The following is a 144,179-nucleotide window of genomic DNA, read 5'->3' as shown; positions in this document are numbered from 1 at the left end:
CCCCTCCCAACTTGTTAACACTGAAGAAAGGTGTGATTTGCTGCTTCGATATGCTGCATATTGCACATCATTGTTGCACCAAATGTTGATTTACTAAAGGCAAATAGGCTGTTCACTTTGCAATGGAATTTTCCCTTAGGTTAGTGATTTTGGTGAAAATTGAATTTCCTTCGAATGCTCAATCAGGAACAAGCATATTAAAAAAGAAACAGTACTTTTGCTTTAACATGATCGAATGGTGACAGTCAGCAGAGTTTCACCTAATTTACTAAGCGAAGGGAAAATAATAATATAATGAATAATAATGTAATAAATAAGCGCACCTGTTAGTGTGTGAAACGCGTCTACCATTTGAACTGCTTGTAACACTTGGGATGTTCGTTCATTAAATAAGAATTTTGATGGATCTTGGAGTGCAGCCATTTCTTCAGTGTTGATCGTATGCGGAGGCGAGCTGAGGCGGGCACCCGTGATATTATTAGGCTTCCTGTCTCACCTGGAGCAGCAAGTTCTTTTGTTTGGATAAGTGAAGGGAAAATACCCGATGATTGTACTATTAGAAATCAGCGCACAGATAATAATACGTTTCTAATTCCCTTTTGCAGGAGCAGAAAAAAATAACACCCTCTGGCCAGTAAAAATAAGAATTCAAACAAAAAACAGCACTTAGGAATACAAAAAAGTCACAATCTTCAGTTGTTTTAACAAAATGTTTCTAGTCTGTCACCAGTTGTTGCAACTCTATCTATATAAATGTCTGAATGATCCTTTAATAAAATCAATCAACAAAATCAGGAAGTGACTTCAGATGCATGCGTGCCGAAACCAGAAATACCCTGGCGACTATTTTGGAGTTGGACTTTGTTTATACTGTGACAGATGTAAGCATATATGTGGCAAATAAATGTTTTTAAAGTAAAATATACTTTGCTCTGGGCCTTCTTTGAAATATTTTATGCATGTTACTATTCAGAACTTCTATATGAACATTATTATAAGCCCTTGTACACACGGTCGGACATTCCAATGGAAAATGTCCGATCGGACCGCGTGTTGTCGCATAATCCAACTGCGTGTGAGCCCCATGGGACTGTTTCCGTCGGAATATCCGACGGACAAAGTTTTAGAGCTGGGCTATAAAACTTTCTAAAAACATGATCCGATCGGACTTTGTCCGATTGTGTGTAGAGAATTCCGATCGGACAAAGTGCCACGCATGCTCATATCAAATTCCTAGACCAAAGCTATTGGCTACTAGCCTGAACGTAGTCCCATTGTAACGAAATAACGTCATCACGTTACGTACGATTGGATTTTCCGGCAACTTTGTCCGACCGTGTGTATGCAACACAAGTTTCGGACAAAATCTGACGGATTTTGTTGTCGGAATGTCCGACTATGTGTACAAGGGCTTAGAGTGCAGGAAATGATGGGATTATATGTGATGTGCATTAACATTGCATTTTGGGTGAAAAGCATTTGAAGATGAATAGAAGGTGATGAGACAACAAAAAGATACCGTTTTAAGGCTTTTATAATTGAGCTTCATTCAGACCCATATATAGATAAGGTCATTGCATCTGGTTAGAGACTTGAAAAAAATTAGAAGCTTCTTGTAATAGGTGGATGCTCCAGGCTATAGTACAGCGGAGAAGGGAAGATGACAGTATGCAGTCCTCATGGAGCAGAGACACAGACACATTAGGACAGTGGAAGCACAGCTGGAGTTGCTAGGTGACATGTTTTGGAAGCCAACCTCCTTTGTCAAGCCTAGTGGAGGCTGGGGTAAAGGTACTTTTATGCACAAAGTGGCAGGAACAGGGGAAAGTGTAAAAACTGTCAATTAAAATATTTAAAAAAATTACTTCATTAAATCAGGATTTGAATATAGGAGTAAAGCATCGGGAGAGTGATGCAGCAATTGGAACGATTCCTAGGGCTGTGTACTGATATCTGGAGACTAGAATAAAGATTTTTTTCATCTCAACTTTATGTAGCACTAACCCCCGAAGGAGCTGTTGGTTAGATTTGGGCTTACCGTTACCTTCTGTTTTCCTCGTTGCACGTCTAGGGGTTCCCATGGTAGATGGCTCAGTAACTTGAGAGACCGACAACAGATCCACTTGAATGGATTTTATTTGCAAAACATTAGACAATGAACAGTCTCTTAAATTGGGATCAGAGGGTTGGAAAGGAAGTTCAGGTACTCTAATGCCCCGTACACACGAGCGGACTTTTCAACATCCAAACTCCGACGGACTGAGTCCGTCAGACTATTCGATCGTGTGTGGGCTGCAACGGACTTTTGATTCGCCAAAGTCTGACGGACTTTAGAAATGAAGCATGCTTCAAATTTTCCCGACGGAACTCCGCCGGACCCGGTCCCCTTCGAAAAATCCGCTCGTGTGTATGCTACTCCGACGGAAAAAAAACGACGCTAGGGCAGCTATTGGCTACTGGCTATGAACTTCCTTATTCGAATCCAGTCGTACGTCATCACGTTCGACTCCGTCGGAGTTTGGTGTGATGGTGTGTGTCCAAGTCCGTTCGGTCGAAAAGTCCGCCAGAACTCCGCCAGAACTCCGTCGGAACTCCGGCGGAACTCCTTTGGAGGTCTGTCGGACATAAGTCCTCTCGTGTGTACGGGGCATTAGTGTCAAAGTCAAAAATGTTGACTTGCTTACTTTGACTACATCCAGAGAATAGTCATTCGCAACTGGATGATCTGCATGAAGGTTGGACAGTCCTTGGTTGGACTGAAGGTTGGACTGCATGAAGGTTGGACAGTCCTTCTCTCACAAGGCCTAGCAGCCAACAAGGTGTATACTCAAGAACAAGTCTCTGCCAAAGACGTTGTTGTAGAAAACACAAGATAATGTCTCTGCCACAGATGTTGTTGTAGAACACGTAGGGAAACTTTAGCTTGAAAACACTTGTAGGATACCTGGATCTTTCAACCAGCTTGGCGATATCCAGAAGACCGGATTCTCTCAGTTACTTCAGCCCTTCCAGGCTCTTACTAAGAAACCAACCCGTACGTGGTCTTCTTCTGAAGAATCCTCCCCTGGAATGCTTGAAGTCACTGGGTCTCTCCCGAACCAGAGACGGCACCCAACCACCTCAGAATCCTTCTTTTAGTTTCCTTGCCTCGGGCTTATGGGCCCTGACATCAAAGTTGGGTGGATCCACACCCCAGGCTATAGCCTTTCTGGGGGCTGGTCGGGAGGACCAGGACCATGAAGTCAGTACATCGTTCTGGACCGGAACCCCTGAACCACATGACGTCCGCATCTTAAGTACCCTCTCCCAGAAAGCACAGCGATAGATCCCCTCCAACTGGGCTGGCTCAGCGAGAGAGTAACTTAAGCACCTAACCAGACCATAGTTCCATGCCTGCCAGAAGAGACAGTGCCCCCCGTGGCCAAGCCGAACATCAGTCAGACTGATGCTGAAGTCTAATTTAGATAATTGTACCCAAACCAAACTGCAGTTTAGGCAATTTTAACTTTTGAAAAAAATGCATAGCGCGTTCTTTTCAGGAGCCGACGCTACATTTATTATTACCATCTAGAACATTACCAAACTGTATCCACTTATTACACCTTTGCTGGTCAGAAATTACAGTCATCAAATTCAGACTGATAGCCCCTACTGGCCACAAGGAGCTGTCAGAAGTCACTGCCTTGATTGCACTTTTCTGTGAAGCTGCTGTAACAAATGCTTACACAAGAGAAGCTAAACTTACATACAAGTATCACCATTCATCTAGCTGCCCTCTCCAAACAGAGCCTCTGGCACTTTCATAGACTTTCATAGTCTCTCTTGGCCTCCTGACTTTTCATTTTGTGTGAGGGCTCCAATGTGAGGGTCAAGGCCCTAACCCTGGCCAACAATACACTGTTGTGTAACAATCCACTGGCCAGTGCTGCAGGCAGGAACCTTTCATATCTTCTAGACTCTGTTTAGAGTTAAATTACTCAGACTTAGATTGTAATTACAGTTTGCATATCTGTTATTTTTAACCTTTAAGCCTGGCTAGGTAACTGAAACTCATTGTTTGTTGCATGTAGTCTAGTGGTATCCTACCACCCAGTGTGTTAGCGATTGCAGTTGTGATTCACTGTTTCATTATCTGCCAGGCAGTGTTGACCAATAAAGCTGTTAACCGACCATAGATATGTTGGTGAGTGCAAAAGCTTCCAAGGCAGGTTTTCCTCCTGAGGATTGAAGAACCCAATACAACTAGCAGTTTCCCTGGGGGTAGCACTACAACAGTTATGTATTTATTAAAAATACATTTAAAATGTACTGTATATGCAGTTCGAGAAAGGATTGGATTTAAGGTGGACCCTATTGGCACTTTATTGTTTGAACTTTATTGTATTATAGTACTTTATTACCTGCACTTTATTGGAGTAAGCACATTTTTGTGGCATGCTAAGAGCCAAATCAGTGACTATACATTGTCAACTATCAGTTAGGTATTTTTAAAGGAAACACGTCTTGATTTACAGACTGCTGCCTCAAAGAACTTCATACATACATAGTGGCCTATTTATACAAAGGAGGCTGAATGCAGCCACATGCCTATTTTTGAATGTGTTTCATTCTCCAGAGTTTAATCTCCCTTTTATCTATTCTTGAAATATGTTTCTGGGGGGATGTGTAGACGCTGAATGCAAATAAAGCAGACCTCTAACCAAAGTGCATCCACGCTGTAGCCATCATTCGGCTATAGCACTGTCATGAAGGAGAAAATTCAGCTTTAACCTGTTTTAAAATGTATGTGACAAAGACTGAATGAGCAGAATTAGTACAGAGCAGCATGGTAATTACCCATTAAGGAAAAGTTTAGGAAATCTAGTTACAAAAAATTGTGAAAAATAATCAACATGGAAAGTATGCTGGCATATACAGTCATCAAATGGGCCCCATAGGTGTGATATGTCTTCCACGGCCATCCAGGAGCAAAAGAGTTGGCATACTGATGACTTGCTATTTTTATAAATGTCTTGTAATTACATCTCTGAAAAGCAAACCTTTTCTTTACCAGTGTTCACAAAAAAAGTGTTGCAAAATATGAACGATTAGCTTGTATAATCAAATCATAATACATAATCAGCAAACAAAAACTACCTAATTCAGTGCTGTCATCTTGCCTTTTACATTGCAAAGAGAAGGTGTGGCCAAGTTGTCAGACACATCAAAGACATATTTGCCCATTGTATGACAGACATATGTCTCTGCTATTTCCAAACATTAGAAGCCAGGAAATTTCTAGATGGCTTACATGTCTACGTTCAATAAAAAAGTTTGACTTTACATATCAGTTAGCCTACACATGCTGGTGAAATAAATGCATTTGAAGGACTCAGTAGGGCACATGATGAACATTTTTCATAACTGAGGAATAGAAAGTTTTGTATCTTTTATATAATACCAAACATTCACAAATCTATTAGGGACCCTATTTCAAATAGAGAGAGTCTCAAGAAAAAACAAGTGTGGACAATTGGACAGGATACTTCAACCATATATGTTAAAACTACTCTCATATGTAGGGGACACTCATAGACGTGCACATAGGATATGCCAGGTGTGCCTGGGCACATCCTTATCACCCTGTGTGGCACAGATTCCGCTGTTTAGACCCCTGATATTTTACCAAAGCACTTTAACAGGGCTCCTAAGAATATTGTAAAGAAATAATAAAAATAAAAACTACTGACACTGTCCACTGCCCTACTGACACTGTCCATTGCTCTGCTGACAGTATAGATACACATTTACACACAAATATGTTTGAGCTTTGGGGCGCACAACCTAATGCAGAAGGCTGTGCACATCTATTGGGACACTACTTACTTATTTACTTTATTACACAAGATGGTTTTGATGGTAGCGCTGGACATTCAAGCATTTGCCATGTAAGTAGAGATGTAAGTAAATAATTACACAATGTTTTTGTGTTAAGTTTTCTAGAAATTTAGCTTTTTCACAATGAGTTCATGTTTGTTCTATCCCATTTCCTACAGGATTATGCTATGGTTACTAAATGTGTTCCTATGTATGTGAACCTGTCTATCGAGGGGACTGGCAATAACTAATATTTTATGAAAAACATTGGATAGGATAGGGATTTTAAAGGTGCTGTATCAATAGACCAAACATGGCTGTTAAAATCAATAACATTTATTACAAATCCATAATAAAATCCATAATGGATTAAATGAAGAACATATTTGTTATCATCCTCTGTAATTGATATGATGGTATATTCAAGGTCTTCTATGCATTTCTTCTACATGTTTCACTGTATGGTTTCTTCAGGAAGTATACATATGGGATGCTAACAAAAATAAAAATATATTATTGTATACCAAGATACAAAACCTTATTAAATTGAGGTAAATGCATCCAACGGGAGACAATAAAACTCACCCACACATAGACCATCTACCTATAGCTGGAACCACACTGGAAAGGTGCAACAAAGAAGGAATGGGCTTGACCAGGCGCCAACCAGGGGTGCAGGATAGCCTGGGGACCACTGCAGAGGAAGCGTATAATATTTTCTTATAAACAGCTTACAGGTAGCTGTATGGCGCTCTAACTTGGCTCAGTTACATCGATGATCTGCTTTTTTTTTGGACGAGGGGAGTTGAAGGAGTTCATTCAAGTTTTAAATGTGAACAATCAAAATGTAAAAATGATACGGATGCTAAGAAGATTTTTTTTGGGGATCTGTTGAAGGAGATCACTAATCAAGTAATGGTTAAAGGCTAAACTCATGTCTTCAAAAAACCCCAAAAAACCCACAGCTTATGCAGGTAAAGTGTCACTTAACCCACATCCTAAAAAACTTTCATTAAATGGTATATTACATGCTGATCATCCCCATTCAGTCACTATGAGATTTTTTTATTCTAAACCTGGTTCATTCTGCTGCTCTTTATCTCCACCTTCTGTTCATGTCCCCAATTCAGCTAGGGATTTTGCAACTGTAGTGGCAACTCATTTTTCAGTTTGAGTGAGCATTTCTTCCCTATTACATCTGAGCAGCCCATATGACTAGAGTCACACATGTGGGTGTATAGACAGTGGTAAATGAGAGCCCATTCCCTTCCTCCTCTATGCTCACTAACTAGCTAAACACAAATAGGGCAGGATATTAGATGTAGATTAATGGAGTAATCACCTCATTCTTATTCTAAGACACAGGCTGGAGGGGTGTGACATGCTATTTCCATAAAAATTAAAGCTGGACCCCGAGACGTGATCGTAAAGCCCCATTTCTTTGGTGTTAAAGAAGCAATCATGCGATATGCCAGAGATCGCCCTGATTTGGAGGTTGAAGGCCATTGCATCCAAATCTTTGCGGACATTTCGCAAGCTACCATTCAGAAGAGGAGGGCGTTTAAGCCACTGCTTTCCCCTTTGATTCAACGCAATATTCGCTATCGCTGGAACTATCCCTTCCGACTACAGTTTACTTATGACAATCGATCGTATGCTTTCTCTACGTTTGCAGATGGGGAAAAAATTTTGCTGAAGCTGGGGTTCATTACTCAGACCCCATTATTTCTAACCCGTCCAAAGCTACTGATCTTTCCCCTCCGCTTTCGCCGCTCTGGTCTTCCCCGACTTCGAAGAAATCCGCAACCTCACGCCAAGTTACCTGAGAAACTCTATGTTTTCTTTTTTTTTCCTTTTTTTTGACTACACTAGAAAACCGGACTCGGGGGGGAAGGGGAAAATAGAAAGAGTTATAGATTTATGTTTTATCCAATTTTTTCCCCTTTTTTCCTAGGGTTTGGGGGTGTTTTTTTCTAAGCGGTAGCTTCTCTGTGGTCCTAATATAGGGCATTAGCTGCCGACTGTAGATTTTCTTTTTGCTCGATCAGATTGCTACATGTTTTTTTTTTTTTCTTTTGTAATATTTGGGGTTTTCAGGTATATGTCTATGGGCATAATACTTGCTATTTCATATTGTGCCGGGAGGTGGCTATGTGCTCTTCCTGTTTCAATGGGGAGACTCCCACATTTCCAGACCTAGGTTCTGGTCTAAGTTGTTACACTATGTTTAACTCCTGTTGCTTAATGTTTTTTTTTCTCTGTTATCCAAGTTGATACTGAGTGTTGTCAAGCCCACGTATCGGTTTTCTCTTTCTCTCTTTACTTTCTTCCTAGTCTTCACTATTTTTTCTCTTTTTTCCTTGAGCGTCAGCCAGCGGAGCTTTGGGTCATCGAAGAGGTCCACATGTCGTCATTGGTGGGTGAGTCTGTCTATCATGTATGTTTACATTTTCTACCATGTCCCGGTTAACTGACTCGACTGGAACCATTTGACTGCTATCTCATAATGTGCAGGGATTGGGCTCCCCGTCTAAACGGATTCAGGTATTTAATTATTACAAATCTCTGGGTGTAGATATTGTAGCTCTTCAGGAAACGCACTTTGCTTCCTCCTTCACCCCCCGCTATATACATAAAGATTACCCTGTGTGTTACTTTGCTAATGCTACAGAGAAAAAACGAGGGGTAGCACTCTGTTTGTCACGGCGACTTTCATTTACTGAGGATAAAGTACTGCGGGATCCAGAGGGGAGCTTTCTAATGGTTAAGGGTCACCTGGGGAACAATTTAGTGACAATTTTGGTTTATTATGCCCCCAACACGAATCAAGTAGCGTTTTTTAAGGTCTTGCTTCGGTCTTTAGCGCCGGAGTTTGAAGGAGATGTGATCCTAGCCGGGGATTCTAATTTAGCACTGGACCACGTTTTGGATAAATCACATTTGTCTCATCTTCGATCCCCTCCCAAACATAGCCGAATCTTTGCACAGTTATTACATCACTATGACTTAGTCGATGCTTGGAGGGAGGCCAACCCTACCGCCCGCGATTATTCTCACTTTTCTAGGGCCCATAATCGCTACTCACGTATTGATCATGTGTTTCTCACCTCGGGACTATTGCCCAAATTGACTGCAGCCAAAATTGTATCTACACCTTGGTCTGACCATGACCCAGTAGTATTACTGTTTTCTAATCTAACGTTCAAGTTAGCAAAGTCCCACTGGAGGCTAAATGAATCTGTCCTCGGTAATGAATCTCACTGTACAGAGATTATTGCCCACCTAAAAGCATATTTTGCAGTTAACAAAGCAGAGGACACCAACCCTGCTATTAATTGGGTGGCACATAAAGCCTCCATACGAGGTTCCCTGATTCAATTGGCATCCAGACTTAATAAAGCTCACAATGCACTGATCCTGACCAAAACTAAGGAATATGAAACCCTAGCTACCCAGCATAAACGACTCCCACATCCAGAGTTGTTACTTAAACTTGAACAGGCCCGTACCGAACTTAATATATGCCTTACTACGAGGGCCGAGAAATGTCTTTGTTGGGCCAACCATAGATTTTTTACTTGGCGCGATCGCCCAGGCTCGCTATTAGCGCGCAAACTTACCCCTAAACATACACATACGGCTCTCCCTAAAATTAGACTTTCAGGGGGTAATCTTTCTCAAAATCCTCAAAATGTCCTTAATGAATTCCAGAATTTTTATACTACACTGTATGCCCCGACTCAGGACAGTACGTCTGTTTCTATCAATAATTTCTTGGGCACTTTATCGCTACCGTCTCTTACGGAATCTCATAGAGAAATTATGGACCAACCTATCACTTGTGAAGAAATAAGCCAAACCATTAAATTATTGTCTCTGCATAAATCGCCTGGCCCTGACGTCCTCCCTAATAGTTATTATAAAAAAAATTCTGAATATCTGGTCCCTCATATGGCTCTTTATTTTAATTCCTTAAAATAAAGACGGTGGCGAAGTACCTCCAGACGAAAATAGGGCCCACATTAGTGTTATACCTAAACCAAACAAAGATACTACAGATATCCTTAATTATCGCCCTATATCATTGATTAATTGTGATCTCAAAATCCTTACGAAATTATTAGCATTACGATTAGGCGCTTTTTTACCGCAATATATACACAAAGACCAATCCGGCTTTATAAACCAACGCCAAACCTTAGACCAAATTTGCCGCTCTATAGCGTTGATCTCTGCAGTTCGCTCTCAATGGGATGCTCCTGGATCTCGGGAACTGCTACTGCTATCATTGGACCTCCATAAGGCCTTTGATAGGCTTAATTGGGAATATTTATTTACTACTCTCGGGGCCTTTTGTTTTCGGTCCTGTTTTTATTTCACTGTTACAAAAACTCTACAGCAAACCGTCGGCCCAGGTCGCTATCCGGGGTTATAGATCCCTCTCGTTTCCCATTCGACGTGGCACAAGACAGGGCTGTCCACTTTCCCCTTTGCTTTTTGCATTAGCAATTGAGCCTTTAGCTGTCGCGATTCGATCCCATCCCCGAATCCATGGAATATGTTGTGGGCAGCAGGAACATAAATGTTCCCTGTTTGCCGATGACGTTCTTATGTATGTTACGAACCCTACAGTTACTTTACCTACTTTGTTGTCCCTATTTCATCAGTTTTCCCAGCTTTCAGGACTCACTTTAAACACTCAAAAAACGATGGCCCTTAACGTCTCTTTGCCCCCCTTAGTAGAACAACAGTTGCGACACAATTATAATTTCCAATGGACCTCAATCTCTATTCCATATTTAGGCATCCAACTAACATCCTCGATTGGCACTTTATACAAAGCTAATTATCCCCCACTTTTTCGCCGACTGCGGGAGGATCTTCGGCGATGGGCGGATTATCCCTTATCTTGGTTTGGTAAAATTAATTCCGTCAAAATGACGTTTCTCCCCCGACTACTCTATTACTTTAGGACCTTACCCATTGCAGTCCCGAGGAGAGAACTACAACATTTACAAAGAGATGTTCTCTGCTTTATTTGGGGTAATAGGAAACCTCGCATGAATAAATTAACGTTACATACCTCAAAATCATGCGGTGGGCTTGGCCTCCCTAATTTGCAAGCTTATTATTAAGCGGCTCAAATAACACAGCTTTCATATACCACAGCGAAGGGGCCTCTGCCCCTTTGGGTGTCTACTGAAGCTCTCTCGTGCCACCCTTTTGCTATTGGCTCCTTGATGTGGCTGCCGAGTCGCCTTCGCCCTCCCATTTTATGCCCCACCCTGTCTCACTCCCTAGAGGTCTGGGACAGGGTGCGACATCGTAAACCATTAGTATCTTCGCATACTCCATTGGCCCCGGTGTTCTGTAATCCAGAATTCCCCCCTGGCTTGACTCCACAGGCATTTCAATGGTGGCTCAATAAAGGCCTCCTACGGATAGGTGACTATCTAGAAGGGAACCAACCTCACTCATTGCAGTACTTTATAGAGACAATGCAGATGCCCTCTAGTGAACTGTTTCGGTATAATCAAATTATCTCCTTTATACGTTCTAAACTCGGTTTGCTGGATAGACCGTTTACACTTACGAATTTTGAGTTATCTTGCCAATCAAAGAACATATTACGGGGACGTATATCTACTATTTATGCCGCTATTACGGATCCAATTACTAAACTCCCCTATATGACCCATTGGGAACGGGACTTGAATATTACTTTTGACCTGTCAGACTGGCAAGACATAGCTTATGCTTTATCTAAAGTATCTATTAATACAACACTGATTGAGGCAAATTACAAAACCCTACTGCGATGGTATTTAGTACCGACCAGGATAACTAAGATGCATCCATCTGCATCCCCCATGTGCTTTAGACGGTGTGGTCAGGTGGGTACGATGTACCACATTTGGTGGCAATGCCCAACAATAACTAGATTTTGGATTCGTATATTTAACCTCATATACACGGTTACTGGGGGTCAATATTCGTAGAGCCCCGGAAGTTGCGCTTTTTCAAAAACTCCCTGATGGGGTTCCCAAGAAATCCTCAAAACTGATAATATATATAATTTTGGCTGCTAGGATAACTATAGCTAGATATTGGAAGCAGTCGATGGTTCCTCTTGACTCTGTGAAACTTAAGCTTAACTGGATCATGGTAAATGATAGACTCACCTGGACCCTCCGTAATAATTCCAAGAAATTTGATATGATATGGGATCCGTGGATCAAATATGTCTCTCCCTTGTGATCTGCCGCTGGTTGACCCTCCCTTTCTCTTCTTCCTCTTTTTCTTTCTCCTCTTTCTTTCCTTTCTGTCTTTTCTTTTTCTTCTCTATATTAACTGTCTAACAAGACATTTTTTATAATTTGGAAAAGGTCAGGCGTAACTTCATGAGGTCGTTACTCGCGGCAGGGGGGCGTAGGGGAATTCCCCCCTCCCTGCTTTTTTCTTTTTTTTTTCCTCCCTTTTCACCCTGCTCTGTTTTCTGCACTGTTATTACCCCTGACAATGTGGACATAAATAGCTCCCTGGGTGAGGTGTAAGTGGGCTTAGCAGAGTGTGGGGTATACTTTCAAATCTGATTGATGAAGCACCATACTCTTCTAGGTTGCTCAGTAATGTGCAGCCCATCAATATTTTGATTACGTTTAGTTTATATTTAACTTATGGCTTTGAGAGGCTGCACTCCCAATCTTACTGTCGGAGGACCTGGCTGATGCTTAGGTTGGTAGTCACATTCTCTAGAATTTTGTTGTTCACTGACTGTACTTTTTGCGATATTATCTTGTTGTCTTACCTTGCATTATAAATAAAAACATATTGAAAGTAAAAAAATTAAAGCTGGGATTTCAAATATACAGTTGCACGCCAATTTAAAGCAGTTTATTGATATTATTTATTTATTTATTTTTACTCTGTATTCCAAAGGCTGTTTTTTTTTGTGACCAGCAGCAGAGGGCTAGAAGCTCCTCCTGCCACTGTTTCCTTGCAGACAGGCTGGGAAAGAGCTGGGTCATGTGACAGCCGTATACCGATTAGGAAAAGGGCACTTAGATGTTTTTTATTTAAATGATTACAATCATACACATACAGAAATAGAAGGGGCAATTAAACAGTGTGTGTTTAGTATCACTTAGGATTGTGGGGGGCATGTTAATTTTGGTTGATGGCACATGCCTTAAAGGTTAAGTTCACCTCTTGAAGAAAATTGCCTATGCAGTCAATGAGCCATAGTAGATGTTGAAAAACTGTGAAGCTTTGTAAATGTAAAAATGTGTTTTATTGTCATGCCTGTAAGACCATTTGGGACCTCAGAAAGCCTGGCTTAAAAACTGCCAGTTAGCAGTCCCTACATCCTGCCTTATAGCTAGAATTTGAAAAACCCTGTTTTTCCCTCATATAATACTGGGAGGGATTGTCTAACTATTTTCATGTTCAGCAACAAGGTAGAACGAGGGAATTGCTAACTGGGAGTTTTTTCAGCCAGGCTTCAAAGGAGTCCAAATGGCTTACAGTTATGACAGTAACATTTATGAATATTTTACAAAGCTTCACAATTTTTCAATGACTACTGGGGCCCATTAACTGCAGAGGCTATTTATTTAGAAAAAGTGAATTTACCCTTTTAGACATGTGTCATCAACCAAACACTTTGGGACAAATTTCTCTATGCCAATATGGGTCGGTAAAAAAAATAACAGCAAGTTGGTGTTTTCTTTTCTGAGCCACACTTATATAGTTAGTCTGGTTGAAAAAAGACACAAGTCCATTGAGTTCACCCAATAGAAAAACAACACACACACAAATAGAAAACCTCCACATACACAATCTTATTCCCACAATTGATGCAGAAGAAGAACCCAAGAAAGTAGGATCCTTATCTGATTTTAAAGGAGGCAATTGGATATTCGCTGGATCAACTAGCCCTGATGATATTAATGGTAACATTCAGTTATAATTTGCACATTTAGGAAAGAATTCAGCTCTAAATCTATTGAGCTAGCCAGAGCCAGTTCTTGATGAAGTCTGTTCCACATTTTCACAGCTCTTACTGTGATGACGGCATGTGTTCCAGCTGGGGTCTGTTAACAGTTGCTGTGGACATCATTTGCTTTTTGTTTAAGTTTTTTATGGCATATATCATTCAGGCATGGAGATTTCCTCTAGAAATCTTTTCTTAAGAGGAACTTCTTGTGAATGATTTATGGATAGTTATACATCAAGCTGGAAGTCCCATGAATCAAGTGTGATATGAAGTATAAAGGTATTCAAGCTTCACCTCTTCAGCAATCAACCCCATTTTTTTATTGAACAATGCAACTTCTACTTTTTTCAAACAGTGTGATATAAACGTAGTGAAGAACACAAATGGATTCTTACCAGCCATTGAAGGACTTAAAGTGATACTAAAGTCAAAAATGTTATACTTCCCTGCTCTGTGAAATGTTTTTGCATTTTGCACAGAGTAGCCCCAACCCTCCTCTTCTCGGGTCCCTCTTCTGTGCTCCTGGCCCCTCCCTCCTGTTGAGTGTCCCCACAGCAAGCAGCTTGTTATGGGGGTGGCTAAGCTGAGCCACAACTCAGTGTATCAATTCAGACATGAAGCCGCAGTTCAGCCCCACCCCTTTTCTCTCCTGATCAGCTAACTGACTTTGATTGACTGCAGCGGGAGCCAATGACACCGCTGCTGTGTGTCAGCCAATCAGGAAGGAGAGTCCCAAATGGCCAAAGCACTCGTGTACATCGCTGGATAGAGATGGGGCTCAGGTAAGTATTACGGGGGCTGAGGGGGGCTGCTGCAGACAGAAGGTTTTTTTTATCTTAATGCAAAAGATGTATTAAGATAAAAAAATATCTGCCTTTACAACCGCTTTAAGCTGGCCATACACTGTTATATTTGTTTTTATACAATGTGGATGGCTGAATCTGCAGTGATGGCTATAATATAATATAGAAGTAAACGTTGATCTTGTTAAGTACACCATCTGTAAATTAATCACATAGTATTTAAATATTTCAATGTAAACAATGTTTTTTAATGGGGTTTCTGAACATAGAGTTGACAGTATAACAAGAGCAGTGATACTTTGCTATGGTATACTTGCATACTTAATACATATGCATACATATGGTATACTTAAATATATGGCTGTTTATGTACATAGTAAATGTCATCTAAAGCTGGCCATAGATGGGTCAACTTTTTGTTTAATATCTGTGAGGAGCCGATGGGACTGCACACACACATCCACTCTGAGAGATTTCGGCTCCTTTGGATCCCTGGAAGGGCTTGGACCATCCACTTTGTTGGACCATTCACTTTGTTGCATTACATGTGAGGTTCCCCGTTATGAGCCACCATTGATCCCTGATTGAGGACAAAGGCCCCGGCTGGGTATTAAGCCACAAGCGTTCTAACGCTTGCTGTCTGGTAAGCGTGTATTCTATGTGGTGGAGGTATATTTTTGATCTTGTTGTGAGTTGCTAACATCAAGATGAGGATCTTAAAAGTGATATACAATTTTCCACTTTCTTTTCCACAAATGGTGTCAATACCAACTATGGATTGAATCAAATTTTTGTTGGTTAATTTTCAATTATATTTATGTATATGTGTAGTGCAGCTCTATTTCCCCTATTTGTAATAACTGTGTATCTCACAGCAGAGCTGCTACTTTTGTCATTTTGAGGATATAAATACAGTTTTTTTTTTTTTTTGTTTGTTTGGCCAGAGGGTAGAACAAAAAAACAGACTCTATTCCCCCAGCCACTCATGATGGATGAGGGAATCCTCCCTGTTGTGTCACTTTATTCTGACAGCGGGGAGAGTTCCCCGCCATTAGGATACACAGATCAGTGCTCCAGGCTATAGCCTGGAACATGGATAAAGAGGAAATTTTCCAGCAGAGCAGTTGTACAGAAGTCAATCAGTAGATCAATTTCTGTACAACCACAGTGCCCATTAACTGCTCTAACATTGAAAACCGAGCAACCAAACACTACTGATCGCTTGGTTCTCACAGCTTCCCGAGCAGAGAGGTGGTGACTGTCAGTCACCGCCTCTCTGCTCTGCACCCCTGCGCTCACTTGAGCACTGGGCTGTGGAGGAGATGGGAGCAGTTGCTGAGAGGCTGAGCTGGGTGACTGTCCAGGGATGTGGGCGGATCCCGACTTCATTTTTGCTTCAGCCAGCTGTCTGCTGAAAACCGGTCACAGGAGTGCAGAATGAACCATGCTCCTGTGATCCCCAGGAGAAGTATAGCCAAACGAGCTTTGGCTTTACTTCTCCATGATTTTTTTCTTATATACAGTAACACTTTTATTATTTCTATACTGGTGTGCTTCTATATAATTATGGTTAACATTATATGTTGGTTGCAGTAGTTCTTTTCCTTCCAATTACTTTGATTAGATTATTGGTTAATTTCCCAGGATCGGAATCCCCTCTGTTCACAGAGACCTCAGCCTGGCAGCTGACAACTTTATTATCAAACCCCCTCTTCCACTTAGCCATGGTTCTGGTTCTCCTATTTACCTACAGGTTTAGCATAACATCCAGTTTGGGGAGGTGCCATTACTCGTAACCCCCCACCCTCCAAAACAGAGCTACACTGGATTTGTTAATTTTAAATGCTAGTATAAGTAGAAAGTATTGATGGAAAAGACCCTAAATAGTATATCCAATCATGATTTGTGTATTAAAGTGTAACTCCACTTTTGTTGAGAAAAAAGCATTCCCCTCTGGGTGATTGATGTACATTGCAAGGATTATAACAACCTTTGTTGCAGATTCCTACCTTTTGTTATTCTGAAGAAATTCATGTGTGTTTCTCTGTGCCTCTGTACTGAGTGGGTCTAATGGGAGTGGTTTCATAGTTAACTGTCAGCTGTGGAAAAGAAGAAAGGTAACAGTGCTCTCTGCAGGGACAACTCAATCCATACACCAGGTCCACTCACAGGTGCCGAGGCTCAATGCGTTCCAACAGACTTCAAAGCAACAGTAGTAAGAAGTTCCGGTAACACTGTAATCCTTGAAGGATTACAGTGTTGCCGGCTCTTCTTACTACTGTAACTGTAAGCTGTGCAGCTGCAGGGCACTAATGAGAAAATCTGCCTGGCCTGCACCCATTTGAATGTGTTCCTATTGAAAATATCTCTCCAAAAATGACATTTTTGTTGCAGGGAATGCCCGAAATCTGACTTGTGTCTTAGGCAGACTTCTGGGAAAATTGGTGAGCCAATCACACAAGCAGGAAATTATGTTTCTGGGGAGTGGTCAGTACGCATTCTGTGTACAGAACAACTTCCAGGTAGCCATATTGCAATGCATTCTCAGAAAATTACAGTGGCTGCAGATTGAAAAAGAAAGGTAATTTTTTCTAAATTTCTAAACATTGCCCATTGTTTTTATCTCAGAAGTGATGTTATCTCTTGATATTTTATGGGACTTTTTGCATATTCTTTTTACAATGGTAATAACATTGGTATAATGTTGTCATTTGTCTTTACTGAAATGCTGAAAGGTTTTTTGTTTTGCTTAAGATAAGTGAGAACATTGTATTGTACCTGCATAAAAAGTTTTTTTTCCTGTACGTTTGATGCTAACTTTTTGGGGAGAGTCAAGGAAATGGGCAGAGAGGTGCAGTCACATAAGAGGAAACAGTAAATGAACAATAAAGATAAAGAGCAAAAAATAAAAAATAAAAAAACGTTTTTTTGGAATCAGCTACGATCGTAGAAGATCCCCTTGGGGTCTTCACACAGGCAAAGAGGAACAGTTCTCATCTCTCTCACCCTGGAGCAGCTTTAAAAAATACATTTTCGCCTAAGAAAGCCCTTTTTCAAGCTAAAAGAGAAATGGAATGTATTACAATAGGTGTTACTTTCACATGCATGGAGGCAAAATGCCACGCTTGAAAATGTTTAAAAAGAACTATAAGCAGATATGAAAAGCCAAAGCCTAAAGCAGAACTGAGCCCTGAAAAAAGTTATAGTAGCCACCGTTTTTCAGTAGAATATACTTTGTAAGTTTCTTCAGTTAAAAGAAACTCCTTTCTCTTTTTGCTAGATATTTTGTTCTCTAAGGTCTTCTTGGTCACATGGGCTTCAGATTGTATGAGAGTGGTGTGTACAGTAAACTTTTGCAAAGCATTTCAGAAAATTTCAAGCAGCTTTGTTGAAGCCTTTAAAAAAATCTTCAGCTCCAGAGTGGGGATATTAAACATAGATCTTATTGGGAGTATTGTCACATTAAACAAGGTGCTAGCAGGCTTCAGCTGGTAAGCTTTAAGCACTTCAATACGGGCACTTTCCCCCCTTCCTGCCCAGGACAATTTTCAGCTTTTGGCGCTGTCACATTTTGAATGAAAATTGCGCGGTCATGCAACACTGTACCCAAAGTAAATTTTTATAATTTTCTTCCCACAAATAGAGCTTTCTTTTGGTGGTATATGATCACTAGTGGGGTTTTTATTTTTTGCTAAACAAACTAAAAAATACGGACATTTTTGGAAAAAAAATTTGTTTTCTCCTTCACTGACAGCACTGATGGGCACTGAAGAGTTGGCACTGATAACCATAGCGCCCCTTACCACAGGTGGAGCGCATAGCTGCTGGACAGTAAAACCATTGTGGTTTAACTGTGTGCAGCTGTCTGTTCAGTGTGAATGAGCCCCGAATATATTCTGTTCCCCAGATAACAATGCACATGTAATAGTTTGTGCCATATTTCAAGGTGCTGTCTAAGGCCTACTGCGAGATTTGATGTGTTGCCTCCCCTCTTCCCACTTAGCCAACCAAACAGAGGAATTGGTTTAACCACTTGCCGCATACCCACAGTACTTTTCCTGCGAGCACGCAGCAGCTCAGCATACTGGTAGGTTGTTGTACACATGTGTTGTAGCACAATCCCATGACCGCTCTGTGCAGTGGACACAGTGGATCACGGTGCTCTGTACCCAATTATAGTAGTCACATGATTATATTTAAGCAAAACTTTAATGAAAGGCTTAGATTCATGATTGTTTTGCTTTCTACTGTAATTGGTCCACAGCTTGACACCCTGTACCATGTGATTAGTTGTAGCCAATCACAGATCACAATAGTAAGCAAGCTGTCATGATTGAAAGCCATTAATGCTAGATAAAACTATTGTTTATAAAAGTGATTATCACTGTTATAAATAATAAAAGTTTAACAAAACTTCCTGATAAACCCCAGAGTAGTACAGCATCACTATAGTGACACTAAAGTACTCCAATGAGAGTTTGTAAAAAAATCTAAAATAAAAGGAAAAAATCCTAAAATAAAAGGAAAATATGTTTAAACATTTTGAATGAATAATTATTTTAATGTTTAATGTTTTTTGTTTTTTTTACATGCTGTCACCGGAGTGTACTGGATTGGTACTGCACTGTATGTAAAAAAAAAAGTGAAAAATAAATGACTTCATTTCTTAATTTTCCAAAAAATTGTGACAAAAAAATTACAACTTAAAAAAACATGCCATACCTTTTATGCCACATGCACACGAACGGACACGAAAGGTCCGGCGGTCTTCCCGACAGACTTTCGATGGAGTTCAGATGAACTTTCTGAACGAACGGACTTGGCCACACAGAAGCACACCAAGGTCTGATGGATTTGAATGTGATGACGTACCACCAGACTAGAATAAGGAAGTTCACAGGCAGTAGCCAATAGCTGCCCTAGCGTCGGTTTTCGTCTGTCGGACTAGCATACAGACGAACAGGTTTTTCAACCGGACTCGAGTCCAACGAAAAGATTTGAAACATGTTTTATTTCTAGGTCCATCGGACTTTTGGGGGAAAAAAAGTCCCCTGGAGCCCATACACGATTGTAATATCCGACGAATTCATGCCGCCTCACCTAGTCCATCGAAAAGCCCGGTCGTGTGTACGCGGCAGAACTAAATATCTTGGACTGTCTACTTTCCAAAAGGGGGTTCTTTTGGGGGTAGTTGTACTGGCATTTGATAAAATAGGACGTCAGTACATCAGGATTAATCCATTTTCAAATATATATGCCACAGTTTGTAGAACTTATAACTTTCACATAAACCAATTGATGTACGCTGATTTGGGTTATTTTTACCAAAGAAATCTAGCAGACTACATTTTGGCCTTAATTTATGAAGAAAGGTTATTTGTTTTCAAAAGGTTATAACAGAAACAAAGAAAAACATGCTTTTTGTTTTAAAATAAGAGCACCACCAGCTATTGTGGATAAACACATGGGGGCAAGAGGGCAGCACTAATGCACAGAGAAGGTGAATAGCAATTAAAAAAAAAAAAAGGTAGGGGGATACAAACATAGTTTTACACAGAGACGGGTTTTAAACACAGGTTTGTTTTCTCAGTGTTTTTTAAGCTTAATCACCTACTTGTCTTCTTTTCACCATGTTTTTACATTGCATTTGGACATCGTGATGTGGAAGTTTCACAAACAAGGAGAAAAAATAGGCTTAGCAACGATATAGCGAGGACTGTGGAAAAACAATAATGAAATGACTTAGCTGACCCATATTTTCTTTGTTCTGGTGTCATGCAATAAACATTATCATTCCAAGTACTATTTTCTCTCTGTGAGTCAGGTAGTCTGTCTTCTGTTTTGATGCTTCTGTTCTTTCCATATGACATTATTTTATTCCTAATGTTTATTGCTTGCCATTTGATGCATTTATAATGAACCATCTTAAGATCCACTGGCACACCAGTCTAGAAGAACGTTGATGCGTCTATCAAACGTACCATTTACAATGAACTATGTCACTGCTTTAAGCTGAATAATGTGTACAAGTCTTGCTCTATAATTTCCCCATTCATTTTAGAAAAGGCCTTTGACTTGATTCAATTTACGATCTTCCAGGCAAAATGTCACAATATTATAAAGTGATAGCTTCCATGTAATCCCAGAGGTTGACCCCATTAATCTTTACATTTTCTTTTCTATGTCCATTTTTGCTAGATTAGATATTAAAGATGGATACTGAATACTAAGTATGTAAAAAAAAAAAAAATCTAATATTAACACATTGGGCCTGATTTTTTATTTTTTTAGCAAAAAAAAATGGCCAGTACACCAAACAAAGAATATCCAATCATTAATAAGATCTCAATTGCAAAACATGCAGTAAAAACAGTGTAATAAAAATATTGGCTCTGCATTTTGCATGTGCCCTCCTCTCATCAATATGTCATATTACAAAATTTCATAAGGCAAATAAAGTGTACACATAGCCAAGGACCTTATAAACAGTAGTATAAGCCAACACTAAGCATTCAGTAATAATAAGCCATAGTTTTGCAGCCCGTCATTTCCAGTCTGCTAAAGGTTTATATTGTCAGCATGCTGTAATCCCTTTTGCACAGACAACGGGTTACCACTTGGTTACCACCAGTTAATTCTGTGATTAAAATGGATCAAGGCACTAATTTTAACATTCACCTTTTGTACTGAACATTTCCACAGTGCTGTTAATCAAATCACCTAATTGATTCTACTGGTAATCTGGGTTCTGAAAGTCTATTATGCCACATAGGCTGTATATATTGATGTTGACTGCAGCTAACGATATCTAGTCAACTGGCAAGGCAGGCTGTTGTCAAATGTGGAGCTGCTTCTTCACTTACATGTATTTGGTACACCTTACACATTATTTAGCTTCCATGTACCTAAAGTGTATCTATAATCAAAATTCAAAATCATATATCCATTTCCATGTTGAATTTCAGTTAGTTGTAGCCTACTCTTGTTTATCTGAGTGATCTTGAAGTTTGAAAATGTACTTTTGTAGTGCTACCCTTGTAGGATCCACTGAATGTAACATGTTCTTTCCCAAAACCGTGCAGAGGCAGCCCAGCACACAGCACCAACCTATCCACTCTGGCCTTTTGATCAGTCTAGGCTTGAGGTTTGTATTTGTCTGTATTTTTTTGCTTATAGGAACTGGGAAAGGAGGTGACATGGCATACTGCAAAATGCTTGGACACAATGTTACAGAGGACAGCATTCTAGGCAGCACAGCCTTTTTTTCACTCAAGGCTGGAAACCAGAGATATTTTGCAGATTAGGTGCAGCCTATAGGAACAGTCCATAGCAGGGGTGTCAAACTTAATTTCATTGTGGGCCACATCAGCATTATTGTTGCCCTCAAAGTGCCAGTTATATCTGTAAAACTATATAAATGTATCCAGGGCTTTTTTTCTCAGAGAATAGGTGCAGGAACTCAATCAGGCCGGATTCAGTAGTGTGTTATGTACAGAGTGCAGGTTTTAAGGGTGCCCTACATACAGAATGCAGGATTTAGGAGTGCATTATATAGAGTGTAGGGTTCAAGAGTGCACTATGTACAAGGTGCAGGAGTGTGCTATATACAAGGTGCAAGGATTAGGAGTGCACTAAGTATAGAGCGCAGGGTTTAGGGTTGCGCTACATACAGAGTGCAGAGTTCAGGGAGTGTGTTGTGTACAGAGTCCAGGGTTGAGAAGTGTCCACATACAATGTTCAGAGTTCAGCTCTTCACAGGTTGTCCACATCTCACTTCCACCCCTCATAAGCTCTGACCTCTGTACCACTCTCCCCCTTCCCCCACCTCTGCATGCACCTCCCTCCACACCCCTCATCTCTCCCCTTCACACATAGTTTCCTTGCATTGTACCTCCCCACAGTGTAGGCAGCTCCGCCTCTCTCTTACTTGCAGCAAGATCATTGGTCTGCATCTGTGCACCCTGACACAGATGGGGATGTCTTAACACAGTAGCCCTTGCCCCAATCCTCTCAAGACACTGGGGAGAAGATTGTTTGGCAGTACCCAGATAGCAAGCAATCGTGCTGCAAGTTTGAAAATAACTTGCTAAGCTATTGTTAGATTTGCCAGTCTTCACAAGGTTGTTGCACAATTGTAGCAAGTCCACATTGACTCCAGATCAACTTTATTTGCAAACATTCTGCAAGTTTGCTGCAAGTTCTGGTTCAGTTATGTTGTGCAATAGTCATCCCACCACAGGGTCACTGACTTGCAGAACTTTTGCTGTAGCCTCACCACTACAACTTTGCTATTGCTAGAGACTTGCCAAGCTAATTTTCTACAACTTGGTAAAGTGACAACTAGAACTTGTGCTTTAAGTGCTCTGCAAGTGTACAACTTGCCAGTCAAAATGTTCAGCAAGTTAACATACTTACAATTCAACACTGCCACAAATTTGTGCCAAGTTATTTTTGCTATCTGGGTAAGTCCAGTAGACCCTCTTTACAATGTCTGTAGAAGCTCCAAGCTTTAATCAGTGCTGTGATCTTCCTCTCCCCGGGACTCAATGGCACCAAACTTCTCTTCCTGCTAAGCAGACTCCTCTGACGTGGTTGGTAATTCTTTGCTGCCCTCCAGAATATGCACCTGCACTGGCAGTTATTTTCTTGGCAGACCTCTGCTTATTTACAACAATAAAACTGTAGCAATACCCTTTACATCTTTGTAAATGCACTTCTACAGTCCACAAGAGCACTCTGACTCTTAATTCTCTACTCAGTGGCCACTGGGAATGGCCGCATGCACTTGAGGGAAATGCTCCCAAATGTAACTCTACCCATAGGTGTGGCTGTTTAACAAGTTATTTTCCCAAAACTGCGCAGGGGCAGCCAAATACACAGCAACAGTCCATCCACTCTAACTCATTGATCAGTCTAGGGGTTAGTCTTTTTCTGTATTTTATTGCTAATAGGAACTGGGGGGGGGGGGGGATTTGTGGTGGTGTGGGATATCCCAAAATGCTTGGACACAATCCTACAGAAGACAGCTTTCTAGGCAGCAGCAAAGTCTCTTTTCACTCATGGCTGGGAACCATGAGATATTTAGCAGATCAGGTACAGCAGGACAGGAACTGTCTATAGGTACATGGCTGTGGAGCAAGTAGCTTGTGCAACAGATATGGCTGGACTGTAGCTTGCAGAACAGATATTTCTAGACTGGAACAGTCTATAGGTTCATGGCTGGAAGCAATAAAGTAACTGATGAAGTAGCTTGCAGAACAGATACTGTATAGCTAGACTGGAACAATCTATAGGTTCATGGTTGACAGGGCCAGATTAACATATGGGCTATTGGAGCTGCAGCTCCAAGCCCTTTACCTCAAGGTAGGCCCATTTGCTCAAAAAACTAAAAAAAATCACAAAAAAACTGATCGACTTTGAGGTTGACTGTGAATGGCTAGGCAAATGTGGTAGCTGAAGACTTACCCCTCAAAATTTGGGCCTCCTATAACCTATGGTTCCGGAGATACGGGGCTCCTCGTGCAGGCTGTCAGAAGCTACATACAGAGCGCCCAGTTTAAATACAAGCTGGCACACTGTGTTTGCAGTAGACTGAGAGGATGAGCTCCCAGCGCCTCTCACTTCTTGTCAGAGGCGCTGAGCTCAATGGACAGCTTGGCGCCTGCAGAGAATGACAGACAGCATCGCCTGTCAAACTTGCCTATTGATTTCAATGGGGCCACTCTGCAACTGCAAGCCAAACTCGCTTGCAGAAGCAGCATCGTCCAACAATGTAAAACTACCATTCGGCAATGTAAAAAAAAGAAACAAGAAGATGGCAATAGCACCTTATGAACTGCTGTCAGCTGCTGTCCAATCCACCACAGATCACTTTTCAGAAGGCAGAAAGCATTACCGCAAATGTGAAAGAAACTTGAAACACATCATCCATTTCACACTCACCACCAACCAGGTCACTCCCCACCAATCGGGTCACTCCCCAGCCACTTCCCATGTTAGCCACCTCCCTTCAACTTATATCAGATGTGACCATTTCCCAACCTGCAGATGACAGACCCTACTATATTACTCCCAGTTACTCCCCCACCCACTGATTGATATCCCTCCATGACCACCTCAAACCCCCTGCTGACAGAACTCTCTCCCCAGCCTGTCTCCACAAACCTTCTCACCTGCTGACCTGTGAACGGGGGAATCATCCCCCGCAGTGTTATTGTGTTCTGCCAGTGGTGAGCCTTCCCTACCCAACACAATACAATGATCAGTGTTACTAACTATAGCTGGCAGCACATATTTGTTTTAGGAAAAACCTGACAGACTGGTTGTACTCGTCGATTAATAGATTGACTTGTGTACAACCAGCTAACCCATACATAGATCAACTATGGCTGGTCTCTGCTTAATTGGCTTAATTTCAATCCATGTATGGCCCACTTAACCACTACACAGTCCCTAAACATCCTTCCACAAACCTTTAAATTTTTTCTTCCCAGGCTCCTTCATCCTTCTCACCTGTACATAGTGCCCGCTGTCATACCCTCCACACTCCTCTCCTGTACATACTTCCCACTGTTATACCCTCCACACTCCTCTCCTATACATACTGTTCACTGTCATACCCTCCACACTCCTCTTCTATACATAGTGCCCACTGTCATACCCGCCACACTCCTCTCATACATACTGCTCACTGTCATACCCTCCACACTACACTGCTCTACATACTGCTCACTGTCATACCTTCTGCATTCCTTTCCTGTACATACTGCCCATTGTCATACCCCCCACACTCCTCTCCTGTACATACTGCTCACTGTCATACCCTTCACACTCCTCTCCTATACATACTACTCACTGTCATACCATCCACACTCCTCTCCTGTACATACTGCTCACTGCCATACCCTTCACACTCCTCTCCTATACATACTACTCACTGTCATACAATCCACACTCCTCTCCTGTACATACTGCTCACTGTCATATCCTCAACGCTCCTCTCCTGTGCATACTGCCCACTATCATACTGTCCACACTCCTCTCCTGTACATACCGCCCACTGTGATACCCTCCACACTCCTCTTCTGTACATACTGTCCACTGTCATACCCTCCACACTCCTCTCCTGTACATACTGCCCACTGCCATACCCTTCCCACTCCTCTCCTGTATATACTGTCATACCCTCCACACTCCTCTCCTGTACATACTGCCAACTGTCTTTCTCTCCACACTCCTCTCCTGTACAAACTGCCCACTGTCATACCCCCCCCCCCCCCCCCCCACACTCCTCTCTTGTACATAGTGCCCGCTGCTATACCTTTCATACTCATCTCCAGTACACAGTACTCACTGTTATACCCTCCACATTCCTCTCCCTCACCTGTGCATACTTCCCACTTTTATACCATCCATACTCCACCCCTATACCTCTTACCCACAAAAACAGTTCTTTAAAATTATATTTAATATTCTCAATGTTACTAGCTCTAGAATGGGCACACGTTTGTTAGTTCAACTAAAGGAAATCTTCTCAGTCCTCATATTTGTTCTGCCCATTATTGGTACTCATTTAATTCTGTGATTACTACTGTGATGTATAGAGGAACATAGGGGATGCCAGCTACTCTAAATATACCACTGGTAAAAAAATGTCCCTGAAAATATTTTTTAAATGTTGGCAACTATGCACTTGGGCATTGCCCAGTGGCCAACGGGTCAGTGAGAGGCTCCATGATATTAAAAGCGGTAGTAAACATTTCTAACATTACTACTTTTTAGAGGCCCTGAGGTAGGTTATGCCATAATGTACAAGTATGCACAGCATATTAGTACACTTACCTGTCAGACTGAGCCCTCCAGCACTGCGATCAATCCGGTCATGGGAGCTTCCATCTTCACCCGGTCTTCCTACCGTGTTCTGTGCCTTTGTTCACTTGCCTTGGCCGGGCTACATTGCTGTAACTCCAATGCATGCATATACGCATCCTCTTTCTCTCGCTCTCATCCCTGTCTCTCTCATCCTCCCTCCCTTATTTATTCTTATAAAAAGTCCCACCAAAATCCTCAGCACCAGGCCTGTGATGTTATTAATCTGAGGGTTGGTGGTCATGGAGTGGCCTGCAGAACAGATATAGCTAGACTGGAACAGTTTATAGGTCAGTCACTGGCTCTCTGCTCTACCCCTCCAGTGCTCACTGGAGTGCAAAATAAAGTGCACTCCTCTAATCCATAGGAGCAGTAGAGCCAAAAGAGTTTTGGCCCTACTTCTCCTTTAGAGTAAAACAAATTTAGCCTTTGGAACCACTTTAAGGTTGTTGTAGAAGAACTTGAAAATGATTTTATGTCTTTTGAAGGAAAACATATATGAACTGAAGGGCATTTCCTATATAAACTGAAGAGAATTCCCTGTAAATATTTGCCTGGCATTCTCCTTTACTCATTTTAGGAAAGGCTAAAGATTATATTTGCAATTCTAATCTTTCCTACAGTAATGAATCTAGCTTACACAACATATGTCATTACATTTTGCTCATTGGGGATGCAATTATGTGTGGTTCATGCTTAGCCATTGGGCCTTGCTTCCAATATACTATAAAAGCTGTTAATGTGGTAGGAGCTGATTTTACAACATAAACCTGGTTGCTAGGCAATTGGGGTTTCGAGACTCGACCTGCTGTGAACTTACTTCAATACAAAATCAATAAAAGTCTTCTTTTGAGATAGTAGGTGAAAATTGCCACTGTACAGAGTGTTGTCATGGTGACACAAGGGGACTCCTATGACTGAAATTGTCTTTCAAAGATAATTTAGATTTTGTAAAAGCTTTACACTCCTGGACCTGAAAGGTTTAAAGGTTAACCACTTTACACATGCATTTCAATCTAGTAAAATATGACAATTTTCCTGGAAAACTGCAATGTATTCATTTGTACATTATTTGAGTAACAAGAGCTTCTTAAATTCTAATATAAGGAGGGGTAGTTAAAGCAAAGTGAAAATAAAATCTATGGAGATTAATAAGAGTTAATGTTAAATCTGAACACCAGATAGCTGTAAAAATCTGAATAGTGATCTAAATCACTAATACAAGTTTCAGTTTTATAATTCAATCAATTTGTGATTCAATCAAAATGATTGATTCAGGAACCAATCGAATTGCTATAACTTCCCTTAAAAATGATTTAGACCCGTTTAGTTCGGATTCGCTCAAACTGAGTAGATTGGCCAGGTTGGAAAATTATCGATCACTCTGCATCAATCAGTTGTACTGAGCTGATTCAACCAAAAATTTTATATTTCGTATTACGAGGCTACATGGTGGAAACAGAGATATTATTGATAACATATGATAAAAATCTTCCTACATGTGTTGCATATTAATTGATTGTGTTGTTGACTATCAGTCGATTATTCCTATTGAGAGAGATCAATCAGAAAAAAAAAAAAAGGCTCCACATAGGGCTGCCATAAATATACAGTAGAGGTAGGCAGGAGGAACCGCAGCTTGTGAATACCATAGGGTTCATTTGCAAAATGTGGTGCAACTGTGCATGGTAGCCAAAAAAAACAAAACATAAAGCTGATTGGTTTCAATACAGAGCTGCACCAGATTTTGCACTCTTCAGTTTTAGTGATACAACCACTATTTACCCAACACATCCAGAAGTGTTGGAGACCAGCAGCTCTTATAGTTCTTCGAATAAGGATTTCACATACAGGCCCCCAGAAAAGGGGGAATTAAACTTCTTATGCCGCGTACACACGAGCAAATTGTCCGGCGTACTTAGTCCGGCAAAAAATCCGGCCGATAGTCCGGCGGACTTTCTACCAAACGGACTTGGCGACACACGGACACACAGAAAGTCCGGCGTTTGCTAGCGCGATGACATACAGCACGTACGACGGGACTAGAAAAAGGAAGTTCAATAGCCAGTAGCCAATAGCTTCCTTTTCGTACTTGCTTCTGAGCATGTGTCATTCTTAGTCCGCCGGACTAGCATACTGACGAACTTATTGTCCGCTGAAACCCAAATACTTTCTAAGTCCGCCAGACTTTACGCTGGAAAAGTCAGCTGAAGCCCACACACGATCGAATTGTCCGGTGAAATACGTTTCAGCGGACTAAGTACGCCAGACAATTTGATCGTGTGTATGCGGCATTAAATTATGGGGTCTTCTTGTTTAAGTGACAGGGTCACTTTAAACTGGCCCCGTCAAAGCTCATACTTATTGTCACTTTCCTATGTCTCCATTTGCCACCACAATCAAGGTGAGGAAGCCCTGAGTAAACTCCACATTGACCCTAGTAAAAGCTTATTTTATCTAGGACTGAGGACTCTCTCCGATTCCCATGTCATGGCACTAAGACCCCTTTCACACATCACCGCTGATAGCGTCGGCGGTAAAACGTTTTACCGCTGGATTTGCGGCGCATTTTGACCACCGGCAATACCCCGCAATAGCGCCATTTTGCCGGCGGCATTACAGCGCTGCCCCATTGATTTCAATGGGGAGCAGCGGTGGAGGAGCGGTAAACACACTGCTCCTTCACCACTCCAAAGAAGCTGCTGGCAGGACTTTTTTCTGACGTCCTGTCAGCGCACCGCTGTAGTGTGAAAACCCTTGGGGCTTTCACACTGCACACAATGGTGCAGCTTCTTTAGGGCGGATTGCAGGCACTATTTCTAACGCTATAGCGCCTGCAAAACGCCCTGGTGTGAAAGGGGTCTAATACCTGAGTGGGCAGTTGCCAAGCTCCAGCACTCATTGGAGATAAAGGGGAAGTGAGTCACATGAGCCACTATACCACTAGACCTGGAAGGACTGGGTATTTAAATATGAATCTATACATTAGGCAAAAAAAATACCACTTAGTCCAGTTATGTATCAGTTACAAAACTATTTTCATCTATTTTTATGTAGAACTAGCACAGATGCCCAAATCTATCCTTAAAGCTGAAGTTCTGCAAAAAAAAAATCCATACAGCTTTAGTCACATCACTTACCAATAATGAAGTATGTGAATTCTATATTGTGCAGGCAGCTGGAACCTGGAGAAATCTTCTCTGCAGAAATGCCCTGTCCTCCTCCTCGCTCTGAACTTATGGCACTGCTATGGTTAACAGTTGCAGGTCTTCAGACAGAGCAGCAGGACAGGTAGTCTGGCAGGGACACATCCCCTCCTTCCTCCTCCTCCTCCATTGATAAAAGTTATTTCAATGATTTTACTGAATGTAACATGATCTATGAATGGAGGAGAGAATCCCGGGATTTATTAGACTTTCCTTTATTCACAGATTGTGTTACAGACAGTGTAATCAATGAAAGAACTTTTCAATATTGGAGGAGGAGGAGGGCGGAGGGGGTGTGTCCCTGCCGCACCATCTTTACTGCTTATCTACCTAAAGACCTGAAGCTGTTAACCACTGCAGCGCAGAAAGTTCAGAGACAGGCACCCCTGCAGTGAGGATTTCTCCAATATCCAGCTGCCTGCAAAACATGAGGCATCCGTCATTACAGGCAAGTAAGGTGACTGAAGATGTAGGGATTGGTTTTGAGTTAAACTTCAGCTTTACCTGAACATCCTTGGGTTTCAATGGTTCTGTCTGGGGCATGGCTGCACCCGCACACATATATTGCCACTAACTACAGAGTGAGAGCAATAATTCTAACACCAGACCTACTTTTTACTTCTAAACTGGTAACCTGTAAAGGCTTTTGAAGTGTCGCCTATGGAGATTTGTAAGTACCGTAGTTTATAAAAATTAAAAATGGTGCGCTGTCCAAAATACACAGACCTTAAAGCAACACAAAGCTAAAAGATTTCCAGAAACACCAGTAAACGTGTCATTTATATTTAAATTTGCAGTGAAGTAACAATGCTACCATACACATAAGATCCTAAATACTCTTCCAAAGTAAACACATTTTATAGTAGTAGGGCAAAAAAAGAAAAAGGCAGAAATGAAATAAACTCCTTACGCTATAGATAAAAACCAGATGACAAAGTTTGATATCATATGGAAACCCTGGATTAAATATTATACGTCAGATAATATTGATAACTGAGTTTTATTGTTATGGTGATTAAGATTTTCTATAGAATTATAACATTAGCTGTTATATGAAACCTCCACCGGGGAATTATTCCCTCCCCTTCCCTTCCTATATACTTTTTATGTTCTTCCCTTACTATATAATACTTACTATAAACATACTTTAGAAGTTATGGTCAAAACTTTAAAACCATATATTTTCTTTTAGACATATTTATATTTTCTTGGGATTAAAATGTTTAAAACTCAGCTATAAGAATGCTTTCAAATTCTAAAATATATAAGGCCATTTATTGTCATTCCCACAAGAATATCTTGAAATTCTTCTTTGCTTTGTATCATCCGAACTTCAATATGTCTACTTTTTATTTCTGGTATCAAATAATTTGTCTTATATTCTGTACATGTAATTAATTTTAACATAAAATAAAAACTTTTGAACGAGAAATAAACTCCTTAGTGTATATTAATTGATAGTGTGTGAGAAATTATGTATATAAAGTTCATTTGTAGAACAGCAGACCACGAGGAAGTCACATGACAAGGGACGCAACGCGTTTGGTGGAGCCAGTGACATCATATCCGGCATCTTCAAGGCACGGAAGTATCACAGTGAAGAGGAGATTTACCGCCCCAAGGATTGTTTTTACATGTGATTTTGGCAAGTACTGCAATTTACACATTTCCCAGCGGAGTGTTACCCAGCAGAAGAGGAGTAAATACCTGAGTGGAAACAGATTACTTATAAACAAAAGGCGATATATAACCTGTAATGGGTTAAAATCTAAGGTGAGCAGGCATTGCACACAGAGGTGTTTGGTGATGGCGTCCTGACACGCAGTTGCTGTTCTTCGGATGGACTTAATATATTTCTCACACACTATCAATTGATTTGCACACTAAGAAGTTTATTTCATTTGAGGTTTTTTTTTGTTGTCTTACTACTGCACAATGTGTTTTCTATGGAAGAGTATTAAGATCTTATGTGTATGATAGCATTGTTACTTCACTGCAAATTTATATATATGACACTTTTACTGGTGTTTGCTGGAAATCTGTTAGGTTTGTGTTAATTTAAGGTCTGTATCTGTGTATTTTTGACAGCAAACCATTCTTTATATATATATATATATATATATATATATATATATATATATATATATATATATATATATATATACACTATTGTCTTAGTGGATGGAGTTCACTATATCAGTGGTTGCAGCAGTTCAGCAATCTTACACATATGTATTTTTTGGCACATAATTTTCACCTATACATTTTTTTTATTATTTTTTTTGTGATACACATAGTAGCACATTAGTATTTGTATAAATAATCTTGAAGTACTGTAGTTTGTTGCCACTCCACAGCCGTGCGCAAATTTAAAGAAAGACATGTTGGGTATCTATTTACTCGGCCTAATATTATCTTTTATATTTTACAAATCAATCGGGCATTGTATTATTGTTTGTGTGCATAAAAATTCATTAAAAGCGTATTTTTTCCCCAAAAATTGTGTTTGAAAAATCACTGTGCAAATACTGTGTGACATTAAAAATTGCAACAACAACCATTTTTCTCTCCAGAACTTTTGATTTCAGTAAATATATAATGTTTGGGGGTTCAAAGTAATTATCTAGTAGGAAAAAAAAAAAAAAAGATTTTTACATGTATGTGAGAAGTGTCAGAATTAGCTTAGACAGCAAGTGGTTAAATCAGCCTCCTGGAATTCCCTGTACAGTAGCACTCACACCAGTAGGCAGCACTTAGCGCTCCCTTGCTTTCCCTTTAGTGCCGTCAGCCAAAGTTTTCAGCATGCTTAAGAGATGAAAAACGATGATCATGTCAGTATTCCACTTTTCCTTAATTGCCCAGTCACAGAATGGGTGTTATTAGGTGACCACACTGTATTGCAAATGCAGGAAAGAAAAAGAAGGTTACCAACCTGACTTTCATGCCTGGCAGGGGTGCCTGAATCATAACTGGATAAATGAAATACAATTTTTTTTCAGGTAAAACAATTCATGAGTATGTGTTTCAGTTATGTATATAACTAATTGTCCAGAGTTCAGCTTTAAGACAAGGATTATTTGACTTTTTCTATACAAATCCAAAGAAAGGTCTGTAGCTGTAACTTTCCTTTTTTTATTTTCAGCAGTTCAGAGAGGATGTAAATCACTGATAACACACATACAAGGTCACCTTAGAACATTCAGGTTTCACACTCTGCTGAGCTAACATTCTGCTGAATTAAAATCTATTTTTTTAGTAAGGGGGAGGAAGTAAGGCTTTCCCAATGTGAATTATCTACAATTCATCTTGAATCAAGTAAGCAAAGATTACAGATTGCTAAGGGCAAGCTGCCAAGCGGATTTCTTCTCTCGTACAAAGTAGTAGGTGGCCTGTCAAGAGGGCAATGTTGTTTTCTTTTCTTTCTTTTTTTTATGGATGCTCTTAAAAGCATAGTTCAATGCAAATAGCATAGAGCAGGAAAAATAAGAGTAATCACCCCCTTAGAGGAGCATGTAGTATGATGGACTGTTCTTTTCTATTACTGGCAGAAATATCACAATTTATTTCAACTTAAAGGGCATTTGTTCATTTAAAACAAAAAAAGCAAAAAGTCCCTTTCACTGCTAGACACCAGCTTCAATTTCTGCATGAGTAAAATGTGGAGGACTGAGGGTGGCTTCACGCCTATGAATTTTAATGCAGTGTATTAACCACTTCAGCCCGGACCATTTTGCTGACCAAAGACCAGACCACTTTTCGCGATTCGGCACTGCGTCGCTTTAACTGATAATTGCGCGGTCATGCGACGTGGCTCCCAGACAAAATGGACATCCTTTTTTTCCCCCACAAATAGAGCTTTCTTTTGGTAGTATTTGATCACCCCTGCGGTTTTTATTTTTTGCGCTATAAACAAAAATAGAGCGACAATTTTGAAAAAAACGCATAATTTTTTACTTTTTGTTATAATAAATATCCCTCAGTTTAGGCCGATACGTATTCTTCTACATATTTTTGGTAAAAAAAATCGCAATAAGCAATTATTGATTGGTTTGCGCAAAAGTTATAGCGTTTACAAAATAGGGGATAATTTTATGGCATTTTTATAAAAAAAATTTTTTACTAGTAATGACTGCGATCAGTGATTTTTATTGTCACTGCGACATTATGGCAGACACATCGGACATTTTTGACACATTTTTGGGACCATTGTCATTTATACAGCAATCACTGCTATATAAATGCAGTGATTCCTGTGTAAATGGCACTGGCAGTGAAGGGGTTAACCAGTGGGTGGCAGTGTAGGGGTTAAGTGTTCCTAGGGGTGTGTTACTAACTGTTGGGGGCTGGTCTTTCATTTAGTGAACACTGATCTCTACTCCAATCACATGGAGCAGAGATCAGTGTCACTAGTTGCTAGGCCGAACAGTGAGATGCTGTTTACAACGGCATCTCTCCGTTCAGCCGCCCCATGAGACGATCGCGGGTATGCCTGCGGCGATCGAGTCCGCGGGGCCCGCGAACTGACTCACGGGGGTCCCGACCAGCGCACTCGCAATGGCAGAGCGGCATTAGAGATTAGACGTACCTGTAAGCCAATATGCCTGCCCGTGCCATTCTGCCGATGTACATCGGCGTGCGCTGGTCGGGAACCGGTTAATGCATGTTGCACCAACATGTTTATGTGCTTTGCATTGACATTGATTGTGGATTTGTCACTACCATGCAGCCTGTTGAAGTGCCATTCATGAAGAACTGAAATGCAGTACAGTTATGCCACGTACACATGATCTGAATTTTGGTCGAAAAAAGCTCTGATGGTTTTCCTGATGGAATTCCGACGGGATTTCACTCAAGCTGTCTTGCATACACATGGTCACACCAAATTCGGAACGTCAAGAACGCGTTGACGTACAACACGGGACTAGAAAAGGGAAGTTCAATAGCCAGTAGCCAATAGCTTCGGTATCGTAGTTGAATCTGAGCATCCGTGAGTTTTTGCGCGTTGGAATGGCATACACACGTTTGGAATTTTTCCGTCAGAAAAATTTAGAAAATGGTCTCAATCTTTTGCTGGCAGAAATTCAGCCAGCAAAATTCCAATGGAGCATACACACAATCGCATTTTCCAACAAAAAGCTCTCATCAATCTTTTGCTGGCCGAAATTCCGACCCTGTGTATGTGGCATTAGCCTTATGTGTTGATACATGCTGCAATAAATTGCAATGAACAGTGTATTATAACATGTGTTTCTGCAACTGACAAAACTAAATAGGCCTTAAGGGCATTACGGTTGATTTTGTACATCTCATGATTGTTGAGCAAATTTTTTATCAAAGTGATGCTTTCAAAAAATATATACTCAATTATTTCATAATCTCAAAAATATCAACTAAATATAACACTATATTCAGTTAATGAATGACAAAAATATAACAATAATATAGTGCATAACAGTGAAAAACAAAGACATTCAATCAAAACTAATTTGATTTGTGTTATGCTAAAATGATTCTCCTCTTAATATTGGAATGTGTGTGAAGGGAAACCTACAGCTCAATTCACAAGGTTCTTTCACAAGGATAAGTATCTTTGTTTTAGCCAAGTGACTGCAATTTTCAGACCTCACTGGACTGAAAATAACCAACTTTATCCTGGTATGTTATCTTTCTTATATCAGCCACTAATATGTGTAATGTAATAATGGGTTTATTGTATACTTGTGTGTCTTGAATGTATTTGAGGATGCATTATGAATGTGTGGGTACGTTGCAGTGGCGGCCCGTCCATAGGGGACGCATGGGCGCCATCCCCCCATTCACGCATCTGGCACCCTAATCTACATGCAAGGCACCTGGCACATGGATTCTGATGTTTTTTTTTTTTACTGAAGCACATGATTAGAGCCTGAGACCCTAACTGGCTTGAAAAAAGGGTGGGCACTGCACTTGTGAGCCCACCCACTTGTGTGAAAATAGCTAATTAATATTCGCTGTTGTTTTCCTGCTTCCCCTCCCAGCCAATCAGGAAGCAGTTCCTTAGACCTGATTGGCCAGGGAGTTTTAGGACTCCAGGAATCGGGTCTTAGTCAGGACCCACTTCCTGTTAGGCCTGGAGAAGTGATGGCCCCGAAGTGCGGAGCTGCAGCCCGGATCCATGTTTGCCTGATCTGCCTCTTTCATAAGGTAAGGAGGCCTCTGTTTTCCCGGGGGGAAGGGGGAACACCACATTCCCGCCCGTCTCCCTCTTTGGTTTGCCCCCCACCATCCAAAATTGAGCACCAACACCACCACTGGTGTGTTGTGTGTTTATGCACTTATTAGTTTTATACTTTCTTATATCTGGTACCTTACACTTTTACTACAAGCAGTGCTGCATAACACAGGGGTTTGCCCTTCTATGTAACAGAGGGGTATTTACTAACATGCATGCACACCGAATCTAGTGTTGCTGTGCAAAGTTACCAATCAACTTCTAGGTTATTGTCAAAGCTGAATTGAACAAGCTACTTGTTCACTTGTTATCTGGAAAATATTATCTATTATCCTCTCCCAATATATCTGTATCTTTCCGCATTCCCACCATAAACGTGCAAAAGTTCCCAGGTCTAAATCAATTTTTACACAGTTTTTACAGCTGCTCTCTAGGGATTGCCAGAGAGCTATATCATGAAAGAGGGAGAAATAAAGAGCTTAAAACAGCACATGTGCATGGGTACTATTAGAGAGGAGAGGAATGGAATGGGACACTATGAAGGAAGATGCTTATGAAATTTCCCATTTATTTTTCTACTAAATTAGTAGAATAACTTGACATTTCTGATATGAATGTTTCTCAATCCAATCCAATCTATGAGTTACATAGTTGATGGAGTTGAATAAAGATGCCAGTCCATCCAGTTCAACCTGTGTGGGCCTGGATGTGCGTGTGTATGTCCATGATAATTCCCATATCCCTGTATATTGCATCCACTAAGATGCTCATCTAAGAGTTTTTTCGTAAAACTATTGACACGTCTCACTGACACCACCAATTGTGGAAAAGGAGTTCCACATTCTTACCACTTTGATAGTAAAGAAATCTCTATTCAGTTTAAGGTTAAATTGCTTCTCCTCCAATTTCAATGAGTGGCTGCATGTCTTTTTAAGCTACTGATGCCCCTGATGAAGTCACGTGATTGACGTAATGCATAGGGAGTGGCCGTCGCAATACCGGAAGTGACGTAAGACTGGAGGAAGACACCAGGACACCATTTTCATTGTGTGCTGTTTTACTTATTTCTAAATGTGAGAGTCTTATTTGTTTTTTGATTTAATAAACCGCAAATTTTTAACAATACTGCACTATTGGAGCCTTCTCTTCTCTTTTATGTGATTATATGGAGTGGCATTTGTTTATGGACACCGCTGCCTATACCACAGTATTACTATTACAGGAATGAATGGCCCTCTGGTGGCCCGTGGTGGATGTTCATAATTGAGGAGATATTTACTGTTGAGGACCCCCTGCTGGTTAAAGAGAGAACGGAGGTTGCCTATTCTATTTGATGAGCCTATCTTTCCTAAAGTAGAAGTGAGAGTTCTGGGAGCTCATATCCTTTCCTTTCTACATGAATATGTTTTAACCACTTCTCCTCTGAGTTGAGTCTATCAGAATACCTTTGGTGCCGTTAAATATACCTAAAGACTTGCTATATGGACTAGATTTTGAACTACCTTTTTGTATATTCATTTATTTATTTAAGCACTAGCACTTTTATTATCACATTTTGTATTTGCGCAGGACCATTATTTATTTTATTTTTAAGGTTAAATTGCTTCTCCTCCAATTTCAATGAGTGGCTGCATGTCTTTTTAAGCTACTTGAAACGGAATAGTTTTTTTTCCCTATGCTAGAATCCCTGTTTTCAATATATTCAAATATGAGGTATTTGTATGGCACTAGCATACAGTATCTACTTTCATGCATCTCTTCTCCAGGGAGAATAAGTTTAATGTTTGTAGGCGTTCCTCCTAACTGATGTCCCCCAGTCCCCTATTAACTTTGTTACCCTCCTCTGAACTCTTTCCAGTTCCAGCACATCCTGCCTGAGGACTAGTGCCCAGAACTGGATGGCATACTCAATATGTGGGCTTGTCTTGTAAAGTGGTAGAATTATAGGCTTATCTCTTGAGTAAATCCCCTTTTCAATGCAGATCTCTTTCCATCCTGGATTCCCCCAAAGGTTCTACCCCCAGGGAATAACTCAAATTCATATTTTTAGCTCTCAAATGCATTACTTTACCTTTTTCAACAATAAACCTCATTTGTCATGTAATTGGCCAAACCTTTATTTTATTGAGGTCTTTTTGTAAAGTTTCTATATCCTGCTGGGAAGTTATTGCCCTACTTAGCTTTGTATCATCAACAAACACTGAGATTGAGCTATTTATCCTAACCTCTATATCATTTATGAATATATTAAAAAGAACTGGTCCCAGGACATTGCCTTGGGGTACTCCACATACCGCTCCAGACCATTCTGAGTACCACCTCCCTTTGGAAACGCCCATGTAACCAGTTTTCTATCCAAGTACATACACTATGGTCCATGCCAACAGACCTTAATTTGTAAATTAAGCATTTCTGGGGAACTGCATTGAATGATTTAGCAAAATCCAGATGCACCACATCCAAAGGATTTTCTTTATCTAGATGGTAGCTCACTTCCTCATAGAATGTTAACAGGTTGATCTGACAGCAGTGGTAAAAATTATCTTTCATAATTCCATGCTTATTATTGCTAATGATACTGTTTTCATCAGTTCATCAGTTCTTGGATATAGTCCCTTATGATTACCTCTAATAGTTTGCATACTATATTTGTTAGGCTGACTGGCCTGTAGTTTCCAGATATATATGTCTGCCATTATTTAAATAAAATCTGCTTTTTACCAACAGCTGGTACCATTCCAGTCAGTATGCTGTCCAAAATTAGGAATAACAGTCTAGCTTGACCCTAAGATCTTTAGGGACTCTCAAGTATAAGCCATAAGGTCCTAGTGATGTATTTGCCTATAGACAAGCATATAACTCTTGAGTTGATATAGAGATTGTTCTGAAAGTAATGTCTGCTTATTAGGGATGGCCTTGCAGTTTGCCCGGCGGTTGGTTCGCGGCGAATTTTGCGATTCACCTAACCGGCGGACTTCTGACGCTGTTCGCGCGGCGGACATATGCGTTTACATTGTGAAAGAACTTTGACCCATGATGACACATCCATCATGGGGTACAGGACAGCCAATTGAAACATTTCAGCACATGGACAATTGGACTTTCCCTCTATCTTATAAATAGACCTAATCTGGTGGCCATTTTACATTCTGTCTTTTGTCAGTGTAGGGAGAGGTTGCTGTGTGGAGCAGGGACAGACTGTAGTGACACAAATCACTAGCTATTAGGTCCACAAAAGTCCTCTTAAGGACTGGTATAGGTGTACAGTATATAGGATTCTGGTGCACTGCAGGGACAGTCAGTTTAGTCACTAGCTATTACTATTAGGTCCACAAAGGTCCTTTTAAGGACTGGTATAGGTGTACAGTATATAGGGTTGTACACGTATAATATACTTTCTTTCAAATATAGAAAGCCTATTATACTTGACCGCTGACCGATTCTGCAGCTGTCTTTTATCAGTGTAGGGACTGAGGGACAGTCTGCAAATCACTAGCTACTAGGTCCACAAAGGTCCTTTTAAGGACTGGTATAGGTGTACTATTTGGTGTGCAGTATATAGGGGTGTAATACACGTATAAAATACTTGCACATATAGAAAGCATAGTATAGTGCATTTCCACTGTGCAGCATTGTGACTGCTGAGCGGTTCTGCAGCGATACTACAAAGAGTGACAAACGCAATTAAAAAAAAAAGCATTATAACTGGTGTGATAGACCAGTGGCCCCCAAAAATGACAGATTGAAGCGGGGTGTTATATACCTTCTTCCACATACATACTGTACTTCTCTAGAGACTTTTGTCACAGGGTCATTTAAAAAATGACAGGCGGAAGAAGTGGCAGGCCCTTCTGCAGGGGTGATAGGGGTAGGGCAGGAGCAACAGACTTGAGCCAAAGTGGCAAATTGCAGAAGGTGCGTGCGATTACGTCAAAGGATTCACCAGACTTGGTTGAGTGGCTCACTCAGCCTTACTCTTCTGCACCCTCCTCATCCTCTCGATCTGCACCCTCTTCACTCTCTGCTCTGTGCACCCCCAAAGACACTACCACCAACACCACCACCACCATATACCTTCCGCTTGAGTCACAGGAATTATTTTCCGATCCATCACAAGACATTTCCCATGCACAGCCATTCTTGGCATTGGATCAGGAAGAGGAGGTAGCAACAACCGCCACTCAGCAGTCTGATGACAGTACCCAGATCAGCCCAAGCAGGTTGGTCCCCGGTGTTGCTGCCTACTAAGAGATCTCTAATTATAGCGGCGGGGAAGGTGACATCGATAGAGTGATAGAGTGATCTGACACCAGCACCGTGATAGAGAGCACTGACATCAGCACTGTGATAGAGAGCACTGACATCAGCACCGTGACATAAAGCACTGACACCAGCACCGTGATATAGAGCACTGACACCTGCACCGTGATAGAGTGCACTGACACCAGCACCGTGATAGAGAGAACTGACATCAGCACCGTGATAGAGTGCACTGACACCAGCACCGTGATAGAGAGCACTGACATCAGCACCGTGACATAAAGCACTGACACCAGCCCCGTGATATAGAGCACTGACACCTGCACCGTGATAGAGTGCACTGACACCAGCACCGTGATAGAGAGAACTGACATCAGCACTGTGATAGAGTGCACTGACACCAGCACTGTGATAGAGAGCACTGACATCAGCACCGTGACATAAAGCACTGACACCAGCACCGTGATATAGAGCACTGACACCTGCACCGTGATAGAGTGCACTGACACAAGCACTGTGATAGAGAGAACTGACATCAGCACCGTGATAGAGTACACTGTACCTCAGTCCCTACACTGATAAAGGACTGCTGCAGAATAGGGCAGCAGTCAGCACTAGTGCACCACAACCCTATATATTGTGGACCTATACCAGTCCTTAGAAGGACCTTTGTGAAACTAGTAGCTAGTGATTAGCAGACTGTACCTCAGTCCCTATACTGATAAAGGACTGCTGCAGAATAGGGCAGCAATCTGCAGCAGTGCACCACAACCCTATATATTGTGGACCTATACCAGTCCTTAAGGACCTTTGTGGAACTAGTAGCTAGGGATTAGCAAACTGTACATCAGTCCCTATACTGATAAAGGACTGCTGCAGAATAGGGCAGCAGTCAAGTATAATATTCTTTACATATTTGGAAGAAATAATATTATACATGTACAACCCTATATACTGTCCTACTCCTATACCATACCAGTCCTTAAAATGACCTTTGTGGACCTAATAGTAACAGCTAATGGTTAAACTGACTGTCCCTCCCTGCTACACACAGCGTCCTGTCACTCCCTGCACTCACTAAAGACAGGCTGCTGGATTTACAAGCACAGCAGTTCACTCAACCCTATATACTGTCCTACTCCTATACCATACCAGTCCTGAAAAGGACCTTTGCGGACCTAATAGTAACAGCTAATGATTAAACTGACTGTCCCTCCCTGCTACACACAGCGTCCTGTCCCTCCCTGCTAAAGACAGGCTGCTGAATTTACAAGCACAGCAGTTCACTCAACCCTATATACTGTCCTACTCCTATACCATACCAGTCCTTAAAAAGACCTTTGTGGACCTAATAGTAACAGCTAATGATTAAACTGACTGTCCCTATCTGCTACACAAAGCGTCCTGTCCCTCCCTGCTAAAGACAGGCTGCTGAATTTACAAGCACAGCAATTCACTCAACCCTATATACTGTCCTACTCCTATACCATACCAGTCCTTAAAAGGACTTTTGTGGACCTAATAGCTAACAGAAGAAAGAATGTAAAATGGCCGCCGGATCTGGTATATTTATAAGTTAGGGGGAATGTCCAATTGTCCATGTGCTGAAATGTCTCAATTGGCTGTCCTGTACCCCATGATGGATGTGTCATCATGGGTCAGAGTTCTTTCACACTGTAAACACATAAGTCCACCGGGCGAACAGCGGCAATAGTCCGCCGATCGGGCGAATCGCGAACAGGCAAAATTCGCCGCGAACCGACCGCCGGGCGAACAGTTCGGCCATCCCTACTTCTGACGGCCGTCAAGCATGTAACCCATGGCACCCGTGTAGATTTGGTTTTACCGCCACGGATTGCATGCAGGCCTGCCTCTTCTTCTCCTCCTCCGTCTCCATCCTCCTCCCTCTCCTCCTCGGCAGACTCCTCCTTTTCCGCTGCTAACGCCTCTTCCGCTACGCTGCCCAAGCTCCCTAGAACCTATTAGACATGCCAGGTGAGACGTTGCCATGCTGTGCTGCGTCTGGCCCTGCACTCCTTTCAGCTTTGCATTCACAGGCAGATCAGTGGCTAACACCGCTCAATTTGACGGTTGGTAAAGTGGTGTGTGACAAGTGACAACTGTGCCACTCTGCTTAGCACATTGAAACAGGGCAAAATTACACATGTGCCATGCATGGCACATGTCTTAAACTTGGTCGTGCAGCAATTCATTGTCCAATACCCTGGGGTCCAGGACATCTTGTGGCAGGCAAGGAAAATCTCGGCCCATTTCAGAAGAACTTACACGGCCATGGCTCGCCTTGCTGATATTCAGCGGCGACACACTCTGCCGGTTAGATGTCTTATTTGCAATTGCCCGACGCGATGGAACTCAACATTCTATATGCTTGATAGGCTGCTCCAGCAGAAACGTGCAGTTAACGACTACCTGTACGAACTCTGCAGCAGAACAGGTTCTGGGAGCTTGTTTTTTTTTCACTGCGCCAGTGGCTTCTCGTGCGCGACGCATGCAGACTTCTGCGGCCATTTGATGAGGTCACCAAACTTGTCAGTCGTAGCCATAGCGCTATCAGTGACATCGTACCGTATTCCTTCTTTATAAAGCGTGAATTGCGTCGTGTCATTGATCAAGCCATGGAGGAGTAGGAGCAGGAAGATGAGGAAGTCGCAATGCTGGATGAATTCCCAGGGGGGGCTACTCTATCTGAGACAAGTCAACAACAGGAGTCTGAAGAGGAGTCAGAGGAGGATGGTGCCGGGGCAGATGAGGAGGAGGCAGAAGAGCATGTTTTAAACCTTTCTGGGATCCCTGTTGTTGTGCGTGGATGGGGAGAGGAGAAAGTGGAGGACGACATTATCCTGGATGATGAGCAGGAGCCAGGCCACCACACCGCTTCCACTTTAGTGCAAATGGGGGCCTTCATGCTCCAGTGTTTTAACAGGGACCCTGTATAAAAAGCATAAGGGTCAAGTACCAGTACTGGGTGGCAACGTACTTAGACCCCCGGTACAAACACAAAATGGCGGGAAATGTTACCACCGTCACAGAGGTCTGTCAGAATGGAGCACTTCCAGGCCTTGCTTCGAGAAATGCTGCATTCTGCTTTTGCGTGCGCTAGCAGAGGAATTCCCACTCCCAGGGAAAGAGTTGCGGGTACCAATCCAACAGCGCCTGCAAGAAGAGGGCGGTTTGAAGATGTGTTGGTGACTTCTGATATGAGGTCATTCTTTCAGCCGACCCATCGACAGGTGTCATCTGGATCGAGCATCAGGGAATGCCTAGACCGACAGGTGTCCGACTACATCGGGTTAACGGCCAATGTGGATGCTCTGAGGAGTGATGAACCCCTGGACTACAGGGTGGGTAGGCTTGACCTCTGGCCAGAGCTTGCCCAATTTGCAATGGAACTGTTGGCTTGCCCCTCATCCAGTGTCCTGTCCGAAAGGACGTTCAGCACAGCAGGGGGGATCATGACCGATAAGCGCACTCGCCTAGCTCACGACAGTGTTGACTACCTGACATTTATAAAAATGAATGAGCATGGATCTCGGAGGAATTCAACACATGTGAGCAGTAGACCATGTATATGCATAACTCTATAAACAATTTATTTAATCAAGCAGACGGACCTTTTTTCTAACTTTGGCTCACTTCCTTGTACAAAAAAAGCACACCATACTATATGCCCGTACCCTCCTGTTTGAAGAGGTTGAGTGGTGTCATATTTTTGGGTCCTGCAGTGAGTTGCTGGTATCAGTGCTGCTGTCAGTGCTCTCTATCTCGGTGCTGGTGTCAGTGCTCTCTCTCTATCTCGGTGCTGGTGTGGTGTCAGTGCTCTCTATCTCGGTGCTGGTGCAGTGTCAGTGCTCTCTATCTTGGTGCTGGTGTGGTCTCAGTGCTCTCTATCACGGTGCTGGTGTCAATTCTCTCTATCTTGGTGCTGGTGTGGTGTCAGTGCTCTCTATCACTGTGCTGGTGTGGTGTCAGTGCTCTCTATCTCAGTGCTGGTGTCAGTGCTCCCTATCTCGGTGCTGGTGACAGTGCTCTCTATCTCGGTGCTGGTGTCAGTGCTCTCTATCATGGTGCTGGTGGAGTGTCAGTGCTCTCTATCTCGGTGCTGGTGTCAGTGCTCTCTATCATGGTGCTGGTGTGGTGTCAGTGCTCTCTATCTCGGTGCTGGTGTCAGTGCTCTCTATCTCGGTGCTGGAGTCAGTACTCTCTGTCACGGTGCTGGTGTCAGTGCTCTCTATCTCTGTGCTGGTGTCAGTGTTCTCTATCACGGTGCTGGTGTCAGTGCTCTCTATCACGGTGCAGGTGTCAGTGTTCTCTATCTCGGTGCTGGTGTCAGCGCTATCTATCTCGGTGCTGGTGTCAGTGCTCTCTATCACGGTGCTGGTGTCAGTGCATTCTATCACGGTGCTGGTGTCAGTGCTCTCTATCTCGGTGCTGGTGTCAGTGCTCTCTATCACGGTGCTGGTGTGGTGTCAGTGCTCTCTATCTCGGTGCTGGTGTCAGTGCTCTCTATCACAGTGCTGGTGTCAGTGCTCAGTCTCTATTGCGGTGCTATTTTCAGACAGTGAGGGAGATAGCAGCGGAGAAGCCAATCAGCAGGCAGTGCCAGCACCATGGCTGAGGATCAGCACTGGACTGGCACCTCCGGACCACCACAGTGAAGCCCTGCATAGGTGGGGGTAAGGGCCGGGCAGAGGGAGGGGCTCAAGCACAGGTTGGCACACTGGGACACTGGCACAGGACTGCGCTGCCCTGACTGTGGCACTGATCATCTCCTGCACCCCCTCCATAGCCTGCCCTGACCTTGCCTCTCTTCCATGGCCTTCATGCGCTCCTGAATTGTCAAAATTTCACAGATAAAAAAAGAATGCTTGTCGTTGTCGATCCCAGATTCACCTAATACTTTTGTTATGTCAGTGTCCATGTGGTGGGACTATGTGTGCACAGCTAGTAAGTATTTTGTGGCTGAAAATATGACCTGTAGCTTTTTAAGGTTCGCCTGCCATTAGAGTCAATGGGGTCCGCCGCAAACTTTTGGCCGCGTTTGCGAAACGTCCTGTTGGAAGTTCGTCCATCACTACTGCTTATATATATTTCAGTTTGTAATGATTTACCATTAAAAAATTACCTTGGGTTGTTGTAGCACTTAATTCTATGTACTTTCTCCAGGTCAGTTCATGTCACAAGTATAAGGAATAGGGCATTTCTCACATACTGTATAATGTGTTCGGGGAAAGAGACTGTTTCTTCTGGTTTCTGTTACTGAAAGTGTCTTTTGTTGAGTTTTAAATATTGTACAAAACCAACATAACTCAATAAATACTATTTTTATTAGTACATTGGTAATATAAAGTAAAAGCTTTATAAAAAAATATATTCTTTTAATGGATTAAAAGAACATTTATTTATCATCTTTTTTTACTGGCAACTTTATAATAAAACATTGGTTTTATTGAATTTATGTTGGTTATGCACTATACAAAGAACACCACAAAAGTCCCTTTCCCTAATAGAAACTACAAAATTGTAAACATTTTAGGAATAGAGATGTCAAAGTATTATTGGATTACATCAGGTGTGTTAAAGAAATAACAACTAATTTCTATTTAAAATTAAACAAGACATTTTTTGTGTGATATTTTGTTAAGTTTTCTTTGCAGATATGGTCTGTGGCTTTTATTACAGTTTCTGCCATTATTGCTGTATCTTTCACATTTTGTTACAGAAATTGTATGATTAGCATAACATCACTGTAAATAAGCCACCTGCAAATCCTGCATTTACTAAAGCTATCAAAGCACACAGGCAAATGCAATTTGTGCGCCACTATGGACATGGTGCATGGCATCTCCAGTTCAATATTGACAGAAGATGGAGGTGCCAATATTATAGAGTGATGAGAGGAAGTTTAGTAACAACTGCCCAAGTAACAAATATGCCCAAAATAGAATGAGAAAGTAACTTTTTCAGAGAAAGCTTGCTGTGCCTGCAAGTATGTTTAGAACTGTGTGAGATCAATATAAGCAGTGCGCGTGCACAAGCAGCTCTTGCGGTCATTCACATGAGTTTGTTCACTGCGTGGCAATTGCACGTGTTGAACGAGCGCACCTCTAAACATGACAATTTTTTTAAATGTATTTTTCTAAGGAGATTTGCACACAGGTCATGTTAGCATGTTACATTGTCCACAGGTGACATGCACCTTGTTAAAATAATGTAAAAAGACTCTTGTTCCTCCAGCTCCCCCTAAAAGTGCATTTAACTTTCTCCCTCTAATGCATATGATTTCCATGGGCTAGCTTTTGCTTTTAAAGGGGAAATCCACACTCGATTGTCCAAAGCTCTTGTCTCCTCCCTCTAACCCCTTGGATTTCCATGGGTTAGCATTTGCTTTTAAAGTGGAACTTCACACTCCACTTTATTCTCAAAAGGTTGTAAGCTGCCTTCGCCAATCCTAACCACATCATTTTTCAGAGCATACAACAGGGCCAGCTAGGAAAGGGGCAAAAAAGAGTGATTGCCCAACCCCCTCCCGAACAATACAATACCACATGCACTCAACATAGCTGGCTTCCTTTGGGGCATGTTGGGCTCAGCCCAATACCAACCACAAAGCACCTTATACCCACTAGTTTAAAGGGCCTTCCACATTTCGTATAACCCCCTGTCTACAGCCCCCTACAACCCCAGGCTAGGGTTGTGTGGAAGAGGCCATTGTCCCCCTGAATATGGGAGCAAGGTGGTTGAATTTTGGGGTGCCTGAGCCCCTCCTGCCCCCAAGAATCCACTCCCCTTCCATGGGCTGGCTTGCTGTTTGTTTGGCTAGGGATTTGTTAATATGTGGGAGTGGCACAATATTTTTTTAGTTTGGGTGTTATTTTTCACCTTGGGGGTCTCATTTTAAGCCTTAATAGACCTAAATGGCCTTGTATGTATAGCGGGGCAGGATAGTTTTTGTTTTGGGTTAAAATTTTGCAACTGCAATGTAGACTTGTACATTTTCTGTAAAGTCGTATATCTTTGAATCAGCACTTTGGATACATGCTACAGATGAACAACTTTACATGCAGAGTAAGGCCCCCCAACCCAAGTTACTAGCTTTTAAGCAATTTTGCATTTTAAAGGCACTTCTCAGAGTTTCATTTTTTTGGGGTTGTCCAAATTGGTGACATTGATATATGTCCCTCAGAGTGGGACCTGAGCCTCCATACCCATTTTAAGGCCAATAACTAGAATATAAGCCAGCCAAGTGGGGACAAGCAAAATTGACAAGTCAGTTCCCATAGACTGCAATGGTATTTGTTGTATAACTTTTTCCCATGTTAGACTCTTTTTTTGGCCCCCCTGGACCGGGGGATGTTTGCCCCATCTGTAATTTTGTAGCATGCTGGATGATGTGTTTTTTTGTGCTTTTTGTGTGTGAACACTTGGATTTTTCTGGGCATGTTCAGGGAGTCTGTTTTTTGAGTTAGTAATTTAAGGACATCCTTAACAGGTGTACCCACTTTGAAGTTCTGTCTCTACATTGAGTGAGCTTGCATTTTGTGTGTTTCATGGACTGTGCATATGTTTTCAATTGCCTCATTAGCACACAAACCTATGTTAAATAAAACTTGCAGATAACATTCTTTACCTTGCCCTGAAAAGAGGCCAGATTGCTTGATGTGTGTGGCAAGAGTGTACAGTTGGGTGTCCTTATAGAGTTTGTAACACATGTATTTTCTCTTTGTATTTTGTTTGTTAGGTCTTTGCAAAACGATGTGTTTTAGAGCAAGTATTTTTTACTTTTGTTTATTTTCTTTTTTTGGGGGGGGGGGGATATTTTTCACTGAAATATTTTTTAAGTTGTCAATGTTTGTTGTTTGAATGTTGTTAGTTTCATTTCAATTTAATTGCCTGTGCTGCATTATTTTGCAAAGTCTTCTTCAAGATGTTGTGACTAATAAATGATTAAATCCTTAAGAGACTGTCAGTTTGTGGGTGCAGTCCTCCTGTTAATTTCCTCTGCAAAATGGTCAGACCTCAAAACCATATTCTGTTAGTGTCTCAAATTAACATACATGTGTTTTTCACTTTCCTTGCTCTTTTCCAAGTCCTGTTTTGTTGACCAATAAAATTTGTAGCAAATTTTTATGTTTTATGTGTTTTGTTAATTTTCCTTCAACAGATTTCCCATATGCAGCTTAACTAGGCTGATTGGCATGGAAAAACAAAAAAAGATTGTCTAAAAGCTACTTTCCTGGTGCCTTCATGGTAGCATATGCATGGATTGTGTGTATGCTGCCATGGATAGGCACTAGGAAAAGGAAAATTAGAGAGAGGTAATCAATCAAAGTATATGTTTTGTGAATTTATCTTAGCTAAAATAGCTGTCCAAAATACCAAGCCATTGACTCTGATTTAAAGCAGCTGTGCAAGATGATGGAAAACCTGCAAACATGGCCTGTTGGGGGTACTTGAGGACAGGGTTGAGAACCACTGATTTAGAGTTAAAGTCAAGCTCAAGACAATCCTATTCCAATTGTGGGCATTTGAAGGAAACCAAGTGAGTGTTAGAACCCCTGTTTGTCTTTTTTAGGTTGGGTTTTGTGTCTCTTTTCTGAAAATTGGCTTCACTTCCTCTCACATAGCCAAACAGGAAATGAGGGTAAAACCCTACCAATGTCTTTCCGTGGGGACACACAGGTCAATCTAACTAGTGTCCCCATTAGGCAAATTGCACTCTAGCACTTTGTTGTGTACACTCCAAATTATTAGGTATTTTGGAGTTTATTAAAGGCAAAACACCAGTTGCCTTTCACTATAAACATTTGTTAGTCCAGTCCTGGAAATCTGCATCTGCTTTACTAATAATTTCCATAAAAATTGGGTTTCTGAAGCTAGATGCGCGACTGCTGTGTATGTGAGATGCGCAACTGCTGTGTGCACGGAGGTGTGTACCCACGACACATATCTGGTTCCCGAAAGCAGTGGCCAGCAGACAGGAATGACATCACGCACCTCCAGGAAGTTGCTTGTACTGCTGCTAATTTCTTCCTACCTCCATGCCCCACTCACTGTTCTCTGAGGAAGAGATGATCCTTAGGCCGCGTACACACGGGCGGACTATCCGTCCAACTAAGTCCGTCAGACAATCCGACAGACAGTCCGTCCTAATTTTGAATGAATGGACTTGACCACACACGACGAACAGACAGTCCGCTGAAAGCTTGCGCGATGACGTGTACGGCACGTACGACGGGACTAGAAATTCGACGTCCAATACACTGCAATGCAACCTTCGGCCGTGTAAATCCTTTCTGAGCATGCGCCATACTTAGTCCGTCGAACTAGCCTACTCACGAGCGGACTGTCCGCTGAAACCAAGTTTGGACGGACAATATTACGGAAATTCCGAAAGACTTAGTCCGCCAGACTGTCCGCTGAAAAAGTCCGCTGAAGCCCACACACGAGCGGATTGTCCGCTGAAACACGTTTCAGCGGACCAAGTCCGTCAGACAGTCCGCCCGTGTGTACGCGGCCTTATTTGCAAATTAAGATAATTTTTTATTTATTTTTACATGGGGTGGTGTTTGTGTGGGTCATGTGTATAGGTCTAAATAATTTGGCCTCAAAATGCACACCTACTTCCTGTGTACAGATTCACTTCTGCGCCAATGTATATTGCTTCCTGCTTCGGTGTGTGTATATATATATATCTATATATATATATCTATATATAGATATATATATATATCAATAGATGTAGGTTATTGTGTTCACCAGCGAGAAGCTGGGTAGATGCAACACTCCTAATTCTGGAGGCATAATAATGGTCTAGCACAGTAGTCTTCAAACTATGGCCCTCCAGTTGTTCAGGAACTACAATTCCCACCTGGTCATATCTGAATGTCAGAGTTTTACAATGCCTCATGGGACAGTAAGCTAAATAAACATCTAAATATAATTTTCCAGACAGACAATCAATTGAATAAATACACCCAGACAACATATTTGGATTAATAAAATATTTTATTTTATTGGTTTACCTTATTCAAATGAACTTTTATTAAACAAGTCTATAAATAATTCTTCCATCAGCATTCATCAATAACTTTTTTCATCATAAATACCAATATTAACCACTTAACAACCGCCCATTGCCGATTAACGGCTTCAGGGCGGTTGTTTAACTCTGAGAGGCCGTTAATTAATGGCCTCCCAGAATTCTGCTCTCGCACGCCCCCTGGGGCGCGCACACGGGATCATCCGTGACCGCCGGGTCCAGTGGACCCGGCGCATCACGGATCACGGTAAACGGCTGCTCGTCGCGGCCGTTTACCACGTGATCGCTCCGCCAAATGACGGAGTGATCACTTGTAAACAAACCGGCGTCATGTTATGACGCCGGTTCCGCCCTCCCCCTCTCTGTACCGATCGGTACAGCGGAGGGGAAAGAGATCGGTGTTAGTAGCGCTGTGGGCTGCATCTGCAGTGCCCACATCGCTGCTCACCGAATTTAACCCCTCAATTCCCTGCCAATACTCTGCAATACCCTGCAATACTCTGCAGTACCCTGCCATTACTCTACAGTACCCTGCCATTACTCTGCAGTACCCCCCATTACTCTGCAATACCCTGCCATTACTCTGCAGTACCCCCCATTACTCTGCAGTACCCTGCCATTACTCTGCAGTACCCCCCATTACTCTGCAGTACCCGCCATTACTCTGCAGTACCCCCCATTACTCTGCAGTACCCCACCATTACTCTGCAGTACCCCCATTACTCTGCAGTACCCCCCAATACTCTGCAGTACCCTGCCATTACTCTGCAGTACCCCCCAATACTCTGCAGTACCCTGCCATTACTCTGCAGTACCCCCCAATACTCTGCAGTACCCTGCCATTACTCTGCAGTACCCCCATTACTCTGCAGTACTCTGCCATTACTCTGCAGTACCCCCCAATACTCTGCAATACCCCCCCAATACTCTGCATTACCCCCCAATACTCTGCAATACCCGCCAATACCCCGCCAATACCCGCCAATACCCCGCCAATACTCTGCAATACCCTGCCATAAATTGCCATACCCAGCCATACTCGGAGATATCCAGCCATACTCGGTGATACCCTGCAATACCCAGCCATAGACGCCCCCCCCCACCCCTCACCGACCTCCGGTGCTTCTACCAACTCGCCAGTACGATCAAAGCCAGAATCTTTCTTTTATTTTTTTTTTATTTCAGGCTTCCCAGCCTAGAGGTGAGATGTGGGGTCATATTGACCCCCAGATTTCACTGTAAAGAGGACCTGTCACCCCATATTCCTATTACAATGGATGTTTACATTCCTTGTAATAGGAATAAAAGTGATCAAAAATTTATTTTTGGGGAAAAAAATGTCAAACTAAAATAAATAAAGTAAAATGAACAATAAAAAAAAAATTATTTAAAGTGCCCCTGTCCCCATGTGCTCGCATGCAGAAGCGAACGCATACGTAAGCCCCGCCCACATATGAAAACGGTGTTCAAACCACACATGTGAGGTATCGCCGCGAACATTAGAGCGAGAGCAATAATTCTAGCCCTAGACCTCCTCTGCAACTCAAAACATGTAACCAGTAAAAAAAATGTAAAGCGTCGCCTGTGGGGATTTTTTAAGTAGCGACGTTTGGCGCCATTCCACGGGCATGTGCAATTTTGAAGAGTGACATGTTCGATATCTATTTACTCAGCATAACTTCATCTTTCACTTTATGCAAAAATTGGGCTAACTTTACAGTTTTTTTTTTGTTTTTTTTAAGCACAAAACAGTTTTTTCCCCCCAAAAAACGCGTTCGAAAAATTGCTGCGCAAATACCGTGTGAGATAAAAATTTGCAACGACCACCATTGTATTCTCCAGGGTTTTTGCTAAAAAAAAATATATAATGTTTTGGGGTTCTCTGTAATTTTCTAGCAAATAAATGATGATTTTTACATGTAGGAGAGAAATGTCAGAATTGTCCTGGGTGCTCCAGAACGCCTGATGGCGCTCCCTGCATGTTGGGCCTCTGTATGTGGCCACACTGTGTAAAAGTCTCACACATGTGGTATCGCCGTACTCAGGAGTAATAGCAGAATGTGTTTTGGGGTGTAATTTGTGGTATGCATATGCTGTGTGTGAGAAATAACTTGATAATATGACAATTTTGTGGAAAAAAAAAAAGGAAAAAAAATCTCGATTTTGCAAAGAATTGTGGGAAAAAAATGACAACTTCAGAAAACTCATCATGCCTCTTACTAAATACATTGGAATGTCTTCTTTCCAAAAAGGGGTCATTTGGGGGGTATTTGTACTTTTCTGGCATGTTAGGGTCTCAAGAATTGAAATAGGCCGTCAGTCCTTCAGGTGTGATCAATTTTCAGATCTTGGCACCATAGCTTGTGGACTCTATAACTTTCACAAAGACCAAATAATATCCACCAATTTGTACTTATTTTTACCAAAGATATGTAGTAGTATAAATTTTGGCCAAAATGTATGAAGAAAAAATTACTAATCTGCTAAATTTTATAACAGAAACGAAGAAAAATTCATTTTTTCGCAGAATTTTCAGTCTTTTTTCTTTTATAGAACAAAAAATAAAAAACTGAGAGATGATTAAATACCACCAAAAGAAAGCTCTATTTGTGTGAAAAAAAGGACAAAAATTTCATATAGGTCCAGTGTTGCATGACTGAGTAATTGTCATTCAAAATGTGAGAGCACCAAAAGCTGAAAATTGGTCTGGTTATTAAGGGTGTTTAAGTGCCCAGTGGTCAAGTGGTTAAACTGAACAACTCAGCTTTTATAGCTCGAGTTGTGTAACAATCATAACTTTAATAATAAATTGTCCCCAAGAAGGCAGAAGCCATAACAAGCCTCCTGGAAAATTAAGTTCAAGATATCCAGGCTTACATCAGAAAGATGTACATGTACGCCATAGCTCTGATATAGACCCGGAAGCCCTCCTTCTAGATCATGTCTAAAGGATATACCATAGCCTAATGACATAAACTCTTCTATTAATACACTTCCTTACTTGGTCAAAAACTGAAAACCCATCTTTTTGTAACCAAACTAAGCGAGGAATAATTTCAGAGAAAGCAATGACGGTCCTGGGAGATGTCAATTTCAATTTGTGGATGGCTGACCTGATTTGAAACAATATATTCAGGGTTTTTAATTTGCCAATATTGTTACCTCCCAGATGTATAATCAGAACATCAGGTAAAGGCCATCCATAAGTCAATTGCCCCAACACCAAAATCAATTCTCCCCAAACCATCCCTCTTTTACCAAACCAATAAATCTGAAAAATTTTTGGATCCAAATCCAAATTCTCTCTGTAAACCATTTTCAATGCTCAATTATTGGGCCAGAACACAAAGGAGTGTCCAATGATCCATACAATTTTTGGAGTACCTGAAATTCACAACTGGACATTGGGCCTCACCTAAGAAGTATAAGCATTAGATTTCCATCTGCCAATTTGTTTAATCTTATTCTTATCTAATCCAAGACTGGCTGCTTCTGTTGCAGCACCTATTCTAAACGAATGACAGGACAGATGTAGTTTGTCCAATTTAAGAGCATGCAGACATTTTAGTTAACACTCTACTGAATTGAAATCTCGTCAATGGTACACTGTTCGTGAACAATTTTGTGACCAAAAGGTCGAACACCTAGATACTTATTTAAAAGTTGCACTGGGCAAATTACTGGATTATTACAATTATATAATGTAATCCACGAACCTTTGACTAATTGATCCGTTTTTGATCGATGTAGTAAAATACGACTCAATGTTCACTGTTTTTTACCGTTTCAAACCAAAGGCCATTTGAGACTTTCTTGTTGTTTGTTATCAATTCAGAAATTCTCAAGGCTTTGAAAATACAAATGGAAAAAGCCGCCTTGAACAAACAAGTCTCATATTTAGAAAAACAAATACTATCTGCAATTAAACAAAGTTTTTCCAATAACTTCAACGAAATTGGATGTTTGTTATCAACTGAAAAGTTTGCTTTTTTTTTTTTTAAAAAACTAAAAAGCGAAGGAAATTTCAATTTCAGGAAAAATTTAATTCCACATATTATTTTGTTAATATGTGCCCATGAAAATGGATTTTCCATCAAGCTATTAAGAAAAGAAAACCATATTTTCGTTAAAATGTAACTAAGATATATCCTGTGAATTAAAGTAAGATATTGGGGAAAAACCAGGCTGAAGAATATCCTAACCAAGTCTTGGGTGCTAAGGAATTTTTAATATTGTCATAGATTACAGATGTCCCAAAGATTGCACGGGCCTACCATACCTATCTTGTCCGCCTCTGGGAGCAGCTTGAAAAATCGTGTCATCCGTAACTGAGAGAGAGCATCTGCTACCATGTTATCCTTACCTGGAATGTATTTTACTTTCAACCAAATATTAAACATTATACATTTTGACACTAGATACCTTAGTAGCTTTGTAACAGGAGGCGATTTAGATGATAAGCAGTTAATAGCAAACAACACTCCCTTATTATCTGTACTAATAAGCAGGCGATTGTTACTAAAATATTCTCCCCAGATTTCTATGGCTACTACAATAGGGAATAGCTCTAGCAACATGCTATTTTTTTAGTAAACTTAGATTTTTCCATCTTAAAGGCCATTTTTGTGCACATCAATGATTGTTCCATATAGCAGCAAAGCCTATCGACCCTGCAGAATCAGTTGCTAGGCAAAAATCTTTATCAGAAACAAATTCATGCTGCAATATGATTCTTCCATTAAAGTGTGACAAAAATTGTATCCACATAATCATGTCCTCCTTCATATCAGAAGATATATGAACATGAGAATAAGGATTCTTTAATCCTGCTATAACAAAATAAAGCCTTCTGGAAAAAATTCTACCAACTTGTAAAATTTTCGTGGCAAAGGCCAGCAATCCTAGTAACTTTTGCATCAATAATACCTTTCAATAACACCTTACGGATTAAGTCTATGAACTCAGAAATAACTTCAAATTTTTGCATGAGGAGTCTAAATTCCATAAGGGATGTATCAATTGTAATTCCCAAAAATTCTAGGCAATTGATGGGCAAGACTGTCTTCCCTGTTACTAAAGGACTTCCAAAATCTTCACATATTTTAAAAAATAACCTAAGAAGGTTCATGCACTCTTCCAATCCATATGCTCCAAGAAATCAAAAATCATCGAAATAATGTAAAATATATGGGGATCCTGAAATTTCTCTTACTACCCATTCCGCGAAACTTGAAAATGCCTCAAAATACCACCAGGAAAGGGAACACCCCATCAGTAAGCATTTATCAAAATAGTACCTTTGGTCAAAATAAAAATCCAAAGAGTTGAAACTGTTTGGGTGAATAGGCAATAGTCTAAAAGCAGATTTCACATCAGTTTTAGCCAATAGTGCATTGGACCTAATTTTCTTACCAATTTTATTGCGTCTTCAGATGATGCATATTCAACCTAACAAATTTCATCAGGAATCTGATCGTTAAGGGACTTACCTTCAGGAAAAGATAAATTATTAATAACCCTGAATTTATTAGGTTCTTTTTTAGGTAATATTCCTAAAGGTGATATTCTGAAATCCGTAAACAGTGGATTTTTAAAAGGACCTGCAATTCTATGTGCTTTAAATTCATTGGCAATTTTTTTCTCTAACAATATTTTTCAAAGAATCTACAGAATTCATGTTTTTTACAATTTTACAACCCTTTCCATTAAATTATGGTAGCTTAAAACCTTCTGTAAAACCTTTATAGAGCATGAGTGCCGTCTGCTGATCTGGATACCTGTGTAACCATGGCAGCATGCTTTGAATGATCACCGGTGATGGAGGTTTTAAGAAAGGACTCTTTGCCCTCTGCTTGAGTCAAAGCCATTTCCTTAAAGCATTTTAACACAGACTGTGGACCAGAGCAAAAGCCACACTAGTGTCTATATCGGCAATAATTAGTAGCACACTTACAGTGTGCATCATTAAACGCAAAACAAATACCTTTTTTGTAAGATGTAGAAGGACTGTTAAATGGTAAGGACAGTGGACGCACCATCAGAGGTCTCTATGGTAACAAAAGATTGAGCCACAAGCTAATATTTTTACTTCCCCATGAAAGATTTTTGTGTACTGCTAATTTTTGTCTAAATTGCTCATCATGGACGAACCAACCAAACCCTCCCAATTTTATAGGCTTCTAGAATGATGTCTATGTGGTGAAATAAACCCACACTACATTCTGGATATTTTTCGCAAATTGTACCCGCGTAAATGTAGAAAGCCTGAAGGCAGTTATTAAAATTCCTGGCCACAGGCCTTCTATCATAATTTTCAGCTTTTTCTTTATCATTCCAAAGAAATTTGCTGGAAGGAAGTAGTGATAATAAATCAATAAAATCTTCATTCCATATTTTGTCTTTTACCAAAGTTGTTATATGAAAACCTAGCAACGAGGACTGACATGGCATACTTTTATACAAATTTCAGGAACAATAGACTTAGTTATACGGCTCTGTACTATATGGTCTGTATTAAATGTTGAATCAGTTGCAACAACCATGTCAGAATACAATTGATCTGGAACATTCCAAACCCTAGAAACATCTTGAATATTAGAAGTATTACCCATTGACATATCTTTAATAAATGATAAAGAAGAAGCTAATTGAGAAGTGGAATTATACATATCATACTAATATTACCCAACTCACCTTGTATTGCAGCGGAAGGCAATGGTATCTCATTGCTGCTGGTAAATTCATTGCCTCCCCCTGCTGCTGTTTGAAAAGAGCTATGTGAGCTTTCATGTCTTCTGGCCATGCCGCCGCTGCAGCTACTGCTTGCCCTTGTGTCTTGTTTACTTGGTTGCCTAGGCGATCTCCCTGCGGAGATCGTCTTTTGACTTTGGCTCCTCCTCGTCTTGATCATGTCTCTATTGACTTCACTCACATTCAGCCACACCCCCAGTGATGCCGCCCTCTCCGCTGTGCTCCCTCTCCTTTCCACAGGGGGGCTATACAGCCACCAAGCTTTCCCCTTCCTCTTCTCTCTAGTGAAGACGACATATCTTCCGGCCGCCTCTTGACCTTGCTGCTCCGGAACCTGAAGGGGGCATCTTCTTTCTGCACGATGTCCGCCGATACAGCTTCCATCATGCCGCAGTCACCGCTTCTCTCCGATCCAACACTGCTCGCTTCACGAGCCAGGTCTTCAGCCTCTAGCTGGATGATAAAGGGAGGCACAGGCGCAGCAACTCTTCTCCTCCTTCACTCTCCGCTCGCGCAATCAACTGGTGTAGTAGGGTCTTCATATCACCTCAGGAGTTATCAGCAAAGAGCTTAGTATTATAGCTCTTCTGCAGAGCTCTGCTGCTAATGACTTCCTGAGGTGACTGGCAGTCATTCTCTAATGGAACCCCCTTTATATATATCAGTCCACTAGGCTTCTAGAAGCTTCCATGGCCAGTTTCCAGGTTTCAAGGATTCCCCCTTTCACCTATTTCAAGGTACCCAGACCTACTTTCTAGGGGGAGCCTTGGAACCCCTTAGCTGCCACTGTCACATTAGAAAAGGGGGAAGTTGAAACCCCCTATCCCTTTTCTTTCACATGGGATGTGTAGTTCTGCAACAGCTGGAGAGCCATAGTTTGAAGATACCTGATCACTCTAGCATGTCTTGAAAAAAGGTGGTTTTCATATGCCTTATATAATGCCCAAGAAATATTGTTTGAGAAAATAAAAGTGGGTCATGGCACATCTACATTCCAAATTTGGCACTTAAGATGGTCATGCACTATGCAAGCTGATTGGCCAATCTCTGTACAACTCGATATTTAGGCAAAATAGGTAATAGGAATACGCACTTGAAAAAAATAATTCAAAATGATATGAAATCAAACAGGCTCTTGCACTACATCTAATTTATTTAAGTTCTAACTGTTCACAGTGTATGGTTATGTTTAAAGATCAAGATCTGAAAAAAAAATATTTATTGGATTTAGAAACACTTCTCTATTCTTTGTAATGTTTTGAAAGATTTAGGTAAAAAAAATAAAAAAAATAAAACACATTTCAAAGATATATTAGAAGTGATAGGAATGAGATTAGCATCAAAAAGGTAGGTTACCTGAGAACACCTACTAATTGCCTATCAAGAAACATCCAATGAGATGAAATTAACCAACTGCATTGGGTGTGCGCTATTACCAATGAGAAAACTGCAGTTACCCTAGCGACAGTTGCAGTTTACATATGCAGTATTTATTATCGCTATTTTCGCTTCAATGTGTGCCGGTTCGCACATTCGATTAATGACTTTTCTGGCACATCAATTAATGTATGAACTGGTGCAGTGCCTTCGTCTTAGTAAATCACCCCGTGTTTTGCTTCTGCTGTTAACATTAGCTTACATTGTGATAGGGGTTCCCTCTCCCATTGGTGCATCACCAAATCAGCTAGTGCCTTGACTTGTACTAAGAGCCCAACTCCAGGTTAAGCAGTCCCCACCCACATTAAATGCTGGATATTCTTTGCCTACCAACATTTTTATAGTGATGTCTCAGAGCCCTTTTCCAACACTACTTGCAACAGCAATAGGGATCTTCTATGTTGCAGAAAACAAAGCTCACATAGTGGCATAGGCCCCATTCACTGAACCAATCCCATATAAGCCCAGTTCTTCATCATACACCACAAAAGAGTCTGTCAATGTTGCCCTTGCCTCACAGAACTTGGATTGAGGCGGAAATTACACACTAGTGGTGCATTGTTGTGGGTTACTTTTAATGGTTATTGTGTCGTATATTATGTGTTGTGTTAATGCAGTCCATTCATTTTTAATGCATCTACAAAGTGCAACATCATACTTAAAAACACAATTTGCCACTATTTTTGATGAGGCACCACATCGCACAGCATTTGCATTGTTCGTTATTGTACAGTGTGTTGGAGTGCCATTCACAATGAACCACAGTCCACTTGGAGACATGAATTGACAGCTGTCTGAATGGGCCCATATGTCTCTGATTGTCAATAAACCCGAAAGTGGATTGACGCTGGACCAAAGAGTGGTGAGTCTGCCGAGGTCGGTGCTGAGGAGAAGGCATTTCAGCAAATTCTGTAGATTTTATTTTAACAATTGCTGGATTGATTATTTTAAAAAATGGACTTGGGCTCTATCTACTTTTTCAACCTCAGTTAGCCTCCTGAGAGAGACCTTGATTTACCTATTCTCTCCAACAGTTTGCCTTCCAGTGACTTATGTCTACAGTGCCACTGTTAGCACTCTGTTTCTGGCACACCCTGCATTTTGTAACATCATCCTTCCTCCCAGGTCATAGGATTAAATCCACTAAAGATCATTAGAGTAAAGTTGTTTCATGATATTTTTACTGCATGCAATTGTCCCTTAAAGTGGTAATATACCTACAACCAGTAATCCAAAACAGGTAATAAACCTGGTGATCTGGCCAGAATCACACCTCTTTCTGTATTAGAGTGCCTCCACTCTGGATGTAGGAGCACAGGGGTAGAACAGCTTGTTTTGTTGAAAAAACAACAGACTTACTGGCTGGATCAGGTGAAAATAAAGGAAAGAAAACCTAAAAAAGAAAACAAATGCAACATTAACATCTAAGGATGGACTTCTCCTTGATGAGAGTCTGGACTGCAGCATTCCTCAGCTGGAAGAATACAAGGGAATCGTTTTTTAACTCAACTCTAGGCACAGGTCTCAAATCAGCCCTCTATCCTTTTATTCCTTTCCTCTAAGACCAAATAATTCTTACAGAAGTTGCCTGTTTGCATCAATTCACAAACTGTGCCAGCATTTGTTATAATGACTGCATGTAGCTGCTGGACCTTGCTTTCTTAAAAAGTTCTCTTTGCAGCTTTAACTCAACTGTACTCCTAAGCTTGCATGGCATCCACATGCGTATGTATACTGTGTAAGTAGACATACAGTAGTTATTAATTCAGTAAACCATTTAATTCAGCAAGTCCTTACCATTGGGAAGTTTAGAGGCAGAAAACAAAAACCCACAGCCAGTGTGTCCAGGAGCAGCCGTGTGTTGGTAGAAAAAAGGCTGATAAGTGTAAATGCGGCTAAACGCGTGCTAATGCTAGACTCATTTAGCACTTGTATGACTACAAGAAAATCGGCACCACAGATTTGTAAACGTTAAAGTTGTATACCATCAAATATACCCTTGATAGCACTGCTAAACATGCATGAATGTGGAAATCAGCTACAATTGCAATAAACGTAATATGTGATAGTCAGACAAGCCAAAATGTCAGGGAGTCAGAGATGAGCATAGTAGAACAGCAAGCAGGATCTGGAGCTAGAAGGATTGTCAGTCACACAAGTCTTTAACAGGAACACAGGAGAGCATCAGAGATGTGACTAAGCAGAGATCATCTGGACTGGACGGCTTAAGTAGGCAGGACTGAAGAGCAGGATATCGTTAACAGGTGAATCACTGTGAAAAGATAGGAGCTGGCAATTAACCGACAGCTGAGTGGCCAGCAATGGACTGTACTTCATACTCCTCATGGATCTCAACCTGTACAGGGTGAGGAAGAGGCACAGAGGTGGTAAAGCGGTTGCAGACCAAAGGTTTTAATAAGGAGACATGAAATACATTTGAGATACACATATTAGAAGGGAGGTCTAACGCATAAGCCACTGGGTTAATTCTGCGAACAATATGGAAAGGCCCAATAAACCAAGGTGAAAACTTCAGTGTGGGAACACAAGGTTGCGAGATGACAGCCAGACCCTGTCCCCAACTTGGTAGGAAGGCGCAGGCAGGAGTCTGCATTTAGCATTAAGTCTATACAGATCATTAGCATGTCCCAAAGCCTCCCGGACTTGTGCCCAAGTGAAACGAAGACCACGGAGATGCTCCACTAATGCAGGAATACTCTTCAGAACAAATGAGTCAGGCAACATGGAAGGTTGGAAGCCATAGTTCGCCATAAACAGGGGCAATATGAAAGCAGAATTCAAGGCACTATTGTGAGCAAACTCTGCCCATTGTAAGAGGTCTGACCAGTTGTTATGATGGTCAGAAATATAGCAACGTAGGAATTGCTCCAAGGACTGATTGGTTCATTCTGTGGCCTCATTAGACTGCCAGTGATACGCATAGGAGAAAGCAAGCTGAATTCCCAGCTGTGCACAAAATGCTCACCAGAACCGGGACACAAACTGACTGCCCCTGTCCGAGACAATCACCTTGGGTAGCCCATGTAAGCAAAAGATCTCCCAAGCAAAAATGGAAGCCAGTTCCTTAGAAGTGGACAACTTCTTAAGTTAACTGTGTTGCACTGGGAGTTGGGTAACTTCAAAATGAAATCCATGGACAGCTGGGTCCAGGGCCTCTCTCCATTGTGTATGGGTTGTAGGAGGCCCACTGGAAGGTGTCGTGAAATATTACTCTGCGCACACACGGAACAGGCAGCTACAAAGGTGATTACATCAGCAAGTAGACTAGGCCACCAGAATTGATGGGAAATGCCCCAAAAGAGTTGATTCTTCCCAGGGTTGCCAGCAGCCTTGGAAGAATAGTAAGTCTGGAGCACGGCAGTACAGAGACTCTCTGGGACAAAGCAGCGGTCAGCGGTCACAAGGTTTCTCAGGAGGAGCATGGACCTATGCAGCAAGAATTATGTCCCCAAAGGGCAAGCATGACTGGTGCGAACCGTAGCCAAAATACCATCAGAAGGAAGTAACAGGAACCGTAATCGACTCCATCTTGGATGTGGAGGAAAATTGTTGTTCCAAAGCGTCAGCCCTTACATTCTTAGTTCTGAGTAAGAATGAGACAATGTAATTGAAACTAGACAAGAAAAGAGCCCATTGTGGCCTTCTGGGAGAGAGGCATTTAGCCTCAGACAAGAATGTGAGATTCTTATGGTCAGTAAGAATGAGAACCGGCACAGTAGTGCCTTTGAGGAGATGTCTCCATTCTTTCAGGGCTAAAGTGATCGCCAACAGCTCTGTCACCAATCTCGTAATGGCACCGTGCAGGTAACAATTTCTTGGAAAAGTAACCACAAGGATGCATAGCGCTCTCAGAGGTAGGACATTGAGAAAGAAGGGAGCTAACCAGTGGCGGCTGGTACTTAAAATTTTTGGTGGTGCAAACAAACTGAAAAATCTGTAACCCCCCATCAATTGCTTTGCCTCACCGTGCCCATTAAATGCAACCATTGTGTCGAAATGCAGCCATTGTGCCCATCATATGCAGTCACTGTGCTCATCAAACGCAGCCACTGTGCCCATCAAACGCAGCCACTCGTGCCCACCGACCCCCTCCCCACTTGCGGGACTCGCGACTATGGCAGCACCCCTTTCCCAACCCCCCCATATGCGGCTCCAACTCCAGTCCCAGAAGCATCAACCTCAAGGATAAAAGGTGACATAGGATCAGGATGTGCCAACACAGGAGCAGAAACAATATCAGCCTTGAGACTCTCAAAGGCCTTAATGGACTCCGGAGACCAATTCTTTCTGGTCATATCAGTCAGGGGCTTGACCAAAGATGAGAAGTTATGAATAAACTTCTGATTATAGTTGGCAAAGCCAAGAAAACGCTGCAGAGGACGTAAAACCACAGGCCACTGTAGGAATGCTGAAAGTTTCTCTGGGTCCATCAAAAAACCAGCAGTGGAAATAACATAACCCAGGCCTACAGCCCCAGAGTCAATTAGAGCCTGTATTTTGACGGATGACTCAGCTCAAGAAAGGGTAACTAAAACCAGGGGCTTACCCTGTTGGATAACTGGGGAAGAAACAATGCCACCTAAGGTCTGTGCGTGACAGGACTTCAAGGTTCAGGCATTCCCTGGAGGGGTAGAACAAGACTTCAAAAAGTGACCTGCCTGGTCACAATAAAGGCACAATCTCTCCCTCCTCCTTAAGCCCCATACACACTATCAGATTATCTGCTGAGTTTTTCCTTCAGATTTACCAAAACCATATAATATGAGGACAAACCTTAGGAGTTTCAATGTGTATGCAATCAGGCAGGCCCTTGCACTACATGGTTTTGGTAAATCTGAAGGAAAAACTCAGCAGATAATCTGATAGTGTGTATGGGGCTTTAGGGTTCTCTCATCTGCAGAGAGACACGTGAAGCCCAAGTGTATGAGTTCATCTTCACAGACCAACACAGTACCAGGAGGCATGGGAGGTGAGGGAGGCAAGGGTGGGACTGCAAAGTTTGGAGACACATGTACAGGAGGCCTCTGCAAGCGCTTCTTAAAAGTCTTTTTCTGAGTCTGGAGTCAATGAGGATGGCAAACTTGATCAACTTCTCCAGCTCAGTGGGTATATCTCTGATTGCCATCTCATCCTTGATGGTATCCAAGAGACCATGAGAAAAAGCAACCACGAGGGCCTCATTGTTCCAAACAACCTCTACGGAATTCATTGGCATAATCGGCAACAGTTCTCGTACTCTGATGGACATGAGGCACTTGGCAGCAGAAGTGGAGCGTGCAGGAACATCAAATACCCTTTTAAATGAAGCCACAAAATCAAGGTAACTCAAGACAACAGGTTTTTGCGTCTCCCACAGAGGGTTTGCCTAGGCCAAGGCTCTCTCAGAAAGCAAAGATATCACAAAACCTACTTTGCTTCTGTCTGTGGGAAACGCCTGGGGCAGCATCTCAAAGTTTATCTCAACCTGGTTGAGAAACCCTCTGCATTGGACTGGATCACCCTCAAATTGCTGCGGAAGCCTGAGAAGTTTCAGGTGTACCTCTCACTTTTGGGTATATGTAGTGGGATGATGTCACTTTCTGGGTTTCTGGGTTTCCATGTATTGATAAAATAAGCACAGGACACTTTTTTTGGGACTCTTTGTATTCACTAAGTTGCTGATGCACTTTGTAAAAATGTAATTTTTAATGCACTTTTCAATGCACTTTGTTGTATTCACATATTAAGTTTGTTTTTGTTTTTATTAATTGTAGCTGATGATTTCCACATTCATGCATGCATAACGTTGTTAAAGGATATATTTGATGTCATTTAGCACTTGAGCATAAATTAATTTCATTGACCAGAATAAAGTAATATTCTGGCCAATCAAACTAATTAATGCTCATGCGCTTGATATGTCTAAATATGCCTGAACATGTTACATGTGTTTACAAAAGTCAAGTGTTTTTTCTGACAAAATGTTGCTGTCAGGAGAAAAGGAGTTGAGCAAAGTTAGCAAAACTTATTGGTTGCACATACTTGGCAAAATAATAATATTGTTGTTCACTCAGGGCATCATCACATTCCAATATCTCAAAGACACATATGACATCCCCGCCTCTGAGAAATTTCATTACCTCCAAATTCGCCATCTGCTGGAATCCCTAACAAGAAACCAAGATTGGTCCACGACAGCGACATCATTTGAAACCATGTTGGATGGGCCCCACAGCCCAAGGTCTAATTTTATTATTATACTCCTCCACCCTAAGTAATTTAAATTTGCGTACCCCATCTTACTGCACCAACTGGGCAAGGGACTTTAGTGCCACGCAAACCGCAGAGACCTGAAATAAAATCTGGGAGGCATTATTTTGTTCTTCCCGTAACATTAGAAAACTCTTTCAAAGTGCTGTCCCAGTAGTACTTTACTATCTTCCCACATGCTTTAGGGGATGCTCAGACCTAGGTGATATGAAGCATATATGGTGGACATGCCCAAAGGTCAAACGACCTACAACAAGGTCTACAACATGGTCAATTTGGTGCTACACATAAATTTACGAAAAGACCCTTGGAAGGCGCTTCTACACAAACCGATAGATGGCGCTAGCAAACAAGAACCCATATATTCTCGACCACGAAACAGACTATTGCAAAAGCGTGAAAGACACTGATTCTTAACTTTGATGAAGTGAATGAAAAATTGATGGTGATCTTAACCGATACACACTATAAATTTCTATGTACCTGGCAGCCCTGGTTAGATTACATCCCCTCAACACAATCACCTATGCCCTTCCTGGAACTGTAATCTATAATGGTGCATTTATATCTCTGTAGCAAGCCTCCGATACAGGGATTGCGCCCCCCCCCCCTTTTTTTTTTCCTCTATCTTCCTCCTCTCTCTCCTTTATCTTTTTATGTCTTACTCTTGATCCTCTCTGCCTTGGAATTGGCCTTTTGTCCACAGGCAAGAGTGGTACCTCTTATTGGTTCCATGCTGAAGGAGATGAAGCATATTGCAATCTGAAGCATGGCTCTGATTTTTGAACACCTTGCAATTTAATGTTGCTTGGTTATCTTCTTTTTCTTTGCATCATTGCTTAATGTTCGATATTAACGGAGAGTAACTCCTTTTGAATCTGTACCTGTTATCGTACATTCTTCTTACACTATTTAAGTGTCAGTGTTTCTTATCATTTCTAATATAATTCAAGTGAAAGAAAATAATAACAATCAAGGAAAAGAAATACATAACTGTAATGTGCTACACTTTCCTTCTTCAGCTTAGCAAGGGTTACTGCAGCTGATAAAGTCCTTTAAATAATCAAGACTGTCAAAAATTATAAATAGCTACCAAGCAAGAACAAGATGATTAGCTTATGCTAATCGGTCGTTAATTAAAAACAATCAAATAGCTTAACATGTTTTTTCTTTAATTAGCTATTTCAGATCTGAAAGACTTGTGTACAATTATCGGAGGCCTCTTTATAAAATGATCTGGAAATATAAAGCAAAACAATAAATTGTGGGCACTTAAATATATCAATAGCATATTTCCATCATCGTCTGTGGTGCTTTAGCTTCCTTTTGTCACTTGTATGACATATGCTTCGCATTAAAATAAAATGTCCTTGTCTTGAAATGGAGAGTAAATTATTACTTTTAGAGTTAGTTGTCTATCACTATTTGCTAATATATCATTAGGACAGCTGGTGTTCCAGACTCCATTTGCATTATTCATGCTTAAAACTGATGCAGAAGATTCATTGTCCAAGGCCAAATTCTGCCAAGAAAGTTCAATATAAAGTCTGATTTTCTGGGCTTATAGTTTCATTCGGTGAAACTTTTCTGCCTTTAACTGCAGTGTATAAAGTTTTAGGACTCTAAGGCTCCTTGCACATGGGGCCACCTAGGAGTAGTGTATTGCTCATGGGTGTTTTAGTCTGCTTGCAAGGAACAGGTGCAGTATCCAGCACTACTGCAGGTAGCCTGTCAAAGTCTATGGCTGCAGCTGGACAGGGTTAATTGCTGTACTCATTGGTACCCTCGATTAGGGCCCTGTGGTTTAAGGGATGAAGGTCTAGAACACAGGCCTTTTAATTTGCCAATAAGGGTACATCCCAGACAGGTCCTAAACCTCCACAAGACCCTCCCTACACACCACTTGATCCATGCAGCCAGGTTTAGGACACATCCAATCCTGTGATTCAAAAAAAAAAAAAAAAAGGAGCAGCAACACTCTAATAAAGTCTGTTTGTAAAATACATTTACCATTTTTTTTAATAACCTATGGTAATTTATTATATTTGCCTTCACGTTAGCTTCAAAAAATTCAATTTGTGGTTGGGTTGTTGGTTACTCATTTGTCATTGGGTATGAAGGTCAATCTCCACCTGAATGTTTGTCAAATTAAGACCTGCTTTTAACATGTCGATTTATGAGGGAAGAGTCAGGGGTGTTCAAACTCCCCAGAGCATCCTGGCAAAATATCCAGGGAGTGTCCCTGCTGCTGCGCTGCACAGCTTCAGCAACAGCACAGTAGAAGCAATCAAGAGTTTTGAAATGTAGTAGCCAGTCCCCCTTCTATCTTGCCCAATCTCCATCTGTTTAATAAAAGGTCCCACCAAAAGGCATGAAATTCCTGCAAGGTCCTGATGCTTGCAATACCTCAAAACAGGTCTCGGATACCTGGATACCTGGTCGAGGGAACTTTTAGCTTTCTCCTCGAGGTACATATGACACAGCAGAAGGGAGACTGGAGCTGCAGAAGTTTTCCTGCTTCTGTGCAGCACTGAATCTGAGGTCTGGCAAGGGAAGAGGCATACACTTTCTGTTTGGGAGAAGGAGGGGGTGAGAATTTCTGCCTGGGGAGATTCTTTTGGAAGAGGGGTTAAGGAAAGATAGGTGGGTTTGCTTTTGGAGAAGGGGGGATTTTTTGTAGAGAAGTTTACAGGGATGGTTAATGGCAGGGATTTGCTTCTGGGAGGGAGTTTGATTGAACAAAGGGAGAATTTCTTCATAATTAGGACTCTTTGCTGGGTGGGTGGGTGTTGACTGAGGGAGATATTTTCGCTTTCAGGGTCAGTTAAAGACAGGGGGGTTTAATTTTTTGGGGGAATATTTGAGGGAGGGAGATAATTTGCAGTGGGAATCTTTGCTTGAAGAGGAAAGGGGGGTTCTTAGGAGACCACTCTCCATGCTCACTAGAGAGCTGGGCTGTGGAAGGGGCAGCTGGCTCAGGATCTTAAGGGCTCGCTGAGAGGCTGAGTCAACTGCCGGTCCAGGGATCTGGGTGAATCTCAACTCAAATGTTGGGGTCTTTCCCCAGCCTGGACCTGTTGAGTGATGTAGCAGCCTTTATCCAGCTGTCAGCTAAAAATAGATCACAGAAGAAGACTGCCAAATGACTAAAACGGTATGCCGTCCCTTGAGAGCACATGGGTGGGTGACGTCACCTGCTGCTTCCCATGTGAATATTTCCCAAACATCACATGTTTTGGAGATATTCACTATACCTACAGGTAAGCCTTATTATAGGCATACCTATAGGTACAAGTTCAAAAGCTGGGTATAACTACAGTTTAAGACTGAATACAAGCAAACCTTATTGACCAGGTGCACCTGTGGTAGGCAGTGCACTATTTTATTTTTTTAAATCTCTTAAAACATTTCATAAAACTTCTTAGGACACAGTTTTACTGCCCACCACAATATGCTGTCCCTAAAGCTAAAATCCAGTCTTGGGTCGCATTCATACATCCTACATGACCATGGTGTGGCAAGTATACTGCAAATACCTGCACCTCGGATCTCAAATGTTCCAATCGCTGCTCAGTTTGTACACCTGAGTGATGGGCTGAAAAGAGCCAATGTCTGCTGCTGTAAACATGTATCCACATGTATCCGCACATCCAGTGGTTACCTGCAGGTAGGGATACATTTTATGCCCTTGGACGAAATCTCTCTGCTTCCAGGGTCAAGAAACAGTCCCTAACAGGAGGTAACCACTTGATGTGGATACTGTACCCCCCCCCCCCCCCTCCAGAACACATCTGTCAGTGCTTGCAGTCATTGACTGAGAGTACTGATCGGATGCTGGTTAGCTGTTGGTTTTCAAGCATACTCATCTGACAAGAGCTGGCGGTGAGATTGGTTTCTGTTGGACAAGTACCTATACACATGGGTCGAATATCATTCGGTTTCTACTGTACCAATGGATTTTAGGGGCTTAAGACTGCATAATAGGCAATCTTACTGAGCAACCTGAGCAGGTCTTTATGAAGTTGGCTCAGTTTCTTTTATTTAAAATAAAATATTTACCAGGTACATGCTGCATATGTTACACAATGAAAATATGCAGTGAGTACCAATTATAATTATTTTTTAAAATACTATATAAATGTTAAAAGGAACAAAATCAGTATGGCTGCAAGTAAAAAATTTAGCTCAGGAAGGACATAGCTTGTATATATTTAAAAACCTTAGGATGTTAGCTACATAAACAGGATTCGTGTTCAGATTGTTCTTCAAAGAGCATTTGGCAGGCAGCGAGGAGGCGCAGTATTGCTTCCTCCTCACATATTTTAATCCCTTAAACCCTGCACTACTGCACCACAATCACATTCAGTTAAATGGAGATAATTTTTGCTGTGCTGCATTGCAAATCCTCATGACCTAAATTATGCCTTTGAGTTTGAAAGACCTGAACCCCCCAGGAAAAAAAATTATCTACGGCCCTGTTATCATTAAGTGATGGTTACAGTCAGTGGCCCTGAGCTGTCTTTTAATTTTTGTCATTTGGATATGATGAATTGTTGATTATTTTGTTAATGATTCAACTTGGAGGACCAGCAATTCTTACTCCTACACGATTCTGGTGCAAACATTTGCCACACATTCATCACCCTGCAAATTGGTCCACTGTACTAGTCTCCTGGCTTATAGTTTGCCCTCAGTGCAGGGCAAATTGTAAGCATTTGAAGGTAAATTAGGGCAGAAATATGTGTCTAGATTGTGCCTTTTTTTAAAGTATACCCCTGTTACATAGTAGGACTAATCCAATGTCTTTTGTTGCCTGACTAAAGGGCGAGTTACATTTCCTTTACAGCATACAAACATTCCTGTCACGAGACTCCCCCAGGATACTCCTTCACTGGTCAGCACTTTACCACCTTGCCCTCTCCAGCACACCCTATGGTGACACCCAGGGAAACCTAGCCCGTACTTGGTTCCTACAGCTTAACATTCCATTCCAAGGCTTCCAAAGGCTTTTGGCAATGGACCCTGCAATAACAGAACAAGTACATTCCAAGAGGTATTCCCAATGGTAAGGGCTTGCTGAATTAAATGGTTTACTGAATTAATAACTATGGGGGGATGCACTAAGAAGAAGGCGCTGCACCAGTTCATACATTAATTAACCAACTATGCTATAAATCAATTCCCAGATTGACAAATATGACAAAGCATTTTAAATAATTTAATAAACAAACTTGACTTTATACATACCCCCCACCCTAGAGTACCCACTTTCTATAGTCTGCCTAAGACTCAGAACAATAAGAAGAATCCCCCAGGAAGACCCATAGTGTCTGAGTGTGATGGAATAATTGAAAATCTAAGCAAGTTCATTGGTGAACAAATCAAACCCTGTGAGATTAATTTACCTGCCTACATCAGATGTACTATGCATCTCCTCCAAATCTTGGAGCATATTATTGTGCCTTTCGATGCCCCTCTGGTGGCAGTTGATGTTGAAGGTTTATATAGCTCCATCCCCCATCAGTTGGGCATTGGAGCAATTGCACATGTTACATCCCAATTGCATAGGGACATTCGGCCTTTCAATGAGTTTATACTTTCCTCTTTGGAATATATACTCACATATAACGTCTTTTCCTTTGATGGCTCCCACTACCTCCAGGTACAGGGTGTAGCTATGGGGACCTGTTGTGCCCCATCTTATACCTGGGGGAGTGAGACCTTTTGGTCTGCACAGGTGCGATACACACGGTACTACCGCTTCCTCTAAAATCTATAAAATAGATTTATGGCATTTTTATTATTAATTTTATTATTAATGGCAGCGATCTGTGGTTTTTATCATGACTGCGAGATTGCGGCAGACCCCTTTGGACACTTTTGGACACTTTTGAAACTATTTTGGAACCAGTGACATTTATACAGTGATCAGTGCTATAAAAATGCACTGATTACTGTGTAAATGACATGGGCAGGGAAGGGGTTAAACACTAGGGGGTGATCAAGGGGTTAACTGTGTTCCCTCAGTGTGTTCTAACAGTAGGGAGAATAGGCTCACTAGAGCATGACACAGATCACTGCAGTAGACCCCCTGTTTACATAAGCATCTCCCCGTTCTGTCTCTCCGTGTCACTATCGTGGGCCACCGGCGGACATCGAGTCTGCGGGACCCACAAGCCCACTAGCCCAAAATTGAAAGGGGATGTACAGGTGCACCCATGTTTGCAGACGTGCCATTGTGCTGACGTATATCATCGCGCTCTGGATGGCAAGTGGTTAATCAAACGTGTGAACCAACGCATATTGAAGTGCAAATAGTGATAATAAATGCCTGCATATGTAAACTGCAACTGGCGCTAGGGTAACTGCGGTTTTCTCGTTAATAGCGTATATCTAATACGATTGGTTATTTTAATCTAATTGGGTGTGTCTTGTTAGGCAATTAGTATTCTAGTATTGTTCTCCGTTAATTAACCCTTTTGATGCTAATCTCATTCCTATTACTTCCAATATATCTTTGAACTGTGCTGTTTTTTTTTTTTTACCCAAATATTTCAATACATTACAAAGAACAAAGGAGTGTTTCTAAACCGGATAAATTAATATTTGCATATCCTAATCTTTAAAAGTGACCATACACTGCAATCAGTTAGATCTTAAATAGATTATATTTAGTGGAAGTTAATTTGTATAATTTGAATTATTTGTTCAAGTGTGTCTTCCTATTAAATATTTTGTCAAAAAATATTGAGTTGTACAGCTCAAGTCCTGCGGGAACGCATGGGAACGGAGTTCCTGTACTTTTTCCACAACAGGAACACAGTTCCCTTTAGCAGGACTGGCCTTTTAACAGGGGCGGGTTGAGCTGGGAGGACAGTCTGCTGCGCTGCATTCCGGGATTTGTAGTCCGGAGCGCGCTCAAGTAATTGCAAACTTTGTAGAATCGGCATGCCTCGTGTGTGATGTCACAGGTGTGCCCCATTCCATTCTGCTTCCCAATTCCTCCTCCTTTACCCTGCTGCCGCACACATCTTCACTACTACCGATACCACCTAGCCTCCGCTCTAAGGGGCCACCGCTGCCACCTCATGGTTAATGAAGGAACAGCACCACACCGCTGTCAGCTCATCACCTCGCTGACAGGTCATTTGAGATCTCACCAGCCCCCACTCTTCCTGGAACTTGAAATTACTGGGGGGGGGGGGTGAAGGGGGCAGAGGACATTACTGGGGGGAGGTGAGAGGGCAGAAGACATTACCAGGGGGGAGGTGAAGGGGGGCAGAGGACATTACTTGGGGGTGAAGAGGGCAAAGGACATGACTGGGAGGGGGGAGTGAAGGGAGGCAGAGAATGTTACTGGGGGGGTGAAGGGGACAGAGGCCATTACGGAGGGGGGGTGAAGGGGACAGAGGACATTACTGGGGGGGTGAGTGAAGGGGACAGAGGACATTACTGGGGGGGAGTGAAGGATACAGAGAACACTGGGGGCAGAGTTCCCGGCATTCCCATTTACATCAGAGTGGGAACCCTGCGGACCCTGATGTAAAGGCTATATATGCACACATTTTGTATTTTTGAGGTGGGGGGTGAGTTCCCGTACTTTTTTTTCCCAGGACTTGACCCCTGCCAATCACATTGCATAGTGCATGACCATCTTAAGTGCTGGATTTGGAAATGTAGATGTGCCATGAACCACTTGAATTTTCTCAAAGGATATTTCTTGGGCATTATACAAGGCATATGAAAACCACCCTTTTTCAAGACATGCTAGTAATCAGGTATCTTCAAACTACGGCCCTTCAGCTGTTGCAGAACTACACATCCCATGTGAAAGAAAAGGGATAGGGGGTTTCAAGTTCCCCCTGCCCCTTTTCTAATGGGACAGTGGCATCTAAGGGGTTCCAAGGCTCCCCCTAGAAAGTAGGTCAGGGTACCTTGAAACAGGTGAAAGGGGAATCCTTGAAACCTGGAAACTGGCCATGGAAGCTTCTAGAAGCCTAGTGGACCCCTATATAAAGGAGGTTTCATCAGAGACTGACTGCCAGTCACCTCAGGAAGTCATCAGCTATACTATATTTCTTGGAAATTAGGGATGAGCTGAACAGGTTCGGTTTGCAGCAGAACATGTGAACAGACCAAAAATTTGTGCGAACACGCAAACCCCATTAAAGTCTATGGAACCCGAACGTGAAAAAAGCAAAAGTGCTCATTTTAAAGGCTAATATGCAAGTTATTGTCATAAAAAGTGTTTGGGGACCCGGGTCCTGCCCCAGGAATCAATGCAAAAAAAGGGATTTTAATAATGCTTAAATTGAAATAAGTGAAATATTCCTTTAACCACTTGCCGACCGGGCCATAGCCGAAAGACGGCTACAGCGGGGTCAGCTTATTCTGGTGGATGTCTGTGGGAAGTCCTCCCAGAATGTTTCTCTTGCGCACCCCCTGGGGTGTGCTCCTGCAAACATCCATGACTGCCGAGTCCAGAAGACCTGCCGCAACACGGATCATGCTAAATGGCCCCTTGTAGCAGCCGTTTACCACCTGATTGCTCTGTCAAACAACCGAGCGATCACTTGTAAACAAACCGGCATCATGTGATGATGCCGGTTTCTCCCTTCCCTCTCCGTACTGATCTGTACAGTGCGAGGGGAGAGGGGGAGAGATTTTTTTAGCAGTGCTGTGGGCTGGCTCTGTAGTGCCCACAGCGCTGCTCTGTGCCCATACTGTGCAATACTCTGCAATAATGTGCAATACTCTGCCAATGCTCTGCCAATAAATTTTAACAGAAACAAAGATTTTTTTTTTCATTTATAGCGCAAAAAAAAAAAAAACAGCGGTGATTAAATATCACCAAAAGAAAGCTCCATTGGTATGAAAAAAAAAACCCCTAGTTAAACTTACCGGTAATGGTATTTTTACGAGTCTTTCAGGACAGCACCTGGAGAGAGAGCGCAGCTCCACTCACTTTCCCAGGAAACACTGCAGTTTTCTTTAAAGACGGATCACTTCCACCATGGCCTCAGTTGTTCATAGAGTACCTCCAGCCATGCTGAAATTGGATAAGCAGAACATAGCAATAACACTACATTTTTCAAACATAAATAGGGCGGGTCATCAGCACTGTGCTGAAAGACAGGCCCTGGCTCTTTGCGCCCATGATGTTGCTACTGCCCGTGTGGAGTGGGCGACTACCCTTGTCGGAGGATCTGCCCCAGATGCTCTATAAGCCTCACTAATGGACAATCGTAGCCACCTTGCTAGTGTTTTTGGAAGCACTATAGCCTTTACGTGGTCCTGCAAGCAGAACGAAGAGAGAGTTTGATTTCTGAATTCTCTTGTGATTTCCAAATGGTGTAGTAGGCATCTTCTCACATCTAGGTTATGGAAGGACTTTTCCTTAGAGCTGGATGGTGTAGGACAGAAGGTAGGGAGAATTATTTCCTGTGTCCTATGAAAAGCTGTTTATACTTTTGGCAGAAAACCCAGGTCAGTTTTTAGCACTACCCGGTCTGGAAATATGTAACAGAAAGGTTCAGCTATAGAAAAGGCTTGCAACTTGCTTACCCATCTAGCTGATGTGACTGCAACTAACAGAATTAGCTTAAGCAACCATAACTTGATTGTTGCTTCCTCTGGGGGTTCAAAAGTCTTTTTGGTCAAACCTTGTAAAACCAATGATAAGTCCCATCTTGGAAAAAACTTAAAAGGTATTGGTCTAGCTCTGGTCAATGCCTTAAAAAAAATCTAATGAAAAGTGGCTCCTGAGATAGCTGTCTCTCAAGAAAAAAAACGATAAAGCAGCCACTTGAGCCTTCAGGGTACTGGCTTCCAACCCCAGCTCCATTCCTTCGTGGAGAAATTCTAAAACTGAAAGTATTTCCTGGGGTGGGAATTCTTTTGATAAGCACCAGGAATTAAAATGTTTCCATGTTTTAAAATAAATTGCTCTAGTCGTTTTTTTGCAACTGCCTAAGAGGGTTGAGACCAGCTTGTTGGATAATCCCTTTCTTTTTAGGATCTGCTCCTCAGTAACCACCCTGTTAGACTGAGGTGCTTGATATTTGGATGCTCAAGAGGTCCCTGGGTTAGGAGATCTCGGAAGAGTAAGAACCCAATAGGGTTCCACCGCCATCCCCTGTATGGTTGCAAACCATGCCTCTTTGGGCCAGAAGAGAGCCACTAGAAGGCGTGGCACAAGTGGAAGTTCCACGGTTCTGCTAGTGCATCCAGGCCCCTTGATTGGTCTTGTCTGTTTAGAGAAAAGAAGGCCTTCACCTTTGTGTTGTTCTGGGATGTGAACAGATCTGAGGAAATCCCCATCTTTCCATTAGCCTTTGGAAAACGTCAGGGTTCAGACTCCACTCTGATTCTAGAATATTTTCCCTGCTCAGGAAGTCCGCTACTGAATTCAGGTCGCCCTTTAGGTGTACCGCTGTTAGGGACTTCAAGTTGCTTTCTGCCCAGGACAGAATCTGACTGGCCAAAGATAGCAACACCCTGCTTCTTGTGCCACCCTGTCTTGTTATATAAGACACTGCTGTGGCGTTGTCTGATAAGATCTGGATATGGAGACCCTGAACCAGTTTCTTGAAGGCCCATAGTCCCAACAGGATAGCCCTTAGTTCCCTCCAATTGGACGATATCCTGTCCTTCTTGATTGTCCAGTTCCCCTGAGCCATCTGTCCCTCCAGGTGGGCACCCCACCCCCAAGAGCTTGCATCCGTTGTTAACTTCCTGTCTACCAGGAAACGCCAAAGCAGACCCCTGTCTAGGCTTGAGTGACTCCTCCACCAACAGAGCTTCCTTTGAACTTGAGGAGGCATCCCGAATAGCTTCTCCAGGGACTCTCCATAGGACCAAGTTCCCAACACTGCCTTCTGAAGATCCCTTGCATGGAGGCGTGCCCATTGTACTGCTGGAATAGATGCAGTGAGGAGACCCAACACTGACATAGCTGCCCTGATAGAAATTGGCAGGTTTGTTTGGGTCTTTTTTACTGCGCTTTGGACCTTTACTATCTTCTCTTCTGGGAGAAAAATTCTCTCCTGTATGGAGTCGATGGTATATCCCAGGAATCTTATCAACTGAGATGGAATCATGTTTGATTTCTCCCTGTTTATTATCCAACTGAGACCTTCCAAGTGTCTCTTTGTCCTTTCCAGATCCTTCTCTAATAGATCCCTTGTTCTGGCAAATATTAGAAGGTCGTCTATGTATGGGACGATCGATACTCCCTCTACTCTGAGGGGGGCTAGGGCCTCTGCCACAATTTTTGTAAATATCCTCAGGGATGAGGACAGCCCGAACGAAAGAGCTCTGAACTGACGATGTAGGACGACTGAGTTTCCCATCCTGACTGCAAACCTTAGGTGTTTTTGTGATGCTATGGGTATAGGCACATGGAGGTAAGCATCCCTCAGGTCTATGGATGCCATGAAACAGTTTGGGGTCAGGAGACTCTTTACTGAGAAAATAGTATCCATTCTGAATTTCTTGCACCTGATTGATTTGTTTAGTATCTTCAAATTCAGAATTAATCTGAATTTGCCTGATGGCTTTTTTACAAGAAATATGTGTGAATAGCACCACAATCCTACTTCTTCGGGGGGAACATATATGAAACCCTTTGCTGGAGCAATTCTTGTAGGATTGAGGTCATGGCCACTGATTTCTCTAGATCTCGGGGGGAGCCTGAGTTACGTAAAACCGAACAGGTGAGGGTTGAGAGGATTCCAGTCTGTAACCCTCTTTTATTGTTTTGAGGATAAACGGACTGGTTGTTGTCGACTTCCACTGTGGAAAGAAAGCCTGTAGCCTTGCTCCCACAGCTGGAAAACCGTCACTGGCTCTTTGTGTTTGGGGCAGGGGAGCGGAATAACACCCCTGACTTACCCCTACCTCTCTGAGGTCTCCAGAGTTTTTTATATCCTGCCTCCTTTTTATACCCTGCCTCCGGGGTTTTTCGAAAAGCACTAAAATTCTTGCTACCTTGAGGATTGAGCTTTTTCTTTACTGGAAAGACCTTTTTCTTATCGGCCATTCTGTCAAGTATGACTTCTAGATCCAGGCCAAAAACCAAGTCTCCTTCAAATGGCAGACCGCACAGTTTGGTTTTTGAGGCTGTATCCCCGACCCATGTCTTAACCCATAGGGCCCTACATGCTGAGTTTATCAATGCTGAAGATCTGGCTCACATCTTTATAGATTTGGCCGAAGCGTCTGCCATATATCCTACAGCTTTCAGAAGAACTGGCAGGGTATCCAGCAGATCTTTCTGGGAGGTTCCTACCTCGATATAGGTTTTTAACTGTTCCAATCAGTGTTCCAGGTTTCTGGCTACCACCGTTGATGCCATCGCTGGCTTTAAATCCCAAGCTTTCCTTAAGAGGGAGTCAGCCCTCTTGTCCATGGCATCCTTTAAGATACCCATGTCCTCAAACGCTAGGTCCGTATTCCTAGAAACCTGAGAGAACGCTGCGTCAAGTTTATTTTTTTTGTTCCAGACCTAAGAGCTATCCTCTTCAAAAGGAAACCTGCGCTTGAGGGATCTGCAAAAGAAAGGAGCCCTCTCTGGGTCCTTCCATTCCCTTTTTATAGTTTCTGATAGAAACTTGTGCACCGGAAACACCCTGTGTTTCACCTCGCCCATACCCTGAAACATCCTATCGTGTGACGAAAATTGGGCTTTATCCTCTGCGATGTTCAGAGTTGTGTGGATAGTTTTCAGAAGATCATCCACTTCCTCTAATGCCGGGTACACACGATCGAAATTCTGGCCAGAAAGAGACCGATGAGAGCTTTTCATCTGAAATGTGACCGTGTGTTTGCTCCATCGGAATTTAGCTGTCTGAATTTCCGCCAGCCAAAAATGTATAGCTTGTTCTCAATTTTCCCGACGGAAAAACATTCTATCGGAAATTTTGATCGTGTGTATGCAATTCCGACATGCCAAAAATCACGCATGCTCAGATTCAACTACGAAACAGAAGCTATTGGCTACTGGCTATTGAACTTCCTTTTTCTAGTCCTGTCGTACGTGTTGTACGTCACCACTTTCTAAACGATCGGAATTTGGTGTGACCATGTGTAGGCAAGACAGCTTGAGCGTAATTCCGTCGGAATTCTGTCGGGAAAACCATCAGAGCTTCTTCCGACGAGAATTCCAATCGTGTGTACGCGGCATAAGGATGATTGCTACCGAGAAGAAGAAGAAGAAGTTTCTTTTACTTCATCTGCTTCTTCCTCTGAGCCTGAGGACACACTACGCCCCTCATCCTCTGAGTCACTGCCCCCTCTGGATGCAGAAGCCAAAGAATGAGAACGAGGTACATTACTACCCGCTGCTGGGCGTTTATCCAAATAGGACCGAAAAGTTTCAAAAGTGTCTGCCAATTTCCAAAAAGAATTTAATAACTATTCTTGCTGCGACGCATGACTAGTGTATAACATATATGCATTTTGCTACCAACCTATACTCCACTTACCTCCCCATTATATAATAAATAAGACCATACCACTTTTGGAGTAAAATAGGCCGTAGCAGCCATTAATTTATTAAACTGTATAAAATATCCAAAAATATATAACTCTTTAACCTCCTCGCGCCTGCCCTATAGCCGAATGACGGCCGTAGAGCAGGCGCGTTCGTCCGGGCGGTCGTCCCTGGACAGCCTGATGTTTACTTCCGCAATGCGCGCCGCCGCGGGCACGCATCGCGGAAGTTCTGTGTTCGCCGTGTCCCCCGGGGACAGGCAAACACAGATCGCTGTAAACGGCCAATCACAGCGGCCGTTTACAGCGTGATCGGCGTGTCCAATGGGAGATGATCTCATATGTAAACATATGAGATCATCTCTCAGCACCGCTCTCCTTCCTCGCACAGACAGTGCGAGAGGGGAGAGATGAACGGCTGCAGCGGCAGCCGTTCTGCCTGTGAAAAAAATAAAAGTAAAAAAAAAAAATAAAGCGCCATCCTCCCCTAGCAGTGCCATCCTCACCTAGCAGTGCCATCCTCCCCCAGCAGTGCCATCCGCCCCCAGCAGTGCCATCTGCCCCAGTGCCATCCGCCCCAGTGCCATCTGCCCCAGTGCCATCTGCCCCAGTGCCATCCGCCCCAGTGCCATCTGCCCCAGTGCCATCCACCCCAGTGCTACCTGCCCCCAGTGCCATCCACCCCAGTGCTACCTGCCCCCAGTGCCATCCACCCCAGTGCTACCTGCCCCCAGTGCCACCTGCCCCCAGTGCCACCTGCCGTCAGTGCCACGTGTCGTCAGTGCCACGTGTCGCCAGTGCCACATAGTGCCATCTGTCATCAGTGCCACGTATCAGTGCCATTTGTCATCAGTGCCACCTGTCAGTGTCACGTGCCATCTGTTGTCAGTGTCGCGTGTCATCAATGCCACTTATCAGTGCCATCTGTCATCAGTGTCACGCGTCATCGGTGTCATGTATTAGTGCCATCTGTCATCGGTGGCACATATTAGTGCCATCTGTCATCGGTGGCACATATTAGTGCCACGTGTCTTCAGTGCCACGTATAAGTGCCACGCGTCATCAGTGCCACATATTAGTGCCATCTGTCATCAGTGCCACATATTAGTGCCATCTGTCATCAGTGCCACCTGTCATCAGTGCCACGTATAAGTGTCATCATTGCCACGTATCAGTGCCATCTGTCATCAGTGTCACGTGTCATTGTCCTGGTGCTTCAAAAGTGTAATAAATAGTCAAAAAGTTAGATGTGTAATTTATGTTCCTAGAACACATGATGGCGCTACCTGCATGTTGGGCCTCTCTATGTGGCCAGGCTGTGAAAAAGTCACACACATGTGGTATTGTAATACTCAGGAGGAGTAGCAGAATTTTTTGGGGGGTGTCATTTGTGGTATACACATGCCACGTGAGAGAAATAACCTATTACAATGACAATTTTGTGGAGAAAAAAATGAAAAATGAAAAATCTTAATTTTGCAAAGAATTGTGGGAAAAAAATGACAACATCAAAAAGCTCACTACGCCTCTTACTAAATACCTTGGAATGTCTACTTTCCAAAAAGGGGTCATTTGGGGGGTATTTGTACTTTCCTGACTTGTTCGGATCACAAGAAGCGAGATAGGCCACCAGTACATCAGGTGTGATCAATTTTGTGCGATTCGCACCACAGCTTGTAGACGCTCTAACTTTCACAAAGACCAAATAATATCCACTAATTTGGGTTATTTTTACCAAAGACATGTAGCAGTATAAATTGTGACCAAAATTTATGAAGAAAAATTAATAATTTGCATAATTCTGTCACAGAAACAAAGAAATATGCGTTTTTTTTCAAAATTTTCGGTCTTTTTTCATTTATAGCGCAAAAAATAAAAACCCCAGAGGTGATCAAATACCACCAAAAGAAAGCTCTATTTGTGGGAAAAAAAGGACAAAAAATTCATTTGGGTACAGTGTTGCATGACTGAGTAATTGTCATTCAAATTGTGAGAGCACCGAAAGCTGAAAATTGGTCTAGGCAGAATGGTGTTTAAGTGCCCAGTAAGCAAGTGGTTAAATAACATAAACCATAATAAAAACAGTAACAAAACAATAACATCAGTTATGACGAAAACATCAGCTCCCCCTAGTGTTGGTCTTTGCAGGTACACCAATAACCCTCGGGTTATATCCAAAAATTATGACACTGCGGTCCCTCTGACGTGGGTTATTGGGCCTCAAGCCGACAGGCTGACTCAGAGACACCCACCTACCGCAATGCCCCCATAACCAATTACGAGATAACCTCCGTTAACTGGAGTACCACCCACAGGACCCGTACCACCGACAGATCCTGACTCTTCATTCAGAACTCTCTTCCTCACCCACAAAGACCAAACACCAGCCACTGCCACGACAGTCCACGTTCTAGTCCTGAAAGAGAAAAACACAAACACACAACACAGAAAAAAAACACACCTCGACATATACAACCCAAGCTTAGGGAGGGGGGTGGGAAACTTTTTTCTTGAATGCTGCCTCGTGGAGGGGGCGGGATCAACTTCTCTGCACTGAGTAACTCCCACCCTACTCCCCTCGGCCAATCCCCCGCCCCCTATCATGCAGGGCTGACATGCACTGTTCACACAGTCATGCCAGCCCTCTGCCTACGGGGTTTTGTTAACCCCTGCGGCGCGGGGCTTTTCTGGAATGGTAGGAGTGGTTTCTTCCTTAACCAAATCACTTATGCAGGATCTGCACAGGACTTTGGTCCAGGAATCTCTGAGTATATTATTACATGACGGACATTTTCTTTTGCAAGGGGGGGGGCATGTTTGTTTTTTTCTTTCACTTTCTGAAATACACCAAAAAAATCTATTTTCTCAGTTTAATATTAAAAAACACTTAGCCCTTGTACACACGGTTGGAGATTCAGACGGAATGTGTCCGATCGGAGCGTTTTGTCGGATATTCCGACTGTGTGTGATTTGCATCGGACTGTTTCCGTCGGACCAAATTTTCCAACTTGCCGGAAATATTTTCCGACAAAATGCTCCGATCGGACATACTACGATCATGTGTAGAGAATTACGATCGGACAAAGTGCCACGCATGCTCAGATCAAATTCCTACATCAAAGCTATTGGCTACTAGCCTGAACGTAGTCCTATCGTAACTAAATTATGTCATCATGTTCTGAAAGATCAGATTTTCCGCTGGTCTTTTTAGGAGAGCGGGACCTCCAGCAGCCAAAAACCCCCCTGGGCTTGAGAAAGAGAGGACGCCAGAGCGACCCCCGCACGTAAGGGAGGAAGCTGGGCTGGTCTGGACAAACAAAGCAACAGGCACAGGTAAGCTTCCAGCTCTCCCCACCTGGAGAAAGCGCAGCACCCCTTGGTTCCCTGCAGCGCTTTCACCATGGCCGGAGGAAACACTACAACTGAGGCCATGGTGGAAGTGATCGGTCTTTAGGCTGGGTTCACACCGCTGCGACAGCGAGAACCGGATGTGATTCGGACCGCACTGCAGTGCAAATCACATCCGATCTCTGTGCGATGCAAGTTCAGCCATACAGATAGTATGGCTGAATTCGCATCGAACCCGCCGCAAACTCGCACGGGACCCTTTTTTTGGTCCGCAGCAGAATCGGAGCATGGGTGTTCACACCATGTGATCCGATTCCTGTCCGAGTTTGCAGATCGCACTGCGATATGCGGACTGATCTGGGGGTGTCATTAACATTTCACTGACACTCCCAGCAGTCCGCATAGGGCAGTGTGAACTGCCGGCGGGAAGCATGCGATGCGGGAAAACGCAGTGGATTTGCGGCGTTTCCGCATCGCTCCGGTGTGAACCCAGCCTTAAAGAAAACTGCAGTATTTCCTGGGAAAGTGGGTGGAGCTGGGCTCTCTCTCCAGGTGCTGTCCTGAAAGACGAAGGGAGAAAATTTCATATGGGTACAGTGTTGCATTCAAAATGTGAGAGCACGGAAAGCTGAAAATGAGTCTGGTTAGGAAGGGGGTTTAAGTGCTCAGCTGTCAAGTGGTTAAATATCGTGCCTGGGGGGTGCCTATAGTATGCCTGTAAAGTGGTGCATTTTTCCTGTGTTTACAACAGTCCCTGCACAAAATTACATTTCTAAAGGAAAAAAAGCCATTTAAAACTGCTTGCAGCTGTAATGTAATGTTGCACCCACCCCCCACCCATTACCAGGCCCTTTTGGTATAGTATGGATATTAAGGGGAACCCCACACCCAAATGAAAAAAAAAGGCGTGGGGCCCCCAGGCCCTATATACGCTGAACAGCAGTATACAGGCGGTCCCTGGGTTACAAACAAGATAGGGGCTGCAGGTTTGTTGTTAAGTTGAATCTGTTTGTAATTTGGAACAGGTACATTTTTTAAGTGTTGCTCCAGCCCAAAGATCTATTTTTAAGCTTTTTGGATAATATAGGGTAGGGTTATCACCCCGTAACATTTTTTTTTCTGTCTGTGCCCCTATTCAGAAGATTTCACCTCACTTTCTGTCCCAATGACAATTGGATTTTGAAAATTTGGGGTTATTAGGGAAACAAGGATTGGTGATAAAGCATCAATGGAGACACCATTTTTCCATAGTAAATCTTATATTACCCCTAGGAAGAGAATTTCCCTTCCTAGGGGTAGATTTCCTCTCACTTCCTTTTGTCTCCCTCCGTTTCTAAGTAGGAGTCATTTGTAAGTTGGAAGTTTGAAAATAGGGGACCGCCTGTATATACTATACGGCCTGCCCTATACACTATGGGGAAATTGGGCCTTAGGTGCTGGAGGTACCAGAACACTGTAAGCCCTCACAGTTACTCTTGGTTGGCACAGGAACGGGCCCTACTGTGAAATATTTGAACTAAAACTGTAATTATGCCCCCTGTTAAACAGGGCCAGAAAAATTGGGCCTTAGACAGTGGTGGTGGAACAACACTGTAACCCCTCACAGATTCTCTTGTTGGGCACAGGAACAGGCCCTGCTGTGAAATATTAGAACAAAAATTGTAATTACAGTACAGTGCACCCATAGTGCAGTTGCTACTACTTTTCTGGTGGTATACACAGTACACAATACATTGTAGTGTGGTGTTGCAAAACAAAATATATATCATGTCCAGAAGACCACCCAGGAGAAGCAGACACACAGGCCACTAAAAGATGGTAAGCAGGCACAGATGTGCACTGATTCATTGCACAGATGTGCACTAATGAAGCAGCACAGAGGGGCACTGCTTAATGGCACAGATGGGCACTGATGAGGTGGCACAGATGTGCACTGATTGATTGCACAGACGTGCACTTATGAGGCGGCATGGATGGGCATTCTTGAGGTGGCACAGATATGCACTGATGAGGGGGTACAGATCGTCACTGATGAGGCGGCACAGATGGGCACTGATGAGGCGGCACAGATGTGCACTGATTGATTGCACAGATGTGCACTGATGAGGTGGAACAGATGGGCACTGATTGTCACAGATATGCACTGACGAGGTGGCACAGATGGGCACTGATGAGGTGGCACAGATGGGCACTGATTGTACAGATCTGCATTAATGAAGCGGCACAGATGGACACTGATCACTGATGACACTGATCACTGATGCCACAGATGGACACTGATGGCACAGGTGGGCACAGATAGACTCAGATGGCACAGATGGACACTAATTATATATGGCATAGCTCGATACTGCTCCTAATTGGCTCTGTGGCATGGTGGTACTGATTGGGCACTGTTTGGGCACTATATGTTAATATCCGTTCATTGTAATACTTTTGAATCACTCACAGATTCAGCACAGATCCTCTCTTTCCTCAGACTCGGTTTCTGTGTGAGGAGGGAAGGCTGTCAATGAGAGATGATCTCATATGTTTACATTTGAGATCATCTCTCATTGGCCACGCTGATCATGTAGTAAATGGCTGCTGTGATTGGCCATATTTTCCTTAATGCGCGCTCGCGAGGGTGCACGGGGAGGGAGGAAAGGGGAGGCCTCCTGGCAATGTAGATCTAAGCTGTAGCTGTCATTTGGCTATAGCATGGACGGGAACTGGTTAAGGCTTAAGATGAGAACCCCCACGTGAAAAATACCTTCCTAAACTAAAAAAAGATTGTGCCCCTCCAACACACTAACAAATCCCTAGCCAAACACACAGCAAGACAGTCCATGATGGGGGGAGGGATGCTTGGGGGCAGGAGGGGCTCGGGTACAACAAAAGTCAATATCCTTGTTCCCATATTCAGGGGGACAAGTGTCTCTTCCACACAACCCTAGGCTGGGGTTGTAAGGGGCTTCAGACAGGGGGCATTAAGGAATGTGGAAAGCCCCTTTAAACTAGTGGGTACAAGGTGCTTTGTGGTTGGTATTGGGCTGAGCCCAACATACCCCAAAGGCAGCCAGTTATGTTGAGTGCATGTGGCCTTGTATGGTTCAGGAGGGGGTTGGACACTCGCACTTCTCGCCCCTTTCCTAGCTGGCCCTGTTGAGTATTGTCTGTGTGCCCTGACCGCAGTATACACCATTATGCACCTATTTTTGCTCTTCTCTAATTGAGCCATCTGCCATCTGCAGGAGTTAGTTGGTGTTGTGTGCCTCCAGCACAGCACAGTATACACCTGTATCTACCCTTTAATTCCTGTTGTTCTATAATAAAGGCATCTGCAGGAGTTAGTGGGTGTTGTGTGCCTCCAGCACAATATACACTTCCCAATTGCTGTTTTCCCATCTCCCTTCAGGTCATTACCATGTCTGGAAGGCCAACAAGGAGAGGCAGACAGGCACGAGCCGATAAAAGAGGGCAAGCAGGCTCTGTGTCTAGAACAGTGCTGGTCGTGGACGCGGTGCATCGTCATCAGCATGTGGCCATGGGACACGCCTTTCCTTATTTTCGGGAGTTGGACGTGTTGAGCCGCATCATTCCAACGACTTGATAGAGTGGATGACAATGCCCTCTTCATCCTCCTCATCCTCTCTCACCCAGGATCAGGGTACTAGCAAAGCAGATGCCATCGTCTTCCCTTGTCTCAATGTCATCATCAGTGACTCCTTCCCTAGACCCACCACATCCTCCTGAGGAGTCCCCTGAACTGTTTGAGCACAGTGTACATGCTCCAGGAGGATGTCCAGTGTTTTGTAGGCTCTGATGATGACACTCAGCAAGAGGAAGGCAGTAGCGTGAGCGCAGAGAGAGGGGATGCTCAAGAAGGACAGCAATCTGGCAGTCATGTTCCACAAGCTGCAGCATATTGCCAGGTTTGCTCCAGCGATGAAGAAGGAGGGGATGATGAGGGCACTGACTCCACATGGGTGCCTGGTAGGAGAGAAGAGGAGGAGGCACATCTCCAATGAGGCAGGATGCCCTCCGGGGGCCAGCTTAGGGGCAGCACACCGACTGAATCACACTGCAGAGCTCCGCCTGTGCAGGGCGCTACCTCTGCGCGTTATTCTAAAAGTTCTTTGGTGTGGGCCTTTTTTGAGACGAGTGCATCAGAACGCACCGCTGCTATTTGCAACATATGTCTCAAGCATATCTCGCGTAGCCAAAACATCAGCTGCTTGGGCACCACATGCTTGACCAGACATATGTTGACCTGCCATGCAGCTCGTTGGCAAGCGTACCTCAAAGACTCACACCAAAGAACAAAGCGGACCTCTCCTTGCTCCTCATCAGCTGGGATCTCCAACCCCACTAGACCTTCAGTCCTCTCTGAAACCTGCGCTGAGAGGAATGAAGGTGTAGAATTAGGTGTGTCACAGCCAATTGCTTGTGGGCACTCTGCTAGCAGTACACCCACGTCCGATTATAGCAGGCAAATTTCCCTGCCCCAACTGCTGGACCGTCGAAAAAAAAAGTTCACTCCCAGCCATCCACATACCCAGCGGTTGAATGCTAGCTTGGCTAAATTGCTAGCACTTCAACTGCTGCCTTTTCAGCTGGTAGACTCGGCCCCCTTCCGTGAGTTTGTACAATGTGCGGTTCCTCAGTGGCAGGTCCCCAAACGCCACTTTTTCTCATGGAAGGCAATTCCTGCTCTCTACCGGCATGTGGAAGGCAATGTCCTTGCCTCGCTGGAAAGGGTGGCCAGCGGTAAGGTGCATATTACCGCTGACTCATGGTCCAGCAGGCATGGACAGGGATGTTACCTGTCTTTCACGGCCCATTGGGTCACTCTTCTGGCAGCTGGGAAGGATGCAGGACAAGGTGCAGTAGTGTTGGAGGTTGTTCCACTACCACGCCTCCAAAATGCTACTACTGGTTGTGACACACCTCTCTCCTCCACCCCCTCCTCTTCTTCTTCCTCCATGGCCTCTTCCAGTGCTCTGTCCTCGGAACCAGCAGTGCTCCATAGGCGTTCAAGGGGCTACGCAAGTACGCAGGCAAAACTATGCCATACCGTGCTTGCGCTGGTTTGTTTGGGGGACAGGAGCCACACTGAGGCAGATATGTTGTCAGCCCTGCAGGGGCAGGCCGAGAGGTGGTTGACGCCACGCCAGCTTAAGCCAGGATTGGTGGTTTGCGACAATGGCACCAACCTCCTCTCCGCCCTCCGACAGGGACAACTGACCCATGTGCCCTGTGTGGCTCACGTCCTTAACCTGGTGGTGCAGCGGTTCTTGGGCAGGTACCCAGGCTTACAGGATGTCCTGAAGGAGGCCAGGAAAGTCTGTGTGCATTTCCGCTGATCATTTAATGCCTGTGCTCGGCTGGCTGAGCTCCAAAAGGAATTGAACCTGCCCAAGAACCGCCTTATATGTGACATGCCCACCAGGTGGAAATCAATGTTGGCCATGCTGCAGCGGCTGCACAAGCAGCAGAGGGCCATCAGTACCTGTGTGACTACGGCACTAGGACAGGGTCAGGGGAGCTCGGTTTTCTTCTCCCCACACCAGTGGCAGTGCATGCATCAGTGACACTGTACCTCTTGTCCACCTGTTGGAGCATACGCTGCGTGGAATAATAGACTGGGCACTTGAGGCAGAACAGAGGCAGGAAGAGGAGGACTTCCTTGCCTCTCAAGGCCGCCTTTATCCAGACAGTGTTCCTGCTGTCCCACTCATCACACAGGAAGAGGACGAGGAAGAGGAGGAGGATGATTGTGTCAGCATGGAGGTGGAGGCTAGCACTCAGCATCCGCAGCAGCAGCAGTCTTGTAGGGATGATTTACAGTCCCAAGAAACCCATGGACTTGTACGTGGCTGGGAGGAGGTAGCTGCGGATCATGTTGTCCTTAGTGACCCAGAGGACTCCGGACCGAATGCCTCAGCTAACCTACACTGCATGGCCTCCCTGATCCTGCAAAGCCTGCGGAAGGATCCTCGTATTCTTCGGATCAAGGAGAGGGACCATTACTGGCTGGCCACTCTCCTTGATCCACGGTACAAAGGTAAGGTTGCCGACCTGATCTTGCCGTCGCAGAGGGAGCAGAGGATGAGACATCTCCGGGAGGCCTTGCAGAAAGGTCTGTGCAACGTGTTCCCAGAGACTGGGAGGTTGAAAACTCCTGGTCCTGGACAATGTGTTGCTGAGGCATTGGTCAGATGGAGCGATGGAGAAGGTGGCCATCTGACCGATGCGTTCAGACAATTTTTTAGTCCAGGGCCCCAAGGTATGATTGGATCCAGCAACCATCGCCAGCGTCTGATTTACATGGTGCAGGAATACCTAGGGGCAAGGTCAGACTTGGACACCTTTCCCACCGAAAATCCTCTGGCTTACTGGGTCTTGAGGATGGATCACTGGCCAGAGCTTGCACAGTATGCAATTGAGCTACTGGCCTGTCCTGCATCCAGCGTTCTTTCGGAACGCACCTTCAGTGCTGCTGGTGGCTTCGTTACCGATCACAGGGTGCGCCTGTCCGTCCACCGACTCGGTTGATCGACTGACCTTCATACAATTTTTGATGCAATGCTTTGCAGCAGGGCTCATTCCTGCACTACAACTAGAGTATATGGGAGAGGTTGCAGTGTCGTGGCACCAGCACCAGTGCCTAAGGCCCAATTTTTCAGCCCCTGTTTAACAGGGGCCTGTAATTACAATTTTTGATGCAATGCTTTGCAGCAGGGCTCATTCCTGCACTACAACTAGAGTATATGGGAGAGGTTGCAGCGTCGTGGCACCAGCACCAGTGCCTAATGCCCAATTTTTTAGCCCCTGTTTAACAGGGGCGTGTAATTACAATTTTTGATGCAATGCTTTGCAGCAGGGCTCATTCCTGCACTACAACTAGAGTATATGGGAGAGGTTGAAGTGTTTTGGCACCAGCACCAGTGCCTAAGGCCCAATTTTTCAGCCCCTGTTTAACAGGGGCATGTAATTACAATTCTTGATATATTATTTCACAGCAGGGCCCATTCCTGTGCCCACCGAGAGTAACTGTGAGGACTTATAGTGTTGTGGCACCAGCACCAGCACCACAACCACCAAAGGCCCAATTTTTCTACCACTGTTCAACAATGGCATGTAATTACAATTCTTGATATAATCGTTCACAGCAGGACGCTCCAGCGTCCACCAAGAGTCACTTTGAGGGCTTACAATGTTGTGGCAACACCAACACCTCCATTTCTGCAGAGCATATAGGCAGACCCCTACTTTCAAACATCCAACTTACAAACATCTCCTACTTGCAAACAGAAGGAGACAACAGGAAGTGAGATGAAAAAAGACGGACGGCAAAACAAATTATACAAATAGATTTTTTGACTGGAGCTACACTTTAAAAATGTACCAGTTCAAAATTACAAACAGATCCTACTTAACACAACAAACCTACACAGTCCCTGTCTTGTTTGCACTGCCTGTATACTGCTGTTCTGAGTATATAGGGCCTGGGGGCACCACACCTTTCCTTTTTTTAATATGGGTACGGGGTGCCCCTTAATACACTTACAAGACCCAAAGGGGCTGGTAATGGGCAGAGGGGCTACCCATGCCATTTTTCTCAATGATTTTAATCCATATTGCCGGAACCAGATATTACATTAAAACCGCAAGCAGTTTTAAATGACTTTTTTTCCGTTAGATGTCATTTTGTGCAGGGACTGTTCTAAATACGGGAAACACGTGGCACTTCACAGGCATACTAGAGACACCCCCCAGGCATGATATTTAAAGGAATATTTCACTTTTTTTCACTTTAATCATCATTAAAATCAGTGCTCCCCAAAAAACGGACGTTTTTAAAAACATTTTAGGCGTTGACCCATGTCCCCTGGGGCAGGAGCCAGGTCCCCAAACCCTTTTTAGGACAACATCTTGCATATTAGCCATTAAAATTAGCACTTTTTATTTTGAACGTTCGAGCCCCATAGACTTAAATGGGTTTCTAAAGTTCGCACGAATTTACGGTCCGTTCGAAAGTTCTGGTGCGAACCGAACCGGGGGGTGTTCGGCTCATCCCTACTCATGTGAATGAGTGCAAGAGCCGCTTGCGCATGTGCACTACTTACATTGATCTCATGCAGTTCTAAACGTACTTGCAGGTACAGCAGGCTTTCTCTGAAAAAGTTACTTTCTCATTCTATTTTGGGCATATTTGTTACTTGGGCAGTTGTTACTAAACTTGCTAACATCACCCCATAATATTGGCACCTCCATCTTCTGTTAATATTGAATTGGAGATGCCATGTGCCATGTCCATAGTGGTTTGCATTCTCCCGTGTGCTGAGATCGCTATAGTAAATGGGGGATTTGAGCTCTGTTACAGGCGCACCATATCGTAAATATGGAAATGTGTGTTGCGCCTCGCTGTTCGCCTCTATTGATGGCGCATGGCTTTAGTAAATGAACCCCTATATCTCCATATATAGTATACATAGCCATGTGGATGCAAAGTGGGCTTAAGAGTATAGTTAAAGTTGCATACAGAACTATTTATAAAGCAAGGTCCAGCATCTACAGTTATTATCCTAACAAATGCTGGCACAGTTTTTAAATGGTTGTAAATGGGCAACTTCAGTAAGATACATTTGGCCTGAGAGCAGAGGAATAAATAGCTAGAGGGCAGAGCTGAGGGCTGTACCTGGAGCTGGGATGAAACCTATTCCCTTACATTCTTCCAGCTGAGGAATGCTACAACCCAGCCTCTCATCAAGGATTAGTCCATCTGCTTTCCCCCCTAAGGGGAAAGCTCATGTGTAATGTCCTGCTGACTACATCCTCATGTAGGGTAAAGCTAAATGTCCTCTACCTTAAAATTTGCAGTGTTTTCCTGCACCCAGGAACCCACAGATGGCACATATAACTGGCCAAGGCAGTGAATGGCTGTAAGTGATTGCACTTGTATATTCACCAATGCCCTTTTGCATCGGCATTTGCCTGCGCATGCACATATCATGTATTTCACTGAATACAAGAAATGTCATATGCAAATGCATGGGTAAATGCAGACGCAAAAGAGCATCAGTGTTTACATGAGCACAAGTGTGTACAGACATTCACTTCTAGGGGCGCCTGTGTGTGCCACTTGAAGGTTTGTGGGTGCAGCAAAACACCTGGAATTTTACACTAGAGGACATTTTAGCCGGTGCATGTAACCTAAATCCTTACCCCGGAGAATAATGTCCCCACTCAGGGTTCCATCCAATAGTAGAAGGAGTAGCCAAACCGCATCCTATCTATTTGTAATATTACCCTTAGGGCACTGCCAACAGACAGGATTCCCTTCCCTGGTACCCAGGTGTGGGGTTCCTAAAATGTCTATGACAATATCTAGTGAAGGCCCAGCGGTATTATCAAGGGGGGCACTTTTTGTGCAACCTAATCTATTCTGCACTCTCCTAAACCCCTAAGATAAAATCTTTAAAATGTTTAAAAAGGGGGGGGGGGCAGAGCCGGCACGCAAGGAGCATGGACGTGTGAGACTCCAGCTCCTTGCTGAACAGGTCACCCAGCAGCGGCCACAGCGACAAGGGACACTTACAGACAGCGGGGTAAGCAGTCTGAACACCCGGGGCACACTCTGAGCATGCCACAGAGGAGGAGGGAGAGGACACAGCCTGGGAAAATGACGGATTTTTATCCGCACTCGAGACGTTTGGGTGGCCAAGATGGCTCCGGCGGATCACAGGGCTCTCCTCACATGTCAGCAGACAGCGCAGAAGAGGACTGGGAAACAGTCATCTCACAAAGGGGTAGACATAAATCACAGCATACAGCCTCCAAGGCATCCTCAAGCACCAACAGCCCTGCTAAATCAAAAGCAAAACTGGTGCATGATACAGCTCACAAGGGAGAAAGGGATGCAGGCACAGCATTTGATGACACATTAGAATTTCAGGATGCCATAGCTGCATTTTCTACCAATATTCAGCCTGTCATGGATTCTACATTAAAGGAGATGCTTGCCTCCCTTAGGAGTGCCATACATACTGACATGCTGCAACTCATGCAACAGTGCAAGTCAGAAGTAATGGAGGTTAGCAACAGAGTCACCCACATAGAGAGCAAAATGGGGGAATTCACTGAAACTTTCAACAGCATGGTGGACGCACACAATGAGCATGACGATGACATATCATGGCGCAAGGCAAAGGTTGCTGACTTAGAAGACCGTTCCAGAAGGAACAACATTAAAATTAGAGGCATCCCTGAATCGGTCAAACCCCATGAACTGATGGCGTACCTGACTAACATTATGAAGGAAGTCCTGCCAGATCTACCCTTGAAAGAGCTGGTCATTGACTGCATGCATAGACTTCCTAAGCCGCAACACATACCGGTGTGAAAAAGTGATTGCCCCCCTTGTTAAAACATACTATAACTGTGGTTGTCCACACCTGAGTTCAATTTCTCTAGCCACACCCAGGCCTGATTATTGCCACACCTGTTCACAATCAAGGCATCACTTAAATAGGAGCTGCTTGACACAGTAAGGTCCACCAGAAGATCCTTAAAAGCTACACATCATGCCGAGACCCAATGAAATTCAGGAACAATTGAGAAAGAAAGTAATTGAGATCTATCAGTCTGGAAAGGGTTATAAAGCCATTTCCAAAGCTTTGGGAATCCAGCGAACCACAGTGAGAGCCATTATCCACAAATGGCGAAGATATGGAACAGTGGTGAACCTTCCCAGGAGTGGCCGGCCGCCCAAAATTACCCCAAGAGCGCAGCGACGACTCATCCAAGAGGTCACAAAAGACCCCACAACAACGTCCAAGGAACTGCAGGCCTCACTTGCCTCAGTTAAGGTCAGCGTTCATGCCTCGACCATCAGGAAAAGACTGGGCAAAAATGGCCTGCATGGCAGAGTTCCAAGGAGAAAACCACTGCTGAGCAAAAAGAACATCAAAGCTCGTCTCAATTTCTCCACAACACATCTTGATGATCCCCAAGACTTTTGGGACAACATTCTGTGGACCGATGAGACAAAAGTGGAACTCTTTGGAAGGTGTGTGTCCAAGTATATCTGGCGTAGAAGGAACACTGCATTTCATAAAAAGAACATTATACCAACAGTAAAATATGGTGGTGGTAGTGTGATGGTCTGGGGCTGTTTTGCTGCTTCAGGACCTGAAAGACTTGCCGTGATAAAAGGAACTATGAATTCTGCTGTCTACCATGAGATCCTGAAGGAGAATGTCCGACCATCTGTTCGTGTACTCAAGCTGAAACGAACTTGGGTTCTGCAGCAGGACAATGATCCTAAACACACCAGCAAGTCCACCACCGAATGGCTGAAGAAAAACAAAATGAAGACTTTGGAGTGGCCTAGCCAAAGTCCTGACCTGAATCCTATTGAGATGTTGTGGTATGACCTTAAAAAGGCCGTTCATGCTCGAAAACCCTCTAATGTAACTGAATTAGGACAATTCTGCAAAGATGAGTGAGCCAAAATTCCTCCAGGACGCTGCAAAAGCCTCATTGCACATTATCGCAAACGCTTGGTTGCAGTTGTTGCTGCTAAGGGTGGCCCAACCAGTTATTAGGTTTAGGGGGCAATCACTTTTTCACACAGGGCCATGATGGTTTGGATTTTTTTTCACCTTTAATAATAAACACCTTCATTTACAAATTGCATTTTGTGTTTACTTGTGTTGTCCTTGACTATTGTTTAAATTGGTTTGATGTTCCGAAACACTTAAGTGTGACAAACATGCAAAGCAACAGGAAATGAGGAAGGGGGCAAACACTTTTTCACACCTCTGTATTGTCCCACCACTCATGTCAGGTTATTATGTTCTGGATGACCCACCAGGCGTCCAAAAGTTCTCACAGCCCCCTGAAGTTAGCAGTTGTTTATCAGTAGTTTATGCTCAGATTCTAAAGAATCGCACAGTTTTTATACCATACAGCACTGATGCAATACAGTTAAGTAAATCTTTAAGTTAAGTTACTTGTAACTTTTTCTCTCTCCTTGTAGCCTCATAATTTGATCGCTTACCCTCAACAGTCTCTGTGATTCAACATACCTCAAAGGCAGAACAGAACAGACAGCATCTGGAATGAACGTTATCCTTGGACATTAACAACCTTAAAGAACTAACTGACCTCACGAACGTAAGACCACTTACTCACTCTAAGAAACTTCCCAGCCTGCTAGAGTCTCGACTGAGACAAGTAAAACTCAAAGATGTCTTTCAAAATAACTTCACTCAATGTCAATGGTTTGAATGGTTTGAACAGCCCACAATAAAGACATATGTTATGGAAGGTAGCTCTCTCCCAGGGTTGTGATGTCCTCTGCTTACAAGAGACACATTTCCTGGAAAGTAACCATCCAAAACTGACCCATAGGAGATTCCCTCATACTTACTACTCTAATGCACCCTCAAAAAAAAGAGGAGTGGCCATCTTGGTTAGGAATTCAGTTGCCTTTAAATACGTGGAGCATCATTGTGATAAAGATGGGAGAGACATCATTTTGGTGTGCGAACTTAACAATGTCATGTACACAGTAATCAATACTTATGCACAGTAAGCCATAAGGCATTTGTAAGGGGCCTATTGATTCAAAAGAGTGTGAGGCTGAGGAGGATGAAGAGGCAGCGTATGGACGACATTTTGCAAAAGATAGCAGATCTAGAAACCCTAAACAAACAAACACCATCTCCTGTCACAAGTAACAAATTGGCGGACGCGCAAACGATTCTTCGTGCTTTGCTAATAGCCCAACATGCTCGCAACATTCACAAACTCAAAGTGAACGCATACACACATGGTAACAAAGCAGGGAAACTATTAGCCAACCAAGTTAAAGACAAAGTTTTTCAATAAAGAATCCCATATTTACTTCACCCTACAAACGGCACCAAACTTACTAACCCGAAGGAGATAGCTGACACATTTAGTACATATTACAGTAGCCTTTACAACTTACATGAAGACAACACAACACCCAAGCTACACCAGAACATATAGAGAAATTTCTCCAGGAGATTAAGTTGCCCGCTCTACAACCAGTTGAGCTGTAAACTGAATGTCCCATTCTCACTCTTAGAAATTCAAAAAATTGTGGCAGGTATGCCTACCAATAAGGCACCTGTCCCAGAAGGGTTCTCTTCTGAGCCCTATGAACACTTTTCAGACGACATTCTCACACCAGTATTGCGGAGGGTGTTCCATGCCGCTGCCTCCTCTGCCTCATTTCCGCCTGAAAAGTTACAAGCTACAGTAATCACCCTACCCAAGCCAGGGAAGGGGCCGGATAAAGCACAAAACTTCAGGCCCATAACGGAAACCTGCGTTACATCAGAGGGGGGCGGGGTCACCCACACATCATTGGGGAAGCCAGACTTCCCCACTTGCGTCAGAGGAGGGACAGGGTCAGGTGACGGGTGGCCCCGCCCTCCTCATATAAGAAATGTCAGGCTGCCGGAATCCCCGTAGTGTCTCCGCCAGTGGAGACAGAGGATGGATGACTGTGCTGCACTGAAGGGAGAGATCACCCATCGCTGGATCAGATCAGCCATCGCTGGACCCCGGACCATACCAGACCTGAAGGGTCTGGTATGGATATTTAGGGGGAACCCCACGTCATTTTTTACATTTAATGCGGGGTTCCCCTTAATATCCATACCAGACCTGAAGGGCCTGGTAATTGAATTTGGGGGAACCGCACTCTTTTTTTTTTATCAATGACTTTCAATGAATGTTCTCTTTTGTTTCACTTTTTTTCCTGCAGAAATGACACTTTGTGCAGGGACAGTTCTACGCATGGGAAACATGCGCCCCTTCACAGGCATACTATAGACACCCCCCAGGTACGAAATTTAAAGGAATATTACACTTTTATTGTTTCACTTTAAGTATTATTAAAATCATTGCTCCTGAAAAAACAGCCATTTTTAAAACTTTTTTTGCATTGAAACATGTCCCCTGGGGCAGGACCCAGGTCCCCAAACACTTTTTAGGACAATAACTTGCATATTAGCCTTTAAAATTAGCACTTTAGATTTCCCCCATAGACTTGTACAGGGTGTTCCTCGGCTTTTCGAATTTGCCGCGAACACCCCAAATTGTTCACTGTTCGTCGAACAGGCAATGTTCGAGTCGAACATGAATTCAACTTGAACTCGAAGCTCACCCCTAGAGGTGATAACGGTGGCCATTAAAGGAGATAATGCGGTTGTGACAATTAAAGTAAGCTCCATACGCAACTATCTCCCAGCTGAAGAATGCTCCATCATATCCAATTTGAGTATCCCCTCTGACGGGATCTCTGAATTGTTCTCAGACAATTTGTCTTGGACTGGAAAGTGGAGTGATAGCGAAAAAGAGCAAGTATGTGATTTGGAGGAGGATGCAACTCTTCCTGAGCCTGCTGCTGTGTTATTGAACTGTCTGCTAGTGTTGCTTCAACTGTGCAGATCATTACGTCTTTTGAGGATGATCGTTGGGAAAATTGGGTCACTAAAGTTGTTTCCACTAAACCAATAGAGGAAACTAATTCCAATTGCAAACCTGATGTTGTTGCAAGATACCTGGTTCAGCGTGCTCCAGATCCACGGGTCCTACCTGGGTATGGAGACCCTAAGACACTGCCCAGGATGTCCAAAGTACAATGCATCATCATGAAGAAAGTGGCTGAGGAATACAGATATCGGTATCGATATATATACCAGCCCATCTAGAGGAGGAGATCCAGGATAAAGAAACTCAGTGGATAAATGAAGCTGTGCAAAGTTTCCTTCAGATCCCTCTGCAGGTGGACTTCCCAAAGTTCTCCTCCAGGATAGCCGAGAAGTATCTTTCAGTGCTACACTCCTGGGGCTATGGTCCCAAAATTTACTTAGATAGTGTGATCATCCGCAGGCCTAACAAGGCAGACATTCAACACTACATTACCACGGTAAACACTAAAGGAGAGGCCTTGAAGTTACCAGACCCAGATGTTACTGGTAGAAGATATCGGATCGTGTTTCAAGGATATCTTGTGGATTACAAATGTATGCTTTGTGGAGTTAAGACTCTATGCTGAAAAGCCATTCCACCTTTGTACAATAATTGTTGCTAGTGGGGAACAACTGTTGGCTGTATTGCTGGAACTGTGCTGGACTGAATGCTGCCAACAGATACAGGGAGTGTCCACCTGAGTCACGCTGGCTAGTGCTGTGAAGTTGCCAGTGTGCCTCCTTCTGGAAAGTAACCTGTTGATGTGACTTTCAGAATGTTTTCTCTTCAAACCATGAGGAAATCTTTTCTCATTTCCGGCTGTTATTATTATTATTATTATAATATTGGATTTATATAGCCCCAACAGCTTGCACAACACTTAACAAAATGAAGGCAGACATTACAGTTACGTTACAATTTTTTAAAAGAGGAATCAAAGGACCCTGCTCATTAGAGCTTACAATCTAAAAGGGAGGGTCAATTGATAGAGAAGGTAATAGCAGTGGGGTATGAGCCTATGGAGGAAGTAAAACAGTATATTAGTTAGAAGCAGGATAGGCTTCTTTAAAGAAAAGTGTTTTCAAGGATCGTCTAAAGCTGTATAGCTTAGGGGACAGTCGGAAAGATTGGGGTAGGGAGTTCCAAAGGATGGGAGAAGCTCTGGAGAAATCCTGGAGCTAGAGAACAGGAGGTCTTGGGAGGACCAAAGAGAGCGGCTTGGTTGGTATTTTGTGACTAAGTTAGTGATGTAACTGGAAGCAGAGTTATGTATAGCTTTGTAAATTATTGTTAGTACTTTGAATTTTATTCATTGGGTTAGTGGAAGCCAGTGGAGGGATTGGCAGAGAGGGATGGAGGACACTGAATGGTTGGTAAGGTGGATGAGTCTTGCAGCGGCCTTCATTATGGACTGAAGGGGGGGTAGTTTATGTAAAGGTAATCCAATGAGGAGGGAGTTGCAGACAGATTGACGTTGCCATTGCACGGGGACCTGTGTTCAGAAGTGTGGTCCCTTGCTCTGTGGCCTGGTAGCTTGTTGCCTGATTGCAGCGGTGCCTCCTGTCCCCAGAGTTGTAATGGATGTGATCATGAGTGTTAAAAGTGAAATGCCTATTTCTGGTACTCTTATAGATATAAGTGCTTATCTTTCATTATCTGTTATCAACCTTAACTGGTTCCCGACCAACGCACGCCGATGTACGTCGGCAGAATGGCACGGGCAGGCATGTTGGCATACAGGTACGTCCAATCTTCAATGCCGCCCTGCCATCGCGAGCGCACTGCCGGCGGTGCGCTCGCGTGCCGGTCTGGACCCCCGTGAGTCCGGTCGTGGGTCCTGCGGACTCGATCGCCGCGGGCATACCTGCGATCATCTCACGGGACGGCTGAATGGAGGAAATGCCGCGTAAACAGCATTTCTCCATTCTGCCTAGCAACTAGTGATGCTGATTTCTGCTCCATGTGATTGGAGCAGAGATCAGTGTTCACTAAATGAAAGCCCAACCCCCCCACAGTTAGTAACACACCCCTAGGAACACTTAACCCCTACACTGCCACCCACTGGTTAACCCCTTCACTGCCAGTGTCATTTACACAGGAATCACTGCATTTATATAGCAGTGATTACTGTATAAATGACAATGGTCCCAAAAATGTGTCAAAAATGTCCAATGTGTCTGCCACAATGTCGCAGTCACAATAAAATGATCGCCACCATTGCTAGTAAAAAAAAAATAATAAAAAATTATTAATAAAAATGCCATAAAACTATCCCTATTTTGTAAACGCTATAACTTTTGCGCAAACCAATCAATAATCGCTTATTGCGTTTTTTTTTACCAAAAATATGTAGAAGAATACGTATCGGCCTAAACTGAGGGAAAAACTTTTTTTTATATATTTTGGGGGATATTTATTATAACAAAAAGTAAAAAATAATGCGTTTTTTTTTCAAATTTTCGCTCTATTTTTGTTTATAGCGCAAAAAATAAAAACCACAGAGGGGAGCAAATACCACCAAAAGAAAGCTCTATTTGTGGGAAAAAAAGGACGTCAATTTTGTTTGGGAGCCACGTCGCACCACCGCGCAATTGTCAGTTAAAGCGACGCAGTGCCCAATCGCAGAAAGTGGTCTGGTCTTTGACCAGCAAAATGGTCCGGTCTGTAAGGGGTTAATCATACTCATTTAATCATAATTAAGATGTCTGTCAGCTTCTCCCTTCATGTGGAACGAAACTGCAAGGGTTAAAAAAGAGCAACATCAAAAAGAAGATTGTGCCTGTTTTCGGCAACATGAGACTACACCCAAGAGGAAGGGGCCTGAAAACAAGACCCTAGTTTAGCTACGATAGTTTGCTTTTCCCTTTTTTAGACATGACCCAGCTAAAAAGCTTATTCTTCCTCACAATAATGAATATGTATAATTTGTGGTTTGTACACGCTGTCTTTTATCAAATTTTTGATTTGATAGTAAGATATCCGGCTTATTGTATATCAGCCGGAGTTCAAGAAATAAAAAGGAGAAGTATCTGAATACTGGACTCTGCCTGCGTCAGTGTTTGACTTCAAGTGTGCACACTTTTATATTGAAGATTAATTTGGCCGAGGGGACATAAACAAAGGTACCGAGCTGTTCTAGTTCGGATCCAAAACAGCGTTATCCCTGAAAAGAAGGGAAACTGCTGGGACATATTGTTCTACCCCAAGTGAAAAAAGTTTTGATGGACTGTGAAGCTTCAAGGACACTAGGGTGCTTAGCTAGTTAGGTAGAATGAGCTGTGGCAAATGGGGCAAATTCTCACTTTACATTGGAATGATGGACTGTTCAATGTACCAGGATTGTTTCCTATACAGGTCACCAGGTGGCGTGAGTAGTGCCAACCTGAGTGAGCCTTTGTTCATTATATGTGTATATTTGATAGAATATGCTAAGGAGAGTTTCTGTAGGCTAGTTGTGGAAGGGGTGGCATCTTCAGACGAGGTTGGGGCCCACTTTTATTTATATGTGTGTAGTTTAGACATATTATAGGGTGTATTTACACTGCTCTGCTGTTCTCGGCTGAGGGCAATTTACAACTTCTTAATATTCACTTATATATTGCAACATTTTATCATAGGGATAGGATGCATTTGCATCATTGTTTATTTTCTCTTTCACGTGTTCCTGCACCCATTTGTCTTCCTTGGACAAGGAAGGAGAGACAGTGCCCTGACATGGATAATAATGCTAATTGTTCATGTCCTTTACTACTGTATATATTAGGTAGATAGTTAGGATATAAGGCTACTGTTTATATTTTCCCTTAATTGTTTGGGTGGTACACCACATGTAAAATTGTATATAATGTCTAATATTTATCTGCCCTGTGTGAACTGCCACTCGCTCATGTATATGTTATACATGTTTACTTCATATGTTATGCCACGTATATTGTTTGTTATCATTATTCTTTTCCTGTTTTCCCACCCATCCCAGTTTTTGCCAGGACATGCGCTCTCAGGCTTGAGAGCTCAAATTATTTTTTGAAAACTCAGAGACGTAGTTTTGCTAGGCAGGGGGAGGATGTAGCACCTTCATTTTTAGGCAGGGTTGCTATTAAATGTATTTGTCAAGCGATAGTTGCCTTGGCCAATTGTTAAGAGGTCAATTGATTTCGCCCTAATTCTGGAATTGCTGCACTTCTCTCTTCTGTCACTAGATGGCCAGGTGCCTGGTGACATTAGATAAGACAAGGACAAAGACAGATTAGGAATGAATGGGGTGTCTCAGCCAATGGGCAGAGATTTTCTTGGGTCCCTTGGCCTACTGTAAAACCTATTTATTTGGGTGGAGTCAGGTGATCGGGGTTCTGTGCCACCTGGATGGCTGTCTGGGTGGACGTGTGTAGTATTTCCCCAGGCTGCCAGGCCAGAAAATGAAGGCCTATCTTGGGGACATCTGGCTGCTATCTGAGAGCCTATTCAGAATTAGTGCAGGGTTGGGACTACAGGCTTGTAGTCCAACCAGATGTAATGGTTCAAGCTGGCTGTGGGAAACAGTATTGGTCAGAGGTAGACGGGAAGCTGTTGTCACAAAGGGACCATCCACTTTGCTACCGGACACCCTTGTGAGTAAGCTGAGGCCAGTACCAGAGCAGACTTCTTGCCAACCAGGGACGGTGAAGAAATGGGAAAGCATCAGCAAGTGCCAAGTCAGGGACCCAGCAGGACAGCAGAGGTGACGCTTGTGGAGTGTCAAGCCAGGGGTGAAGCTTGAAGAGTATCTGTGAGTGCCAAGCCAGGGAACCAGCAGTGAAGCGGGGGTGACCCTCGAGGAAGATACCGAGTGCTACAGTGAAAAAGCTCAGGGGATCCAGTGACTAGTGGATCTGAAGTCTAATGAGAGAGACTGGGAGATTGTTGAGTGAAAAAGCACAGTGAGTGAGTGTTGAGTAAAGAGAACTGTTCATGTTGCAGATAGTTGAAGGAGACAGCGGTCCTACCTATACAGAATTGGTGTCCGGCTGGAGGCCTTCACCTGTATAGCTGTCTACTTATAGATGTCTCGGAGTCTGCTACTCAAGATTGCATCTAACCAAGGGTGTCCTGGCCCTAATCCTCTCTCCCACAGTTATGTTTAAGAGACAAAAAATCTCTTTGCATTCAAAAAGTGTCTGGCGCCCACCAGTTCATCTTGCATTACACCAATCCTGCCTAGTAACCCACTCTACACTAAAAGATGTCAGCCATCCTTAACTCCGGAGGTCACCATTGGGCTTCAGGGGCCCCGGTATTTTGCTAGAATTATAATATCCTAAAGTGCATGTGCATAGTGCATAAGCAACTTAATTAGTTGTTCATGGACTTTACTCGTCTGCACATGCACTTTAGGATATTATAATGTATGTAAAGTATTAGTGTTTTGAGCTGCGCTTAATTGTTGTATTATTGAGTTGGATGGTGGGGCGAATCACTGCTTAGTGTTTCAGCTTGCAACAGCATTTTATTGTATTTTGTTTATTTATTTTGGGAAAAATTATTATTTTTTATTGTGCTAATATTTAGTTATACACTATTCATTTTTTGTGTACACATATATTTATTGAGTAGCAGCACTGATTACTTTTCAATTTTTTTTTTATATTGTTATTTGTATAATTGTTATTTAAGGACAAATCATTTTAGGCATTACACAACATGGTAGAAATTATGGTCATATAACAGAAAATAAATATCAAGTCACAAAGCTGTTAAAAACATTGCCCTGACATGAAAAGAGCTAATGTCATTCTACTCTTGGCACAGCTAGCTGAGAATCATATCTAGCCAGCGTGAGAACTCTACCTTCTATCCTCAAAGGGGCTTAAGGTTCTAATCATTTAGTACCCAGGTGTCTGAGATGCTTATACAGCCAAAGGGGTTGGTTAGAGTTATCTCAAAAGGAGTGTGGTTGGGGACGAAAGCCCATAATATAAGTATGATGCAATAGGTTAAATCATTTATGAGAAAAATGTAGGAGAAGGAATATTAAAGTGGCTGTAAAGACAGAAGTTTTTTTTTTTTTAACCTTACTGCACTCTATGCAGGAACGTAAAAAAACGTCTTCATACAGCTCCACTTGCAGCCCCCTCAATATTTATTAAAAGAAAATGATGCGCTATCTCCAACACTATGAACAAATACATTTCAGAATTAAAATGTATCCACAGAAATAAGTGTAATATATATAAAAATTACAAAATCATGTGTAAAGTCCAAAGGTGAAATACATATAAATATCCAAAAAGTGTGACCACATCCACCCACATAATGGTTAGGAGATGAAGGTTTCCTGAAAAAAAGTGGAAAGGTCCTCCATCAGATAATACCCTATAGGCTTACCAGATAGCCACAACCTTCTGGTTACAGAAAGGTCAGAATGCACATCAACCCCAAATGGCTCATAGAAATCTACCCAAACAGAATCCTTAGAATGTTAGGTATACTCCACTCCTTATGAAGGGTATCTCCAGATAATTTCCTCAATCATACATCCATGTGTTTTCACGCCAAAGATATAAATAGAGAACTCCACATAGAGTATCCCAGTTAAACTCTCTCTTTATTAAAAATATAATAAAACTCACATTTAGAAAGTATCAAACTGATTTGTAAGCAATCTCTGACCAATATACAAAATGGACTCCCAGTGATTACTGGTAAGGTGATGACATCACAGCAGGCTCCACCCTATGCATTTCGTCACACCTGATGTCTTCCTGGGTGGGGACGCTATGCTGGGTCATCAAATTTATATAGGAAATGGGAAGCTGATCCTTACTTTGGATATTATCAATATCGTATTACCAAAGCCTCAATCTCATATAGCCAAGCCTCAAACTGCATGAGCCCTGTGTTGATGACTGACCCCAGATGCTGAAGCTCTCTCCAAAAAGCTCTCTTGGCTCTCATTCATCTCTAAAAGAACATTTGTTGTATGAAAATTAATCATTAAGCAATGTGTAAATAAGTTAGCTTGTCTGCATAATTAATTAGTGAGTTACTATGTGCACACAGATGGTCTGAGGGTAAGGATTCATTCTCAGCAGGGAGTACACAATTTCTGTACCAGGACAAAGGCAGCCAACACAGCACTGACAAATTGAGGACTGAGGTCTTGGCAGAATTTGAAGTACTACAATGTGTAACAGAGAGAAGCATCCACTGTTCAAAATTTACTTCAGTGATAGACACAGAGGAGCTCATGGTTGGAGATCTTACTGGAAGGAATCCAGAAGATGCTTAGAACAGCTGAGAGTTGTGGCCTGTGTTTTGCTTTCTGGACACTGAACTGCTGGGTCTTGTAGTTCCATAATGTCTGTGCTGCTTTCTGGACACTGGAACTCCCCTTCCCCCTACTTTGTAGACCATTTTGTGCAGTGAGCCACTTGCTGCCAAAACCTGTGGGGTCCCAAGGCTGCAGCTGGACCCCCAGTATGATCCCCTCTGCTTGTCTTGACCAAGAAGCCTCTTTCCCTGGTGACATGTGGCCCTCCTCATCCTTTCCTTTCCCATCCTCATCCTACTGTGATTTACCCTGCTACTCAGTGTAAATTGATACTGTGGTAAGACCACCCCATACCTTAACCTTTCCCTGGACCCAGCAGTCTTCCCTGACAGGACTCTTGCCATTTGCTGCTCTTTGTTCTCTGACCCTCATGCTGCCCTGCTGCCTGGGTGTCCTTTCTGCTTCTCTGGCTCCAGGAGTCTCTGGAGCCCACTGTGACCCTTCACCGGCTACTGGAGGCTCCATGATCATCTTATCATAAAACCATTTTCCATGTGGCCTCAGAATCTTCAAGGTGCGTATAAGGTGGTCACTAAAATGTAATTATTTGGCCTCAACACCAAACAATATATCTAGCGGAAATCGAATAAAGCTCACCATTCAAATAACACTATTCTTATACTAAAGCATGGAGGTTTTAATATCCTGGTTTGGGGATGTTTCTCTGCAGCAGGAACTGGACCATTTGTCAGGATAGAAATAAAAATGGATGGGGCAAAATACCATCAAATTCTTGAGGAAAATCTGCTACCCTCTGCCAGAAAGTTGTCAACGGAAAGAAGGTTTACCTTCCAACATGAAAATGACCCAAAGCACACAGCAAAAATTACCACACAATGGTTGAAGGAGAAAAAGGTGAATGTGCTTGCATGGATTAGTCAAAGCCCAGACCCATTAAAAATCTGTGGAATGACTTGAATACTGCAGTCTACAAATGGTCTCCATCAAATTTAATTGAACTTGAGCAGTTCTGCAAATATTGCAAAGTCTAGATGTGTAAAGTTAGTAGAGACATATCCCAATAGACTAAAGGCTTTAATTAAAGCAAAACTTGGGCCAACAAATTACTGACATAAGAGGGGGCGATCCTTTTTCTAACTCAGTGATTCTGTTTTGGAATGTTTTTATTTCTTCTGGCACGTTGGTGTTATATCTTTCACTTGCATGTTATAATTTGCACTAGTAAATACAGCTGGATAAAAAAAAAACTGTGTCTGTCTTTAGAATGAATGCCCAAACATCCAAAGTTCAGTTCTAAACTTTTTCAGACCCAAACTTTGACTCATGCTTAATCATCAGCCAACAGATTTTTCATGCATATTACGAAATAAAATCATCAGTCCTACCTGTGGTCAAATCACTCAACAGAATACATGCAACAGAATTTTTCCTTTTTGCATTACAAATCAGTAATCAAAATATGCTGCAGAACAGTCTGAGTCCTTCCCCAAGGGCGTAGATCAAGCCTGACCTATTGTTCATAATAGTGGGGGCTAAGGTCGAGTTTGACTTGCCCCATCTGTGGGTCCATCAGCCTGTCCTACATTTAGGTCTAGCCAACAGAACACAATCCTTATACATGTGCTTCAGTTTCTCTGAATTGTATCTGACTGAGTGGCCGAGTTTGATAGAAATGAGGGCTTCCATTTTCATGTTTTTTTGTCCAAGCCAGAATTGGCTTTTGAGTGAGCGGATTAACATGATAGCTAAGTAACTAGCATTTTCAGAAGGTTAGGTCAGCATGGGCCACCTACAATATGCTATAAATTCCACTCAGTGCAGATTTACTTTAAATGTATTTATGGATTTAATAGCATATTTTACCTTTCCTGTACAGCCTATTAAATGAAACAAATCATTAAAGATACAAGTTTTCATAAAGAGCATCTCCTTTGTTTTTAGTGCAATTGTTTAAGTTTTGTTTTTCAGTATTTCAAATACACAGAAGAACAGTTTTAATGGCAGTATATTGCAGTGTTCTAAATTAGCTGGTGTATATTTAAATGAATTGGCCTCTGCTAACTTGCCATTCTAGCGGCTTCAAATTTACAGAGTACAGATGCAAGCAGCATTTATTGGACAATAAAGCAAGAAAAATATATTGTATTTTTCAGCTGCAATATCTGGCAATCCTCAGGCAAAACGGAAATTTATGGAGTAGAAAAAATCTATAGTGATTTCTCAGTGAGCTGGAAAAGCAGAGACAATATGTCATGAAAAGACTGCTCTTTCTTGTCCGTGTCACTCGCGCTCCTGAAAAGATAGCAAGAGGCAAGAACGTAAACAAGAAGCAAATCTTTAAGAGAGCGTGAAAATTGTCATACAAAGTTACTGCTGGGTGGAAATTTGTTCAACAAGAAGCTCTTATGAGCAGAAAAGTGTAATTTTCTTAAATCTTGTCAGGGAAAATCCATCCTGAGATCTGGAAGGCTTTCAGCCCCGAAAGTGATCTGACAGTTTGATGGAGACAATTTGAAAGCAAACATATCATAAAAGAAACATATAGACTGCCATATTTGACCTTCTTCTTCAAATGCAAGTCCCCTGGCTATCAAGCTTGACATCTTGAGTTCTAATGCTTGATCCAAGTCACTGAAAAAAGTTCCCCCCTTGTTCATCCAACTTAACCACATACTATTGTTCATATAATTTTGTTTGCTTATTTGTTTAAATTAGTCAATTTGCACCCATTGGATACACAGTAACAGGAAAGCTTTTTGGCATTGATAGGGCTAAACCAGATCAGCCATGTTTCAAGGCAGAGAGTGGGAGGCCCTTATGGCAGCTTACTCTAAGAATCATGATAAAGGTGAAGCTATCCATTCTGAACTGTCTTCCTTATGTGGTAAACTGGGGAAACTAGTTGAGAAGAAAGCTGCCCTTTTTTGGCATATTGAAAGCTTTGAGAAATATATCAAAGATGACATTAACCCCTATGGCCTGCACATTCAAATTTTCCCATTGATTGAAAATATCAGTCCTGATTTTAAAAAGAAATGGGAAAATAACTTACAATTATGTACACGCAACGTGATGCAATTGCTTGTGGAGGAATATAGGACACGGACCTTCTTGCTGGAGAAGGATATTGATCGGATTTATAGTCAATTACAAACCTTTAAAAGTCTTCCCATGTTCAAAGAACAGGAGGAGAGGATTAAAACCCACCTAGATAAGGTCACAGTTGAGATTCTGGGTAAGAAAGAAAATAAATTCTGGTGAGATAAAATGGCATTTGAAGATGGGAACGCCTATAAAAGGCAACAAAACCATTACCCCTCAGGATATAGAACCCAGAAGTTAGTAAAAGTCTACAGCTGAGAGGGGCTCTAATTCGTCTATTAACTCCTCTGTTTCTTCTTCCTCTCAGAATCGCAACAGGAATAGACAAAAGAAATCGAAGCGTCCATTATCCGGCGAGGATTCTAATACACAGAAAAAATTTATTACGGACACAGTTACATCCTCTACTCCCTCTGTATCTGGGACGTTGGGTAACTATGCTAAGATTGACACACGAGGTGATAGTTCTACTCGCTCTTCGGGTATTGCAAGTAAAGGCCCTATCTCCTCTCAGCACATAGGTGTACAACCTATACAAGCTAACAATCTTACTTAAGAGAGAAGGGGTATTTTTTCCACAGGGTCCAGTATGAACCCCAGATGTATAGGGACAGTACCGTTTGATATTTATCAAAAGGATATGAATAATATGGACATTATCAGCCTCTCAGCCTATACACTCTCTGCCGAGGAAAAGGCATTATTATCCAAGGGGTTGAGTTGCTGCCCAGATTCTAACCTTGATGCCTATGAGGTAATCAAGTATTTGAATCTATTCATATGGAAGCTGCTTTTTAAAAGACTTCACTCCAAGAACAGGGACAAACAAAGTATTATGGCCGAAAAACACGATAAGGATCTTGATGACCTGCTGTTTCTACTTGAGGAGCAGAATCCATCGGATCTAATCAATACTATAGATTTGGAGGCTCTCTTGCAAGAACAGGTAACCACAGATGCACCACCACCCCAGTTGAGCAAATTGAAGAACAAGTCTGATAAATTTCCCCCTTTAAATACTAATCCTAACCTGGCTGCATTTGTTACTTTGGTAAAAGCAGTAATGAAAAAACTGAAAATACATAAATCTCTGGGTAATTTGACTCGACCAGAACAACTCAATCTTAAAAATTTAAAGAAATGTCATTCCCTTACAATTAAACCTTCTGATAAAGGGGGTAATATTGAAATAATGTCTACTGATCAGTATAAAACGATGTGTAATACAATACTGTCCATTTAAAATTGGTATAAACTAATCTCAAGAGCGAGTATTTCTAAGTTTGAAGTCAAATTCTATGCATTGGTCGATGGTGCCTTTGATCAGGGCATCATAGATCAGGATACCTGGGAATTCTTGCGCATAAAATATCCAAGGATTCCCACATTCTACTGTTTGCCAAAGGTCCACAAGGACTTACTGTTGCCCCCAGGAAGACCAATAGTATCCGGAAATGGCGCAATTACAGAAAATGTAAGCCTCTATTTAGACACATTTGAGACCTTATGTTGTCAGTCTACCATCTTATGTGTGAGACACCATACACCTTCTGCAGAATCTGGAAGGTCTTCACATATCCCAACAGGCATTATTGGTCGACATAGAAGAACTTTATAGCTCTATCCCACATCATCTGGGACTGGCGGCTAATAGACATGTGATTTCACAAATGCACCGAGATGACAAGAAGCTTAATGAATTCATCATTATGGCATTGGAATTTATACTCTGCCATAATGTATTCTCCTTCAATGGCTCCCATTTCCTCCAGGTGCAGGGGGGTGGGGGAGGGGACATCTTGTGGCCTATCGTACACCAACCTGCACCTGGGGGAATGGGAGCAGTCGTTCTTGGCCGATGAATTAGCCAAGTCTCACACTCAACATATAGCGGCTTGGTTCTGCTACATAGATGATATCCTGTTGTTTTGGGAGGGCTCAGTGGTTGAACTGGAGGAATGTATCTCTGCGATGAATTGAAATGAATTCAACTTAAAGTTTACTGTAACATACAGTGTAACAAGTGTTACCTTTTTGGATATTACTATAACCAAAAATAATGATGGGAGCCTTTTGAGTGAACTCTATCGTAAAACAACAGCAGGGAATACAATTTTACACACCTTCAGTTCAGATCCGAAGCCTCTCATACGCTCGATTCCGAACAGCCAATATTTCAGGCTTAAACAGAATTGGTCCAATCAGGATTCCTTTATTCAGGCGGCCGGTGTCCTGAGGGATAGAATTTTGATGAGAAAATCATAGGCAAGTTCTGGCATCTATTGTGCATACCCTTCGTTAAGCCCCTATGTACCACAATGCTCAGCAATTGCATATCGATGGGCATCCTCATTAAAGGACCAATTGGTCCAGAGTGAGTTTGTGGGTGAATTCCACAGGGATCCCTGTAAGAAAATGGGCACATTTACATGTGGTGGTTGTCCTATATGCCAGTATATGGACACTTGACAGGACATACCACTACCTAATGGATGGTTATACAAGCCTCATCAATTGTAAAACGAAGGGGGTGGTATACCTTTTGAGGTGTCAGTGCCAACAGTTTTATGTAGGCAAAACTAAACTTAAATTCTACAGGAGAGCATCCAGACATGTAACTTCCATGAAAATGGTGAATCCCGAACTCCCCCTTTGCAGGCATGTCATGTAACAACATGAGGGCAAATTCCCTAGGATTCAATTTCTAATTTTGGATAGGATAAACCCGAGACCGAGGGGTGGGGATTGGAACAAGGTCCTTGTAACAAAACGTCTCACACTCTACTTGAGTGCTTTCGTCATATACCACTTCCTCCCAGTCTGAATATAGATATCAGTTATTCCAACCTCTCACAAGCACAAGACGAGACTTGTTTAGCTGCTGACATGGACTGTTTATTAGAACCAGAATACAAGTCTTTTTATACACTTTTAACACAAGGGGTTAGATAACAAGGTAGGGCTGGCTCCTGGATACTCCCCCCCCCCTCTAGCAACAACTTAGACAACTATATAATTAGCATGTTAATTAACACAGCACTTAAGGCAGCCCAGGTGACCAGACAGTCCATCTCCGGAGGTCAATGTGATCAGCTCTTTCAATGATCATGTATTGTTCAGAATTAAATAAACTAAGAATAGTCTTTACATATATCCTGGGAGATATTGTGGCTAAATATTACTGTCCCATTTTAAGCAATCCAAGACATATTTTCTCAGTCACCCTGTGCCAGGATGGCAGTGACTTAGGCATAAGAGGCGCATGGGGACCTGAAACATGGGTTCCCCAATTTTCCAAGGGATTCTTGGTTCCATGGGCCCTCCAGTCACAGTCCTCTTACAGCGGGAATCACGCTGGATTGTAGACCTTGGGGCGACCTCATTCCCCGGACTCAATGAACATCTGAGTTTCAGACCCTTTTTGAAGGGGTGGGGATTGGAACAAGTTCTTTGTAACGAAACGTCCCACACTCTGCTTGAGTGCTTTCATCATATACCACTTCCTCCCAGTCTGAATATAGATATCAGATATTCCAACCGCTCACAAGCACAAAACAAGACAAGACTTGTTTAGCTGCTGACATGCTATGCAACCACCAATCATGGGCCTCCCGACACAGACATCCGATAAGCATGGTAAGTCTGTATCATTTGGGAGACGCTCAGACTCCCGGGCATGCGCGGAGGACTCGGCAGATCACGGAAGTACTCTGAGGTCGGGGTGGCTTTCCAACGTATTGACATCATGACGCCACACGCATTCTTCCAATCCCCCTTATAAAGCTAGCATTGTACGCTATGGCGGTGTCACTGGACAGGATGGCGGAGACGGCACTGCTCACCTTAAAGTTCGTAACTGGAGGACATTACCCTCATTTGGCACTGCACTGTAACCAAATTCTTTTGGAGGTATGTTCCGGCCCCCTTTCTTTTTTGGGGGGTCTTTATTGACTAATCCTTTTTTTTTATATTATGGCTCATGTCTGTTGAGGGGTATTATCCCTCTGACATTAATCCATGTGTTAAGGAATTTTTTACTATTAGTTGCCTTTCTCCCCCTATATAGATCCCAGTCCAAGGGGAAGTAGGAGTAAGCCTAAGGGTTGAGGTCTCAGTACATACTTTGGGCCGCCTTGCAATGGACATCCTATAGTATCTAAGTAGTAGAAATATTGATGTTAACTCTTTATTCACTAATTATAAACCGACCACATCTCATGTGAATTATATTGGAGCAATGTCAGCACTTAGTAGCATTTTAGAGAAACAAGTCAGGACCTGGAGAGACATTTGTACTCTTAAACAATATATTAAAGAAAAAATTATTATCAGGATCCTGAGTAAGGATGAGCCGAACACCCCCAGGTTTGGTTCGCACCAGAACCTGGGAACAGACCTAAACTTTGTGTGAACTTTAGAACCCTATTAAAGTCTATGGGACTCAAACGTTCAAAATCTAAAGTGCTCATTTTAAAGGCTAATATGCAAGTTACTGTCCTAAAAAGTGTTTGGGGACCTGGGTCCTGCCCAAGGGGACATGTATAAATGCAAAAAAAAGTTTTAAAATGGCAGTTTTTTCGGAAGCAGTGATGAAACAATAAAAGTTTCATAGTTTGTTAGGTTGAATAAAGACACCAGTCCATCCAGTTCAACCTGAGTGAGTGTCTTCAATTGTCCCCATCCCTGTACATTGCACACTCATGTTGGTCCCTACCCTCAAGGAGCCCACAATCCAAGGTCCCCATTCATATCCTATGGCCAATTTTGAACAGAAGCCAATTTACCTACCTGCATGTCTTTGGATCGTGGGAGGAAACTGGAGTACCCGGAGGAAACCCACGCAGGCACAGGGAGAACATGCAAACTCCAGACAGGTAGTATCGTGGTTGGGATTTGAACCAGCGACCCTTCTTACTGCTAGGTGAGAGTGCTAACCACTACACCACTGTGCCGCCCTTAAAAAAAGTGTAATATTCCTTTAAATTTCGTACCTGAGGGGGTGTCTATAGTATGCCTTTGAAGGGGCACATGTTTCCCGTGCTTAGAACTGTCCCTGCACAAAGTGTAATTTCTGCAGGAAAAAAAGTAATTTAAATTTAATGAATTTTCGGCTCCCGTAATACAGAGAACACTCATTGAAAGTCATTGATAAAAATAAAAAAAAAGCGTGGGGTTCACCCAAATACAATTACCAGACCCTTCAGATCTGGTATGGATATTAAGGGGAACCCCACGTCAAATTAAAAAAGAATTGACATGGGGTCCCCCTAAAAATCCATGCCAGACCCTTTATCCGAGCACGCAACCTGGTAGGCCGCAGGAAAAGAGGGGGAGGGAGAAAGCGCCCCCCCTCCTGAACCGTACCAGGCCACATGCCCTTGACATTGGGAGGATGCTTTGGGGTCCCCACCAAAGCACCATGTCCCCATGTTGATGGGGACAAGAGCCTCATCCCCACAACCCTGACCGGTGGTTGTGGGGGTCTGCGGGCGGGGGGCTTTTCAGAATCTGGAAGCCGGGCTTCCCCAATGACGTGTGCATGACCCCGCCTCCCTCTGATGTAACGGAAACCTGCGTTATATCAGAGGGGAAAAATAAACGAAAAATAAAAACCGCAGAGGTGATCAAATACCACCAAAAGAAGGCTCTACTTATGGGGAAAAAATGTTAAAAATTCATTTGGGTACAGTGTTATATGACTGTGCAATTGTCATTCAAAGTGCATCAGCGCTGAAAGCTGAAAATTGGTCTGGACAGGAGGGAGGTTTAAGTGCCCAGTAAGCAAGTGGTTAATGGTGCTAATAGTTGCACTCCCATAGAGATGTCCATCATATCTAGGTATCCATCCATCCGCTGGGCACATTATGCCATTAGAGCAATATATTAATATAATATATTACTGTATGTGGAGCGATTACTGTATATAGCGTGACTGACATCTGGTGGAAGTTTGTATTGGAGCGGTGGAGAAGTGTAATTCTATTAAAGGCACAGTATTGCTGTATTTCTGGTGAGTGTATCCCCAAAGGGGAGATCTTTCCTCACGAGGTGGAGTGTATGGTGGAAGATTTTCTCTACAGTTCACAGCAAAATCTGCAATAGATTCCCTCTGTTTCCATCTTTTCTCATATATGGACTATATATGAAAGGCTGTCTTTTCATTAGACAAGAAGCGATGCTGCAATATTTTATAAGGACTTTTTATTGAGTTTTTATTTAGTATTGCACTCATATTCATTGAACCATGCTTTTTTTCTATTTAATCTATGTCTGTATAGAGGAATAACCCCTTAGACATGAAACAATTCAGGAAGTAATTAATACCTTCCCTATCTCTGTACCATATCGCATAGTAAGGTAACACTTACGATAAATGGAGGGGCGATATTCATGTGTGTGCTCCCTGTCGGTGCCATTGTGTGGGACTTGTGTGGATGAGTTGTGACTCACCTGGTATAACTTTGTCCTTGGGTGGTATCTGTTCGCGATACTAGTGCCGCTGCCGATCCAGTAGAAAATTGTTCTATGGTGTGCAGTTACTATGCTGTATGTCCCATGTTTGAAGCAGCTGACTAAGAATCATTATTTATACTGTTACTCATTAACATATTTGATTTTTATTGTATAGTTTGATCCCTTCCTGACAACTTCCCCTGATGAAGGGATGTTTTCTGTCTTCAAGTGCGTAGGGCCGCCTGGATCTTATGGGAATTCATCACCAATATCATCAATGTTTTTATTGGTTCAATAATAATAATTTTTGTATTGTACATTTTTTGAATAAATTATATTGTATTTTAATATTATTTGTGTGGCTGTTAGTCCCAATGATTATGGGGAGTATCTCTTCTTTATCTATTTGACCTGACCTGAAGGTATTGTAATCAGACACAATCAAACGCCTAGCGCATTTTAAGGGATGACAAATATAAAAGGATTCATGAATACATAAAGCCTATCTAAGGACATGCCAATCAGCCCTCCCATCCATCAACCACACCTATTTAGCAGGCTGATTTTATGATAAATATCTTTAGATGCTTTTTTCACAATCCACAATCAGTGCCCCTCACCAGGGCCACTTCCAGGAGTCCCCTCTTTTTGACTTCATCTCTTTGCCACAGTCCTCTGAGGACCCCACTGATGAATGGCCAATAGAAAGTGCCTTTGTCAGTCAGACAATGACATGAGCACCCAAATAAGGACTGTCCTCCTCTGCAGAAAATATAGACGATTCAGGAACCAGAATAAACTGTAACTTTACATAAGATTTAGGTCAGTATTTTTGGCATTATGAAACATTTTCAACAGGTATTGGCCTTTTTTTATTTATTTATTACAGGTACTTATATAGTGTCATCAATTTATGCAGCTCTCCACATATGTTTTGTACATTCAAATCAGTCTCTGCCCTCAAGGAGTTTACAAGCTAAGGTCCCTAACTCACTTTTATACATACACATACAAGGGCCAATTCAGACAAGATCCAATTAACCTACCAGCATTTCTTTGGAGTGTGGGAGGGAACTAGAGTACCCAGAGAAAACACTTTCACGCTCAGGGAGAACAGGCGAACTCCAGGCAGGTAGGGTCGTGTTTGGAATTTGAAATGGCGACCCTAGTGGTGTTCAGCAGAAGTCTAACCACTTTAATTTATGGTCAGATGTCTATTTGATCTGGAGTGACAAACAAAAAGTTATTAAGACCCCTGTCCCTGAGCCACTCACTCTATAAAATACTCAGTAGCAGTATCTTCTCTACCACTGGTATCTCTGGCAGACTGGACTTCTGTAGAGTTACATGGCTTGGGACAGCCCCCATTAAATTCTATGATCTTGTATTGCACGTGCACAGGCAGTGGTAAGAAGGGGACCAACTGTCAATAAACACAACATCAAGACGCAGCTGGACTGTGTACCAAAACTAGGTAAGTATGCAGCAGAAAAAATGGAGGGTGGACCGGATACCAGAACTTGGTAAGTATACAGCAGAGAAGAGGGAAGATCATTTAGATCAGCTCAGTATAGGGACAAAAGAAGTAGTCAAAATTGCAGAAAACTTTGGAAGCTTCCAAACCCTTCAATGCTTCGCTACTGTTTGTGTCCACTAGATTCAGCAAGTGCTTTGAATATGGCCATACAGGATTACTGCCTGGCTCAGACAATCATCATAAATATAATGCATATTTTTACTTTTCATTAAAGATTATTTCCAGTTTCTTTGCAATATGCTCTCTTAATCACCTAAACTCACTTTTCATTCTCTCCTAACTTTGCAATATGAAAATCAAATTTCATGCATATTACGTGCCCCAAAGGCAGCACATGTCCTCATAGATAAACCTGGCATTATATCATTATTTGGCAGGAGCAGGTGTTTATCAAATGTCTGCATGACATGTGTATTTACCCCTAGTGTAGTCAGTTAATTACATTCCTGTACTATAGTACAGAAAGAAAACACTTATGCAAATAACATTTTTTTTAATTTATTATTTCATTTACTTAATGACTTAACTTAAATTTGAAATGAATGCATTTTTATTGCTTCCCCAAACTTTTACAAATTAAACTTGGAAGGCAGAAATAAAATACATATAATCACATATTACTTGTTATAATTAAAATAATGTTAGAGCTCTATTTTTGTCAAAGCAATTTAAATTCACTTGTTTAATTACATTAAACAGCACGGAACACTGCAGAGTGAGTGAAAAGGGTATACGTGTATGTTGCATGATTAATAACAGAAATATTCCTTATAAATTATACAAATATTTTACCTTATTTATGTTATTTGGCTCTATGCAGAAATAAATGCTACATAACAACAGAGGCTACTCTGTGCTGCCCTTCAATTCTTTTAACACCCTTTAAGCCGCGTACACACGTAGCCGTCTGTCCCCCCCAAGTCCACAACAGACCCTTGTCCGAGCATGCTACCCGGCCGGCCAGGAAAGGGGGGCGAGCGAGCGCCCCCCCCCCCCTCCTGAGCCGTACCGTACCACAAAGCACCTTGTCCCCATGTTGATGAGGACAAGGGCCTCTTCCCGACAACCCTGGCCGTTGGTTGTCGGGGTCTGCGGGCGGGGGGCTTATCGGAATCCGGGAGCCCCCTTTAATAAGGGGGCCCCCGGATACCGGCCCCCCATCCTATGTGAATGAGTATGGGGTACAATGTACCCCTACCCATTCACCTGTAAAATAAAAGTACAAAAAAAAACACAACACACGAGATAAAATACTTTATTGCACAGCTCCGGGGGTCTTCCGTCTTCGGGGGTCTTCTCGCCGGACTCCTCCGCTATCTTCTTGTAGCTCTTTTGCTAGCGGAGGAGTCCGGCTTTCTTCCTCGCCGCCGGCCTCTTCTCCCGGCTTCGGGGGTCTTGTCCCCCTCTTCGGTTCTTCTGCCGGGCCACCGCGCCTTCTTATAGCTCTTTTACAGGCGGTGGCCCGGTCTTCTGTCGCCGCCGCCTTCCGTTCTTCTTCTTCTTCTTCTTCTCCTTCTTCTCCAGGAGATGTTGACTCGACGATCTCTCCGGCCGCAATGCCAGGGACGCCCTGCGCTGCCACTTATATAGGGACAAGGGGCGGTGTCACATGGCTTTATGTCACATGGGTTGGTCACATGGGTTGATGTCACATGGGGACTGTGACATCATAAGGGGGCGGGGTCACCATGTGACACCAACCCATGTGACATAAAGCCATGTGACACCGCCCCTTGTCCCTATATAAGTGGCCGCACAGCGCGTCCCTGGCATTGTGGCCGGAGAGAGCATCGAGTCAACATCTCCAGGAGTAGAAGGAGAAGAAGAAGAAGAAGAAGAACGGAAGGCGGCGGCGACAGAAGACCGGGCCACCGCCTGTAAAAGAGCTATAAGAAGGCGCGGTGGCCCGGCAGAAGAACCGAAGAGGGGGACAAGACCCCCGAAGTCTGGAGAAGAGGTCGGCGGCGAGGAAGAAAGCCGGACTCCTCCGCTAGCAAAAGAGCTACAAGAAGATAGCGGAGGAGTCCGGCGAGAAGATCCCCGAAGACGGAAGACCCCCGGAGCTGTGCAATAAAGTATTTTATCTCGTGTGTTGTGTTTTTTTTGTACTTTTATTTTACAGGTGAATGGGTAGGGGTACATTGTACCCCATACTCATTCACATAGGGTGGGGGGGCGGTATCCGGGGGCCCCCTTATTAAAGGGGGCTCCTGGATTCCGATAAGCCCCCCGCCCACAGACCCCAACAACCAACGGCCAGGGTTGTCGGGAAGAGGCCCTTGTCCTCATCAACATGGGACTTTGGGGGACCCCCACGCCGATTTTTTCGGCGTTGGGGTTCCCCTTTAAGTCCATACCAGGCGGCGGGGCCAGCGATGTCTCCTTCGCGGGCCCCGCCTACCTGGAGACCCGCTCGAAATGAGCGGACTTTTCTCCGGGCGGGAAAAGTCCGCTCATTTCAAAAGTACGGCGGACTGGCATACACACGGCCGGATTGTCCGCCGAAATGCGAGTACGGCGGGCAGATTGATGTGCAACACGGCATTCTAAGTCCGCCGTACTTTCGGGTCAAAAAAGTATGCCGGAGGCTACACACGGGGGGATTGTTTGGCGGACTTGATTTTGCCGGACTTTTCCACCGGATTGTTTGATCGTGTGTACGCGGCATTAGAAGCCCAGAATCTGTATATTACATAGGTCATTTGGTTGAAAAAAGACACAAGTCTTTTCAGTTCAACAAACAGAGAAAAAAACACACACACAAATAGAAAAGCTCCACATACCCTACCCTATACCTACAGCTGATCCAGAGGAAGACCAAAAAAAACCCAATGAAGCATGATCCAATTTGAAAAAAAAAACTCTTCCTGATCCCCCAAGGGCCATTGGATATTCCCTGGTTCAACTTTACCTATAAACATTAGTATTCAGTTATATTACACTATATTACCAAGAGTATTGGGATGCCTGTCTTTACACGTACATGAACTTTAATGGCATCCCTGTCTTAGTTTATAGGGTTACATATTGAGTTGGCCTCCCCTTTGCTGCTATAACAATGTCAACTTTTTGGAGAAGGCTGTCCACAGGGTTTAGGAATGTGTCTATGGGAATGGTTGACCATTCTTCCAGAAACACATTTGGGAGGTTTTGACTGATGTGGAGGAGAAGGCCTGGCTCGCAGTCTCTGCTCTAAATTATCCCAAAGGTGTTCTATCGGGTTGAGGTCAGGATTCAGTTCATGCCAGTCAAGTTCACCCACCCCAAACTCGCTTATCCAACTCTTTATGGAACTTGCTTTGCGCAGTCATGTTGGAACAGTAACAGGCCACCCCCAAACTGTTCCATAGAGCATGAAATTGTCCAAAATGTCTTGGTATGCTGACACCTTAACAGTTCCCTTCACTGAGACTAAGGGGCCAAGCTCAACCTCTGAAAAACAACCCCACATCATAATCTCCCATCCACCAAATGATTTATATGTTCACTAAGCAAGGTCCATAAAGACATAAATGAGCGAGTTTGGGGTGGAGAAACTTGACTGGCCTGCACAGAGTCCTGACCTCAACTCAATAGAACACCTTTGAGATGAATTAGAGCAGGGACTGTGAGCCAGGCCTTCTCCTCCACATCAGTGCCTGACCTTACAAATGCGCTTCTGGAAGAATGGTCAAACATTCCCATTGACACACTCCTAAACCTTGTGGACAGCCTTCCCAGAAGAGTTGATGCTGTTATAGCAGCAAAGGGTGGGCCAACTCAATATTGAACCCTACAGACTAAGACTGGGATGCCATTAAAGTGCACGTGCGTGTAAAGGCAGGCGTCCCAATAGTTTTGGTAATATAGTGTATGTACATTTACTGTAGGAAAGAATCCAGTACTTTTTATAAAACAATCTACTGAGTTGGTGAAGCAACTCTTGAGGGAGTCTATTCCACATTTCACAGCTCTTACTGTGAAGAAGCTTTGCCATGTTTGGAGATTAAATCTCTTTTCCTTCAGATGTAAAGAGTGTCCCCTTGTCCTCTGTGATGACCGTAAGGTGAATAACTCTACACCAAGTTCACTATATGGGCCACATACATATTTATACATGTTGATCATATCCCCCTTAATCTCCTCTTCTTAACAGAGAATAAACTCAGTTTAGCTAAGCTTTTCTCATAGCTGAGCTCTTCCATGCCTCTTATATATTATTAACATTCCACAGCATGGTTCCCCATGCACAGACAATGTTAATCTACAGTATGTTCTATTTTAAAACTAGTCAAGCGCAGCTGTGCACTTTCATAGTTCTAAAGCTGGCTATAGATTGATTGTTTTTTTTTTTAAAGCTGATCCTCCTTCCACACATTAAAGGTGGACGGAGGAATCCCCCCCACTGTGCGATTGTATTTTGGCAGTGGGACTCCTTTAATGCTAAAATGCACTGATCAGCATTGCAGCCAATCTAGCAAAAATATACTGACTCGGATAAGTCGATCACTAGATCAACTCCTGTTGAATGGGAACAACCATGAACTGATTGAATTTTGAAATATCTACGACCAGCTTAAGACTGCACTGTCACTGACAGCTGTGGTCTACACCAGTGGTCATCAACCCTGTCCTCAGGGCACACTAACAGGCCAGGTTTACAAGATAACTGAAATACATCACAGATGATATCATTTGCTGCTCAGTGATTGCAGTATTCTAGTTTGCATCTCCCCAAGGTAATACATAAAACCTGGCCTGTTAGTGAGCCCTGAGGACAGGGTTGATGACCACTGGTCTACACTAATGATCGAGAACCAATCATTGTGGATCCAGATCCTAGTGATTATCGTGACCACCTATTAGGTTTGCCTACACCACCCTGCCAGCTTTAGGTGTCTTAAATCTTTAACATTTTTGAACATTTGTTGGCTTATAATAATAACCCGAGGAAGGTATCCTTAAAAATATCTAAAGAAATATTCAGGCAGGCAAATTAGCTGTAGTGTTTTTTTTATAATTCTTTATTTTTGAGATTTTCCAAAATTTACAGACAACCATGCTATATATAAACCGTTTCACATAATAATAAATACAGCATCATTTCTTATAAAAGTTATCTTCCTTTTCCCTCCCTCCCCCCCCCTTCCCTCCCCTCTCTCACTCGATCCTTCTCCATGGGTTTCTTTTTAACTAACATTCCAACATCTTCAAGTAATTTTCAGTTTTACCATATAGTACCCAGAGGCGCCACTTATTCTGGTACCTTCCCTCCATATTCTCCAATTTGTACATTGACTCTTCAATAATTCGTGTCCTTTCTAATCTTTCTACCCACTCCCTCATCGAGGGAGGATCGGATCTTTTCCATCTTAGCGGTATCAATGATTTAGCAGCGTTTAATAAACAGGGGATCAAGGAATACCCATACTCCCTCTCCCCTTTTTCCACGTCATGAAATAGGCATACCCATGGATCCCTCCTGATCCTTTCACCTGTTATTTCAAAAATAATTTCTATTACTTTATCCCAAAATGTCTGTATCTTGGGGCACAGCCACCATATATGAGCAAATGACCCCTCCCCCAAGCAACCTCTCCAGCATGACCGGGGGGGTCGCACTGCATATTTTATTTCCTTGTTGTGGGGTTATGTACCATCTTGTTAAAAGTTTATATGACATCTCTCGTGTTTGTGAGTCTATAGCAACCGAATAGGTTCGTCTAATTATCCTATTTCTATGATGATTGTTACTTAAGGGCCCAATTTCACTTTCCCACTTTTCTAGGTAAGGGGGGTAGTTTTGCTCTATTCTTTCTATTAGGATTTTATAGAGTTTTGAAATCCTTTTTTCTAGGCACTTACGGTTCACTAATAGCTTCTCCAATGGTCTAAATTGTTCCTTACCCCGTAATGGCTGTGATAGAGACTGAATGAAATAATATAATTGATAATATCTCCATTTATCTAATGGTTTGTGACCCCATTTCCCTATAATTTCCTCATATGTGCAAATCCTATTTCCTTCCATCACCTCCTGTAATTTAATGTTGTCTTTCTTAACCCATCTACTATAATATAAATATTCCTCTTGACCTGGGATAAAAAATTTAGTGTCCAATAGTGGCATTAATGGTGAGTTGTGCTCCCAGTTATGTCTCTTATTTATTGTGTCCCATATCTGAAGTAGGTTTTTTGTCAGTGTATTTGTGCTATGGCCTAATTCTCTATATTTTGCAGGTATCCATACTATTTCCCCTAATTCCCTTCTACTTAACTTAATTTCTAATTCCACCCAGTCCTTTCCTTTTTTATTGTGTATCCAATCCGGGATTCGTGAGATTGCTATGGCCTCATAATACTTTTTAAAATCAGGCATTGCCAACCCTCCCCTATCTTTACTTCTTATCAAGGTATTCAGTGCCACCCTCGCCGCTTTTTTTTCCCATATAAATCTATTAATCATAGTTTTAAGTTTATTTAGATAGACCCGTGGTAACGCTATTGGGATCATTTGGCATGTATAAGTGAAAATTGGTAAAATAAACATTTTAACTACGTTTATTCTACCTGTCCATGATAGAGCTTTATATTGACACTTTTCCAAATGTTGTTTAATTTTATTTAGTATGGGTATATAGTTGGCCTCAAACAGATCACTCATCTCTGCTGTCAACCTTATTCCTAAATAGGCCAATTCCCATCTAAAGGGAAATTTAGATTGGAGGATGCTCTGCTCTGTTATTGGCGTGTTTAGATTCAAAATTTCGGATTTAGTTATATTAACCTTAAAGTTAGAAACCTTCCCATATTTTGATAATTCTTCCATTATCGCTGGTATGGAAGACCCAGGGTTGGTAATATAGAGCAAAAGGTCGTCCGCAAACACCGCGACCTTGAACTCCCTCTCAACAGCCCGTATCCCATGAATGTTTTGATTCATCCTAATGGCCATCAGCAGGGGTTCAAGCGACAATATAAATAATAATGGGGATAGCGGGCAACCCTGTCTTGTCCCGTTGAACAACTCAAGGGGACAGGACAGGGCCCCATTTATTCTTATTTTAGCTTTAGGGTGGGTGTATAGGGCTTCAATCCAGCCCCTCATCCGCTCCTCTAATCCATACCGTTCCAGCACTTCGAACAGGAACCCCCACCCCACTCTGTCAAATGCCTTTTCCGCATCTATCGACATGAGTACCGTGGGGGCACCCTGTCTTACAGCTTCTTGGCATAACATAATGGTCTTTAGTGTGTTATCCCGTCCTGCTCTCCCTTGAATAAATCCAACCTGATCCTGCAGTATCCACTCTGACACATGGGGTCCTAATCTTTCAGCGATAATTTTTGCAAACAATTTAATGTCTGAGTTTAGTAGGGAAATTGGCCTATAGCTTTCTACTGCAGTTGGGTCCTTTCCCTCTTTCAAGATCAGGACCACATGTGTCAAGAGTGTTTCTTCTCGAAATTTTTCGCCCTTCCCCACTGCATTAAAGTAGTCACATAATTTTGGGACTAGCTGTTTTTGGAATTGCTTGTAATATGAAATCGGGAAACCATCAGGCCCCGGGCAACCTCCCTTAGCTGTATTTTTGATCGCCCTCTCAACCTCCCCCCTTGATATTGGGGCTTCTATTGCTTCCATTTCTATTTGCTTGGCCCTGGGGATATCTATCCGATTTAAGTACTCCTTTATTTCCTCCCATCCTCAATTCTCTACCTTATCCTGTTGACCGATATTATAGAGGCCCCGATAATATGTATAAAATGTGTTCACAATATCATCTGGCATATTTTGTATGTCCCCCTCAGCATTTCTCACTTTTGGGATAAAAGTTCTACTTTTCTTTTCCTTCACCCTCCTAGCCAGCCATTTACCTGGTTTATTCCCCCACTGGTACCTTTCTCTTCCCAAAATATGGTAAGCAGTTCTCCTATCCTGCTCCAAGCAATCATCTAGCTCTCGTTTTTTTATTATTAAATCTTGGGTGTCCCGAAGCCCCCTTGGTCTCCTCATCTGCTCCAATCTCTGGATTTCCTCATATAGTAGAGTTTTCCTCCTCTCTCTCTCTCTCTTTTTCCCTGCACCGATCCCTATTAATACCCCTCTTATGACTGCTTTGTGCGCTTCCCATAATACAGGGCTAGAGATTTCCGGTATGTCGTTCAGACTAAAAAATTGTGCAATCTCATGCTCGATCCTTCCTACTGTATCTTTATCCTGTAGTAGAGATTCACTCAGTCTCCAATTCATCCTCGGTCCATGATCCTTCCCGATCTCCAGCTGGATCAACACAGGTGCGTGATCTGAAACTGTTCTTATTTTTATTTCGGCCTTCTTAAGTGCCCTTAGAAATGAGTGTTCCAAAAAAATATAATCTATTCGGGAGAAGGAACCATGGACCGAGGAAAAACATGTATAATCCCTATCTTTTGGATGCAGTGTTCTCCAGGTATCCTGTAATTGATATGCGGTTAACACCCTTAAAAACATTCTCTGTTTATGTTCAGATATCCTGGGGCCCGCCCCTGTAGTATCTATTTTAGGGTTCATACTCCAATTGAAATCCCCTGCCAGGATTAATTTCCCTTCCTTAAAGTCTTCTATTTTATTCAATACTTTCTTCAGAAATCTACCCGTATTCTTGTTTGGGGCATATATGTTGACAATTGTACATTTAAAATTAAACAGCCTGCCCTTTAAACACAGGTATCGACCCTCCGGATCCACTAGTCGCTCTTCTAGGTTAAACCTCGTTGTTCTACTGAAGCCTATCGCAACCCCTCTCGAGTAGGGGGATGGGGAATCCCCATAAAACCAAACCGGAAAATTAGCCGAATTCAATCTAACCCCAGAAGTGCATGTTATATGCGTCTCTTGAAGACATACTATATTTGCTTCCATGTATTGCAATTCATCGTTTATCCTATATCTTTTCCTTTTTGTATTTAAACCCCTTACATTATAAGTAATAACGTTAAGAACTACCATACCTCCCTACCCGGGGTAATTCCCCCTCTTTTTTTTTTTTTGAGGCGTCCAGTGGATCCAGTGGTACCTGTCCCTACTAGCCCTATGGGAGGACCGAGTGAGAGCCCCAAGAAGCAACCAAAAACACCCCCCCTCCCTCTCCCTCCCTCCCCCCTCTCCCCTCCCTCCTCCCCCCTTGTCCTATAACGGAACGTCTTGTGAGACTGGGTAGGACACCCCCCTTCCCGTTAGGCCTATGGCACTGGTGGACCGATATTTGTATTCGCCTCACCCCCATAGTGTCCCTGGGGCTCGCACCCTTATCCGTCTGAGACTCCCCCAGCCTTCTCTCCCACCCTCCCCCCATCTCCCCTCCCCCCGCACTCCTCAGCTCCCAACGCGGCCCATAACTCAACTCGCTTCAAGTAATCGGATTGTTTCGTCTCCAAATGCTCGGTCCATCCTGCCTCTTCCTCCCCTGGGTGCTATTCCCCTCACCCCCTAATGCACCCTCACAAGCCCATTCTATCTGTGGGGCAGGATGTATACCTAACTGCTCACAAAATTCTGGGAGGTCTTCTGGGAAGCGTAGAACTGCAGATCGTCCCTCTTTCTTTCCTATGAGGCATGCTGGAAATCCCCATTGATATGAGATGTCCGCCGCTCTCAATAATTCCGTTAGTGGTTTTAAGCATCTCCTTCTTCCCAGTGTCTCCCCCGCTAAATCAGAGTAAATCTGCAGTTCCGTGCCCTCATGGACCACCCCAGACTGTATTCTCACTCTTCTCATTACCTGCATTTTTTCTGCTACGTGATGAAATCTCACTATGACGTCTCGAGGTGCTTCTGATCTAATTCCCCGAGGTCGTGTCGTTCTGTGTATTCTATCAATTTTCAACGGGACTGTAACTTCCTTGTCCAGTAGGGGGTTAAAAATCTGTTGAGCTATCCCTCCAAGGGCGGAACCGCTATATGTCTCAGAGAGACCTTTTATCCGTATGTTCTTCCTCCTACTTCTATTTTCTTGGTCCTCCAACTTATATCTAATTGTTCTATTTGCCCTCCGAAGGGCTGTTATCTGCTCTAAAATTCCATCCATCTTATGCTCTTGAATCTCCACTCTGTTTTCTATCTCCTCCACTCTCCCCAAGACCAAACCTATATCACTTCTTATTGTTGCGATATCCGCCCTTAGAGAGACCTCCATTCTCGAGAACATCTCAGAGAGCATCTCCCTAATTTGTGGGGGCTGGGGGGTTTCCCCATGACTATCCGAAGCCATTTCTTCTGCCTCTCTGTTAACCACCTCCACCTCTCCCCGGGGATTATTCTGACCTACTTCTTCATTCTGTGGGTTTACTCCACTTTTTTTTTTAAGCTCACTTGACTTTATGGCAGGATTTTTTACCCCCCTACCCTTTTCCCCCTTCTGTCTACTAGGGCCCAAGCGGGATGGCTTTTCTGTCCTGGGGCTACCGGTCACTTCATCCTCTCTTATACTAGAATTTGCAGCCATGTATTTTTGGATTCCGACCGGGCTTGCAGCCGGGGTGATTGTCTTATTTGCTTTACCTGTCTTTCCCCTCATTTTGGTAGGACCTATGCTCCCCTCCCACTATCTAACTATCACCAGGTTATTCTCTTTACTATTTTCCCCCTCCCTTTTTCCTCTTCCTTCCTTTCCCCCCTATCTCCACCCTAATCTAATATACCTCCCTCCCAAACCGCTAAAAATCTCCCAGGGATCTAATACCACCCCCAATGAGGTACAATTAAATCAAAAGTATTGACAATAGCCGTTAGCTTGCTTTTCAAGGAAAAAAAGAAAAAGAAAAAAAAGAAAAAGAGAAACAAGAAGGGGACATAATTCAATTACTTTCCACGTTATGAGTAAATCCTCTGTCCAAGTCCATACCGTATAACTCCACGGTTTACTTATAGCGTAGTAAACTAGGTAACAGAAAGTTATTGATATTAATATTGTTATAGCTGTTATAATGAATTCGTCTTACATTGGTAATAAATTATCTCGCCCTAAAATCAAAAAGCAGAAAGCGATATCAAATATATCCAGTCCTTTAACTACCAGATGGAGGCGAGCAAAATAATCACACAGCAAGGGAAGGTTTTAAATGCATTTTTCCATTTTTCCAGCGAGAGAAACTCTTGCGTCAGACATCAAACTTCAAGATACATCCAGTGCCTTCTGTTCAAAGCGGCACAGACTTCACCCTTTGGTTATATACATATATATTAAACTGTTCTTTTGTGTTCAAAGGGGGGTTCAAAAGATGGAGCAGGTTCCAGCAGCAAACAATTTATTACTTTTCTCTTCTTATCTCTTCCCCCTCTCCTCTCCAACAACACTTAAAGCATAGCTGCAACAGGTATGGGGCATGCAGGGGAAGTACTGTCCTTCGGGGGTCCGCATTCAAAACCAGCCTACTTGTTCCATAAAGGAGCAGGGGGGAGGGGTATACTCCCAATAAGCCCGCGCTATAACCAGGGGGATATCTTCCTGTCTGATATACTGTCCGTGCCCTCCTCCAACCTTAGGCTGTCCCTGTCCCCGTCTGACCGCTTGTCTTACCGCTGTCCCGACATCATGGATCGACCGCCAAGCACAGCTCCTTAGATCAGCAGCTCCTCTCCAGGCGCCAGGTTCAGCTGTCTTCTGGACAGGGGTCTTCCTCGCTGAGGGGTGGGCATCCGCCGGACCTTCCACCGATTCACTGGCCCGAACAGAAGCAGGATGTGAGCGTTTTACTGTGTGTTAGAGCTCAGGCCGCGCCGGCCAGCCGACTAGCGCGTGTGCCAGGGCCACGAGAACCGCCGCAGCTGGTTCGAATCGGCGCGGCGTTGCTGGAGCTCTCCGTGGGCCAATAGAGTGGCACTTAGCGCAGCATCGAGAGCACGCCGGGGGGGAGACAGAGTGAGGTCCTCAGGAGATCCGGCGAGCGGCTGCTCCTACGTCACAGCACTCCGCCCCCTCCGACCGGCCAAATTAGCTGTAGTGTTAAGCGGGGCATAGATGACTGACATATTTTTTTATTTTGATCAGTCAGCAGGCTTGCTACAATATAAAGTAGTGAGAGTACAGCTTGTATAACAGTGTACATTTTTTGTCCCCTCAAAATAACGCAAAACACAGTCATTAATGTCCAAACCACTGGCGACAAAAGGGAGTACACCCCTAAGTGAAAATGTCCAAAATGGGTCCAATTAGCCATTTTCCCTCCCCGGTGTCATGTGATTTGTTAATGTTACAAGGTCTCAGGTGTGAATGAGGAGCAGGTGTGTTATCGCTCTCGCTCTCTCATACTGGTCACTAGAAGTTCAACATGGCACCTTATGGCACATGGCACCTCATGGCAAAGAACTGTCTGAGAATCTGAAAAAAAGAATTATTGCTCTACATAAAGATGGCCTAGGCTATACGAAGATTGCCAAGACCTTAAAACTGAGCTGCAGTACGGTGGCCAAGACCATACAGCGGTTTAACAGGACAGGTTACACCCAGAACAGGCTGCGCCAAGGTCGACCAAAGAATTTGAGTGCACATACTCAGCTTCATATCTAGAGCTTGTCTTTGGGAAATAGACATGTGAGTGCTGCCAGCATTGCTGTAGAGGTTGAAGGGGTGGGGAGTCAGCCTGTCAGTGCTTATACCATACACCACACTATGCATCAAATTGGTCTGTATTGCTGTCGTCCCAGAAGGAAGCCTCTTCTAAAGATGATGCACAAGAAAGCCTGCAAACAATTTGCTGAAGACTAGCAGACTAAGGACATGGATTACTGGAACCATGTCCTGTGGTCTGATGAGACCAAAATAAACATATTTGGTTCAGAGGGTGTCAAGCGTGTGTGGCGGCAACCAGGTGAGGAGTACAAAGACAAGTGTGTCTTGCCTACAGTCAAGCATGGTGGTGGGAGTGTCATGTGTGGGGCTGCTTGAGTGCTGCCCGCACTGGGGAGCTACAGTTCATTGAGGGAACCATGAATGCCAACATGTACTGTGACATACTGAAGCAGAGCATGATCCCCTCCCTTTGGAGACTGGACCGCAGGGCAGTATTCCAACAGGATCCCAAACACACCTCCAAAACGACCACTGCCTTGCTAAAAAAGCTGAGGGTAAAGGTGATGGACTGGCCAAGCATGTCTCCAGACCTAAACCCTATCGAGCATCTGTGGGGCATCCTCAAATGGAAGGTGGAGGAGCACAGGGTGTCTAACATCCACCAGCTCTGTGATGTCATCATGGAGGAGTGGAAGAGGACTTCAGTGGCAACCTGTAAAGCTCTGTGGAACTCCATGCCCAAGAGGGTTAAGGCAGTGCTGGAAAATAATGGTGACCACACAAAATATTGACACTTTGGGCCCAATTTGGACATTATAACTTAGGGGTGTACTCACTTTTGTTGCCAGCGGTTTAGGTATTAATGGCTGTGTGTTGAGTTATTTTGAGGGGGCAACAAATTGACAAGCTGTACACTCACTACTTTACATTGTAGCAAAGCAAAGTGTCATTTCTTCAGTGTTGTCACATGAAAAGATATAATAAAATATTTACAAAAATGTGAGAGGTGTACTCACTTTTGTGAGATACTGTAAGTATTCACATCCTTTGCTTAATACTTTGTTGAAGCACCTTTGCCACCAATTACAGCCTCAAGTCTTTTTGAGTATGATGCTACAAGCTTGGCACACCTATTGTTGAGAAGTTTCTCCCATTATTCTTTGCAGGACTTCTCAAGCCCCATCAGGTGGGATGGGGAGCGTTGTTACACAGCCATTTTCAGATTTCTCCAGAGATGTTCAATCGGTTCAAGTCTGAGCTCTGGGAGGGCCACTCAGGAACATTCACACAGTTGTCCCATAGCCATTCTTTTGTTATCTTGGCTGTGTGCTTAGGGTTGTTGTCCTGTTGGAATATAAACCTTCTCCCCAGTCTGAGGTCCAGAGCACTCTGGAGCAGCTTTTCATCAAGCATATCTCTGTACATTGCAGCATTAATGTTTCCCTTGATCCTGACTAGTCCCCCAGTTCTTGCAGCTGAAAAACACACAACATGATTCTGCCACCACCATGCTTCACTGTAGGGATGGTATTGGCCAGGTGATGAGCGGTGCCTAGTTTCCTCCAGACATGAGGCTTGCCATTCAGGCCAAATAGTTCAATCTTTGTTTCATCAGACCAGATAAATTTGTTTCTCATGGTCTGAGAGTCCTTCAGTGCCTTTTGGCAAACTCCAGGAGGGCTGTCATGTGCCTTTTACTAAGGAGCGGCTTCTGTCTGGCCACTCTACCATACAGACCTGACTGATGGAGTGCTGCAGAGATGGTTGTTCTTCTGGAAGGTTCTCCTCACTCCACGGAGAAACACTGGAGCTCTGTCAGCGTGACCATTAGGTTTTTGGTCATCTCCCTGCCTAAGGCCCTTCTCCCCCGATCCATCAGTTTGGCCAGGCGGCCCGCTCTAGGAAGAGTCCTGGTGGTTTCCAAACTTGTACCATTTACGGATGATGGAGGCCACTGTGCTCATTGGGACCTTTAATGCTGAAGAAATCTTTCTGTATCCTTCCCCAAATCTGTGCCTCGATACAATCCTGTCTTAGAGGTCAATAAACAATTCTCCTTGGACTTCGTGGCTTGGTTTGTACTCTGACATGCATTGTTAACTGTGGGGCCTTATATAGAAAGGTGTGTGCCTTTCCAAATAATGTCTACTCAATTGAATTTACCACAGGTGGACTCTAATTAAGTTGTAGAAACATCTCAAGGATGATCAGCGGAAACAGGATGCACCTGAGCTCAATTTTAAGTGTCATAGCAAAGGCTGTGAATAATTATGTGTTTTTTTTCTTTCTTTATTTTTAATAAATTTGCAAAGATTTCAAGCAAACTTCTATAAAGTTGTCATTATGGGGTATTGTTTGTAGAATTTTGAGGAAAATAATGAATGTAATCCATTTTGGAATAAGGCTGTATCATAACAAAATGTGGAATAAGTGAAGCTCAGTGAATACTTTTCGGATGCACTGTAATTTGGAGGGATCTTTATATTTCTGTCAAACAGTAGTGGACAGGATAACAGAAAATTGTACCATACTTACCGTAATTTTCTTTTCCTGGTGCCTATCCATGGCAGCATACCTGTGACAAGCTCCGCCTTGGCTCCTCCCTCAGGACTAGTGAATATTATAAAAGAAAAGGTTAGTACAGCCCCCGCATTCTCCGTAATATAGAATACCGAGGGTGGGATTGTATGCTGCCATGGATAGGCACCAGGAAAAGAAAATTACGGTAAGTATGGTACAATTTTCTGTTTTCCTGGTGCCTCCATGGCAGCATACCTGTGACAAATAACTAGCTGAGAAGGGTGGGATGCTTAGAAGTCTATTTTAAAGAAATTATTATTTAGAAGAAGCGAGGGCTGATGTGACTGCCTGTCTGCCAAACTCCACCAATGCAAGAGCTCCTGGGTCCACCCTGCAATGTTTCAGAAACGTATGTCGGGACGACCAAGTCGCTGCCCCACAAATAGTTTCAATTAACATATTCGCTCTTGCCGCCCAAAAGGCAGAAACTGCTCTGGTGGAGAGCGCCCTGACCGCCAAAGGGGGTTCCAGCCCCTTTGTCCTGTACACCTTGTGAATGAGTCTAACGATCCATGAGGCAATCGTTCTTGCTGACGCCTCCTTGCCTTGGTGTTTGCCCCAGGGAATTATAAACAGCCTGATGGAATCCCTGAATGATGCTGTGGCCTGCAGATAGCATTTCAAAGTGGAGGTAATGTCTAGCTCATGAAGAGAACCAGAGTCCTGTTCTGAAAATGTTGGGAGTGCCCAAGGTTCTGACATGTTTAAGGATGATGCGACTTTGAGAATAAATCCTCGCACTGTTCTGAGTTCTACTCTGTTCGGATGGAATATGATATGATTATGATCTGCTCCTAAAGCTTGGAGCTCTGAAACCCGTCTGCCAGAGGTTATAGCTATCAGGAAGGCTAGCTTCTAGGCTAGATTCCAAAGCGATGCTGACTCCGAAGGGGCAAAAAGGTGGACTGGCTAAGGACTCTAGGATAATAGCAAGGTCCCAAGAGGGAAAAGATTGTTTAGTTGGCGGTCGGATCTTTTTGACAGCTTTGAAGAACTGTATTATTAATGAGTCCTCGGCCCATCTTCTACTGGTTTGCCAATGAAATTGCTGATACCTGTACTTTTAGTGTACCTAGTGCAAGACCTAGGTCTAGGCCTGCCTACAAAAACTCAAGAATTTGAGAGGATGATGGGGAATCTGGATCACAGCTTCTGCCAATCATGAAGGCCCTGAACTTTTGTTTGTGGATGGTTTTCTTGCCTTGAGCGGGGTTGCGATCACTTTGTTGGAACACCCTAGAGATTGGAACCTTTCCCTTTCAGCTGCCAGATGTGAAGATCCAGCCTGCGGGGATCTGGAAGGGTGTGACATCCTTGCGAGAGGCGAAGAGGTATTATTGGAACCTTGACTGGAAGTCGGGTACTTAGATACATTGCTGTGGGGAAAGAAGGATGTGTTGGCCAGTACAGTAGGACCGTTATCACTGTCGAGGTTTCTATCATAAGCCTTGACAGGAATCTTGGAATGAAAGGCCGTGGAGGGAAGGCATAGGCCTGATTGCATGCCCAGGGGGCTGAGAGGGCATCTAATGCCTCCGCTTGGGGTTGAGGAAGCCTTGAGATGCACCTTGGAAGCTTGGTATTGAATGCTGTTACAAATAGGTCTAGCTCGAGGGGACCCCACTGGTTCACTATCCAGTCGAAAATCTCCGGGTGTAGAGACCATTCGTTGGCATCCGCAAACTTGCGGGAAAGGCGGTCGGCCCTCAAGTTGAGATGGCCGGGCAGATAAACTGCCCTCAGGTCCTTTAGATTCCTTTCTGCCCAGAGTATTATGGGTTCCACCTCCTTCAGGAGGGACCTGCTGCGTGTCCCCCCTTGCCGGTGTACATAGGATACCGCAGTCATGTTGTCCATTCGGAGGAGAACAGGTTTCCCTGTAATCTCGAACCTTAGGGCTAGTAACGCAAGGTAGGCCGCTCTGACCTGCAGGACATTCAACACCAGGCCTGTTGTATGGAGGACCATCTACGCTGCACTGAGATCCGGTTGCAGTGTGCTCCCCAACCTGCTGCACTGGCATTGGTATTAATTGTGATCCAGTCGACATGCCCTAACGGGCGTGATTTCAGAAGTGTCTGTTTCTTCATCCACCAATGCAGACTCCTGAGCATCAAGGTCGTCAAGTGTATGGGTTGGGATAGATACCACCTGTTCCACAGTCTTTTGCCAGCAGTAGAAGGTCGTCCAAGTAGTGGCATACCCGAAGCCCCAATTCTCTCAGAGGGGCTATGATGGCAATTGGGGTCTTTGTGAAGACTCTTGGCGATGTGCAATGGAAGACTCTGGAATTAGAGATGTACCTGCCCCACCGCCAATCTCAGATACTTCTGGAAAGGAGGGAGTATGGGTAAATGCAGGTAAGTGTCCTGCAAGTCTATTGACAACATCCAGCCCCCTGGTTGGTCTACACAAATAATCGTTCGTAGTGACTCCATTTTGAATCTTACTAGGAAGAAATAACGATTTAGACTTTTTAGGTCTATCACGGGTCTCCACCCTCAACTTACCTGGACGTAGGTCCTTACCTCAGGTGTAGAGTAGGATCTTGTGCGGGTGGCGAATGGCTCATACTAGACGGATTAGCAGAAGCAGCAGCTAAGAAAAGAGTTTTAGAGGAGAAAAATCAACCAACCGTGTCCTTGACTGGAAAAAGGGACTTCAATAAATACATCTAAAATACGTCTAAATCTACATTTAGTCTTCTTGTCCCTTTTTTTTTTTTTTTTTTTGGGGGGGGGGGGGGGGGGTTAAATTATATATATATATATTTTAATTTTTTTTTTTGTAAATAAAATAATTTAATTATTTTTTATTAATTTTATTTAATAATTTAATATGTTTATTTAATTTTATACTATTTAATTAATTAATTAATTAATCCATCTTCTCTTTTTTTTTTTTTTTTTTATTATATTAAAGCTCAGAGTAGCAGTTCTCCCTGCAGCCACAGGCGTCCCACTGAGGCCATCAGGGAGATAAACAGTAGAACAGGAGAGGCAGGGCACGCCTCTATCCTGTCTTTGACATTTTGAGGGCACAGACGTCACTGTGCCCTTATCAAAGATGGCCGCCGCGGCCTCCGAATCCACTGCGCATGCGCCGATCGGCGGAACAGTAAGCTAGTAGCCTCACACCGCCGGCGCATGCGCAGAGCACGGCGGGGAACGCCGAAAGTTAAATAAAACGCCGGCGCTGAGCGCGCGCGGCTCCTATGGAGTCGGGAATGGCGGCAGGGGCTAAGAGGGAGATTTTTTCTCTGAGAGAAACAAACAAATGGGAGGTCAAAAGAAAAGAAACAAAGAAAGAAAGAAATGGAAGGTGGGGGAGGGGAAGAGAGCAAAAGAGAGAGGAAAGAGAAAAGGGAAAAGATAAAGATATAAAACCTAAAAGGGAAAGGAAAGGAAGGAAGAAAAGAGAGAAGGGGGGGGGGAAAAAAAAAAGAAATGTAGAAATAGCTGCTGCCTCCGTTACCATGAATGAGCTGATGCCTGATCAATTTGCAGATAAAGCTCTTACTTAAGAGACAAACTGCTTGTCCCAAAAGATCCTACAGAAGGGACTTCCAACCTTATAAGCGCGTTTAGCTGCCCAAGAGAAGGAACTGCGTCTGGGAGAGGCTTGAACCCGGACGGAAGCTGCCGACTGCAGGAGGTAAGGACGCCGACCAGGATTCACTGCCATGAGGTATGAGGAAAAAAAGGAGAATGCGGGGGCTGTACTAACCTTTTCTTTTATAATATTCACTAGTCCTGAGGGAGGAGCCAAGGCGGAGCTTGTCACTGGTATGCTGCCATGGAGGCACCAGGAAAACATTTTTACAGATTAAATTTTGGATTTTATGTTGTTTTTGTACTTTTGTTTTAATAAATGTTGTACATTTTTTTTGTTTTGTTTTCGTTTTTGCCGCGATTTTACCGTGTTTTTTGCTGTAATTTTGCACAGGTCAAAAGGTCACCAATATAAAAACCAGTAAAACCCCTGTAATCTGCCCAAAAAGAAGCTCATGTATACTTTTTTGATCTTTATGTAAACATTAGCCATTTAAATTAATGGGATTTTGCTTGTTGGGTGTTTTTTGGGCGTATTTTCAGGCGTTTTACGAGCTGAAAATTCTGAGGTGTGAATGTAGCCTTAAGCCTCATACACACGGTACTATTGCTGGTCAACCGAGCGTCTGATTTTTGTCAAAAGGGCGTGTGCCAGGATCTTGTCTTGCATACTAATGGTCTACAATTGTCGTGCCCCAAACACAAACGTAGTGATGTACTAAGAGGAATTTCTGCTCTTCAGTGCCACCCTTTGGGCCCCTTCTACTAATTTCGTGTTTGATGAGCATTGATTATGAGCAATGTGTTTGTACTTTTAACTTTTGTGTGATGGATTTGTGTACTGACAATAAGAAAAACTGACGTAAAACTATTTTCCGACAAAAATTTATTAGCCTGTCATCCAACATTTGCTGGCCGAAAGTTGGACAACAATTGTCAAAAGGAGCATACTAACGGTAAGATTTTAGGACAACAGTCTGTCAATAGACAATCCCCTGCCAACAATCGTATTGTGTGTATGGGGCTTAGGGCTCCTTGCACACGGGGCAAATTGCAAGCCCCTAGAACAGGGGTCTCAAAGTGGCGGCCCTCCAGCTGTTACAAAACTACAAGTCCCATCATGCCTCTGCCTGTGAGAGTCATGCTTGTAATTGTTAGCCCTACAATGCATCATGGGACTTGTAGTTTTGCAACAGCTGGAGGGCCACCAGTTTGAGACCCCTGCCCTAGAAGCTATGAACATTTTTCTGCTCCTAGAAGCTAATTGTGTTATCCTATGTGTCCATAGTGTCCATATACACTATCTTATGTATTTTTCAAGCTTCAGCGTTTAGGAGCAGAAGAAAAAATTGTTTTTGTAGAGTTTTTGGGAGTGTTTTCACAGAAGAAAAAAAAAATACTAAATGCTTCTAAATGCTACTAAAATGCTCCTAACAAATTTTTGCATGCGTTTTATTTTTTCTTTGTGTACTGTTAAAACCCTATTAATCACTTCAGCCCCATAGGATTTGGCTGGCTAAAGACCAGAGCAATTTTTGCGATTCGGCACTAATTGCTTTAACTGACAATTGCGCGGTCGTGCGGCGTGGCTCTCAAAAAAAATTGACGTCCTTTTTTGTCCCACAAATAAAGATTTCTTTTGGTGGCATTTGATCACCCCTGCGGTTTTTATTTTTTGCGCTATAAACCAAAAAATAGCGACACTTTTGAAAAAAAAACAATATTTTTTACTTTTTGCTATAATAAATATCCACAAAAAATATTTTACATTTTTTTTCCTCAGTTTAGGCCAATACGTATTCTTCTACATATTTTTGGTAAAAAAAAACCACAATAAGCATTTATTGATTAGTTTGCGTAAAAGTTATCACGTCTACAAAATAGGGGATAGTTTTATGCCATTTTTATTAACACTAGGTGGCGCTGTAGGGGTTAAGTGTGTCCTTGGGAGTGATTCTAACTGTGGGGGGGCTGTGTGTGACACATCCCTGATCATGCTCCTAATTAGTGATGGACGAACTTCCGACGGGACGTTTCGCGAACGCGAAACGCGAACGGACACAAACGTTCGCGAAAACGACCGTTCGCCGCGGGCTCCATTGACTTCAATGGGAGGCGAATTTCGCAAACCTTTAGGTCGAATTTGCGGCCACGGGGTAATTATTAGGGGGTAGCACGTAGTCCCACCACCTGGACAATAGCATAATACATGTATGAGGTGAATTTGGGATCGATAACTACAAGCATTTTTTTTTTATTTGGGAAATTGTTCTGACAATTCAGGACTATGGAGCTAATGAAGGCAATGGAGGAGAGGGAAGGTCAGGGACCAGGGTAGGCAAACAAGAGGGTGCAGGAGATACAGAGCACTGACAGCAGCACCGTAATACAGAGCACTGACATCAGCACCGTGACATACAGCGCTGACAGCAGCTCCGTGACATACAGCGCTGACAGCAGCTCCGTGACATACAGCGCTGACAGCAGCTCCGTGACATACAGCGCTGACAGCAGCTCCGTGACATACAGCGCTGACAGCAGCTCCGTGACATACAGCGCTGACAGCAGCACCGTGACATACAGCGCTGACAGCAGCTCCGTGACATACAGCGCTGACAGCAGCTCCGTGACATACAGCGCTGACAGCAGCTCCGTGACATACAGCACTGACAGCAGCTCCGTGACATACAGCGCTGACAGCAGCTCCGTGACATACAGCGCTGACAGCAGCACCGTGACATACAGCGCTGACAGCAGCTCCGTGACATACAGCGCTGACAGCAGCTCCGTGACATACAGCGCTGACAGCAGCTCCGTGACATACAGCGCTGACAGCAGCTCCGTGACATACAGCGCTGACAGCAGCTCCGTGACATACAGCGCTGACAGCAGCACCGTGACATACAGCGCTGACAGCAGCTCCGTGACATACAGCGCTGACAGCAGCTCCGTGACATACAGCGCTGACAGCAGCTCCGTGACATACAGCACTGACAGCAGCTCCGTGACATACAGCGCTGACAGCAGCTCCGTGACATACAGCGCTGACAGCAGCACCGTGACATACAGCGCTGACAGCAGCTCCGTGACATACAGCGCTGACAGCAGCTCCGTGACATACAGCGCTGACAGCAGCTCCGTGACATACAGCGCTGACAGCAGCTCCGTGACATACAGCGCTGACAGCAGCACCGTGACATACAGCGCTGACAGCAGCTCCGTGACATACAGCGCTGACAGCAGCTCCGTGACATACAGCGCTGACAGCAGCTCCGTGACATACAGCGCTGACAGCAGCTCCGTGACATACAGCGCTGACAGCAGCTCCGTGACATACAGCGCTGACAGCAGCTCCGTGACATACAGCGCTGACAGCAGCTCCGTGACATACAGCGCTGACAGCAGCTCCGTGACATACAGCGCTGACAGCAGCTCCGTGACATACAGCGCTGACAGCAGCTCCGTGACATACAGCGCTGACAGCAGCTCCGTGACATACAGCGCTGACAGCAGCTCCGTGACATACAGCGCTGACAGCAGCTCCGTGACATACAGCGCTGACAGCAGCTCCGTGACATACAGCGCTGACAGCAGCACCGTAAGCAGCCCCAGGAGGAAGTCAGCACAGCACAGGGATGGTGTGATCCCCTCATAATAAGAACCCCCAGGAGGAAGTCAGCACAGCACAGGGATGGTGGGAGCCCCTCATAATAAGAACACCCAGGAGGAAGTCAGCACAGCACAGGGATGGTGGGAACCCCTCATAATAAGCAGCCCCAGTAGAAATATGACACCGCTCAACCTCTTCAAAGAGGAGGGTAGGGGCATATAGTACGGTGTGCTTTTTTGGGTCAGGGAAGTGAGCCAAATGAATTAAGAAGGTCTGTGTGCTTGATTCCAAAAATTGTTTATAGACATATACATGGTCTACTGATCACATGTGTTGAATTCCTCCGAGATCCATGCCTCATTCATTTTTAGAAATGTGAGGTAGTTAACACTGTGGTGAGCTAGGCGAGTACGCTTATCGGTCACAATCCCCCCTGCTGCGCTGAACGTCCTTTCGGACAGGACACTGGATGAGGGGCAAGCCAACAGTTCGATTGCAAATTGGGCAAGCTCTGGCCAGAGGTCAAGCCTGCCCACCCAGTAGTCTAGGGGTTCATCACTCCTCAGAGCGTCCACATCGGCCGTTAACCCAATGTAGTCGGACACCTGACGGTCTAGGCGTTCCCTGATGCTGGATCCGGATGACACCTGTCGATGGGTCGGCTGAAAGAATGACCTCATATCCGAAGTCACCAACACATCTTCAAACCGGCCTCTTCTTGCAGGCGCTGTTGGATTGGTACCCGCAAATCCTTCTCTGGGAGTGGGAATTGCTCCTCTGCCAGCGCACGCAAAAGCAGAATGCAGCATTTCTCGAAGCAAGGCCTGGAAGTGCTGCATTCTGACAGCCCTCTGCGACGGCGGTAACATTTCCGCCATTTTGTGTTTGTACCGGGGGTCTAAGTACGTTGCCACCCAGTACTGGTCCTTGACCCTCATGCTTTTTATACGGGGGTCCCTATTAAAACACTGGAGCATGAAGGCCCCCATTTGCACTAAAGTGGAAGCGGTGTGGTGGCCTGGCTCCTGCTCATCATCCAGGATAATGTCGTCCTCTTCATTCTCCTCTCCCCATCCTCGCACAACAGGGATCCCAGAAAGGTTTAAAGCATGCTCTTCTTGCTCCTGCTCATCCGCCCCGGCACCATCCTCCTCTGACTCCTCATCAGACTCCTGTTGTTGACTTGTCTCAGATAGAGTAGCCCCCCCTGGGAATTCATCCAGCATTGCGACTTCCTCATCTTCCCGCTCCTGCTCCTCCACAGCCTGATCAATGACACGACGCAATGCACGCTCCAGAAAGAAGGCATAAGGTACCATGTCACTGATGGCGCCATGGCTGCGACTGACCAGTTTGGTGATCTCCTCAAATGGCCGCAGAAGTCTGCATGTGTCGCGCATGAGCAGCCACTGGCGCGGTGAAAAAAAACCCAGCTCCCCAGAACCGTTTCTTTCGCAGAGTTCATACAGGTAGACGTTAACTGCACGTTTCTGCTGGAGCAGCCTATCAAGCATATAGAAGGTTGAGTTCCATCGCGTCGGGCAATCGCAAATAAGACGTCTGACCGGCAGATGGTGTCGCCGCTGAATGTCAGCAAGGCGAGCCATGGCCGTGTAAGATCTTCTGAAATGGGCCGAGATTTTCCTTGCCTGCCGCAAGATGTCCTGGACCCCAGGGTATTTGACAAGGAATCGCTGCACGACCAAGTTTAAGACGTGTGCCATGCACGGCACGTGCGTGATTTTGCCCTGTTTCAATGCGCTAAGCAGATTGGCACCGTTGTCACACACCACTTTACCAACTGTCAAATTGAGCGGTGTTAGCCACTCATCTGCCTGTGAACGCAAAGCTGAAAGGAGTGCCGGGCCAGTGTGGCTCTTTGCTTCCAGGCACAACAGACGCAGCACGGCATGGCAACGTCTCACCTGGCATGTGGAATAGGTTCTGGGGAGCTTGGGCGGTGCAGTGGAAGAGACGCTAGCAGCGGAAAAGGAGGAGGCAGCTGAGGAGGAGAGGGAGGAGGATGGAGTAGGAGGAGGAGAAGAAGAGTCAGGCCTGCATGCAATCCGTGGCGGTAAAACCAAATCTACACGGGTGCCACGGGTTACATGCTTGACGGCCGTCAGAAGGTTCACCCAGTGGGCAGTAAAACTGATATACCTTCCCTGCCCGTGTTTGCTAGACCACGTGTCTGTGGTCAGATGTATCTTGGCACCGACACTGTGTGCCAGAGATACATTCACTTGCCGCTGAACATGGCCATATAGCTCTGGGATGCCCTTCTCTGAGAAATACTTCCTTCCTGGGACCTTCCATTGTGGTGTTCCAATGGCCACAAATTTGCGAAAGGCCTCCGAGTCCACCAGTTTATATGGCAGTAGTTGGCGGGCTATGAGTTCTGACAAGCCAGCCGCCAACCGTTGGGCAAGAGGGTTATCCGGCGTCATCATTTTTTTACGCTCAAACATTAGGCCCACGGAAGCCTGCCTTTTTGCAGAAAAATGTGAGCTTGGCGTGATGGAAGGTGGAGTGGAGGACAATTGTGAGGAGAGAGGAGAAGGAGAAGTAGAAGACGAGGCTGGACGGTGAGAGCCTGCAGTGTGGCTTTGTGTGTTCCGTTGCTCCCACTGGGCTCGGTGATGGCTGCTCATGTGCCTTCTTAAGGCGGTCGTCCCTAGGTGAGTATTGGGCTTACCGCGACTAACGCGTTGACTGCAAAGATTGCAGATGGCAACGCTATTGTCAGCAGCGGACACGTTAAAAAAAGCCCACACTGCGGAGCCATGTGCCGGTGTCCTGGGAGCGCCAGATGTGACCGTACATGGTCGATGACTCGCTCCTGATACATTTGCAGTCTGCTTTGTCCCTGCTGTGCAATGTAAGTCATTGCTGCTTCTCCTCCCTATCTGCTGGTCCATATCTCCCTCTGAACTCCCCTCCTCTTCCTCTCTTGTGGGCACCCACGTGACATCACTAGACACGTCATCATCAACGTCACCTTCCCCACCGCTATAAGTAGAGTAGGCAGCAACACCGGGGACCAACCTCCTCCTTGGGCTGATCTGGGTACTGGCGTCAGACTGCTGAGTAGCGCTTGTTGCTACCTCCTCTTCCTGATCCAATACCAAGAGTGGCTGCGCATCAGAAATGTCCTCTTGATATGGATCGGAAAATAATTCCAGTGACTCAAGCGGAAGGTATGTGGTGGTGGTGGTGGTGGTCGTGTTGTTGGTGGTAGTGTCTTTGGGGGTGCACATAGCAGAGAGTGAAGAAGAGGGTGCAGATCGAGAGGATGAGGAGGGTGCAGAAGAGTAAGGCTGAGCGAGCCACTCAACCAAGTCTGGTGCATCCTTTAAAGTAATTGAACGCACCTTCTGCAACTTCCCACTTTGGCTCAAGCCTGTTGCTCCTGCCCTACCCCTACCACCCCTGCGGAAGGGCCTGCCTCTTCCTCTGCATGTCATTTTTTAAATGACCCTGTGACAAAACTCTTAGTCCCTATACCGCTGAAGGACTGCTGCAGTATAGGTGAGCGGTCAGCAGTGGTGCACGTCAACCCTATCTATTGTGGACCTATAGCGGTCCTTACAGAACAGCAGACTGTACCGCACTCAAGCCTATGTACCGTAGCACCCTATACCAAGTTACCAGTCCTTATAAGAACTTTTGTGGAACAAGCAGGTTGTGTGTTAGTGATTAGCAGACTGTACGTCAGTCCCTATACCAATGAAGGACTGCTGCAGTATAGGGCAGCGGTCAGCAGTAGTGCACGGCAACCCTATGTATTGTGGACCGATAGCGGTCCTTACAGAACAGCAGACTGTACCGCACTCAAGCCTATGTACCGTAGCACCCTATACCAAGTTACCAGTCCTTATAAGAACTTTTGTGGACCAAGCAGGTTGTGTATTAGTGTTTAGCAGACTGTACGTCAGTCCCTATACCGCTGAAGGACTGCTGCAGTATAGGGCAGCGGTCAGCAGTGGTGCACGTCAACCCTATGTATTGTGGACCGATAGCGGTCCTTACAGAACAGCAGACTGTAACGCACTCAGGCCTATGTACCGTAGCACCCTATACCAAGTTACCAGTCCTTATAAGAACTTTTGTGGACCAAGCAGGTTGTGTGTTAGTGATTAGCAGACTGTACGTCAGTCCCTATACCAATGAAGGACTGCTGCAGTATAGGGCAGCGGTCAGCAGTAGTGCACGGCAACCCTATGTATTGTGGACCGATAGCGGTCCTTACAGAACAGCAGACTGTAACGCACTCAGGCCTATGTACCGTAGCACCCTATACCAAGTTACCAGTCCTTATAAAAACTTTTGTGGACCAAGCAGGTTGTGTGTTAGTGTTTAGCAGACTGTGCGTCAGTCCCTATACCGCTGAAGGACTGCTGCAGTATAGGGCAGCGGTCAGCAGTGGTGCACGTCAACCCTATCTATTGTGGACCGATAGCGGTCCTTACAGAACAGCAGACTGTACCGCACTCAAGCCTATGTACCGTAGCACCCTATACCAAGTTACCAGTCCTTATAAGAACTTTTGTGGACCAAGCAGGTTGTGTATTAGTGTTTAGCAGACTGTACGTCAGTCCCTATACCGCTGAAGGACTGCTGCAGTATAGGGCAGCGGTCAGCAGTGGTGCACGTCAACCCTATGTATTGTGGACCGATAGCGGTCCTTACAGAACAGCAGACTGTAACGCACTCAGGCCTATGTACCGTAGCACCCTATACCAAGTTACCAGTCCTTATAAGAACTTTTGTGGACCAAGCAGGTTGTGTGTTAGTGATTAGCAGACTGTACGTCAGTCCCTATACCAATGAAGGACTGCTGCAGTATAGGGCAGCGGTCAGCAGTAGTGCACGGCAACCCTATGTATTGTGGACCGATAGCGGTCCTTACAGAACAGCAGACTGTAACGCACTCAGGCCTATGTACCGTAGCACCCTATACCAAGTTACCAGTCCTTATAAAAACTTTTGTGGACCAAGCAGGTTGTGTGTTAGTGTTTAGCAGACTGTGCGTCAGTCCCTATACCGCTGAAGGACTGCTGCAGTATAGGGCAGCGGTCAGCAGTGGTGCACGTCAACCCTATCTATTGTGGACCGATAGCGGTCCTTACAGAACAGCAGACTGTACCGCACTCAAGCCTATGTACCGTAGCACCCTATACCAAGTTACCAGTCCTTATAAGAACTTTTGTGGACCAAGCAGGTTGTGTATTAGTGTTTAGCAGACTGTACGTCAGTCCCTATACCGCTGAAGGACTGCTGCAGTATAGGGCAGCGGTCAGCAGTGGTGCACGTCAACCCTATGTATTGTGGACCGATAGCGGTCCTTACAGAACAGCAGACTGTAACGCACTCAGGCCTATGTACCGTAGCACCCTATACCAAGTTACCAGTCCTTATAAGAACTTTTGTGGACCAAGCAGGTTGTGTGTTAGTGATTAGCAGACTGTACGTCAGTCCCTATACCAATGAAGGACTGCTGCAGTATAGGGCAGCGGTCAGCAGTAGTGCACGGCAACCCTATGTATTGTGGACCGATAGCGGTCCTTACAGAACAGCAGACTGTACTGCACTCAGGCCTATGTACCGTAGCACCCTATACCAAGTTACCAGTCCTTATAAAAACTTTTGTGGACCAAGCAGGTTGTGTGTTAGTGTTTAGCAGACTGTGCGTCAGTCCCTATACCGCTGAAGGACTGCTGCAGTATAGGGCAGCGGTCAGCAGTAGTGCACGGCAACCCTATGTATTGTGGACCGATAGCGGTCCTTACAGAACAGCAGACTGTAACGCACTCAGGCCTATGTACCGTAGCACCCTATACCAAGTTACCAGTCCTTATAAGAACTTTTGTGGACCAAGCAGGTTGTGTGTTAGTGATTAGCAGACTGTACGTCAGTCCCTATACCAATGAAGGACTGCTGCAGTATAGGGCAGCGGTCAGCAGTAGTGCACGGCAACCCTATGTATTGTGGACCGATAGCGGTCCTTACAGAACAGCAGACTGTACCGCACCCAAGCCTATGTACCGTAGCACCCTAGACAGACCAAGTTACCAGTCCTGATAAAGAGCTTTGTGGAACAAGTGAGTTGTGAATGATTAGCAGACTGCAGCAGAAGGGCAGCAGTCAAGTATAATATTCTTTCTATATTTGGAAGAAAGAATATTATACGTGTACAAGCCTATTACCGTACCACTGATACCAGTCCTGAAAAGAACCTTTGTGGAACTAATAGTAACAGCAAGTCTTTAAAATTATCCTCACTGCCTGACACACTGCTTCCTGCCTGTCCCTATACAAATTGGCAAAAAAGAGTAGGCTGGAACGATTAGCTGGAACAGCTCTTTTGTGGACCTGATAGTAACAGCTAATGATGATGATGATGATGATGATGAAGAAAGACTAATCTGGCTGAGCTGTCCCTAAAATAGCAGCATACAGCGCTCTGTCCCTTTATCTAAACTGACAAAAGAAACTCAGGCTGCTGACCTAACACCTATACCAGTCCTGAAAAGAACTTTTGTGTACCAAATAGCTAGCGTTTTCTCTGTCCCTACTCCACACAGGATCCTTTCCCTACAGTGACAGAAGAAAGAATGTAAAATGGCCACCGGATCGGGTGTATTTATAGGTTAGGGGGAATGTCCAAGTGTCCATGAGCTGTCATGTCTCAATTGGTTGTCCTGTAACACATGATAAACGTGTCACGAAAGGTTAAAGTTCTTGTATACATTAAACACGTAAGTCCGCCGGGGCGAACGACGGAAAAAGGCGTTCGAACCCGCGGACGGCGAAAGTCGGAAATTCGCCGCGAAACGACCGCCGGGCGAACCGTTCGGCCATCACTACTCCTAATCACAGGGAGCTGTGATCAGTGTCAGTGTCATTAGGCAGAACGGGGAGATGTTTGTTTCTTTCTCTCCGTGAGATGATTGCGGGTATCCACGATCCGACTCAGGGAGCTCGCGGTGGGCGCAAGCACGTGCCGCCGGCGGCTGGCTCGCGCCTGCTATGCAAGCCCTGCGAGATCATGTAGTATAACGTGATTTTGCGCAGCGGAGCCAACCTGCCACAGTAAAACTGCGGTGGCTGGTCCGCAAGCAGTTAAAATGCTAACGCTCCTAAAAGCTACTAAAATGCTGCTACAAGCCGGCACAAAACACTATTATCAGCATTTTTCTTCCAGCTTTTTTTTTAAGCATTTTTAACCACTTCAGCACCGGAAGATTTGGCTGACCAGCCCATTTTTTTCGATACGGCACTGCGTCGATTTAAACAATTGCACGGTCATGCGACACTGTGCCCAAACAAATTTATGTCATTTTTTTCCCAAAAATAGAGGTTTCTTTTGGTGGTGTTTTATCACCAAACACAATGGAGGTGATTTACTAAGAAGGCACTGCACCAGTTCATACATAATAATTGATAATAATTATTAATTATTAATAATTGATCAATTAATAATTGATTATTAAT

This window comes from Lithobates pipiens, unplaced genomic scaffold (genome assembly GCF_037356315.1).
Source record: "Lithobates pipiens isolate NorthernLeopardFrog02 unplaced genomic scaffold, aLitPip1_a1.2 Scaffold_18, whole genome shotgun sequence".
NCBI classification, from domain to species: Eukaryota; Metazoa; Chordata; class Amphibia; order Anura; family Ranidae; genus Lithobates; species Lithobates pipiens.
This window is presented reverse-complemented; position numbering follows the sequence as displayed.